Below are 139,773 nucleotides of genomic sequence, written 5' to 3'. Positions count from 1 at the left end.
CATGACCATAGGTGAGGATCACATGACCACAGGTGAGGATCACATGACCACAGGTGAGGATCACATGACCACAGGTGAGGGTCACATGACCATAGGTGAGGATCACATGACCACAGGTGAGGATCACATGACCACAGGTGAGGATCACATGACCATAGGTGAGGATCACATGACCATAGGTGAGGATCACATGACCATAGGTGAGGATCACATGACCATAGGTGAGGATCACATGACCACAGGTGAGGATCACATGACCATAGGTGAGGATCACATGACCATAGGTGACGATCACATGACCATAGGTGAGGATCACATGACCATAGGTGAGGATCACATGACCATAGGTGAGGATCACGTGACCACAGGTGAGGATCACATGACCATAGGTGAGGATCACATGACCATAGGTGAGGATCACATGACCATAGGTGAGGATCACATGACCACAGGTGAGGGCGGGGTCGACTCAGCTCCCTCTTCACCACGACAGACCGATACAGCGACCGCGTCACTGCTGACGCCGCACCGATCCGTCTGTCCATCTCACGCTCCATCCGTCCCTCACTGAGAACAAGACCTGAGATACTTGAACTCCTCCCCCTGAGGCGAGGCCACCCCCCCGACTGATAGTCTTCCTCCATGGCTTCTCCGAACTCCTCCCAGACCCGAGTCTTTGCCTCTGTGACGCCCGAGCTGCCGGTACCTCTCAGCTGCCCCCGGGGGCCTCGAGCCAACGAGGCCAGGGTGAAGCTCTTCCAGAGGAGGGAGCTGAAGACCTCACTGACAGGGATCCACCAGACCCTCAAACACGTGGGTGCCAGGTCTGACGGGCGTCCTCACCACCAGCTCCGCCCCCTTTCGTCACCTGATCTACTCCAGCCATTTACACCCTTCATTAGAGGAACATTAGCTCCATCTGTGCAGGGGGGGGGGCCCTGGGGCACCCTTACACACTGTAGACGACACAAACACCTCTTTAGAGCACATGGAGACTCTGAGGGGGGAGTGACGTCACTGTGATGTCACTGCTGAGGCGCCGCAGGACACACTGAACACTTTAGCGACGGAGAGGGTGAGCTCAGCGCTTTGGGTCTTAACTCCTTAACTCCAGTTTGGCTTTACCCCAATCCAAAAGCTTCTGGAAAAAAGCTGTGAAAATAGCAACAAAACTGAGACGAAAACAATGATGGAAATGTGACAAAAAAGTGAGAAAACATTGACAAAAATGTGATGAAAAATTGGCAACAGTGTCACAAGAAAATGACAAGAAATTTACGAAAAAATGACAAAAATGTGACAAAAAAATGACAAAAAAGTAAAAAAAAAAAATGAGTTGAATATCCAACAAAAAAAATGATGGAAAAACAATGTGATGACGTGAGGAAAAAGATCCTCTCGGTTCAGGCGGGAGTTAAGAGGTTAAACTGCTGCGACCTTTAGATCAACACACTCACCGCGAGGCCGTGACATCACCTCGTGACATCACCTCGTGACATCACCTCGTGACATCACCTCGCGACATCACCTCGTGACATCACCTCGTGACATCACCTCGTGACATCACCTCGTGACATCACCTCGTGACATCACCTCGTGACATCACCTCGTGACATCACCTCGTGACATCACCTCGTGACATCACCTCGTGACATCACCTCGTGACATCACCTCGTGACATCACCTCGTGACATCACCTCGTGACATCACCTCGTGACATCACCTCGTGACATCATCAGGTCAGTCTCTCCTTTGTAACAAACAGATCCTTCCAGTAGGACCAGGGCTGGACTGGCAGAAAAAATCGTCCCGGGACTTTTAGGTTCAGACCGGCCCTTTAAAAAAAAAACAGACATATTCAATTCAACAGTGGAGGTGATGAGCAAAACTAAAACATTGGCTTGAACTAAAACAGTATAAGCTACAAATCGAGGACAATAGTTTTATTTTGTTTCTGCTGAATTCAAGCTCACGCCTCAGAGACTTGTCATTTATAACTTGAAGGAATTTTTGTAAAATGACTAAACAATCTTAAAATGTGAGTTCCGTTAATGAAGTTCCTCTCGCGACAGCAACACAAATAAACTTCTCAAAACAAAATGATCGACTGTAGATGAAGATGAAACGGTAAAACTCACCTCAGAGTCAGAGAGGTGAGGAGTGAAAACAGGCCAAACATTGTAAATCCTTTCAATGGAAACTAGAAGATTTACAAACTGCACTGACGACGAGTCACCTGACAACTCCCAGCATGCACTTCTTTGCAAACATATGTCTAAAATGTATAAAAATGGAGGTCTGAGGTTCTGTGGGTCCTGGAGGGAGTTACAATAAACTGTTTCCTCTTATATTGGCAGTGTGAGGGGCATGAGTGTGATGTCCCAGAGGCCCATCACTCATTATACAAGGTTATCTGTGAACCATGACTCAAGAAAGGCCACCAGAGGGCGTCACATCCCTCTAGTGGAGGAGTGGTGTAATTGCATCTATGTAATGATAGAGATTCTAATGGCTTCCTCCCGAATCTCCCGATGGCCGGCCCAGCCCTGAGTAGGAGAACATGAAAACTTCTTCTACTGTTTGCCCGTCTGTTTGGCTCCTGCGCCCTCTAGTGGTCACTCAGGTCGTTATGTTTGTAATAACCGGGAAGTTTGTGACCACGGATCAGAATGTCCAGCGTGGCGTGGCGGTCAGGGCGGTCATGGCGGTCGTGGCGTTCGGCGTTCCTGCCTCTTCATTGTTTCTGAGCTGTTTTTCTCACACTCACTCGCTCGCTCGCCCGCACGCCGCCGCCCTCCCGGCCAATGGCGGCGCGGGCGTGGCCTCGCTCCGTCCAATGGCGCGGCTCGGTACGGAGCTCCACATCCGATCCGGTCAGCGAGCACTTCCTGTGGAACAAAAGCCACTTCCTGTCCGCGCCCCGTGGATTTACGAGCGTTTCAGGGCGAGTTCATTCATGATAAAATCTGTGCGGAGCTTCGGACGTTTGTACCGAAGTCCTGCAGAATCTGAGCTCGTTTCCTCCTCAAACGCTGGAAACGCTCGGAAAGGTTTGGTGCAGGAGCCAAATATGGCTTTAACCGCTTAACTCCCGCCTGAACCGAGCACATTTTCTCCAGTTTGGCTTTACCCCAATCCAAAAGCTTCTGGAAAAAAGGTGAGAAAATAGCAACAAAACTGAGACGAAAACAATGATGGAAATGTGACAAAAAAGTGACGAAAACATTGATGAAAAAGAGGCAAAAATGTCACAAGAAATTGACCAAAAATGTACAAAAAAATGACAAAAATGACAAAAAATGACAAAAAATGACAAAAAAATGACAAAAAAAATGTCAAAAAAATGACAAAAAAATGACAAAAAAATGACAAAAAAAATGACAAAAAATAACAAAAAATTTGACAAAAATGTGACAAAAAAGGACAAAAAAATGACAAAAAAAGGGCAAAAAATGACAAAAAAATGACCAAAAAAATGACAAAAAAATGACAAAAAAATGACAAAAAATGACAAAAAAATGACAAAAAAATGACAAAAAATGTGACAAAAAATGACAAAAAAATGACAAAAAATGACAAAAAAATGACAAAAATGTGACAAAAAATGACAAAAAAATGACAAAAAATGACAAAAAATGACAAAAAAAATGACAAAAAATGACAAAAAAATGACAAAAATGACAAAAAAAATGACAAAAAAAATGACAAAAAATGACAAAAAATGACAAAAAATGACAAAAAAAATGACAAAAAATGACAAAAAAAATGACAAAAATGACAAAAAAATGACAAAAAATGACAAAAAAAATGACAAAAAAAATGACAAAAAATGACAAAAAATGACAAAAAATGACAAAAATGTGACAAAAAAAATTGACAAATGTGACAAAAAAGTCACATCATCATCCCATAAAATGTGACAAAATGTGACAAAATGTGATAAAAATGAGCTGAATAACCAACAAAAAAATGATGGAAAAAAAATATCTGACGACGTGAGGAAAAAGAAAGTTCAGGAAAAAAAAGTTCAGGCGGGAGTTAAGAGGTGAAGGGAATTCCTATTAGTGTTTACGTGCGTGTGAGCTGCTGTTTGGATGAAAACTGCCTCCTCCCTCAGAGATGTTTTTCTTGAGGCTCCAAAGGTTCTCAGTAGGGCTGAGGTCAGGGGAGGAGGGGGTCCACATCATGACCATAACCTTCAGGGATCCTAAAGGGGCCGACCAGCTCTCTCCTCATGACTCCGCCCCCTCCTTACTGACGTCACAGCCTTGTTGGGACATGGTGATCGTTCACCTCCATCCACTCCTCCATCCATCTGACCATCCAGGGTCACACGGCCTCATCAGTGAAAAATGAGTCTCATGTATTTCTGAGCCACTGCAGCCGTTTCTGTTTCAGCTTCAATGAACAGTTTAGGGGAGGCCGGAGAGAAGGTTTATGCACAACTGCAGCCTCTGGAGGGTCCTACACCTTCATGTTCCTCGTGTTCCTCTTGTTCCTCGTGTTCCTCGTGTTCCTCACAGATGTTGAACTCCAGATGAACTCCTGCTCCTCCTGGTTGCTCCGGAGCAGACTCGTGTTCCTCGTGTTCCTCCTCATGTTCCTCCTCATGTTCCTCCTCATGTTCCTCGTGTTCCTCGTGTTCCTCACAGATGTTGAACTCCAGATGAACTCCTGCTCCGGAGCAGACTGGTGTTCCTCGTGTTCCTCGTGTTCCTCACAGATGTTGAACTCCAGATGAACCCCTGCTCCTCCTGGTTGCTCCGGAGCAGACTGGTGTTCCTCGTGTTCCTCCTCATGTTCCTCCTCATGTTCCTCGTGTTCCTCGTGTTCCTCACAGATGTTGAACTCCAGATGAACTCCAGATGAACCCCTGTTCCTCCTGGTTGCTCTGGAGCAGACTGGTGTTCCTCGTGTTCCTCGTGTTCCTCTTGTTCCTCCTCGTGTTCCTCGTGTTCCTCACAGATGTTGAACTCCAGATGAACCCCTGCTCCTCCTGGTTGCTCCGGAGCAGACTGGTGTTCCTCCTCATGTTCCTCGTGTTCCTCGTGTTCCTCGTGTTCCTCACAGATGTTGAACTCCAGATGAACTCCAGATGAACCCCTGCTCAGACTGGTGGAGGTGTTGGACTCGTCTTGAAGCTTTATTAAAGTTTCTGACTCGTGTCCAGTTTCCACACGTCACTTTTTCCACACGCGTGTCCAAACGACGGCTCTAAACGTGTTATTGTTTTATTGTTTTTATTTATTTCCTTCTGAAGCTCCGTCTGCTCCAGGTCCGACCAATAAAACTCATATTTCACACATTGAACAGTTCCAGGTCAGAAGGTTCACTTTGCTCAACTTTTCCACGTCTCGTCTCAGGCTCACAGAGGATCTGAGGACCAGACCAGGACCAGGACCAGGACCAGGACCAGGACCAGGACCAGGACCAGGACCAGGACCAGGACCAGGACCAGGTCAGGACCGGGACCGGGACCGGGACCGGGACCGGGACCGGGACCAGGACCAGGACCAGGACCGGGTCTGGACCAGGACCAGGACCAGGACCAGGACCAGGACCAGGACCAGGACCAGGACCAGGACCAGGACCAGGTCAGGACCGGGTCAGGACCGGGTCAGGACCAGGACCAGGTCAGGACCGGGTCAGGACCAGGACCAGGACCAGGACCAGGACCAGGACCGGCTCAGGACCAGGACCAGGACCAGGACCAGGACCAGGACCAGGACCGGCTCAGGACCAGGACCAGGACCAGGACCAGGACCGGACCGGGACCGGGACCGGGACCGGGACCGGGACCGGGACCGGGACCGGGACCAGGACCAGGACCAGGACCAGGACCAGGACCTGGACCAGGTCAGGACCAGGACCAGGACCAGGACCAGGACCAGGACCAGGACCAGGACCAGGACCAGGACCGGACCGGGACCGGGTCTGAACCGGGGTCTCCAGACCGATACTGGGACGATTCTTTGCCGATGCCGATACCAGGCCGATTCTTTACCGATACCGATACTGGGCCGATTCTTTACCGACACTGGGCCGATTCTTTACCGATACTGAGCCGATTCTTTACCGATACCGATACTGGGCCGATTCTTTACCGACACTGGGCCGATTCTTTACCGATACCGATACTGGGACGATTCTTTACCGATACTGAGCCGATTCTTTACCGATACCGATACTGGGACGATTCTTTACCGATACTGAGCCGATTCTTTACCGATACCGATACTGGGACGATTCTTTACCGATACTGAGCGGATTCTTTACCAATACCGATACTGAGCCGATTCTTTACCGATACCGATACTGGGACGATTCTTTACCGATACTGAGCGGATTCTTTACCGATACCGATACTGCGCCGATTCTTTACCGATACCGATACTGGGCCGATTCTTTACCGATACTGGGACGATTCTTTACCGGTACTGGGCCGATTCTTTACCGATGCCGATACTGGGCCGATTCTTTACCGATACTGGGCCGATTCTTGACCGATACTGGGACGATTCTTTACCGATACTGGGCCGATTCTTCACCGATACCGATACTGGGCCGATTCTTAACCGATACCGGGCCGATTCCTTACCGATACCGGGCCGATTCCTTACCGATACCGGGCCGATTCCTTACCGATACTGGGACGATTCTTTACCGATACCGGGACGATTCTTTACCGATACCGGACCAATTCTTTACCGATACCGGGACGATTCTTTACCGATACCGGACCGATTCTTTACCGATACTGAAGTCTGTGTCGTCCATGGAAATGTGGGGAAAATGGGGAATAAAAGTGTCAAAATGGGCAAAAGACGAGAAAAAATAAAACAAAAAATTCGGCAAATGAAGAAAAGAGAAACACTGGGTGAAAACAGCATCGAGGACTTTAACTTCAGACTCTCAGAGGAGGATCTTCAGGCTCTGGTGGACACAGGCCCAGGAGCATCTGGTGAATGACTGAGGGAAACATTAATCATTTCTGTGGGACTTTGCTCGTCACAGTCGGACGATTCAGTTAAAGCTCAATCTGTGCAGAACCTGAGGAAGCACAGACGCTCAGACCAACAGAGAAGAACCAGGAGATCAGAGAAGAACCAGGAGAGATCAGAGAGAAGAACCAGGTCTGTGAGAGGTAGGAGAAGAAGCATGTTTCTGAGGGATCAGAGCTGGATCTACATTCTTCTTATTATTTTAACCATGAACCTGAATGAAAACGTGTCGTCCAGAACCAGAAAACTGAAGGTGTGGAAGTTCTGCTCAGTCACAGCTTCAGGTTCAGAAGAAATGTGGGACAAATGGGGCAAAATCAGGTCAGAAAAGGGGCAAAAATGGGGAATAAGATAAGAAAAAATGGGGGAGAATATTGGTAATGTCAAAATGATCAAAAACGAAGAAAGGGAAAAATTGGGGCAAAAAAAAAATCGGTTTAACCTCTTAACCCCCGCCTGAACCGAGAGGATCTTTTTCAAAACGTCATCAGAGTTTTTTCCCATCATTTTTTTGTCGGGCATTCAGCTCATTTTTGTGACTTTTTTGTCATTTTTCAGTCAATTTTTTGTCACATTTTTATCATTTTTTCGTCAATTTTTTTGTCGATTTTTTGTCATTTTTTTGTCGATTTTTTGTCGATTTTTTGTCAATTTTTGTCGATTTTTTGTCGATTTTTTGTCGATTTTTTGTCGATTTTTTGTCATTTTTTTGTCTATTTTTTGTCTATTTTTTGTCAATTTTGGGTCAAATTTTTGTCACATTTTTGTCAATTTTTTGTCAATTTTTTGTCAATTTTTTGTCGATTTTTTGTCGATTTTTTTGTCATTTTTTGGTCATTTTTTTGTCATTTTTTTGTCAATTTTTTGTCAATTTTTTGTCGATTTTTTGTCGATTTTTTGTCGATTTTTTTGTCATTTTTTGGTCATATTTTTGTCATTTTTTGTCAATTTTTTGTCAAATTTTTGTCATTTTTTTGTCGATTTTTTGTCGATTTTTTGTCAACGTTTTGTCAAAGTTTTGCTACATTTTTGTCATTTTTTCGTAGATTTTTTTTTTTAAATGTCATTTTTTGTCATTTTTGTCAATTTTTAATAAAGTTTTTTTTGTCATTTTTTTGTCACATTTCCATCATTGTTTTTGTCTCAGTTTTGTTGCTATTTTCACACCTTTTTTCCAGAAGCTTTTGGATTGGGGTAAAGCCAGACTGGAGAAAACGTGCTCGGTTCAGGTGGGAGTTAAGGGGTTAAACTGTAGGGAATCAAGCGTCTCTGTTTGGAGCGAGTTGAGTTTAATGTAAACAGAGCCGTGTTTGTGTCACATCATGAACTTCAGCCTGTGCCGACTCAGCAGACTGCCCCGGGGCGGCTCTGACTCCAGCACGGATTCACGTTTAACTGAGCTCTGTCTGCTGTTACAGCCTGCAGCGGGTCATGTGACTCAGAGGAGGACCCGCCCACCTGAGGAGGACCTGCCCACCTGAGGAGGCCCCCGCCCACCTGAGCAGGACCCGCCCACCTGAGCAGGACCCGCCCACCTGAGGAGGACCCGCCCACCTGAGGAGGCCCCCGCCCACCTGAGCAGGACCCGCCCCCCTGCAGGTAACAGCTCTGTGCAGACGCTCAGACTCAGGAGAGACGTCCACCTCAGAGGAGCATCAGACTCAGGTGAGGAGCTTTATGGATCCATGTCAATGTTTAATGAACCTGAACCCAGAGCGTTTTCTCCAGTTCAGCTTTACCCAAATCCTGTAGGCCAGTGTAACGCCTCATTTGAAAGCTAAGACCTACAAGACTGAATTGATCTTTTTCCTCACGTCATCAGATATTTTCTCATCACTTTTTTGTTCCAATTTTCGCGACTTTTTTGTCACTTTTTCTTCCATTTTTTCTCAATTTTTCGTCAAATCTTTCTCACATTTTGATCAAATTTTTGTCCATTTTTGTCATTTTTTTGTACGTTTTTTGTCACTTTTCGTCCATTTTTTCCTCACGTTTCCGTCAAATTTTTCTCACTTCTTTGTCAAATTTTTGTCCATTTTTTGTTTGTTTCTCTTCCATTTTTTCTCAATTTTTCGTCAAATTTTTCTCAGTTTTTGTCGTTTTTTTCTAATTTTTTTGTTAATTTTTTCTCACTTTTTTCACATTTCCATCATGGTTTTCGTCTCAGTTTTGTCGCTATTTTCACACCTTTTCTCCAGAAGCTTTTGGATTGGGGTAAAGCTGGAGAAAATGTGCTGGGTTCAGGTGGGAGTTAAGGGCTTTCCTCACACGGAGAAGCTGAGCAGGTTTCAGATCTTTGACTTTGACACTGTGTTTATGTTTGACCCCTTAAGCCCCGCCTTCACCGAGCTCTTCCCAAATCTAAAGCTCCTGGACTGGAGAGCAGGGGCGGGGCCTCTGGGATTACCCCACGATTCGATACGCCGATACTGCGATAATCGATATATTGCACAAAAATAACCTACAATACATCACGATAAATAAAAAAAATCACTTTACACTTTATTCATCATTTACATTTGTGTTCATGAGCTTTTTTTAACCTTTAAAAAGGAACAAATAAACCCCAAATTAATCTTATTTACATAAAAACTCTCATTAAAAGTCATTTATTTGTGTTTGGTCCAAGTGCTTTTACTGCAGTGCTGCCCCCTGCTGGTCTGGCTGAATTCTTCATCATTGTTGAACTCACTGCTGCCTCATTAATATGCACGACGTCGCTCATTAATATGCGTGACGTTACTCATTAATATGCATGACGCTGCCTCATTAATATGCATGACGTCATCAAAAGCATCGATATGGGAATAAAAAGTATCGTCCTGCAAAATATTGCGATATATCGGAAAATCGATATATTGTCCCTCCTGCTGGAGAGCGACGGTGTGACGCCTGATTTGAAAGCTAAGAACAAAACTGACCCTAACGTCTGTGTCACGAGTTTGTCGCTCATTTGTGACCTCTTTTTTTGTCATGTTTTGACCCTGGTTTCTTCTCTACACTGACGCTTTTATTCCAGAAGCTTTAGATTTGGGAAAAGTGTTTCCCGTAATTTTTTTGTTGAATTTTAGTCATTTTTTTAGTTTTATTTTTGTAATTTTTTTTTGTAATTTTTTATTTTTTTAAAGTCATTTTTTTTAGGATTTTTTTTTCATTTTTTTTGTTGAATTTTTGTCATTTTTTGTTGAGTTTTTGTCACATTTTAATTAGTTTTTTTTTTTATTTTTTATTTTTAATTTTGTTGTTGAGTTTTTGTTGAATTTTTGTTGCATTTTTGTAATTTTTTTGTAATTTTTGTCATTAAAAAAAAAGTCTTTTTTTTTAGGATTTTTTTTCATTTTTTTTTTGAGTTTTTGTCACATTTAAATGAGTTTTTAAAAAAAAAAATTGTTGCATTTTTTTGTAATTTTTTCCAGAAGCTTTAGATTTGGGTAAAGTGTTTCCTCTGAGTTCTCGGTCTCAGGTTTAGATTTGGGTAAAGTGTTTCCTCTGAGTTCTCGGTCTCAGATTAAGATTTGGGTAAAGTGTTTTCTCTGAGTTCTCGGTCTCAGGTTTAGATTTGGGTAAAGTGTTTCCTCTGAGTTCTCGGTCTCAGGTTTAGATTTGGGTAAAGTGTTTCCTCTGAGTTCTCGGTCTCAGGTTTAGATTTGGGTAAAGTGTTTCCTCTGAGTTCTCGGTCTCAGATTAAGATTTGGGTAAAGTGTTTTCTCTGAGTTCTCGGTCTCAGGTTTAGATTTGGGTAAAGTGTTTCCTCTGAGTTCTCGGTCTCAGGTTTAGATTTGGGTAAAGTGTTTTCTCTGAGTTCTCGGTCTCAGGTTTAGATTTGGGTAAAGTGTTTTCTCTGAGTTCTCGGTCTCAGGTTTAGATTTGGGTAAAGTGGGGCTGGTTTTCCGACGTGTTCCTGAGCTTGTTTGTTGTTTTTGTGATTGGGGACAAACCCTGTGAATCCCAGGGCTCAGTCTTTGTGCTGAACGTCTCTCACGTTTCAGACACAGATGGAGTTTCACAAACTAAAGCAGAACTGCCTTTGTTCCTTTGTTTCTTTGTTTCTTTGTCTGAGAGAAAAACAACAACAGCTTAAACAGGGACGCATGAAAACAGGCGACATCAGCCACGAGATCGAAACGAGATCGAAACGAGATCGAAAAAAGATCGAAACGAGATCGAAACGAGATCGAAACGAGATCGAAGTGAGATCGAAACGAGATCGAAACGAGATCGAAGCGAGATCGAAACGAGGTCGAAGCGAGATCGAAACGAGATCGAAACGAGATCGAAGCGAGATCGAAACGAGATCGAAACGAGATCGAAACGAGATCGAAAGGAGATCGAAACGAGATCGAAACGAGATCGAAACGATATCGAATCGAGATCGAAACGAGATCGAAACGAGATCGAAACGAGATCGAAACGAGATCGAAGCGAGATCGGAACGAGATCGAAACCAGATCGAAACCAGATCGAAACCAGATCGAAACCAGATCGAAGCGAGATCGGAACGAGATCGAAACCAGATCGAAACCAGATCGAAACCAGATCGAAACGAGATCGAAACCAGATCGAAACGAGATCGAAACGAGATCGAAACGAGATCGAAGCGAGATCGAAACCAGATCGAAGCGAGATTGAAACGAGATCGAAAAAAGATCGAAACGAGATCGAAAAAAGATCGAAACGAGATCGAAACGAGATCGAAGCGAGATCGAAACGAGATCGAAAAGAGATCGAAACGAGATCGAAACGAGATCGAAGCGAGATCGAAACGAGATCGAAACGAGATCGAAAAGAGATCGAAACGAGATCGAAACGAGATCGAAGCGAGATCGAAACAAGATCGAAAAAAGATCGAATCGAGATCGAAAAAAGATCGAAACGAGATCGAAAACAGATCGAAAAAAGATCAAAACGAGATCGAAACGAGATCGAAAACAGATCGAAAAAAGATCAAAACGAGATCGAAACGAGATCGAAAAAAGATCGAAACGAGATCGAAAACAGATCGAAAAAAGATCAAATCGAGATCGAAACGAGATCGAAACGAGATCGAAACGAGATCGAAACGAGATCGAATCGAGATCGAAGCGAGATTGAAACGAGATCGAAACCAGATCGAAGCGAGATCGAAACCAGATCGAAACCAGATCGAAACCAGATCGAAGCGAGATCGAAGTGAGATCGAATCGAGATCGAAACCAGATCGAAATGAGATCGAAACGAGATCGAAACGAGATCGAAACGAGATCGAAGCGAGATCGAAGCGAGATCAAAGCGAGATCGAAACGAGATCGAAACGAGATTGAAACGAGATCAGAACGAGATCGAAGCCAGATCGAAACCAGATCGAAACCAGATCGAAACCAGATCGAAGCGAGTTCGATTGTGTTGTGATTCTGTGCTGATGTTGTGTCGTTGAGCCTGACTGAGATCCTCGTAATAGCTGCGGAGAATGACTCGCTCTGAGACCAGCCTTCAGTGACCGGCTAATAACCCACACAAAATAGTCCCGTAGTCTGGCAGATTTAGTGACTTTAGTCAATGAAAAACACATTTATTATAAATGTTAGGTTTGTGGGACCCTGGTATAAGCGGATTAAACAACGAGGAGCCGCGTTAGACGTTATAATGCAGGAGGAACAACACTGTGTCGGGCGTTAGAACCGGCTAACGCGGCTCCGAGGTGTTTAGTCCTTACTCATTAGCATTATTAGCTGTCTGCGGCGTCTGCGGCGGCTGCAGCTGCGGCGTCTGCTCTGAAATCTTCCGTCTGCTTTGTCTTTGTTTAAATGTTTTGACTCCAAACCCTCAGAGTCACTTTGTTTTTAATACAAACCTGAGGCGTGTGTCTAAACATGTAACACGTGACCTTTACACGGATCACGGGTCACGCAGGCTCTGCACAAACAGCTGAGGTTTGAATCTGCTGAAGGTTCAGGAGGAGAATCAGAGCTGGAGACGCTGAAGGAAACTCAAAAACAAGTCTCTGATCTGAATTATTCACTGATCAAAGTTTCTCAGACTGATTTGTGATGTTTTCCTCCTCGTGCGCTTCAGTCGCTCCATCAGACTTTAGCTTTTTAAGGATCTGACCCTGAGACACAGTTTATTCAGAAGAACATTTTTATGAATAAAAGGTGAATGATCCACAGCCTCACATGTAAACGTCTGTAACAGTGAAAGAGCCCGGTCCAGTCGCCGGCTAAAGGAGAGCAGTGGAGCTGATCTGAGGTCAAACCTGTGACCGAGTCATAATGAGCCTGTTCTACACCTGCCCCGGGGCAGAACCAGCAGCTGTGGCCACGAAAACAAGGACCAGGACGTGTGAGGGTAAACATCGGAAACACAGAGTTAAAGACGGAGGGGGGGGGAAACGAGCTGGAACCGAGAGGGGGAGGGGGGAGAGGGGGGAGAGAGAGAGGGAGAGACGGGGGGGAGAGAGAGAGGGGAGAGAGAGGGGGGAGAGAGAGGAGAGGAGAGGGGAGAGAGGGGAGAGAGAGAGAGAGAGAGAGAGAGGAGAGGGGGGGAGAGAGAGAGAGAGAGAGAGAGAGGGGGGGAGAGAGAGGGGGAGAGAGAGGGGAGAGAGAGGGAGAGAGAGAGAGGGGGGGGAGGGGGGAGAGGGAGGGGGGAGGGGGGGAGGTGAGAATGGGAGAAAGTGAGCGAGAGGAGAAATGAAGTGTTTTAAAGTTCATGTGAGTCGTTGGAAACAGAGGAAAAGCTTCTCCTTCCACAACAAAACACAAAGAAATCAGACCTTACACCTGAAGAACTTTCTACAAGAGATGGGATGAAAAGATTTGATAAGATATTCTGCTTAAATATTTATAAATATTTATAAATAGACATAAAGATGTATAAAGATATATTTCTACATCAAAATCAAGCTTTTCTTTCCATTTTACATCCGTTTAACCAGAGACCAAAGTTCTTTTAAACATCAGTGTCTTTAGTTTGTGACAAAAAAGTGGCAAAAATGTCACAAGAAATGGACAAAAAATGGACGAACAAATGACACAAATGTGACAAAAAAATGTGACAAAAAATGACAAAAAAATGACAAAAAAGGACAAAAAAATGACAAAAAAATGACAAAAAATGATTAAAAAAAGTAAAAAAATGACAAAAAAATGACAAAAAAATGACAAAAAAAGACAAAAAAAATGACAAAAAAGGACAAAAAAGGACAAAAAAAAGGACAAAAAAGGACAAAAAAATGACAAAAAATTGACAAAAAATGACAAAAAAATGACAAAAAATGATTAAAAAAAGTCAAAAAATGACTAAAAAAATGACAAAAAAATGACAAAAAATGACAAAAAATGACAAAAAAAATGACAAAAAATTGACAAAAAATGACAAAAAAAGGACAAAAAAAATGACAAAAAAAATGACAAAAAAATGACAAAAAATGACAAAAAAAGACAAAAAAAATGACAAAAAATGACAAAAAAAATGACAAAAAAATGACAAAAAAAAATGACAAAAAAATGACAAAAAATGACAAAAAAATGACAAAAAAATGACAAAAAAAGACAAAAAAAAATGACAAAAAAAGGACAAAAAAATGACAAAAAATTTACCAAAATGTGACAAAAAAACATGACAAAAATGTGACAAAAATAATAAAAATATAAAAAGACCAAAAATGACAAAAAAATTTTAAAAAAATGACCAAATATTTACAAAAAAATATTTTGTAATATTTTGAGTTGGATACCCAATCTGGCTCCTCCTGGTTCAGTGAAGGAGCTGCGGGTCTTCAGCTCCTCCTGGTTCAGTGAAGGAGCTGCAGGTCTTCAGCTCCTCCTGGTCTTCAGCTCCTCCTGGTCTTCAGCTCCTCCTGGTCTTCAGCTCCTCCTGGTTCACTGAAAGGTGATGTCTCTTTAAAGGATGTTTTTCTCCCTGAACCTGAAGCGAGTTCGAATCCACCGCAAGAAAACTGCAAATTACCGACACTCAGACTCTTTCCCGAACTGGGGCGGGTTTACAGGAACAGCAGCAGGACCAGCGGCCCCGCCCGGAGGTCAAAGGTCAGGAGACAGATCTGAAAACTCCTCAAGTTCTCGTCACTAAGACAAACAAGCTTTTATTCTTCCTTCACCTGTTTCTGTGAAAGTTGATGCTACAAAGCTCTGTGATTGATAAACACCAAGACTCCACAACAGTGTTTCCTTAACTTTGTGAAAGGAGAGAAACAGCGCCCCCAATTTGACGCTCGTGGTCAAAAGGTGTACTGCATCCATATTTAGCATTGAGAATGAATGGGAGAGAGTTAATATTAACCTCTTAACTCCCACCTGAACCAAGCACATTTTCTCCAGCTTTACCCCAATCCAAAAGCTTCTGGAAAAAAGGTGTGAAAATAGCAACAAAAAAAGTGGGGAAAAAATGACGAAAAATTGAGAAAAAATGTACAAAAAAATTACAACAAAAATGGACAAAAAAATTGGCAAAAAAGTGAGAAAAATTTGATGAAAAATTGAGGAAAAAATGAAAAAAAATTGACAAAAATTGACAAAAATTGACAAAAATTGACAAAAATTGACAAAAAATGACAAAAAATGAGGCAAAAATGGACAAAAAAGTGATAAGAATTTGACAAAAAATTGACAAAAAATGACAATAAATGTGATAAAAAAATTGACAAAAATTGACAAAAAATGACAAAAAATGGACAAAAAAAATTACAAAAAATGACAAAAAATGGACAAAAAAAATTACTAAAATGGACCAAAAAATGACAAAAATTGACAAAAAAATGACAAAAAATCACAAAAATTGACAAAAAATTGACAAAAAAAATGACAAAAAATGACAAAAATGTCACAAAAAATGACAAAAAATGTACAAAAAAAATTACAAAAATGGACAAAAAATTGAGGAAAAATTGAGGAAAAAATGGACAAAAAAGTGATGAGAATTTGACAAAAAATTGACAAAAAATTGACAAAAAATTGACCAAAAAATGACAAAAAATTTACAAAAAATTTACAAAAAAGTGATAAGAATTTGACAAATAAATCATAACAAATTGACAAAAATGTGACAAAAATGTGAATGAGTTGAACACCCAACAAAAAAATGATGGAAAAAGAATCTGATGACGTGAGGAAAAAGATCCTCTCGGTTCACGCGGGCTAAATGCTAACGTGACTGAGGACACGCGTGAAGACCACACAGGTACACATGAACTCGTCTAAGCTAAGAACAGATCTCAGTCTGGAAACACACCGGCCTGTTCCTTTAACGTCAGTCTCTGCTCCAGTAAACCCAGGAAAGTGATTCTGTCCACTGTATGTTGTGCCACATTGGACCCATGATGCACTGGGACGTGAGGCTGAGTTTCTGATTCTTTCCCCCTCGTTTGGAGGACGGTGGGAAACACAGACGTTCCTCCGGCGTCTGGCCTTCAGGAGGACGCTCCGTGGTTTGGCTCCGGCCTCCGCATTTCCCTAATCTCCGTTTCCTGTTTCTCCGACTCTGATGAAGCTCCGACCGGAGAAAAACGTCAGAGCAATTTGTTGGGAAATAAAGCCGTTTCCGACACGCCCTGAAAACGCCGGGCCGAGAGTTCGGTTTGAACCGCGGTGAATCTGAGGCTCTTTCCACCACGGAGGAGGAGGAGGATCTGAGGCACCAGCCCCACCCTGGAGAAATCCTGAGCGAAGACTTTCAGTCGTCCCTGTAATCCACACAAAGGCCATATGTGTGTTTGGAAAGTGGGATAATATTGATCCCTTTAAAGGAAACACAAAACTATCACCAGATTATCTTTTTCCATCATGTCCATGGCCACTAAACTTCATCTCTTAACTCCCGCCTGAACCGAGAGCATTTTCTCCAATTCAGCTTTACCCGAATCCTGTAGGCCAGTGTAACGCCTCATTTGAAAGCTAAGACCTACAAAACTCATATAAATGGATCCTTTTCCTCACGTCATCACATTTTTTTCCATCTTTTTTTTTTTTTTGGGGGGTGGGGGGGGGGGGGGGGGTTTCAACTCATTTTGTAACTTTTTTGTAATTGTTTTTTAATCGGGCTAATGCTTACAGTTAGCTAGCGCTCGCTACAACTGCCGTTTTTTCACTTCTACTGAACAATCTGCTGTGAGAAAATATCCACATGGACCCGATTTACACTTGACTTTATTTATGTGATAAATAAGTTCATATTCCACCAGAAAATGGCTAAAAAGAGTGAAAAATTGTGTTTCTCTAAAGATTCTATTTTCCCCCTCGGCGAAGCCACGCCCCCTTCTATATCCCCCCGTCTGGCGTCTCGTCTTCACTCTTTTTAGCCAAAATTAGATCCATAATTCCGCGTTTGTTAAAGTAGTTTTTGAATAATTAGAGAAAGTTTACATTTTTTCAAAATTGTTTCCCCCCTAAACTGTTTTCAAAAATGACCATATATGGGCGATTCCAGAGATGCGTCTGTATCTATGAGCCAAAAAACAAAGACATAAAAACATGCATGTTGTCAGTTACCGTCAGTTGCTCCACATCAATGTTAAACTATGGGCTCTGTAGAACTTTGAGATGTCACGTGAACGTAGGGCTGTGCAATTAATCGAAATTCGATTACGATTTCGATTATTACACTAGACGATCACAAAAATAGCATAAACGAGAACAAACGATTGCTAAGGATGCCCTCCCGCTCGTCCATCCAAAGTCCGTCCTGCTCGGTTTGTGTGACGCGTCTGATCAGCTGAACCAGCGCATTCTGACAGAACTGTAAATAATATCTACTAATATTTTTCATACCGAACTCTTGACTTAACGCCTCTGTTCAGAGCTCACCTTGTGCTGAAGGAGAACAGCTGTTCAGAAGCCTCCACATCCTTTGCTCAGGCCCTGGTTTTGTTTAGTAGAAAAGTCTAAAACTCTTCTTCAGGAGCAGATCAACGGAGCTCAAACAAACTCTGATTACTGCTGCTGTGATGATTGTTTCTGTTCCTTCGCATTTCACTAAAGGCTCAGGCTTTGGTTTGACATAAAAACATCAGCGCTGTGTGATGATGTCATCAGGCTCTGTTGGACAGGTGTGAGGGCTGGCCAGCAGGGGGCAGGTATCTCTATAGGATTAGTTTAGAAACGTGAGCATATAAAAAAAAAAACGAAAATGTAGCCCATAGTTGTTTTTTAATCGTGATTATTATTTTTCTATAATCGAGCAGCCCTATGTGAACGCCGCCTATTGTCACTTTAATCGATCCAAAATTAAAGGTACAAAACTACCAAGAGATTGTATTTTATCCAACTACCCATAAATATTAACATTTTACTGTAGAAATAGTTTCCGAATTCAAGGACAAAATGCCTTGAGTTACTACTGTAATTTACCCAAAACTGCCATATTTGCCACATTCAGAAAGTCGTTGTAATGATTCCTTTAGTGTTAACACAAAACTATTACTGGGATATTTTCCTCCATCATGTTCACCACCAAAAACTTAAATAGGGGTATTCTGCAAAATGCTTTTTTCAAGCTTTCCATCATGTTATTCTGTCACTCCCTCATTAAAAACATGGCTGAAGTGTTGCCTTGGCACATTCACGTATTTCTGAGTAATCTGTAAAAACTCTGATGGCGGCCATTTTAGGGATAGGTTTGCCTGAGTCCTCCTAGGAACGCCCCCACCTCCTGGAGACGCCTCCGAGCTTTGGTCACCAGCCGAGTAACCAACCACTGCTCCTCAGCAGAACCCCCTCCCCACTGATGCCACAGACAGCGTGTGGAGGGGGCGTGTCTAAAGGCTCAGAGGTTCTTAAAGAGGCAGAGGCCTATTTCAAGACATTCACTACAGCCATTTTGAGAGAGACATTTTATACAAGGCAGTTATTCTAATTTACTGCATTTACAGACCAACAGAAGGTTTGTCATCATTGTAGTGAGATATAGACTGGTGCTGTGGGACTGAAAAAAGCAGAACACCCCCTCTTTAAAGCAGAACACCCCCCCTTTAAAGCAGAACACCCCCTCTTTAAAGCAGAACACCCCCTCTGTTAAGGCGAGACACTTTAGGTGAAAGTATTGATGTTTCCCGCAGTGGTGGAAGTGGAGATTTGTATCTGTTTTCCTCCCTTTACATCTTAGTTTTCATGTCAGATATAAAAATGCTGATGTTTATTTGATGATGTTTTGTCTGCGAGGTGGGGGCGACCCGGAAGTAGAAAGGCCGTCTTTCCCGCGGGTTTTCATTCATAAATATTGACAGATTTGACATCCACGTGTCCTGCTAAGGGGCCCCGTGATGACGCTTTCACCCAAATATGGAGCGGAAAAGTGGAAGAACGGGCCGAGCATGACAAAAAAAAATCAAAAATGTGATAAAAAATGTACGAAAAAAATGACAAAACTGTGATAAAAATGTGATAAAAATTGATTAAAAAATTGACAAAAAATGAAAAAAAAAGATGAAAAAATTGACAAAAAATGAACAAAAAATGAAAAAAAAGTGACAAAAAATTAACAAACAAAATGACAAAATGTGACAAAAATGTGATGAAAATGTGACAAAATGTGTCAAAAATGCGATGAAAAATTTACGAAAAAATGAGAAAAAAATGACACAAAAAAATAACAGAAATGTGATAAAAAATTGACAAAAAATGAAAAAAAATCTGACAGAAAAGTTACAAAAATGAGTCACATCCACGTGTCCTGCTAAGGGGCCCCGTGATGACGCTTTCACCCAAATATGGTGTTTTTCCTCCTACGAGACGCTGGAGCGGAAAAGTGGAAGAACGGGCCGAGCATGCGCACTCGCTACAAAACTTCAGGGCTGGTTTTCTCTGAATGAGAGAAGCCGCACTCGGGCAGAGCCTGAGCCCTTATAGAAGCTCCCACAGACTCCACACTTTACAGGCTGAGACACAACAACATTCTGAAGCTTTTTTCAGAGGGATTTTTTAATATCTAATTCCTAGCCTGATTTATTCAGCTTTGAAACCAAAAAAAAACAGGCGGAATTTGAGTTTTTACAGATTTTTTCACTGATGATTAGTTTATTGAAAAACTAAACAAAATATCCAAAATCCCTCTGAAAAAATCTTAGTCACTAATATGTCAATAAAATAAAACCATAACATTTAATCTGGCTCAATCCATTATTTTGATTTCGTTGCCCAAAAAATATATATTATTTTTATGTGAAAACATAAAATGAATCACATTTTTCCCTATTCACCTGCAGTGTCTCGCCTTAATCTCATGAAACTTCATTGTAGAAATCTTTAAAATCTTTAAAATCTTTAAAATCTTTAAGGGCAAAATGGCTACAATTGTCACCGTAATCGGCACAAACAGGTCACATATGCTGCGTTTGGAAAGGAAATATAATGATCTCTTTCGATGTGACACAAAACCATCACTGGATCATCTCTGTCCTCCAGGTCCACGGCCCGGAGACCGAATCTTACGAGAGCCTTGAGGAACATCTGCCATAAACGGTTCCTCTCGTGGTCCTCAGGTGCTCACGATGCCGGCCCGGTACTCCTCCGTTCTCCCCGAAGCCCTCCCCGTCCCGGAGCCGGGGTCCCGCGAGCGCTTCGTGCGTAAGGACGGCTCGGGCTCGGTGATTTTCCGGCACGTCCCGGCGGAGTGGCTGCTGCTGGTGACCGACATCTTCACCACGCTGGTGGAGATCCGCTGGAGGGTGATGTTCGTGCTCTTCGCGCTCTCCTACATCCTCTCCTGGCTCTTCTTCGGGCTGATCTTCTGGGCCATCGCCATCGGGCACGGGGACGTCCAGAACCCGAAGTCCGAGCCGTGCGTCTACGAAGTCCGGAGCTTCACCGCCGCCTTCCTGTTCTCGCTGGAGACGCAGACCACCATCGGGTAAGAACCAAAAAGGCCAACATAGAGTAAGAACCAAACAGGCCCCATCGGGTAAGAACCAAACAGGCCCCATCGGGTAAGAACCAAACAGACAAACATCGAGTAAGAACCAAACAGACCAACATCGAGTAAGAACCAAACGGACAAACATCGAGTAAGAAACAAACAAACATCGAGTAAGAAACAAACAAACATCGAGTAAGAACCAAACAGACAAACATCGAGTAAGAACCAAACAGACAAACATCGAGTAAGAAACAAACAAACATCGAGTAAGAAACAAACAGACAAACATCGGGTAAGAAACAAACAAACATCGAGTAAGAAACAAACAGACCAACATCGGGTAAGAAACAAACGGACAAACATCGGGTAAGAAACAAACAGACAAACATCGAGTAAGAAACAAACAGACACACATCGAGTAAGAACCAAAGAGACCAACATCGAGTAAGAACCAAACAGACAAACATCGAGTAAGAACCAAACAGACAAACATCGAGTAAGAACCAAACAGACCAACATCGAGTAAGAACCAAACAGACCAACATCGAGTAAGAAACAAACAGACCAACATCGAGTAAGAAACAAACAGACAAACATCGAGTAAGAAACAAACAGACAAACATCGGGTAAGAAACAAACAGACAAACATCGAGTAAGAACCAAACGGACAAACATCGGGTAAGAAACAAACAGACAAACATCGAGTAAGAAACAAACAGACAAACATCGGGTAAGAAACAAACAGACAAACATCGAGTAAGAACCAAACAGACCAACATCGAGTAAGAACCAAACAGACAAACATCGAGTAAGAACCAAACAGACAAACATCGAGTAAGAACCAAACAGACCAACATCGAGTAAGAACCAAAGAGACCAACATCGAGTAAGAACCAAACAGACAAACATCGAGTAAGAACCAAACAGACAAACATCGAGTAAGAACCAAACAGACCAACATCGAGTAAGAACCAAACAGACCAACATCGAGTAAGAAACAAACAGACCAACATCGAGTAAGAAACAAACAGACAAACATCGAGTAAGAAACAAACAGACAAACATCGGGTAAGAAACAAACAGACAAACATCGAGTAAGAACCAAACGGACAAACATCGGGTAAGAAACAAACAGACAAACATCGAGTAAGAAACAAACAGACAAACATCGGGTAAGAAACAAACAGACAAACATCGAGTAAGAAACAAACAGACAAACATCGAGTAAGAAACAAACAGACAAACATCGGGTAAGAAACAAACAGACAAACATCGAGTAAGAAACAAACAGACACACATCGAGTAAGAACCAAAGAGACAAACATCGAGTAAGAAACAAACAGACCAACATCGAGTAAGAACCAAACGGACAAACATCGGGTAAGAAACAAACAGACAAACATCGAGTGAGAAACAAACAGACAAACATCGAGTGAGAAACAAACAGACAAACATCGAGTAAGAAACAAACAGACAAACATCGAGTAAGAACCAAAAAGGCCACCATCGAATCGTATTAGCATGGTATTAGCATGGTATTAGCATGGTATTAGCATGGTATTAGCATGGTATTAGCATGGTATTAGCATGGTACTAGCATGGTATTCGCATGGTATTAGCATGGTATTAGCATGATATTAGCATGGTATTAGCATGGTACTAGCATGGTATTAGCATGGTATTAGCATGGTATTAGCATGATATTAGCATGGTATTAGCATGGTACTAGCATGGTATTCGCATGGTATTAGCATGGTATTAGCATGATATTAGCATGGTATTAGCATGGTACTAGCATGGTATTAGCATGGTATTAGCATGGTATTAGCATGATATTAGCATGGTATTAGCATGGTACTAGCATGGTATTCGCATGGTATTAGCATGGTATTAGCATGGTATTAGCATGGTATTAGCATGGTATTAGCATGGTACTAGCATGGTATTCGCATGGTATTAGCATGGTATTAGCATGATATTAGCATGGTATTAGCATGGTACTAGCATGGTATTAGCATGGTATTAGCATGGTATTAGCATGATATTAGCATGGTATTAGCATGGTACTAGCATGGTATTCGCATGGTATTAGCATGGTATTAGCATGATATTAGCATGGTATTAGCATGGTACTAGCATGGTATTAGCATGGTATTAGCATGGTATTAGCATGATATTAGCATGGTATTAGCATGGTACTAGCATGGTATTCGCATGGTATTAGCATGGTATTAGCATGATATTAGCATGGTATTAGCATGGTACTAGCATGGTATTCGCATGGTATTAGCATGGTATTAGCATGGTACTAGCATGGTACTAGCATGGTATTAGCATGGTATTAGCATGGTATTAGCATGGTACTAGCATGGTATTACCATGGTATTAGCATGATATTAGCATGGTATTAGCGTCGTATTAGCATCGTATTAGCATTGTACTACCATGGTATTAGCATGGTATTAGCATGGTTTTAGCATGGTATTAGCATGGTATTAGCATGGTATTAGCATGGTACTAGCATGGTACTAGCATGGTATTAGCATGGTATTAGCATGGTATTAGCATGGTATTAGCATGGTACTAGCATGGTACTAGCATGGTATTAGCATGGTATTAGCATGGTATTAGCATGGTACTAGCATGGTATTAGCATGGTATTAGCATGGTATTAGCATGGTTTTAGCATGGTATTAGCATGGTATTAGCATGGTTTTAGCATGGTATTAGCATGGTACTAGCATGGTACTAGCATGGTATTAGCATGGTATTAGCATGGTATTAGCATGGTATTAGCATGGTACTAGCATGGTATTAGCATGGTATTAGCATGGTATTAGCATGGTACTAGCATGGTACTAGCATGGTATTAGCATGGTACTAGCCTGGTACTAGCATGGTACTAGCATGGTATTAGCATGGTTTTAGCATGATATTAGCATGGTAATAGCATGGTACTACCATGGTATTAGCATGGTACTAGCATGGTACTAGCATGGTATTAGCATGGTATTAGCATGGTTTTAGCATGGTATTAGCATGGTATTAGCATGGTATTAGCATGGTAATAGCATGGTATTAGCATGGTATTAGCATGGTATTAGCATGGTATTAGCATTGGTATTAGCATGGTATTAGCATGGTACTAGCATGGTATTAGCATGGTATTAGCATGGTACTAGCATGGTATTAGCATGATACTAGCATGGTATTAGCATGGTAATAGCATGGTATTAGCTGCGTAGCCTTAGCCGCTTGTCTTCCCTCAGGTACGGTTTCCGCGGCATGACGGAGAACTGCATGTTGGCCATCGTTACCGTGACGATCCAGGACGTGATGAGCTGCTTCATCGACACCTTCGTCATCGGCATCGTCGTGGCCAAGATGGCGTCGGCGCGGAAGCGGGCGCAGACCGTGGGCTTCAGCCACTGCGCCGTGGTCAACCTGCGCAACGGCGCCCTCTGCCTGTCGTGGCGGGTCGGGGACTTCCGGCGCCACCACCTGGTGGAGGGCACGGCGCGCGCTCAGATCGTCCGCTCCACGGTGCATTCGACGGGGAGGCTCGACGTCACGTACCAGGTCTGAGCCACGGCCGGGATCAGTATATCGGTGTCGGTTTCAATTTCGATTATTACACTAGACGATCACAAAAAATAGCAAAATCGAGAACAAACGATTATTAAGGATGCCCTCCCGCTCATCGGTCCAAAGCGCAAAAAGTCTGTCCTGCGCGGTTTGTAGCAAAAAAGTGAGAAAACATTGACAAAAAAAGACAAAAAATTGATGAAAAAATGATGAAAATTATTTTAAAAAAATGACAAAAAATGACAAAAAATGACAAAAAATGACAAAAAATGACAAAAAATTGATGAAAAATTGATGAAAAATTGACAAAAATTTGATGAAAAATTAACAAAAAAATGACAAAAATGTGACCAAAATGTGACCAAAAAATGACAAAAAATTTATGAAAAATTGACAAAAAAAAGACACAAATTTTATGAAAAATTGATGAAAATTGACAAAAAAATGACAAAATGTGACAAAAAATGTGAAAAAAAAGTGATAAAAATTTGACCAAAAAAAGACAAAAAAATGACGAGAAAATTTATGAAAATTGATTTTAAAAAATGACAAAAAATGACAAAAAATGACAAAAAATGACAAAAAATGATAAAAAAATTGATGAAAAATTGACAAAAAAATGACAAAAAATGCTGAAAAATGGATGAAAAAATGACAAAAAATGACAAAAATGTGACAAAAAAATGACACAAAATTTATGAAAAATTGACAAAAAAATGACAAAAAATTTATGAAAAATTGATGAAAATTGACAAAAAAAATGACAAAAATGTGGAAAAAAAAATGACAAAAAAGTTGCAAAAATGAGTTGAAAACCCAACAAAAAGTCTGTCCTGCGCGGTTTGTTTGGCGCGTCTGATCAGCTGAAACACCACACTGCAAAAGGTGTTTAACTAGATCAGTATAAACATCTCAATTTGAGCACAATAATCCACATTTTAGTTGTTTTGTCAGGTTAAGAAGTTGTTGAGCATTTGTCCTGGATTATTTCACTTGTTCTGAGATGTTTGTGACTCATTTCGATACATTATTTCAGGTCATTTTCTTTGCCAATGGGGAAAGAAAATCAGTCTTATCTCATTGGCAATTTTACTTCCTTATTTCAAGCGAGATTTACCCTAGAACTGGTCTGAAATGTCCTCAAACAAGCAAAGCAAACTCGGTCCCATCAGGAAAAGTGTCTAAATGAGTGAAAACCGCTCAAAACAAGAAACATTTCCTCAATTCAAGTCATTTAAGCCAATGCTTGATATTTACTTTTTGTAGTGCAGCGCAGCCTGACAGAACTGTAAATAATATCTACTCATATTTTTTATACCTAACTCTTAGATAACGCCACTGTTAAAGGAACAGGCCAGCGTTTTTCCACACTGAGATATGTTCTTACCTGAGCTGTGACGAGTTCTTTAGGACCTGTCTGATCTTCAGTCACGTAAACACAGCGCAGACGGCGTTAGCATTTAGCCTCTCCCTCTCTCCTCTATAGCTCCAAAACAGGTCAAGATAGAAGCTACCAAGCTCTTCCACGTTTTCCCTATTTAAATATGGTTACGTGAAGTGTTCCACTACAAAGTATAATTACACACAATTAAACAATGTGGATTTTCTAAGCGGATAAAAGGGGGGACTATATTGTAAGGCGTAATAATACCAGGAGTAGTTTGGCATCCGCACAGTAAAGTGAAGATTACTGCGCGGATTTCGAACTTGTGTTTTTTGTCATTTTTTTGTAATTTTTTGTCATTTTTTTGTAATTTTTTGTAATTTTTTGTCTTTTTTTTCTACAATTTTTTTCTAATTTTTTTCTAATTTTTTTGTCATTTTTCTTCATTTTTTGTTCTTTTTTTTGTGTCATTTTTCTTCATTTTTTCTTCATTTTTTTGTCATTTTTTTGTCATTTTTTTCATTTTTTTTCATTTTTTTGGTCATTTTTTGTCTTTTTTTTGTCATTTTTTGACTTTTTTTTTGTAATTTGGCATCCGCACAGTAAAGTGAAGATTACTGCGCGGATTTTGAACTACTCCTGGTATTATTACGCCTTACAATATAGTCCCCACACACACAACACAAATATCGAAAGCAGGAACTGAAAAAATCTTACATCTTTAGATCGAAGTTTTTTTGCTTTTGGTCCAAGGACAGGATTAAAGGAAGTGACTTAGGTTGTTTCAAAGGCACATTGTTTTTAATGTATTTATTATTGCAGTATGTTGTTGTTTGTCTGTGGATGTACTGGCACTTCTCCTGCAAATGAAGTTCCTAGCGGATAAATAAAGTGAATTTGATTTGATTGATTTCAGCTCAAATCAATGTTTTTTTTCCAACAGTATCTGAACTCGTATCTGAGTCGGTGCTCGCATCTCAAACGAATAAAAGACTTGTCATCATTCAGTGTCATTATCGAAAAAAAAGGCAGGAAAAAATGAGTGAATTACGGACGTTGCTGATCCCGAGTGAATCACCATAAACGTTCCAAAGTCCCGGGATCATTTCAGTTTTACCGACATTCCCCGACATTTTCTCCAGTTTGGCTTTACCCCAATCCAAAACCTTCTGGAAAAAAGCTGTGAAAATAGCAACAAAACTGAGATGAAAAATTGATGAAAAAGTGGCAAAAATGTCACAAGAAATGGAAGAAAAAATGACAAAAAAATGACAAAAAATTGACAAAAATTTGATTAAAAAAATTAACAAAACAATGACAAAAAAAGGACAAAAAAATGACAAAAAAAAGGACAAAAAAATGACAAAAAATTGACAAAAAATGACAAAAAAATGACAAAAAATGGACAAAAAATGACAAAAAATGACAAAAAAATGACAAAAAATTGACAAAAAATGACAAAAAAATGACAAAAAAATGACAAAAAAAATGACAAAAAATTGACAAAAATTGACAAAAAAAAGACAAAAAAAAGATTAAAAAAAAGACAAAAAATGACAAAAAATGACAAAAAAATGACAAAAAACTTACAAAAAAATGACAAAAAAAATTACTAAAAATTACAAAAAATGATAAAAAAAATAGACAAAAAATTGACAAAAATTGACAAAAAAAAGACAAAAAAATGATAAAAAATTGACAAAAAATGACAAAAAAATGATAAAAAAAAATGATTAAAAAAAAGACAAAAAATGACAAAAAAAAGACAAAAAAATGAAAAAAAATTGACAAAAAATGACAAAAAATGACAAAAAAAATGACAAAAAAATGACAAAAAAGTGACAAAAAAGTGACAAAAATGAGTTGAAAACCCAACAAAAAACTGATGGGACAAAAACCTGGTGACGTGAGGAAAAAGACCCCTCGGTTCAGGCGGGAGTTCAGAGCTTAATAAAAACCCAGGCGACTCTAACACCTGACGACTCTAACCCCTGACCTCCTGCAGGACCTGGTTCTGGAGCAGAAGGACGTGATCCTGGCCACGCCCACCACCATCACCCACCGGATGGCGGCGAAGAGCCCGCTGTACGGCCTGAGCCTGGCGCGGCTGCGGAGCGAGGACTTCGAGCTGGTGGTGTCGTTCACGTACACGGACGACACCACGGGAATCCTGCACCAGACGCGCTCGTCCTACACGCCCTGCGACATCCACTGGGGGGAGCTGTTCCAGGAGATGATCCGGGTCAACAGGAGGTCGTACCGCGTGGACTACAGCCTGTTCAACTCCACCGCCAAGGTAGGTGACCACGCCCACGAGACCACGCCCACGAGACCACGCCCACAGTCTGAGCTCCACCTCCAAGGTACGAGACCACGCCCACAGCCTGTTCAACTCCACCGCCAAGGTACGAGACCACGCCCACAGCCTGTTCAACTCCACCGCCACGGTATGTGACCACGCCCACGAGACCACGCCCACAGCCTGAGCTCCACCTCCAAGGTACGTGACCACGCCCACAGCGACATCCACTGGGGGGAGCTGTTCCAGGAGATGATCCGGGTCAACAGGAGGTCGTACCGCGTGGACTACAGCCTGTTCAACTCCACCGCCAAGGTAGGTGACCACGCCCACGAGACCACGCCCACGAGACCACGCCCACGAGACCACGCCCACAGTCTGAGCTCCACTGCCAAGGTACGTGACCACGCCCACAGCCTGATCAACTCCAGCGCCAAGGTAGGTGACCACGCCCACGAGGACCACGCCCACAGCCTGAGCTCCACCGCCAAGGTACGAGACCACGCCCACGAGACCACGCCCACAGCCTGTTCAACTCCACCGCCAAGGTACGAGACCACGCCCACAGCCTGAGCTCCACCGCCAAGGTACGAGACCACGCCCACAGTCTGAGCTCCACCTCCAAGGTACGTGACCACGCCTACGAGACCACGCCCACAGCCTGTTCAACTCCACAAAAATGGGACAAAAATTTGACTAATATTTTTTTTTAAATTGACGAAAAAATGAAAAAAAAAATACAAAAAAATACAAAAAAAATACAAAAAAAGACAAAAAATACTAAAAAAATACTAAAAAATACAAAAAATACAAAAAAATACAAAAAATACTAAAAAAATACTAAAAAAATACTAAAAAAATACTAAAAAAATACAAAAAAATAAAAAAAATACTAAAAAAATACTAAAAAAAATACTAAAAAAATACAAAAAATTACAAAAAATAAATAAAAAAAATTGACAAAAAAGTGATAAAAAGTAGATAAAAAATTAGACGAAAAAATGTGACAGAAAATGTGACAAAAATGAGTTGAACACCGCGCCCACAGCCTGAGCTCAGAGTCAGAGTAAAATCAGCCCAAACTCTTTACGATGTTATTGTTGATGTTATTATTATGATTATATTCTCTGAGGTTTTGTGAGATTTAAAGTGACTCTTCACGATGTTTACTCTCTGAGGTTAAAGTGACTCTTTTCGATGTTTACTCTCTGAGGTTAAAGTGACTCTTTGAGTTTTTACAAAAGTGTCTCATGAAAAAACTCTTGAAATGAACTTTGATTCTGCCTCAGGTTCTGGTTCCCACGATGAGCGCCGCGGATTACGACCAGAAGAAGCTGCTGAGACTCGCCAGTTCACCGCGGAATTCCCCCCGGCACTCGCCCGGGCACTCCCCCCGGCTCTCCCCCCGTCTCTCCCCCCGGCTCTCCCCCCGGCACTCCCCACGATCCTCCCCCAAACCCAACCAGGACCTGAACCAGAACCGCACCGGGGAGCACCTGCTGAAGCCCCCGAGCCTCCCGGAGGAGCACCTGCTGAAGCCCCCGAGCCTCCCGGAGGAGCACCTGCTGAAGCCCCCGAGCCTCCCGGAGGAGCACCTGCTGAAGCCCCCCCCGAGCCTCCCGGAGGAGCACCTGCTGAAGCCCCCCCCGAGCCTCCCGGAGGAGCACCTGCTGAAGCCCCCGAGCCTCCCGGAGGAGCACCTGCTGAAGCCCCCGAGCCTCAGCGTGGACGGACCGGACACGGAGACGAACCACGAGATCAAAAATGTAGAATCTTAGCCTTAACCTCTTACCACCCGCCTTAACCCAATGCATTCTCTCTCCTCTTTGCCTAAAGGCCAGAGTAAAGCCTCATTTGAAAGCTAAGACCCACAAAACTGATGCTTTTCCTCGAGTCAATATGTTGTTTTTTCCTCTCATTTTTGCAAACTTTTTCTGTTACTGTTTGTCACTTTTTTGTTGCATTTTATTCAGTTTTTTTGCTGCTCTTTTGTTGAGTTTTTTGTTGAGTTTTTTGTTGAGTTTTTTGTTGAGTTTTATCGCTCTTTTGTTTCAATATATTGTCACATTTTGTCTCTTTTTTGCTGCTCTTTTGTCAAATTTTTGTTGAATTTTTGTCACATTTTTGTTAAATTTTTGTCACATTTTTGTTAAATTTTTGTCACATTTTTGTTGAGTTTTTGTCACATTTTTGTTGAATTTTTGTCACATTTTTGTTGAATTTTTGTCACATTTTTGTTGAGTTTTTGTCACATTTTTGTTGAGTTTTTGTCACATTTTTGTTGAATTTTTGTCACATTTTTGTTGAGTTTTTGTCACATTTTTGTTGAATTTTTGTCACATTTTTGTTGAGTTTTTGTCACATTTTTGTTGAGTTTTTGTCACATTTTTGTTGAATTTTTGTCACATTTTTGTTGAATTTTTGTCACATTTTTGTTGAGTTTTTGTCACATTTTTGTTGAATTTTTGTCACATTTTTGTTAAATTTTTGTCACATTTTTGTTGAGTTTTTGTCCCATTTTTGTTGAATTTTTGTCACATTTTTGTTAAATTTTTGTCACATTTTTGTTACATTTTTGTCACATTTTTGTTGAATTTTTGTCACATTTTTGTTAAATTTTTGTCACATTTTTGTTGAGTTTTTGTCACATTTTTGTTGAATTTTTGTCACATTTTTGTTAAATTTTTGTCACATTTTTGTTAAATTTTTGTCACATTTTTGTTACATTTTTGTCACATTTTTGTTGAATTTTTGTCACATTTTTGTTGAGTTTTTGTCACATTTTTGTTGAATTTTTGTCACATTTTTGTTGAGTTTATTGTCTCCTTTTATGGCTCTTTTGTTTCAATCTATCGTCACATTTTGTCTCTTTTTTGCTGCACTTTTGTCAAATTTTTTGTTGAGTTTTTGTCCCTTTTTTTTCTTGCTCTTTCGCGTTTTACGTCCTCGTTTTCTCCTCATTTTTCGTCTCCATTTTGACGTTTTTTTTTCCCCCCCAAGAAGCTTTTAGATTCGGGTAAAGCCAAACTCGGTTCAGGCGGGAGTTAAGAGGTTTTAACCGAGCTTTACCTAAATCTAAAAGCTTAAAAGAAAAGAATCAAAATGGCGACGAAAACGAGGATGAAAACGAAACAAAAACGTGACGGAAAATCGACAAAAACACGACAAAAACACGACACTTTTGTAGGCGTTACGCTGTTGCTCTTTCGGTCAGGAAGCTTTTAGATTTGGGTAAAGCCGAACTGGAGGAAATGCGCTCGGTTAAGGCTTAAATCAGTGGGAAAGAGAAACGGCTTCGGTGTTTCTGAAATGTTCATTAAAGGATCCGAAAATGTGACATGATACAAACCTGGCGGCGACGTAACAGGAAAGGTTTATATACATGTTGTAGGTCTTAGCTTTCAAATGAGCCGTTTATGAAGCTCCAGTCGAGAAGCTTTTAGAAAGAAGTCAATTTAACTGGAGAAAATGTAAGAGGTTTTTAATTCTAGACAAAACATGTAGACGGCTCGAAACTCACCCTGGATAAGAAGATGAATAAAGAACATATTTCATGAACGTCGCTCGTCTTTATTGTTTTTTATAGAGAAATAAGGATCCAACGGTTTTTAACTTAAGGCGAGACACTGCAGGTGAACAGGAAAAAAATTTGAATTTACAGATATTAATTTGAAACTGTTGCTGTCGATCACTGGCATAAATGTGAGAAAAAAATACATTAAGTTTTCTGTCATTTTATCTTTTCATATAAGAACAAGGTGTTTTATGCCTAAAAATGCCCCAAATTTCCCATCTTTTCAGCAACGAAATCTGAATAATGGACAGAGCTACATTCAAATGTGTGGTTTCATTTTATTGATGAATGAGTTGCCAAGACTTTCTCAGAGCGGATTCAGGATTTCTTGTTTAGTTTTAAAATAAGCTGTTTTTTAGTAGAAAAATGTGTAAAAATTTAATTTTTGCCTTGTTTTTTGACATTCAAAACTCAATAAATGGGGCTTAAGGGATTAAATAATAAAAAATCCTTCTGAAAAAATCTTCCAAATCTTGTTCAGTCCAAGGCTGGAAAATGTGAAGTCTTTAGGTGCGACTGACGTGGACATAGTGTCGCCACAATGACAGAAACATGTGTTTTTGGAGGAAAAGGCCGTTGAAATTGTGTTCTCCCATATAAGTCTATGGGGGAACATTGAATCAGCGCAGTATTTAAACATGTTATTGTGAAGATTAGGCATATTTTCTGTTTCCGGGTGAAAACTTGTTTGTTCAGAGACAGATTTGGCCCAAAACCTGAAAACTGAAAAAAATGAGTTTTGCCTGTAGTGTCTAACCTTAAGTCAAACTGGTTTATGTTTCATGTCTCACTTTGGGCTTGATTATTGAGCTCATAAAACAAAGACTTCCTGCTGTACAATCTGACACATGAGAGCAGGTCCGGGTGCGACGGGGGCCCAGCGCGTCTCCTGTTTGTCCCCGGCCGTCCTGCTGTGGAGGATTTAACGGTAACGAGGCGTGAACCAAACACGGAGCCGAATTTACCACTTTCTTTAAATAAAACGGTCTAAAAATAAGAGTCCGGAAACACAGCGCGCTCCATTAGCGGCGGATCACGAAGCTCTGGGCACGCGAGGGACGGGCCTGGGACGGGACAGAGGGACAGACGAGGGACAGACGAGGGACGGGACAGACGAGGGACGGGCCCGGGTCTGGTGTCCAGTCCATTAATATCACTGATTAACAAACCATACAGGTATTCAGTCCATTAATAACAGTGATTAAGAGACCTTACAGGTGTTTAGTCCATTAATAACAGTGATTAACAAACCTTACAGGTGTCCAGTCCATTAATAACAGTGATTAACAAACCTTACAGGTATTCAGTCCATTAATAACAGTGATTAAGAGACCTTACAGGTGTTTAGTCCATTAATAACACTGATGAACAAACCATACAGTTGTTCAGTCCATTAATAACACTGATTAACAAACCTTACAGGTGTCCAGTCCATTAATAACAGTGATTAACAAACCTTACAGGTGTCCATTAATAACAGTGATTAACAAACCTTACAGGTGTTCAGTCCATTAATAATAGTGATTAAGAGACCTTACAGGTGCTCAGTCAGTTAATAACACTGATTAACAAACCATACAGGTGTACAGTCCATTAATAACACTGATGAACAAACCATACAGGTGTCCAGTCCATTAATAACACTGATAAACAAACCATACAGGTGTTCAGACCATTACTATCACTGATGAACAAACCATACAGGTGTTCAGTCCATTAATATCAGTGATTAACAAACCATACAGGTGTTTAGTCCATTAATAACACTGGTGTTCAGTCCATTAATATCAGTGATTCACAAACCATACAGGTGTTCAGTCCATTAATAACACTGATGAACAAACCATACAGGTGTTCAGTCCATTAATAACAGTGATTAAGAGACCATACAGGTGTTCAGTCCATTAATAACAGTGATTAAGAGACCATACAGGTGTTTAGTCCATTAATAACGCTGATGAACAAACCATACAAGTGTTCAGTCCATTAATAACACTGATTAACAAACCTTACAGGTGTTCAGTCCATTAATAACAGTGATTAAGAGACCATACAGGTGTTTAGTCCATTAATAACAGTGATTAACAAACCATACAGGTGTTCAGTCCATTAATAACACTGATGAACAAACCATACAGGTGTTCAGTCCATTAATAACACTGATTAACAAACCATACAAGTGTTCAGTCCATTAATAACACTGATGAACAAACCATACAGGTGTGCAGTCCATCAATAACATGGCTGAACAAACCATACAGGTGTTCAGTCCATTAATAACACTGATTAACAAACCATACAGGTGTACAGTCCATTAATAACACTGATTAACAAACCATACAGGTGTACAGTCCATTAATAACACTGATGAACAAACCATACAGGTGTTCAGTCCATTAATAACACTGATAAACAAACCATACAGGTGTTCAGACCATTAATATCACTGATGAACAAACCTTACAGGTGTTCAGTCCATTAATAACACTGATTAACAGACCATACAGGTGTTCAGTCCATTAATATCACTGATGAACAAACCATACAGGTGTTCAGTGCATTAATAACACTGATTGACAGACCTTACAGGTGTTCAGTCCATTAACAACACTGATTGACAGACCTTACAGGTGTTCAGTCCATTAACAACACTGATTGACAGACCTTACAGGTGATTTTCCAAAATGGCCGACAAAGACCACGCCTTCCCTTTGTTCCCCCATGTGGTGCAGGTAAGTTTATGTACTGAGTAAATAAATAAACAAAGTTATAAACGGACAATGTGAAGTGTCGTCATTAAATGAATAAAGTGGTGGTTTTATTTTTGCGCTGAAAGAAACGAAACAAACGAACGTCACTGATGAGGAACGACTGATCCTCGAGCGAGCGATACTATTTCTTTATTATTATTACTTTATTATTATTGCTTTATTATTATTTCTTTATTATTATTGCTTTATTATTATTACTTTATTATTATTGCTTTATTATTATTTCTTTATTATTATTTCTTTATTATTATTTCTTTATTATTATTTCTTTATTATTATTACTTTATTATTATTGCTTTATTATTATTGCTTTATTATTATTTCTTTATTATTATTGCTTTATTATTATTGCTTTATTATTATTGCTTTATTATTATTGCTTGTGTTACTACGAGGCCGCGACAGTGATGACGCTGCAGGTTTTCAGAAACTCCGTCCTCGGTTTGTGAATCTAAAACTGAGCAGATTTTGAGTTTATTTAAACCTCACGCTCTCGTTTGAGTTTGTGGGACTTTTTCACGACACAAATAAACAGGAAACGGCGGCGACTCGGCCTCAATAAAACCACAGGTTTATTAGATTAATGTCACAGTTTAACCACATTCAGGTCATGAGTTTATTTTACAGTGCAGCGGTTTTACATGCACGACTTCAAACTTTTCCAAAACTAACAAACATGTCATAATTTTAACTTAAAATCCCAGTTTCAAAACTTAGAAACACTTGAGTGTGAATAAGTCAGGACTAAACCACTGGGAGCCGCATTAGCCGGTTCTAACGGCCGACACAGTGTTGTTCCTCCTGCATTATAACGTCTAACGCGGCTCCTCGTTGTTTAATCCGCTTATACCAGGGTCCCACAAACCTAACATTTATAATAAATGTGTTTTTCATTGACTAAAGTCACTAAATCTGCCAGACTACGGGACTATTTTGTGTGGGTTATTAGCCGGTCACTGAAGGCTGGTCTCAGAGCGAGTCATTCTCCGCAGCTATTACGAGGATCTCAGTCAGGCTCAACGACACAACATCAGCACAGAATCACAACACAACAGGACTAACCCGGAAACACTTTTCCCTGGAAGGAAACACCGATATGCGGCACTCGTGGGCACCACTTATTTACCTTATTTTTTGTCACATTATTTGTCTTTTTTTTGTCTTTTTTTGTCACATTTTTTATCTTTTTTTGTCACATTTTTTGTCTTTTTTTATTTATTTTTTGTCTTTTTTTGTCTTTTTTTTGTCTTTTTTTGTCACATTTTTTATCTTTTTTGACACATTTTTTGTCTTTTTTGTCACTTTTTTGTCATATTTTTTGTCACATTTTTTTTGTCTTTTTTTGTCTTTTTTTGTCTTTTTTTGTCACATTTTTTGTCTTTTTTTTTTTGTCTTTTTTTGTCTTTTTTTGTCTTTTTGTCTTTTTTTTGTCTTTTTTTGTCACTTTTTTGTCACATTTTTTGTCTTTTTTTGTCACATTTTTTGTCTTTTTTTGTCACATTTTTTTTTTTTTTGTCACATTTTTTGTCTTTTTTTGTCACATTTTTTGTTTTTTTTTGTCACATTTTTTGTCTTTTTTTGTCCCATTTTTTGTCTTTTTTTTGTCTTTTTTTGTCTTTTTTTGTCACATTTTTTGTCACATTTTCATCCTTGTTTTCGTCTCAGTTCTGTCTCTATTTTCACACCTTTTTTCCAGAAGCTTTTGGATTGGGGTAAAGCCGAGCTGGAGAAAACGTGCTCGGTTCAGGCGGGAGTTCAGGGGTTCACCTGAAGAAACAGCTGCGGTGGAGTCGCTCACACCTGGGCCCCCCCAACTGAAACTTTTATGTTTGACTTTACTAATCCAGACAAATATGCTTCACCTCTGAACTCCCGCCTGAACCGAGAGGATTTTCTCCAGCTTTACCCCAATCCAAAAGCTTCTGGAAAAAAGGTGTGAAAATAGAGACAGAAGTGAGACGAAAACAATGATGAAGATGTGACAAAAATGTGACAAAAAATGTGACAAAAAGGTTAAAAATGTGACAAAAAAAGACAAAAAAAGACAAAAAAAGACAAAAAAAGACAAAAAAATGTGACAAAAAAAGACAAAAAAATGTCACAAAAAAAGACAAAAAATGTGACAAAAAAAGACAAAAAAAGACAAAAAAAGACAAAAAAAGAAAAAATGTGACAAAAAAAGACAAAAAAATGTCACAAAAAAAGACAAAAAATGTCACAAAAAAAGACAAAAAATGTGACAAAAAAAGACAAAAAAGACAAAAAAAAAGACAAAAAAAGACAAAAAATTTGACAAAAAATGTGACAAAAAAAGACAAAAAAAGACAAAAAATGTGACAAAAAAAGACAAAAAATGTGACAAAAAATGTGACAAAAAAAGACAAAAAATGTCACAAAAAATGTGACAAAAAAAGACCAAAAAAAAGACAAAAAAAGACAAAAAATATGACAAAAAACGTGACAAAAAAAGACAAAAAATTTAACAAAAAAAGACAAATAATGTGACAAAAAATAAGGTAAATAACTCATTTTTTTGTTGGGTTTTCAACTCATTTATGTCACTTTATTGTCACTTTTTCGTCCATTTTTCGTCAATTTTTTATGACATTTTTGTGACATTTGTGCCACATTTTCATCATTGTTTTCGTCTCAGTTTTGTCGCTGTTTTCTCACTTTTTCCCAGAAGCTTTTGGATTGGGGTAAAGCCAAACTGGAGAAAATGTGCTCGGTTCAGGCGGGAGTTAAGGGGTTAAATGCAGGATCATTTTATGTACACCTGAAAATGATGAACAGCCTTAACCGGTTTGGGCCAAAAACATTGAAATTAACACAAAATCCACCTCATACGTTCCTGTCAGTCACTAATTACGCCTTTATCTGGTTCAGCTGCGTCACGGCGGCTGAAAAAGCCCCATTGACTTCCATTATACATGTTTTCAGATCTGATTTCACAAAGTGGTTGAAAGCTCAGGTACAGGAGCCGCAGATCGAGGAGTTTTAAAGCTTCAGTGGAAACAGTGACTCAGTGAAAAGTCCCACCTCACTCGAACCATCTGTCGCTGGGTCTAAATATACAGGAACCCACAGCAGCGTGTTACCGGGTCAGAAGTGCTTTACGGCCCGAGGTTTTTACCGTCCACGAGCTCGGACCTGCTGAACCGCTCAAACCTAAAGCGGCGAATGGAAACAGAGCGACCCAAGCAGGAAGTAATGACACGGATCCAAGTCTTTTCATAATCTAATCCAGTTTATTTATAAAGCGCTATTAACAGCGGCCAGTCTCCGGGAGGACTTCACTTTTCATCAGGAAAAGCTAAAGTTAAAGCAGTTAAACTTCAACAAATATCAAAATATAACGCTTGTTTCCAGCAGAGGGCGCTCCAACACACGTTTCTACCACTGCACACTCATAATCACTTCAACTGTTTTAGTGCAGATCAATAATATCAGTGATTAATGAACCTTACAGGTGTTCAGTCCATTAATATCAGTGATTAATGAACCTTACAGGTGTTCAGATCAATACAATCAGTGATTAACGAACCTTACAGGTGTTCAGCCCATTAATATCAGTGATTAACGAACCTTACAGGTGTTCAGCTCAATAAAATCAGTGATTAATTAACCTTACAGGTGTTCAGGTCAATAAAATCAGTGATTAGTGAACCTTACAGGTGTTCAGATCAATACAATCAGTGATTAACGAACCTTACAGGTGTTTAGATCATTAATATGTGATTAACGAACCTTACAGGTGTTCAGGTCAATAAAATCAGTGATTAATGAACCTTACGGGTGTTCAGCTCAATAAAATCAGTGATTAATGAACCTTACGGGTGTTCAGCTCAATAAAATCAGTGATTAGTGAACCTTACAGGTGTTCAGATCAATACAATCAGTGATTAACGAACCTTACAGGTGTTCAGCCCATTAATATCAGTGATTAACGAACCTTACAGGTGTTTAGATCATTAATATGTGATTAACGAACCTTACAGGTGTTCAGCTCAATAAAATCAGTGATTAATTAACCTTACAGGTGTTCAGGTCAATAAAATCAGTGATTAATGAACCTTACGGGTGTTCAGCTCAATAAAATCAGTGATTAATGAACCTTACGGGTGTTCAGCTCAATAAAATCAGTGATTAATGAACCTTACGGGTGTTCAGCTCAATGATATCAGTGATTAATGAACCTTACAGGTGTTCAGGTCAATAAAATCAGTGATTAATGAACCTTACAGGTGTTCAGCTCAATAAAATCAGTGATTAATGAACCTTACAGGTGTTCAGTCCATTAATATCAGTGATTAATGAACCTTACAGGTGCCCAGATCAACAATGTCAGGGATTGACAAACTGACATTGTTGATCTTACAGGTCAATAACATCAGTGATTGAGGCGCTCACTGGCCAATAGGCTGTGATCTTTTGGGTTCAGGTAAGAGGTTCATTAAAACCTAACTGTAGTTATACAGAGGAACCTTGCAGCTGCTCAGTGTCTCTCTCTCTCTCGGGGCTCCGGGGGGGGGGCGTGGCTCAGAGCGTGGGGGCGGGTCTCTGCGTGTGGAGCTCTTCATAAACTCCACCGGCTCCGCTCCTGCACAAACACACGAGCCTCGGCAACACAAAGGAAACACGGGAGGAACACGGGAGGAACACGGGAGGAACACGGGAGACGCTCACGAGGATGACGACACGACGGAGCAACAGGTGCCAAAACTCCACTTTTTATTTCTGCTTTAAAGTTCTCTCAAAGACGGCTTCCACTGTCTTTAACCTCGTCCGTGTAACGCCTCATTTGAAAGCTAAGACCTACAAAACTCATCTAAACTGAGCCTCTTCGTTGCGTTGTTGCCGTCATGTGTTTTCGTCGCACATTTTTGTCACTTTTTCATAGTTTTTTTTGTCTCGTTTTGATGCTTTTGTCATAGATTTGGTTAAAGTCGCTGCTGTAGATTATTCACATAAATGTTAGAAAGTCTGTTCATGTTTTCATATCAATAAAGAAGCCGTTTTATTCATAAAAATCACCAAAATCACATATACTACAAAAGCAGAAAAACACGAGAGCAGCTGGAGGGAAGGCTTTTCCTCAGTTAAAGCTGCATTTTAAAACTTTTCCCACGAAAGAACCCGTCCCGCAGTGTCGGTGTTTGTGGTTTTTGAGTTTTTATCTGAGACGCTTCAGGATGAAAACGAAAACCAGCCGATGGAACAAACACAGATAAAGTTCCGTAAAGCAGCTTTAAATCAGGCGGGAGAAGAAACGCAAATGTCGAACGTCTGACCCCGACTTTAACCCAGCACATTTCTCCAGCTCGGCTTTACCCAATTCTAAAGCTTCTGGAGTTTAGCCTCATTTGAAAGCTAAGACCCACAAAACTGATGTTTTCCCTCACATTTGTGTCTCGTTTTTGATGCTTTATTGGCTTAGTTTAGTGGCTTTTTCGTCTCGTTTTTGTCTCGTTTTTTGTCTCGTTTTTGTCTCGTTTTCGTCTCGTTTTTTTGTCTCGTTTTTGTCTCGTTTTTATCTCGTTTTTGTCTCGTTTTTATCTCGTTTTTGTCTCGTTTTTATCTCGTTTTTGTCTCGTTTTTATCTCGTTTTTGTCTCGTTTTTGTCTCGTTTTTCTCCCGTTTTTTGTCTCGTTTTTGTCTCGTTTTTATCTCGTTTTTATCTCGTTTTCGTCTCATTTTCGTCTCGTTTTCGTCTCGTTTTCGTCTCGTTTTTGTCTCGTTTTCGTTCGTTTTCGTCTCGTTTTCGTCTCGTTTTCGTCTCGTTTTCGTCTCGTTTTTGTCTCGTTTTTGTCTCGTTTTTGTCTCGTTTTTATCTCGTTTTCGTCTCGTTTTTATCTCGTTTTTTGTCTCGTTTTTGTCTCGTTTTTCTCCCGTTTTTGTCTCGTTTTTGTCTCGTTTTTATCTCGTTTTTATCTCGTTTTCGTCTCGTTTTTGTCTCGTTTTTCTCCCGTTTTTTGTCTCGTTTTTGTCTCGTTTTTATCTCGTTTTCGTCTCATTTTCGTCTCGTTTTCGTCTCGTTGTCGTCTCGTTTTTGTCTCGTTTTCGTTTCGTTTTCGTCTCGTTTTCGTCTCGTTTTCGTCTCGTTTTTGTCTCGTTTTTGTCTCGTTTTTGTCTCGTTTTTGTCTCGTTTTTATCTCGTTTTCGTCTCGTTTTTATCTCGTTTTTGTCTCGTTTTTGTCTCGTTTTTCTCCCGTTTTTTGTCTCGTTTTTGTCTCGTTTTTATCTCGTTTTTGTCTCGTTTTCGTTCGTTTTCGTCTCGTTTTCGTCTCGTTTTCGTCTCGTTTTTGTCTCGTTTTTGTCTCGTTTTTGTCTCGTTTTCGTCTCGTTTTTGTCTCGTTTCGTCTCGTTTTTATCTCGTTTTTGTCTCGTTTTTATCTCGTTTTCGTCTCGTTTTTCGTCTCGTTTTCGTCTCGTTTTCGTCTCGTTTTTATCTCGTTTTTGTCTTGGTTTGTCTCGTTTTTGTCTCATTTCCGTCTCGTTTTTGTCTCGTTTTGTCTCGTTTTTGTCTCATTTCCGTCTCGTTTTCGTCTTGTTTTCGTCTCGTTTTTGTCTCGTTTTTGTCTCATTTCCGTCTCGTTTTCGTCTCGTTTTCGTCTCGTTTTCGTCTCGTTTTTGTCTCGTTTTTGTCTCATTTCCGTCTCGTTTTCGTCTCGTTTTCGTCTCGTTTTCGTCTCGTTTTTGTCTCATTTCCGTCTCGTTTTTATCTCGTTTTCGTCTCGTTTTTGTCTCGTTTTTGTCTCGTTTTTGTCTCATTTCCGTCTCGTTTTCGTCTCGTTTTCGTCTCGTTTTCGTCTCGTTTTTGTCTCATTTCCGTCTCGTTTTCGTCTCATTTCCGTCTCGTTTTCGTCTCGTTTTTGTCTCGTTTTTGTCTCGTTTTGTCTCGTTTTTGTCTCGTTTTTGTCTCATTTCCGTCTCGTTTTCGTCTCGTTTTCGTCTCGTTTTCGTCTCGTTTTTGTCTCATTTCCGTCTCGTTTTTATCTCGTTTTCGTCTCGTTTTTGTCTCGTTTTTGTCTCGTTTTTGTCTCATTTCCGTCTCGTTTTCGTCTCGTTTTCGTCTCGTTTTCGTCTCGTTTTTGTCTCATTTCCGTCTCGTTTTCGTCTCATTTCCGTCTCGTTTTCGTCTCGTTTTTGTCTCGTTTTTGTCTCGTTTTTGTCTCGTTTTTTGTCTCATTTCCGTCTCGTTTTCGTCTCGTTTTCGTCTCGTTTTTATCTCGTTTTTGTCTCATTTCCGTCTCGTTTCGTCTCGTTTTCGTCTCGTTTTTGTCTCGTTTTTGTCTCGTTTTTGTCTCATTCCGTCTCGTTTTAGTCTTGTTTTCGTCTCGTTTTTGTCTCGTTTTTGTCTCGTTTTTGTCTCATTTCCGTCTCGTTTTCGTCTCGTTTTCGTCTCGTTTTTATCTCGTTTTTGTCTCATTTCCGTCTCGTTTTCGTCTTGTTTTCGTCTCGTTTTTGTCTCGTTTTTGTCTCATTTCCGTCTCGTTTTCGTCTCGTTTTGTCTCGTTTTTATCTCGTTTTTGTCCCGTTTTTATCTCGTTTTCGTCTTGTTTTCGTCTCGTTTTTGTCTCGTTTTCGTCTCGTTTTCGTCTCGTTTTTGTCTCGTTTTTGTCTCGTTTTCGTCTCGTTTTCGTCTCGTTTTTGTCTCGTTTTATCTCGTTTTTGTCTCGTTTTCGTCTCGTTTTCGTCTCGTTTTTGTCTCGTTTTTATCTCGTTTTTGTCTCGTTTTCGTCTCGTTTTCGTCTCGTTTTTGTCTCGTTTTTGTCTCGTTTTTGTCTCGTTGACATGTGTGTTGTGTAAACATGACCTGGGGGTGACATGTATGTTGTGGTGTAAACATGACCTGGGGGTGACATGTATGTTGTGTAAACATGACCTGGGGGTGACATGTATGTTGTTGTGTAAACATGACCTGGGGGTGACATGTATGTTGTGGTGTAAACATGACCTGGGGGGTGACATGTATGTTGTGTAAACATGACCTGGGGGTGACATGTATGTTGTGTAAGCGTGACCTGGGGGTGACATGTATGTCGTGTAACATGACCTGGGGGTGACATGTATGTTGTGTAAACATGACCTGGGGGTGACATGTATGTTGTGTAAACATGACCTGGGGGGTGACATGTATGTTGTGGTGTAAACATGACCTGGGGGTGACATGTATGTTGTGTAAACATGACCTGGGGGGTGACATGTATGTTGTGTAAACATGACCTGGGGGGTGACATGTATGTTGTGTAAACGTGACCTGGGGGTGACATGTATGTTGTGTAAACATGACCTGGGGGGTGACATGTATGTTGTGTAAACATGACCTGGGGGGTGACATGTATGTTGTGTAAACATGACCTGGGGGGTGACATGTATGTTGTGTAAACATGACCTGGGGGGTGACATGTATGTTGTGTAAACATGACCTGGGGGGTGACATGTATGTTGTGTAAACATGACCTGGGGGGTGACATGTATGTTGTGGTGTAAACATGACTGGGGGTGACATGTATGTTGTGTAACATGACCTGGGGGTGACATGTATGTTGTGTAAACATGACCTGGGGGGTGACATGTATGTTGTGTAAACTGACTGTCCTGGGGGGTGACATGTATGTTGTGGTGTAAACATGACCTGGGGGTGACATGTATGTTGTGGTGTAAACGTGACCTGGGGGGTGACATGTATGTTGTGGTGTAAACATGACCTGGGGGTGACATGTATGTTGTGTAAACATGACCTGGGGGGTGACATGTATGTTGTGGTGTAAGCGTGACCTGGGGGGTGACATGTATGTTGTGGTGTAAACATGACCTGGGGGGTGACATGTATGTTGTGTAAACATGACCTGGGGGGTGACATGTATGTTGTGGTGTAAACATGACCTGGGGGTGACATGTATGTTGTGTAAACATGACCTGGGGTGGTGACATGTATGTTGTGTAAGCGTGACCTGGGGGTGACATGTATGTTGTGTAAACATTACCTGGGGGGTGACATGTATGTTGTGTAAGCGTGACCTGGGGGGTGACATGTATGTTTTGGTGTAAACATGACCTGGGGGGTGACATGTATGTTGTGGTGTAAACATGACCTGGGGGGTGACATGTATGTTGTGTAAACATGACCTGGGGGGTGACATGTATGTTGTGTAAACATGACCTTGGGGGTGACATGTATGTTGTGTAAGCGTGACCTGGGGGTGACATGTATGTTGTGTAAACGTGACCTGGGGGTGACATGTATGTTGTGTAAACATGACCTGGGGGGGTGACATGTATGTTGTGTAAACATGACCTGGGGGGTGACATGTATGTTGTGTAAACATGACCTGGGGGGTGACATGTATGTTGTGTAAACATGACCTGGGGGGTGACATGTATGTTGTGTAAACATGACCTGGGGGGTGACATGTATGTTGTGTAAACATGACCTGGGGGGTGACATGTATGTTGTGTAAACATGACCTGGGGGGTGACATGTATGTTGTGTAAACATGACCTTGGGGGTGACATGTATGTTGTGTAAACATGACCTGGGGGTGACATGTATGTTGTGTAAACATGACCTGGGGGGTGACATGTATGTTGTGTAAACATGGCCTGGGGGGTGACATGTATGTTGTGTAAGCGTGACCTGGGGGTGACATGTATGTTGTGTAAACATGGCCTGGGGGGTGACATGTATGTTGTGTAAACATGACCTGGGGGTGACATGTATGTTGTGTAAACATGCCTGGGGGGTGACATGTATGTTGTGTAAACATGACCTGGGGGTGACATGTATGTTGTGTAAACATGACCTGGGGTGACATGTATGTTGTGTAAACATGGCCTGGGGGTGACATGTATGTTGTGGTGTAAACGTGACCTGGGGGGTGATATGTATGTTGTGTAAACAGGACCTGGGGGGTGACATGTATGTTGTGTAAACATGACCTGGGGGGTGACATGTATGTTGTGTAAACATGACCTGGGGGTGACATGTATGTTGTGTAAACATGACCTGGGGGGTGACATGTATGTTGTGTAAACATGACCTGGGGGTGACATGTATGTTGTGTAAACATGACCTGGGGGTGACATGTATGTTGTGTAAACAGGACCTGGGGGGTGACATGTATGTTGTGTAAACATGACCTGGGGGTGACATGTATGTTGTGTAAACATGGCCTGGGGGGTGACATGTATGTTGTGGTGTAAACGTGACCTGGGGGGTGATATGTATGTTGTGTAAACAGGACCTGGGGGGTGACATGTATGTTGTGTAAACATGACCTGGGGGGTGACATGTATGTTGTGTAAACATGACCTGGGGGTGACATGTATGTTGTGTAAACATGACCTGGGGGGTGACATGTATGTTGTGTAAACATGACCTGGGGGTGACATGTATGTTGTGTAAACATGACCTGGGGGTGACATGTATGTTGTGTAAACAGGACCTGGGGGGTGACATGTATGTTGTGTAAACAGGACCTGGGTAACACCTGGCTTCGCCGCATAAAAAACGTAAAAGTTGGTAAAAATTTGGACTTTTAAAGTTCTGCTTCTCTATATTATTTTCCACCCAAAATTAGCTCGTTCCGATAAACGCTCTAGGAGGAGATTTATTACGAAGTGAAAAATAGAGACGCATTCCCGCTTCACGGGCTTTCATCCAAAATGGCCGACATCCAATATGGCCGCCCTGATGGCGCTCGGGCCTAAGTATAAAAACAACCCTGTTTGTGTCTGAAGGACATTTGTATATTTGGCTTTTCAAGAAAACTGACTCGTTTGCTTTTGTCTTTTCATTTATCTTTCATTTTGTAGCTGTCGCATGATTAAAGCCGTACTAAGTAACGTGTTTACCTTAATAAATCCTCCCCGTAGTCCCTGTGGGGGTGATACAAGTGTTTATGGGATGATTGGAGGGTCTTTCATCGCCCCCTGGTGTCTCTGGACAGAAAACCATGTTTGCAACTTGACTGTCACCGGACCGGAGTCACCAATACACACTAATGGAATCACGCAGAAGAAGCTAGCATGCTAACGGGCAAAGCTAACTGCGGCTAACGTCACTTTAAACAGTATTTACAGCCAAGTCTGAGTGAAAAAAAATATCTCCATTGTATAATGTGATGCACAGTAAGACTCTGTCCCTTCACCTTTCCTGTCAGCGTAGGATTTACTCTCCAAGACAATTAATAAGTAAAAAAATCGTAACTTGCTACGACACCTGCAGTTGCGCTTATGGCCTCTAGGGGAAGAGTTACTTAGTACTGCTTTAAGATAAAGAATCAAATGAATGTGTAAATATGTAAATATGTAAATCTCACTCATTAACATATCAGGTCAATGAGCTCTTTTCTCTTTAAATGTAAAAACTGCTGAACGGATTCCATGAAAACGTCTTATTTCCGGTGTCTAGTTATCAATACATGACATTCATATACTATAAGTATTCAAATCATGTACATATTCACGTATTTACATATTTATATATTCAGATATTTACATATTTACATAAGTATTGGTTTACATATTTCCAATATTTACATATTTAGATATATTTACATGAGCTTTTACATGTATCGGCCTGTTTATGTTTAGAGAAGTAAAACTTATAAAAGTGTCATCATTATTTGGTTTTGGTGGGAGCCCCCCCCCCTCGGTCCGGGTGACTGCTCGGTGTAAAACCTTCGCCCCCGTGTCCCCGCCCCCCCCCTCGGTCCGGGTGACTGCTCCGTGTAAAACCTTCGCCCCCGTGTCCCCGCCCCCCCCTCGGTCCGGGTGACTGCTCCGTGTAAAACCTTCGCCCCCGTGTCCCCGCCCCCTCCCTCGGTCCGGGTGACTGCTCCGTGTAAAACCTTCGCCCCCGTGTCCTCGCCCCCCCCTCGGTCCGGGTGACTGCTCGGTGTAAAACCTTCGCCCCCGTGTCCCCGCCCCCCCCTTCGGTCCGGGTGACTGCTCCGTGTAAAACCTTCGCCCCCGTGTCCCCGCCCCCTCCCTCGGTCCGGGTGACTGCTCCGTGTAAAACCTTCGCCCCCGTGTCCTCGCCCCCCCCTCGGTCCGGGTGACTGCTCGGTGTAAAACCTTCGCCCCCGTGTCCCCGCCCCCCCCTTCGGTCCGGGTGACTGCTCCGTGTAAAACCTTCGCCCCCGTGTCCCCGCCCCCTCCCTCGGTCCGGGTGACTGCTCGGTGTAAAACCTTCGCCCCCGTGTCCCCGCCCCCCCCTCGGTCCGGGTGACTGCTCGGTGTAAAACCTTCGCCCCCGTGTCCTCGCCCCCCCCCCTCGGTCCGGGTGACTGCTCGGTGTAAAACCTTCGCCCCCGTGTCCTCGTGCGACGGGAGTTTGTTTTTGGAGCAAAGTCAATGAGACAAATGTGGAACAGGTGCAGGACGGAAACAGAGGCCGGAATGTGACAACAGAGGGGCGTGCACGAGGGGGGGGGGCGTGCACGAGGGGGGGGGGGGCGTGCACGAGGGAGGGGCGTGCACGAGGGGCAGGGGCGTGCACGAGGGGCAGGGGCGTGCACGAGGGGCCGGGGCGTGCACGAGGGGCAGGGGCGTGCACGAGGGAGGGGCGTGCACGAGGGGCAGGGGCGTGCACGAGGGGCAGATGAAAGTATCCCAGGCATGTCCTCGTACAAACCAGGCTCACACACACTCACAGTTTGACCTCTGACCCGCCTCAGCCGAGCGCTTCGTCTCCAGGTCGGCTTTACCCAAATACAAAAACAAAACCGCGGCAACAACGTGCAGGAAACACAAAACAACAATAACAACAACAACGTAAAAGCTCAATGTGAAGTTATTTTGGGAGGAAATCATTGGCTTTTGTCTGTCATTATTCATTAGCATTAGCATTAGCATTAGCATTGGTGCGTTTTCAGTGGTTAAAACTGTCCAACAGGGGGCGACAGAGCTGAGTCTGAGCAACAATTGATTTGAATATTTTTAAGAACATTTTTCAGACAAACTTTAGAACATTAATTTGTAGACTAGAGCTAGCGTTAGCTGCGGGTAGCTTTAGCTCTGGTTAGCGATTGCCATGGTTAGCTTTAGCCGTGGTTAGCTTTAGCCGCGTTTAGCTTTAGCCGTGGTTAGCTTTAGCCACAGTTAGCTTTAGCCGAGGTTAGCTTTAGCCACGGTTAGCTTTGGCCGCGCTTAGCTTTAGCCGTGGCTAGCTTTAGCCGAGGTTAGCTTTAGCCGAGGTTAGCTTTAGCCGCGTTTAGCTTTAGCCGCAGTTAGATTTAGCCGCAGTTAGCTTTAGCCAAGGTTAGCTTTGGCCGCGCTTAGCTTTAGCCGTGGCTAGCTTTAGCCGAGGTTAGCTTTAGCCGAGGTTAGCTTTAGCCGTGGTAAGCTTTAGCCGTGGTAAGCTTTAGCCGCGGTTAGCTTTAGCCGCAGTTAGCTTTAGCCGCGCTTAGCTTTAGCCATGGCTAGCTTTAGCCGAGGTTAGCTTTAGCCACGGTTAGCTTTAGCCGCAGTTAGCCTTAGCCACGGTTAGCTTTAGCCACAGCTAGCTTTAGCCGTGGTTAGCTTTAGCCGTGGTTAGCTTTAGCCGAGGTTAGCATTAGCCGTGGTTAGCTTTAGCCGAGGTTAGCATTAGCCGTGGTTAGCTTTAGCCGCGAGGACACACTTTGTTGCACAGTTGATGTGACAAAATAAAGACACGAACAGATTGAAATGTTCAAAAACAATAAAGGATAATAACCACAGAAACTTCCTGGTCCAGTGTCTAACATCTGCTTGTCTCTCCTCAGGTGACTGGCCCCGCCCCCGAGACGGAGCCCCGCCCCCTGTGCCGTGGCCCCGCCCCCCTCCGTAACCATCGCTCTGAGGCGGATCACGCGGCGCTTCCTTCAGAAACTCGAGGGGATGGGAAGCGCGCGAGTCTCAAACAGCCGCTACAGCGCCGTTTCCCCGGACGACATGAAGCTCGCCGCCGCTAACGGCAAAGCGCCGAGGCCGACGCCCACCAGCCGCCTGGTGAAGAAGGACGGACACTGTAACGTGCGCTTCGTGAACGTGAGCGCGAAGGGCCAGCGGTACCTGGCCGACCTCTTCACCACCTGCGTGGACGTGCGCTGGCGCTACATGCTCCTCCTCTTCTGCCTCGCCTTCCTCCTGTCGTGGCTGTTCTTCGGCGCCGTGTTCTGGCTGCTGGCGCTGCTGCACGGCGACCTGGAGCCGCCCTCGGCGCAGACGCGGCGCCCCTGCGTGTCCAACATCAGCTCCTTCACCGCCGCCTTCCTCTTCTCCGTGGAGACGCAGACCACCATCGGGTACGGGTACCGCTCGGTGACGGACGAGTGCCCCATGGCCGTGTTCGCCGTGGTGTTTCAGAGCATCATCGGCTGCATCATCGACGCCTTCATCATCGGCGCCGTCATGGCCAAGATGGCCAAACCCAAGAAGCGGAACGAGACGCTGGTGTTCAGCCGGAACGCGGTGGTGGCGCTCCGGGACGGGCGCCTGTGCCTCATGTGGCGAGTGGGGAACCTGAGGCGGAGCCACCTGGTGGAGGCGCACGTGCGGGCGCAGCTGCTGAGGCCGCGGGTCACGGAGGAGGGCGAGTTCATCCCGTTAGATCACACGGACATTAACGTGGGCTTCGACTACGGCGTGGACCGGATCTTCCTGGTGTCGCCCGTCACCGTGGTGCACGTGATCGACGAGAACAGCCCGCTGTACGGCCTGAGCCGCGCCGGCCTCGCCAACGCCGACTTCGAGGTGGTGGTGATCCTGGAGGGCATGGTGGAGGCCACCGCCATGACCACGCAGTGCCGCAGCTCCTACCTCGCCCACGAGGTCCTGTGGGGGCAGCGCTTCGAGCCCGTCCTGTTCCAGGAGAAGAGCGGCTACCGGGTCGACTACGCGCTCTTCCACAAGACGTACGACGTGCCCAGCACGCCCACGTGCAGCGCCCGCGAGCTGGCAGAGCACCCGCCCGGCGAGGACAAGCACCCGCCCGGCGAGGACGAGCACCCGCCCGGCGAGGACGAGCACCCGCCCGGCGACGACGAGCACCCGCCCGGCAACGACGAGCACCCGCCCGGCCAGGACGAGCACCCGCCCGGCCAGGACGAGCACCCGCCCACCGACGCCTTCTGCTACGAGAACGAGACCGACACGAGCGACGAGCCGCGGGAGCCGGAGGAAGGAGAGGACGGAGCGAGGGAGGAGAGAGAGAGGGGGGAGGAGCCAGAGGGGGAGGAGCCAGAGGGGGAGGAGCCAGACTCTGTGTCGGACGCCGACTCCGACCGCAGCGCTGACCCGCGGCTGCTGCGGAGAGAGTCCGTGATATAAACACTTTGGAGCTTCTTAAAGGGGCGGTGACGGTACTGCTGTGAACTGACCGACGAGCGTGGGCGGGGCAGAGGGCGGGGCATGTGGGAGGGCATCTGAGGTCATTCTGTCTCTTTCAGCTGTTTCTGAATCTTGGCGCCGGAGTTTGTGACGTTTATATTGTTTTTCCTTTTTGAACCGGTTTATAGATTTAAGTTTAAACGTTAAAACACGGTGGATTCCCTCTCGCTCCGGCACGGGGGCGGCGCCGTTGGGCGGTGGATTCTCTCTCGCTGGTGGAAACTCCGGGTGCAGCTGCCGTGGGAAACAGCCCGGCAGCTGCTTCAGCCTCACGTTCAGATAAAACCGTTGTTATTTGGGGGGTGGTTTCCACGGCGACGAGCAGCTGATGGAGACAGAACCTCAGACCAGGTCAGGCCGGCTTCAGACTTAACGATGAATGTATTTACCGCTGCTAACGCCGTGGCTGAGTATTATTGTTATTATTGTTATTATTATTATTGTTATTTTTGTTATTGTTATTGTTATTTTTCTTTTTGTTATGACGGTACAGACTTTGTTCATTTTTATGTTTTTTTTACATTTTTCTATCGTCGTTTTGGGCCTGAAACAATAAGAGTTTAGTTTGTGAAATGTTAATAAAGAAAGTTAAACTGACGAACGGAGGCCCTCAGCTTCAACACTGACACACAAATGAAGGCTTTTATTTTGAAAACATAAATAAAGGCAAACTTGAACACATTGTCCTCATGTTGACGTGAGTCTCACTTTGAGCCCAGGGCCCCCGTACAGACGACTGACTGACTGTTTATTATGGCACTTGTTTGGGAGATCGTTATAAATAAATGTGTCTGAACTTAAACATGACGTTTCTAAATCACAGTCTTCCACAGAAACAGCTTTTTTACCGAACGTTTGTATCGAGTTTGTGCTTTTTCAATAAAATGGAAACTTTAACGTGACGGATCCGTTTCCTGGTGTTTCCCTCTGGTGCTAACTATCATAGCCTCTTTAGCATAGGGACCTCTGGTGCTAACTATCATAGCCACTTTAGCATAGGGACCTCTGATGCTAACTATCATAGCCACTTTAGCATAGGGACCTCTGATGCTAACTATCATAGCCACTTTAGCATAGGGACCTCTGGTGCTAACTATCATAGCCACTTTAGCATAGGGACCTCTGGTGCTAACTATCATAGCCACTTTAGCATAGGGACCTCTGGTGCTAACTATCATAGCCACTTTAGCATAGGGACCTCTGGTGCTAACTATCATAGCCACTTTAGCATAGGGACCTCTGATGCTAACTATCATAGCCACTTTAGCATAGGGACCTCTGATGCTAACTATCATAGCCACTTTAGCATAGGGACCTCTGATGCTAACTATCATAGCCACTTTAGCATAGGGACCTCTGATGCTAACTATCATAGCCACTTTAGCATAGGGACCTCTGATGCTAACTATCATAGCCACTTTAGCATAGGGACCTCTGATGCTAACTATCATAGCCACTTTAGCATAGTGACCTCTGATGCTAACTATCATAGCCACTTTAGCATAGAGACCTCTGATGCTAACTATCATAGCCACTTTAGCATAGGGACCTCTGATGCTAACTATCATAGCCACTTTAGCATAGTGACCTCTGGTGCTAACTATCATAGCCACTTTAGCATAGGGACCTCTGATGCTAACTATAATAGCCACTTTAGCATAGGGACCTCTGGTGCTAACTATCATAGCCACTTCAGCATAGTGACCTCTGGTGCTAACTATCATAGCCACTTTAGCATAGGGACCTCTGATGCTAACTATCATAGCCACTTCAGCATAGTGACCTCTGGTGCTAACTATCATAGCCACTTTAGCATAGAGACCTCTGATGCTAACTATCATAGCCACTTTAGCATAGGGACCTCTGATGCTAACTATCATAGCCACTTCAGCATAGGGACCTCTGATGCTAACTATCATAGCCACTTCAGCATAGGGACCTCTGGTGCTAACTATCATAGCCACTTTAGCATAGGGACCTCTGATGCTAACTATCATAGCCACTTTAGCATAGGGACCTCTGATGCTAACTATCATAGCCACTTCAGCATAGGGACCTCTGGTGCTAACTATCATAGCCACTTTAGCATAGGGACCTCTGATGCTAACTATCATAGCCACTTCAGCATAGGGACCTCTGGTGCTAACTATCATAGCCACTTTAGCATAGGGACCTCTGATGCTAACTATCATAGCCACTTCAGCATAGGGACCTCTGGTGCTAACTATCATAGCCACTTTAGCATAGGGACCTCTGATGCTAACTATCATAGCCACTTTAGCATAGGGACCTCTGATGCTAACTATCATAGCCACTTCAGCATAGGGACCTCTGGTGCTAACTATCATAGCCACTTTAGCATAGGGACCTCTGATGCTAACTATCATAGCCACTTTAGCATAGGGACCTCTGATGCTAACTATCATAGCCACTTCAGCATAGGGACCTCTGGTGCTAACTATCATAGCCACTTTAGCATAGGGACCTCTGGTGCTAACTATCATAGCCACTTTAGCATAGGGACCTCTGGTGCTAACTATCATAGCCACTTTAGCATAGGGACCTCTGGTGCTAACTATCATAGCCACTTTAGCATAGGGACCTCTGGTGCTAACTATCATAGTCACTTTAGCATAGGGACCTCTGGTGCTAACTATCATAGCCACTTTAGCATCAGGAACTCAGGAAACAGATTAAATGCTTTTGTTTTCATTTAGTAGAAACTTAAGCCACTTGGATCATTTGCTGCTGTCGCTTTAAGAAACAGCTGCTGAAATAAAATAACACTAAAGGGAAATGTTTTTTCTCCATAAATGTCTTTGTTTGGACACTATGTTGTTGTTGGACACTAGGGGGCGACATGCACTTTTGCTCCACCAATAACTTTAAAGCAGAAGAAAGTTTTATTCTTGTTCCGTTGGCGCTACAGCGTTTGTATCTAGAATTAGTTCAAACCGACTCAAATTCAACATAGAAGAACTTTCATATAACCCTAACCCAAGAAAACTTACCCCTGATTCACAGTAAAGGAAGGAAAAAGCTCAATTATATTTATTCTTGGTTTAATCACCAAAACACTGGAGTTGTTTTTAACAAAGCCTTTTAAAGTCTTACGTCTCCGTTTGGTAAATCTGAAGGGAGAGAGTTCAGCCGGCTGGATAAAAGTGGAGACTTCAGTCGAGTGGACCTGGCGTGTGGAGTCCCTGCTCTGTTGTTGTTGCAGTGGGACCTTGTTGTCGGCGCTGACCTTCTGTGCGACACAAATAGAGCCCGAGTTCTGCCAAAGAGTCTCAGAAATGCCCCCCCTCCTCCTGAGCCGGGGGGGGGCACCTCCTCTCGTCCACCACAAAAGAGATGCAGGTTTGACTGTAGCCTGGTTTAGCCTGGTTTAGCCCAGTTTAGGCCTGGTTTAGCCCGGTTTAGAGCCTGGTTTAGAACCTGGTTTAGCCCGGTTTAGGCCTGGTTTAGCCCGGTTTAGGCCCGGTTTAGCCCGGTTTAGCCCGGTTTAGAGCCTGGTTTAGCCCGGTTTAGCCCGGTTTAGAGCCTGGTTTAGCCCGGTTTAGCCCGTGCTGTGTCTGTTGTCGCTGTGTCTGGTTCTGATCCGTGTGAAGCCGGATTTCTCTCAGACTAAACATGTGCATTAAAGAGTTTGGTTGAAAAGCTTCTGTTTTGGCCTCGATCAGAGACGGGGGAGGGAGGGGGGGGGGGGAGGGGGGGGGGGGGTGGTTATTGTGGAAAAATAATACAATGGAAGTGACAGGAAGTGACATCGAGGCACTACTTCCTGTCCGCGGTGTGAAATCTACAACATCAGACCCACAGAAACAAAGCAGCGGAAACAAGAGAGTGTAGAAATACAGAGTGAACGTGAGGGAAATTATCAAAATAAAAGCCTTAAATTTGTGGCATTTTCAAAATAAAACTCATAAATTTGTGGTATTTTCAAAATAAAACTCATAAATTTGTGGTATTTTCAAAATAAAAGCCTTAAATTTGTGGCGTTTTCAAAATAAAACTCATAAATTTGTGGCGTTTTCAAAACAAAACTCATAAATTTGTGGCATTTTCAAAATAAAACTCATAAATTTGTGGCATTTTCAAAATAAAACTCATAAATTTGTGGCATTTTCAAAATAAAACTCATAAATTTGTGGCATTTTCAAAATAAAACTCATAAATTTGTGGCGTTTACAAAAAAAAACTCACAAATTTGTGGCATTTTCAAAATAAAAGCCTTAAATTTGTGGCATTTTCAAAATAAAACTCATAAATTTGTGGCATTTTCAAAATAAAAGCATTACATTTGTGGCATTTTCCAAATAAAACTCAAGTTTGTGGTATTTTCAAAATAAAAGCCATAATTTTGTGTTTTTTTAATAATAAAAGTCTTATATTTGTGGCATTTTCAAAATAAAACTCATAAATTTGTGGTATTTTCAAAATAAAAGCCTCATTTGGAGAACACGGCCCTACAGTTAAGTCTCTTTGTCCGCACATGCCCCTGTGTATGTTTCTCTTGTCTTTAGTCTGTCTTTCTCCCACACAGGAAATGCCCATATTTGGATCACAGCGTCTTTCTTGCTACACGTGGATACCGAACATGTCAGTATTTGTGAATGAATGTGTGGGAAAGAGCAGGGGGACAGAGAATAATAAACCTGGTCTGGTCTCTGCACAGAGAGAGTCCGGCGCTCGCTCGGGACCGGTCTGCTCGCGCCTGTTGTTTACCTGCTGTTGCCGCGGCGACGCCCTTAGCGACGCGGCGGCGAGTTTTCCTCGGAGGGAAACCGGCGACCCGGGAGAGAGAGAGACGGAGGAGCTCACGAGGGCTGGAACCTTTTACCTTATTACATTAGATACTGTTACTTTAATACTTGTACAATACCAACACCTGAGCAGTACTTTTCCCGTAGTACACACTGAAGTAACTGTCACGAAGAAGCAGGAAACAGACAATAATGTGTGGAGGATCTGCTCCTTCACATCAGGTTCATCTCCAGTGTTAAACCAGTTTTAACCTCTTAACTCCCGCCCGAACCGAGAGGATCTTTTTCCTCACGTCATCACATTGTTTTTCCATCATTTTTTTTGTTGGGTTTTCAACTCATTTTTGTAACTTTTTGGTCATTTTTAGTTACATTTTTGTCATTTTTTTGTAATTTTTTTATCACATTTTTGTCATTTTTTGGTCATTTTTTATCACATTTTTGTCATTTTTTAATCACATTTTAGTCATTTTTTTGTCTTTTTTTCTCAAATTTTTATCACATTTTTGTCATTTTTTAAACACATTTTTGTCATTTTTTAAACACATTTTTGTCATTTTTTTGTAAATTTTTTATCACATTTTTGTCACATTTTTGTCATTTTTTTGTCTTTTTTTCTCAAATTTTTGTCACATTTTTGTCATTTTTTAAACACATTTTTGTCATTTTTTAAACACATTTTTGTCATTTTTTTGTACATTTTTTTATCACATTTTTGTCACATTTTTGTCATTTTTTTGGTCAATTATTTGTGACATTTTTGCCCCTATTTATCAATGTTTTCTCACTTTTTTGTCACATTTCCATCATTGTTTTCGTCTCAGTTTTGTTGCTATTTTCACACTTTTTTTCCGGAAGCTTTTGGATTGGGGTAAAGCCAAACTGGAGAAAATGTGCTCGGTTCAGATGGGAGTTAAGGGGTTAAAAAATAAAAGAAAGTTTCATCTGTGTTTCAGGGCCGGGCGTTTTACTCCGACACCGGGCCCTGATTGATGACCTCACCGTCGCCGGCTAATGGAGCGCGCCTGCCGTCTCCATGGCGACGGCGAGCAGGTAAACACACGGCGAGAACGGTTACACAAGGCGTCGAAACGCGCTGACCTCGGTGACCTCGGGGAAATAACGGAGAAAAAGCCGTTAGAGATTAGCTTTAGCGAAGATATCGAGGTCACGCCATTTTGTCGCTATTTCCCACAATGCATTCTGAAAACTACACAGGTCAATATAGACCACAATGCACTGGGAGAGTGGGCGGAGTCAGAAATGTTCCTGAAAAAGCAGCTTTTCAAAGGTAAACAAATGTTTGAGATCTACACGTTTGTTCTGACACTGAAGAGGCATCGAGAGCCCCCCCTGCAGGACAGAGGAGGCGGAGCTGCAGGAAACAAGGGGCAAATGAGGAGGTGGTGAAAGGCTGTTGTGGAGCGGAGGGAGCTGCTCAGGAGGAAGGAGGCGCTGACCAGTGCAGGACGCCACGCTCTGAAACAGGGACAAACCCAGCGTTTGAGAGGATCAGAGGAGAGTGAGGCAGCCAGGGGTCATGACCTCCAGGTCATGGGGTCAGGGGGTCAGGTGACCCACAGCTCAGGACGGTCACATGACACAAGCCATTAAACAGAAGCTTCTCCACAAAGACCTCAGACTCAGAGCTTCACTCAGGACAAAGGAAACACTCGGAATCAGGAACTTTTGTTCTTTCACAGGAAATGACTTCACATCACTGACCAGGGGACCAGGAGACCAGGGGATCAGGGGGTCAGGAGACTCGGGGACCCGGAGACCAGGGGATCAGGAGACCAGGGGACCAGGAGACCAGGGGACCAGGAGACCAGGGGATCAGGAGACCAGGGGACCAGGAGACCAGGGGATCAGGGGACCAGGAGACCAGGGGATCAGGGGACCAGGAGACCAGGGGACCAGGGGACCAGGAGACCAGGGGATCAGGGGACCAGGAGACCAGGGGACCAGGAGACCAGGGGATCAGGGGACCAGGAGACCAGGGGACCAGGGGACCAGGGGACCAGGAGACCAGGGGACCAGGAGACCAGGGGATCAGGGGACCAGGAGACCAGGGGACCAGAGGACGAGGGGACCAGGAGACCAGGGGACCAGGGGACCAGGAGACCAGGGGACCAGGAGACCAGGGGACCAGGAGACCAGAGGACGAGGGGACCAGGAGAGCAGGGGACCAGGGGACCAGGGGACCAGGAGACCAGGAGACCAGGGGACCAGGGGACCAGGGGACCAGGAGACCAGGGGACCAGGGGATCAGGGGACCAGGAGACCAGGAGACCATGAGGGGACCAGGGGACCAGGGGACAGTCTTTGTCTCCCTGGTCTCCTCTGTGTGTCTGACATAAATGAGTGAAGTCTTGGCTCTTGTTTCCGGGTTCAGCCTCCCGTGTCCTGGAGCTGATCCAGGGTCTGTGTGGAGTCAGAGCTTCAGGCGGCGCTGACTCGCGGAGCTTCTCCTGCAGCAGCTGAAGCCCTGATTCATGAAAAACTCCACTCGTCCTTCACTTCCTGTTCGCGTGGGAAACGGGAAGAGCCCGGGCCAGATTTAACCGCGCAGCTGCTCGCGGGAAACCACAACAGACGCTAACGGAAGCTAACAGGAAGCTAACAGGAAGCTAACAGGAAGCGAACGTGCAGCCGGGGGTCAGGGGTCGGGGCTTTTCTCACTTTTGAAGGTGGCGGGAGGCGGGCACGTCCATAAATACAAAGATTCAGGGTTAAAAATACACGACACATGACGGGAAAAGAGGAGAATATGAGGATCTGATTCAGTGAATATGAAATAATGATCAGGAACATCATATGATTTGGAGACGAACCTTCCACACCGGACGCTTGGAAGAGGCTCTTGCCTGAAAAATAACTGCTGTTTGGAGGCTTCTCTTTGTAACTGCCCTATGGATCTGTAACTATACCCCCATGGACGACACCAGGATCTGCAGGAGCCCAGACCATTCAAAAGACGGACATTATCTGTGCAGGTGGACAATGGTTTTTCGAGGTTACCCGTTAGCTTGTTATAATCGACTACAGCTCATTGTTGATGAAAAGTCTGCAATAAACCACACATGTGTAAAGCCAGGCTCATTGTGTGATCATCGTAAAGGCTGCTTCGAGTAGTTGCTGCTTTGTTGACGTTATTTGTGCATAATATGCTGCTTGTATTCAGTGAATTTTCCGACCTAGCCGTTAGCTTGTCGCGGCTAGCTTGTTAGCTCCGGGAGAAAACGGTAATTTCCCGATATTATCCCCGATATTATCCCCGATATTATTCCCGATATTATCCCCGATATTATTCCCGATATTATCCCCGATATTATTCCCGATATTATTCCCGATATTATTCCCGATATTATCCCCGATATTATTCCTGATATTGTCCCCGATATTATCCCCGATATTATCCCCGATATTATCCCCGATATTATCCCCGATATTATTCCCGATATTATCCCCGATATTATTCCCGATATCATTCCCGATATCATTCCCGATATCATTCCCGATATCATCCCCGATATTATTCCCGATATTATCCCCGATATTATTCCCGATATTATTCCCGATTTTATTCCCGATATTATTCCCGATATTATCCCGGATATTATCCCCGATATTATCCCTGATATTATTCCCGATATTATCCCCGATATTATTCCCGATATTATCCCCGATATTATTCCTGATATTGTCCCCGATATTGTCCCCGATATTATCCCCGATATTATTCCCGATATTATTCCCGATATTATCTCCGATATTATCCCCGATATTATTCCCGATATTATCCCCGATATTATCCCCGATATTATCCCCGATATTGTTCCCGATATTATTCCCGATATTATCCCCGATATTATCCTCGATATTATCCCCGATATTATCCCCGATATTACTCCCGATATTATCCCCGATATTATCCCCGATATTGTTCTCGATATTATTCCCGATATTATCCCCGATATTATCCCCGATATTATTCCCGATACTATCCCCGATATCATCCCCGATATTATCCCCGATATTATCCCCGATATCATCCCCGATATCATCCCCGATATTATCCCCGATATTATTCCCGATATTATCCCCGATATTATCCCCGATATTATCCCCGATATTATTCCCGATATTATCCCTGATATTATCCCCGATATAATTCCCGATATTATCCCTGATATTATCCCCGATATAATTCCCGATATTATCCCCGATATTATTCCCGATATTATCCCCGATATCACTCCCGATATCACTCCCGATATTATTCCCGATATTATTCCCGATATTATCCCCGATATCACTCCCGATATTATCCCCCGTCTCCCTCCCAGTCCTCGACACTGGAGCTGAGCCTGATTGTGTAAACGTGTTTCAGGTTCGAGACAAACATCTGAGTATCGGTATCGGGGGAAAGTATCGCTCAGGTATCGGTGAAGCCCTGGTACCGAGCCCCGCCCTCGAGGAGCCCCCGCCCTCGAGGAGCCCCCGCCCTGGAGGAGCCCCCGCCCTCGAGGAGCCCCCGCCCTCCAGGAGCCCCCGCCCTCCAGGAGCCCCCGCCCTCCAGGAGCCCCCGCCCTCCAGGAGCCCCCGCCCTGGAGGAGCCCGTGGTCAGAAACATCTGGAGCAGAGTTTCCTCATTTCCCGCTCTTCCTGTGGCTCCGAACGCGACGTGCTGAGTCAGAGGAAGTGACTTTATTAAAAAAGAAGTGGGTCATTCCGGGCCGGCTTCACGCTGACCGCGGGAGCTCCTGCACGTTCTCCACACAAAACATGCACAATAGGGTCCGGGGCTCTGAAGCTCAGCCAGAAGAACCAACGTCAAATCAGCGGTTATGAAAACATGCTGAACAAACGTCCGAGATATTTGGATTGTGGCCTTTAAAGATCCTGAACTTTCATTCCAGAGTAAATATAGTAAGAGTTTAAAATGGAGGCACAGATGTACAGATGTGCGGCCCCCCCCTCGCCCCCCTCGCCCCCCCTCCCTCACCACGTTTATCTCCCATGGTCTTTACATGTTTTAGTCACTGGTGTTGTTTATTTCTTAACCTCTTACCACCCGCCAAAACCAGACGCACTCTCTCCTCTTAGACATTGTCGTCACTTTTACTTCCCTTATGTGTTTTTGTCACTTTGTCATCACTTTTTTGCTGTATTTTTTTCTTTTTTTTTGCTGATTTTTTGTAATTTTTCTGCTGGATTTTTGTCTTTTTTGTCTGTTTTTTTTCTGTATTTTTGTCTTTTTTTTTGCTACATTTTTTGCTGATTTTTTGCTGATTTTTTGTAATTTTTCCGCTGTATTTTTGCAACTTTTTTGCTGTATTTTTGTCTTTTTTTGCTGTATTTTTTTGCTGTATTTTTTTGCTGTATTTTTTTTGCTGTATTTTTTTGCTGTATTTTTTTGCTGTATTTTTGTCACTTTTTTTGCTGGATTTTTGTTTTTTTTTTGCTGGATTTTTGTTATTTTTTTGCTGTATTTTTTTGCTGTATTTTTGTCACTTTTTTTTCTGTGTTTTTGTCTTTTTTTGCTGTATTTTTGTTATTTTTTTTCTGTATTTTTTTTCTGTATTTTTGTTATTTTTTTGCTGTTTTTTTTATCTTTTTTTGCTGGATTTTTGTCACATTTTTGCTGCTCTTCTTGTCTCCGTTTTTTGGTCACATTTTAGCTTTTTTTTTTGTCGCGTTCACATCCTCATTTTCTTGTCGTTTTTTTCCTCTGTTTTGAAGAAGCTTTTAGATTTGGAGAATTTGAAGAAAACACGTGAAGAGGATAAAAGGCCTGTACAGAGTTTAAAAAGTTAAAGCTAAGAACTTCCCTGTCCAGTCTCCACAGCCGCCTCTACAATCCTCACCAGCTTCACACAGAACCTGCAGTTACACGTAACACCTGAGGGGGCAGCAGTGAGCATGACATGACCAACTTTATCTCGCCCCTTTAACCCCTTGAGGTGTGAAAAAAGCAACAAAACTGAGACGAAAACAATGATGGAAATGTGACACAAAGTGAGAAAAAAAAATGACAAAAATTGACAAAAAATTGACAAAATATTGCGAATAATTTGACGAAAAAAAGTGTTTCTTCCTCGTGAGTATTTCCGTCGCACGTGAGAAACGCGGCTCTAAAAACGGTTCAAGGTGAAGGTTCCAGAATCCGCCCGGCAACAGCAGAGACTCAACCCTAAAAAAACATTTTCTATTTAGGACAAACTTATTCAGTAAAAAGAAAAGACTTGGATTCATTAGTGACGGAGGTTCTGTGTTTGTGAAGAGCAGGTAATAATATAATAATAATAATAATATTCAGTCAGAAAAACTGTTTGATTTCTTTTTTTAGCCAGTTAAGATCTGAACAATAGAAGAACTAGTGCTGCCATCTGGTGGTTGTTTCCGGCATCACAAACAAAAGAGAAGACAAACTGTTCCATTCTGACAAAGTCTTAAAGGGAAAGTCAAACATTTCAACAGAGACTTTTCCGAATGTTAAAAACGATCTGAGAAACGTCCAAAAGGTCGATCGTTTTATTCTGATTTTCTGTCACAAACATGTCCCTGTGACTCGGACCCTGGTCCTTCTCACTGACGAGATGTTTAGACTTTAACCCCTTAACTCCCACCTGAACCAGTTTGGCTTTACCCCAATCCAAAAGCTTCTGCAAAAAAAGGTGTGAAAAAGAAACAAAACTGAGACGAAAACAAGGATGGAAATGTGACAAAAAAGTGATGAAAAATTTATGAAAAAGTGGCAAAAATGTCACAAGAAATGGACAAAAAATGGACGAAAAAATGACAAAATGTGACAAAAAAAATGACAAAAAAAGAACAAAAATGTGACAAAAAAAATGAAAAAAATATGATAAAAACTTGAAAAAAAAAGACAAAAAAAATGTGACAAAAATGTGACAAAAAAATTACAAAAAAATTACAAAAAAATTACAAAAATGTGACAAAAACTCACCAAAAATGTGACAACAATAAAAATAAAAACACATAAAAAAGGTGACACAACACAGCAACAATGCGAGGAAAAAGATCAGTTTTGTGGGTCTTAGCTTTCAAATGAGGTGCTACACAGGCCTGTATAAAAACCTAAGAGATGGTAAAAGGTTAAAAAAACTGTGTAAAGTATATTTAATAACATGTTCCTCAGTGTCACGCGTGTCTGAGAAGAAGCTTCGAACAAAACTGACATAAAGTGCAGTTTATTCAGATTCACATCATGGAGTGTTTCATTCAGTCGTCGCAGAAACAAAACAAACGTAACAGTCGCTGTGGGAGAAAAGGCACGAGCTGCTGCCATGACGACAGAGGAGGAGGAGGAGGAGCTTCACCGCGGCGCCGCCTGTCGCCGTGACGACAGAGGAGGAGGAGGAGGAGCTTCAGTCGGTCTCCCTCAGGCCGCAGCGGCGTCGGAACTCCTGGCCGCGCTCGTGGATCCACTTATTGGAAACTGAAACAGAGACGAGAGACAGGAGTGTTTGGCCCAAAGGCACGAGAACAGAGAGAAAACAAGGATCACGTCTGAGTGAAGGGTCTTCATGAGGTGGAAGTGAAGGGTCGAAAATGTGACAACAATATGACAAAAAAAAAAAAAAAGTGACAAAAATGTGACAAAAATTTAAAAATGTGACAAAAAAAGATTTAAAAAAAATGACAAAAAATGAGGAAAATGAACAAAAAAATAAAATGAAAAAATGAAAAAAAAGACAAAAATGTGACAAAAAAATGTGACAAAAAAATTACAAAAAAATTACAAAAATTTGACAAAAAAATGACAAAAATTTGACCAAAAAATGACAAAAATTTGACAAAAAAATGACAAAAATGTGACAAAAAAGATTTTTAAAAATGACAAAAAATGAGGAAAATGAACAAAAAAATGACAAAAAAATAAAATAAAAAAATGACAAAAAAGTGACAAAAAAATGACAAAAATGTGACAAAAATGTGACAAAAAAATTACAAAAATGTGACAAATAATAAATAAAAATGTGACAAAAAATGACAAAAAAGTCACAAAAAATGATAAAAATTTGACCAAAAAAATACAAAGAAAATACAAAAATTTGACCAAAAAAAGGACAAAAAAATGAGAAAAAAAGGACAAAAAAGTGACAAAAAAGTGACAAAAAAGTGACAAAAAAATTGACAAAAAAGTGACAAAAAAATTGACAAAAAATTGACCAAAAAAATTACAAAAATAAGACAAAAAATTACACAAAAAATAACAAAAATGTGACAAAAAAATGAGTGAAGGGTCTGCGTGAGGTGGAAGTGAAGGGTCTGCGTGAGGTGGAAGTGAAGGGTCTGTGTGAGGTGGAAGTGAAGGGTCTGTGTGAGGTGGAAGTGAAGGGTCTGTGTGAGATGAAGGGTCTGTGTGAGATGAAGGGTCTCCGTGAGGAAAGCACTGACCCCACTTGTTCCCGAGCAGGACGGGGCAGGCGGCGTGCCGGGTCCGATAGTCTCCGCCTCCGCTGGGGAACAGGTTATACCAGAACACGGCCGAGCCCTGAGGAACATCACAGCTCAGAGACAAACCAGGAGGGAACAGGAAGTCAACAGGAAGTCAAACAGGAAGTCAAACAGGAAGTCAAACAGGAAGTCAAACAGGAAGTCAACAGGAAGTCAAACAGGAAGTCAGAGGCGGCCGGACCTTCTTTGGTTTGATGGCGGCTCCTACGTCCGTGAAGACTGTGGCGCCCCCTGCCTGCACGTCGCTCATCTGCAACACACACATGAGTCAGTGTTTGCAGAAGCTGAGGGCGGATCTGCAGTTCTCACGTAGAGCAGCCAGGTGGCGATGCGGTTTCCTGTTCCCAGCTCCTCGAAGGCGTCGGGCTCGTCGTCCTGCGGGAAGAAGGGTTTCAGTCGACGGAAACATCTGCAGAATCGAGTCTAGACTAAGAAGTTACAGCCTCTAAACACGTTTTTCAGACATTAAAACATCAGTCCCAAATGTTTAACCTCTGACCTCCCACTTGAACAGAGCACTTTCTCTCCAGTTTGGTTTTACCCAAATGTAAAGGATTATTGGAAAAAGTGTAAAAAAAAAAAATGTAAAAAAAAAACAAATAAAATATGACAAAAAAAAATAAAAATGTGACAAAAAAATAAATAAAAATGTGAAAAAAAAAAAAAAAATGTGAAAAAAATAATAAAAATGTGACAAAAAATCAATAAAAATGTGACAAAAAAAATGTGACAAAAAAATGTGACCAAAAACAATCAAAAATGTGACAAATAATAAATAAAAATATAAAAAATAATAATAAAAATGTGACAAAAAAAACAAAAAAATGTGACAAAAAAATAAATAAAAATGTGACAAAAAAAATAAATAAAAAAGTGACAAAAAAATCAATAAAAATGTGACAAAAAAAATAAATAAAAATGTGACGAAAAAATAAATAAAAATGTGACAAAAAAAATAAATAAAAATGTGACAAAAAAAATAAATAAAATGTGACAAAAAAACAAAAAAAATGGACAAAAATAAATAAATAAAAATGTGACAAAAAATAAATAAAAATGTTACAAAAAACAAACAAAAATGTGACAAAAAAATAAATAAAAATGTTACAAAAAACAAACAAAAATGTGACAAAAAAATAAAATAAAAATGTGGCAAAAAATCAATAAAAATGTGACAAATAATAAATAAAAATGTGACAAAAAATCAATAAAAATGTGACAAAAAAAACTAAAATGTGACAAAAAATCAATAAAAATGTGACAAAAAATAAATAAAATGTGACAAAAATTATAAAAATGTGACAAAAAAATAAATAAAAATTTGACAAAAAAATAAATAAAAATGTGACAAAAAATAAATAAAATTGTGAAAAAAAAAAAAAAAATTTGACAAAAAATAATAAAAATGTGACAAAAATTATAAAAATGTGACAAAAAAATCAATAAAATGTGACAAAAAAATCAATAAAAAAGTGACAAAAAAATCAATAAAAATGTGACAAAAAAAATAAATAAAAATGTGACAAAAAAAATAAATAAAAATGTGACGAAAAAATAAATAAAAATGTGACAAAAAAATAAAATAAAAATGTGACAAAAAAAATAAATAAAAATGTGACAAAAAAACAAAAAAAATGGACAAAAATAAATAAATAAAAATGTGACAAAAAATAAATAAAAATGTGGCAAAAAAATAAAATAAAAATGTGGCAAAAAATCAATAAAAATGTGACAAAAAATCAATAAAAATGTGACAAAAAAAACTAAAATGTGACAAAAAATCAATAAAAATGTGACAAAAAATAAATAAAATGTGACAAAAATTATAAAAATGTGACAAAAAAATAAATAAAAATTTGACAAAAAAATAAATAAAAATTTGACAAAAAATAAATAAAATTGTGAAAAAAAAAAAAAATATTTGACAAAAAATAATAAAAATGTGACAAAAATTATAAAAATGTGACAAAAAAATCAATAAAATGTGACAAAAAAATCAATAAAAAAGTGGCAAAAAAATTAATAAAATGTGACAAAAAAATCAATAAAAATGTGACGAAAAAATCAATAAAAATGTGACACAAAATAAATAAAAATGTGACAAAAAAATAAATCAAAATGTGGCAAAAAAATAAATAAAATGTGACAAAAAAATCAATAAAAATGTGACGAAAAAATCAATAAAAATGTGACAAAAAATCAATAAAAAAGTGAAAAAATAATAAAAATGTGACAAAAAAAACAAAAAAATTTTGTCAAACTCTGGCAAATATGAGATGAAAAAGAATGTGAATAAGTGAAACAGCGAGGCATTAGTGTGAGGAAAATGATCTGTTTTGTAAGTCTTGGCTTTGAGGCGTTTCTCTGGCCAACATGCTGTAAGCGCCAGGTGAGAACTTGTTAGATTTGGGTAAAGCCAAACTGGAGGAACTGCTCGGTTAAGGCGGAGGGTCAGAGGTCAAAGAAAAGGGTAAAGTATCAGTATTTTCTGTATAAAAGTGTGAGTTTACTCGTCCGAAGTCGAAGTGCGGCTCGTACTGCCCCCCGACGCCGTAGTTGGCCACCTGCAGGACACACAGAGCATTACACCGCGTCACTGCGCTCCCTCTGAGGTCCTCATCGCTCACCTGCAGGTCCTCGGCCGTGCTCACGTCCAGCCCCGTCACGGCCTGGATCCTCTGGTTGATCTTGTCCACCAGGGGGTGCTCTGACGCTCCCAGCCACGCACTGAGGAAACAAAGAAACAAACTGCAGCCACGAACTCCAGCGCAAATCTTTCACTGAATCTGAACGCACCTCTTGGACACCCTGTAGGGGGCGGTGGTGAGTTTTCCCGTCAGTGGGTCGTGGACTGTGGCTCGTCTCAGCTGCAGAAGAACAAAGAGGAATCAGAGATCGGTGATGAAGAGCGAAGATCTGCATCGTCTTCAGGAAACACAAGCTCTGAGCGTGAACTGTGGTGACGTCAAAGGTGAAGACAACGACTTTTTATTTCACAACTTCAGATTTTAATTTAACCGCGAGAAACTGAGAAACCGAGAAACTGAGAAACGTAGAAACCGAGAAACGTAGAAACCGAGAAACGTAGAAACCGAGAAACCGAGAAATGTAGAAACCGAGAAACGTAGAACCCGAGAAACGTAGAAACCGAGAAACGTAGAAACGTAGAAACCGAGAAACGTAGAAACGTAGAAACCGAGAAACGTAGAAACGTAGAAACCGAGAAACGTAGAAACGTAGAAACCGAGAAACGTAGAAACGTAGAAACCGAGAAACGTAGAAACGTAGAAACCGAGAAACGTAGAAACCGAGAAACCGAGAAACGTAGAAACGTAGAAACGTAGAAACCGAGAAACGTAGAAACGTAGAACCCGAAAAACGTAAAAACCGAGAAACGTAGAACCCGAGAAACGTAGAAACCGAGAAACCGAGAAACGTAGAAACCGAGAAACGTAGAAACGTAGAAACCGAGAAACGTAGAACCCGAGAAACTGAGAAACCGAGAAACGTAGAAACGTAGAACCCGAGAAACTGAGAAACCGAGAAACGTAGAAACGTAGAAACCGAGAAACGTAGAAACGTAGAAACCGAGAAACGTAGAAACGTAGAAACCGAGAAACGTAGAAACCGAGAAACGTAGAAACGTAGAAACCGAGAAACGTAGAACCCGAGAAACTGAGAAACTGAGAAACCGAGAAACGTAGAAACGTAGAACCCGAGAAACTGAGAAACGTAGAAACGTAGAAACGTAGAAACCGAGAAACGTAGAAACGTAGAAACCGAGAAACCGAGAAACGTAGAAACGTAGAAACGTAGAAACGTAGAAACGGAGAAACGTAGAAACCGAGAAACGTAGAACCCGAAAAACGTAAAAACCGAGAAACGTAGAACCCGAGAAACGTAGAAACCGAGAAACCGAGAAACCGAGAAACGTAGAAACGTAGAAACCGAGAAACGTAGAAACCGAGAAACGTAGAAACGTAGAAACCGAGAAACGTAGAAACCGAGAAACGTAGAAACGTAGAAACCGAGAAACGTAGAACCCGAGAAACTGAGAAACCGAGAAACGTAGAAACATAGAACCCGAGAAACTGAGAAACCGAGAAACGTAGAAACGTAGAAACCGAGAAACGTAGAAACCGAGAAACGTAGAACCCGAGAAACGTAGAAACCAAGATACGTAGAAACGTAGAAACGTAGAAACGTAGAAACGTAGAAACGTAGAAACCGAGAAACGTAGAAACCAAGAAACGTAGAACCCGAGAAACTGAGAAACGTAGAAACGTAGAAACCGAGAAACGTAGAAACGTAGAAACGTAGAAACGTAGAAACCGAGAAACGTAGAAACGTAGAAACCGAGAAACGTAGAAACGTAGAAACCGAGAAACGTAGAAACGTAGAAACGTAGAAACCGAGAAACGTAGAAACGTAGAAACCGAGAAACCGAGAAACGTAGAAACCGAGAAACGTAGAAACGTAGAAACCGAGAAACGTAGAAACCGAGAAACCGAGAAACGTAGAAACGTGGAAACCGAGAAACCGAGAAACGTAGAAACCGAGAAACGTAGAAACGTAGAAACCGAGAAACGTAGAAACTGAGAAACCGAGAAACGTAGAAACGTAGAAACCGAGAAACGTAGAAACGTAGAAACGTAGAAACCGAGAAACCGAGAAACGTAGAAACGTAGAAACGTAGAAACGTAGAAACGTAGAAACCGAGAAACGTAGAAACCGAGAAACGTAGAAACGTAGAAACCGAGAAACGTAGAACCCGAGAAACTGAGAAACCGAGAAACGTAGAAACGTAGAACCCGAGAAACTGAGAAACCGAGAAACGTAGAAACGTAGAACCCGAGAAACTGAGAAACCGAGAAACGTAGAAACCGAGAAACGTAGAAACCGAGAAACGTAGAAACCGAGAAACGTAGAAACGTAGAAACCGAGAAACGTAGAAACGTAGAAACCGAGAAACCGAGAAACGTAGAAACCGAGAAACCGAGAAACGTAGAAACCGAGAAACGTAGAAACGTAGAAACCGAGAAACGTAGAAACGTAGAAACCGAGAAACGTAGAAACCGAGAAACGTAGAACCCGAGAAACGTAGAAACCGAGAAACGTAGAAACGTAGAAACCGAGAAACGTAGAAACGTAGAAACCGAGAAACGTAGAAACCGAGAAACGTAGAACCCGAGAAACTGAGAAACGTAGAAACGTAGAAACCGAGAAACGTAGAAACCGAGAAACGTAGAAACGTAGAAACCGAGAAACGTAGAAACGTAGAAACCGAGAAACGTAGAAACCGAGAAACGTAGAAACGTAGAAACGTAGAAACCGAGAAACGTAGAAACGTAGAAACCGAGAAACGTAGAAACCGAGAAACCGAGAAACGTAGAAACGTAGAAACGTACAAACCGAGAAACGTAGAAACCGAGAAACCGAGAACCCGGGACAGTTACCCGCGGTTACGGGACAGTTACCCGCGGTTTGGCCCTTTGGTACAGGACGGTTACCCGCGGTTACGGGACAGTTACCCGCGGTTACGGGACAGTTACCCGCGGTTACGGGACGGTTACCCGCGGTTACGGGAGAATTACCCGCGGTTTGGCGAGCTCTTTGACCTTCTCCATCTCGCGCTCCGAGACGACGTCGTGGTAACGCAGGATCAGGGGGCGGTCCCACTCCTCCTCCTCTTTCACCGGGCCAATCACCAGGCTGGGGTGGCGGCCGTTGTCATAGTAACGGCAGCGGAGGCGACTCTGTCTGCGAGGAGTCTGCAACGGGAGAGGGCGGGGCTTAGAGAGAGGGCGGGGCTTAGAGAGAGGGCGGGGCTTAGAATAAAAAAAGCTAAATATCAGGGAATGAATTGGGAAAAATATTTAAATATTAGGACAAAATATGGGGGAAAGAAAAGACGACCCCCTTAGTTACAGGGGCACAAACCGTATGATCTCTCCCTTAATGCAACAGCGCCGCCTTGTGGACCAGGCGGGCTCTTGCACTGCCCGAAGCAGCCTCTGACTTTTGTAATATTTCAAAAAACAGGAACATTTCTCCACTGCGCTAACGCTAGCTAACGCTAACGCTAGCTAAACCAACAGGCGCCACAACGACACTCAGCTACAGCCAGTTACCAGGACCGAGCAAATACACAGTACTTTATCATAAAGAGACAAAATACACAGTACTTTATCATACAGGGAGCCATTGTAGGCAGTGTTCAGGTCGTGTTTTCCCCCAGACTCGCTCCTGTGGTCCCTCCTCTCCCTCCTCTCCCTCCTCTCCCTCCTCTCCCTCGTGTCCCTCGTGTCCCTCCTCTCCCTCCTCTCCCTCGTGTCCCTCCTCTCCCTCCTCTCCCTCCTCTCCCTCGTGTCCCTCCTCTCCCTCCTCTCCCTCCTCTCCCTCCTCTCCCTCCTCTCCCTCCTCTCCCTCCTCTCCTTCCTCTCCTTCCTCTCCCTCGTGTCCCTCGTGTCCCTCCTCTCCCTCCTCTCCCTCGTGTCCCTCCTCTCCCTCCTCTCCCTCCTCTCCCTCGTGTCCCTGGTGTCCCTCCTCTCTCTCCTCTCCCCCTCTCCCTCGTGTCCCTCCTCTCCCTCCTCTCCCTCCTCTCCCTCCTCTCCCTCCTCTCCCTCGTGTCCCTGGTGTCCCTCCTCTCTCTCCTCTCCCTCCTCTCCCTCGTGTCCCTCGTGTCCCTCCTCTCCCTCGTGTCCCTCCTCTCCCTCGTGTCCCTGGTGTCCCTCCTCTCCCTCCTCTCCCTCCTCTCCCTCCTCTCCCTCCTCTCCCTCCTCTCCCTCCTCTCCCTCTTGTCCCTCCTCTCCCTCGTGTCCCTCCTCTCCCTCCTCTCCCTCCTCTCCCTCTTGTCCCTCCTCTCCCTCGTGTCCCTCGTGTCCCTCCTCTCCCTCGTGTCCCTCCTCTCCCTCCTCTCCCTCCTCTCCCTCGTGTCCCTCCTCTCCCTCATGTCCCTCCTCTCCCTCCTCTCCCTCCTCTCCCTCCTCTCCCTCCTCTCCCTCCTCTCCCTCCTCTCCCTCCTCTCCCTCGTGTCCCTCCTCTCCCTCATGTCCCTCCTCTCCCTCCTCTCCCTCCTCTCCCTTGTGTCCCTCCTCTCCCTCCTCTCCCTCCTCTCCCTCGTGTCCCTCCTCTCCCTCGTGTCCCTCACCATTCGGACGCCTTCGCCGCGGCACAGCTTCTCGTAGCTCCGCCTCTCGGGCAGGTAGTCGTCAGGGCGCCCCCCGGAGGCCGCGCTCTGCTCTGCGGACGGCGCCCCCTCCTGTTTGGAAAGCTGGTACTCGAAGTACTGCAGGTTCCCCAGGGCGCGCTGGTGACCCGGCTCTAAAGGAGAAACACACATGAGCAGACGGACACCAGGGGGCGCTGGAGACCCGGCTCTAAAGGAGAAACACACATGAGCAGACGGACACCAGGGGGCGCTGGTGACCCGGCTCTAAAGGAGAAACACACATGAGCAGACGGACACCAGGGGGCGCTGGTGACCCGGCTCTAAAGGAGAAACACACACATGAGCAGACGGACACCAGGGGGCGCTGGTGACCCGGCTCTAAAGGAGAAACACACATGAGCAGACGGACACCAGGGGGCGCTGGTGACCCGGCTCTAAAGGAGAAACACACACATGAGCAGACGGACACCAGGGGGCGCTGGAGACCCGGCTCTAAAGGAGAAACACACATGAGCAGACGGACACCAGGGGGCGCTGGTGACCCGGCTCTAAAGGAGAAACACACATGAGCAGACGGACACCAGGGGGCGCTGGAGACCCGGCTCTAAAGGAGAAACACACATGAGCAGACGGACACCAGGGGGCGCTGGTGACCCGGCTCTAAAGGAGAAACACACATGAGCAGACGGACACCAGGGGGCGCTGGTGACCCGGCTCTAAAGGAGAAACACACATGAGCAGACGGACACCAGGGGGCGCTGGAGACCCGGCTCTAAAGGAGAAACACACATGAGCAGACGGACACCAGGGGGCGCTGGTGACCCGGCTCTAAAGGAGACACACACATGAGCAGACGGACACCAGGGGGCGCTGGTGACCCGGCTCTAAAGGAGACACACACATGAGCAGACGGACACCAGGGGGCGCTGGTGACCCGGCTCTAAAGGAGAAACACACATGAGCAGACGGACACCAGGGGGCGCTGGTGACCCGGCTCTAAAGGAGAAACACACATGAGCAGACGGACACCAGGGGGCGCTGGTGACCCGGCTCTAAAGGAGACACACACATGAGCAGACGGACACCAGGGGGCGCTGGTGACCCGGCTCTAAAGGAGAAACACACATGAGCAGACGGACACCAGGGGGCGCTGGTGACCCGGCTCTAAAGGAGACACACATGAGCAGACGGACACCAGGGGGCGCTGGTGACCCGGCTCTAAAGGAGACACACATGAGCAGACGGACACCAGGGGGCGCTGGAGACCCGGCTCTAAAGGAGAAACACACATGAGCAGACGGACACCAGGGGGCGCTGGTGACCCGGCTCTAAAGGAGAAACACACATGAGCAGACGGACACCAGGGGGCGCTGGTGACCCGGCTCTAAAGGAGAAACACATGAGCAGACGGACACCAGGGGGCGCTGGTGACCCGGCTCTAAAGGAGAAACACACATGAGCAGACGGACACCAGGGGGCGCTGGTGACCCGGCTCTACAGGAGAAACACACATGAGCAGACGGACACCAGGGGGCGCTGGAGACCCGGCTCTAAAGGAGAAACACACATGAGCAGACGGACACCAGGGGGCGCTGGTGACCCGGCTCTAAAGGAGAAACACACATGAGCAGACGGACACCAGGGGGCGCTGGTGACCCGGCTCTAAAGGAGAAACACATGAGCAGACGGACACCAGAGGGCGCTGGTGACCCGGCTCTAAAGGAGAAACACACATGAGCAGACGGACACCAGGGGGCGCTGGTGACCCGGCTCTAAAGGAGACACACATGAGCAGACGGACACCAGGGGGCGCTGGTGACCCGGCTCTAAAGGAGAAACACATGAGCAGACGGACACCAGGGGGCGCTGGTGACCCGGCTCTAAAGGAGAAACACACATGAGCAGACGGACACCAGGGGGCGCTGGTGACCCGGCTCTAAAGGAGAAACACACATGAGCAGACGGACACCAGGGGGCGCTGGTGACCCGGCTCTAAAGGAGAAACACACATGAGCAGACGGACACCAGGGGGCGCTGGTGACCCGGCTCTAAAGGAGAAACACACATGAGCAGACGGACACCAGGGGGCGCTGGTGACTCGGCTCTAAAGGAGAAACACATGAGCAGACGGACACCAGGGGGCGCTGGTGACCCGGCTCTAAAGGAGAAACACACATGAGCAGACGGACACCAGGGGGCGCTGGTGACCCGGCTCTAAAGGAAACACACACATGAGCAGACGGACACCAGGGGGCGCTGGTGACCCGGCTCTAAAGGAGACACACACATGAGCAGACGGACACCAGGGGGCGCTGGTGACCCGGCTCTAAAGGAGACACACATGAGCAGACGGACACCAGGGGGCGCTGGTGACCCGGCTCTAAAGGGGAAACACATGAGCAGACGGACACCAGGGGGCGCTGGTGACCCGGCTCTAAAGGAAACACACATGAGCAGACGGACACCAGGGGGCGCTGGAGACCCGGCTCTAAAGGAAACACACATGAGCAGACGGACACCAGGGGGCGCTGGTGACCCGGCTCTAAAGGAGAAACACACATGAGCAGACGGACACCAGGGGGCGCTGGAGACCCGGCTCTAAAGGAGACACACATGAGCAGACGGACACCAGGGGGCGCTGGTGACCCGGCTCTAAAGGAGAAACACACATGAGCAGACGGACACCAGGGGGCGCTGGTGACCCGGCTCTAAAGGAGAAACACACATGAGCAGACGGACACCAGGGGGCGCTGGTGACCCGGCTCTAAAGGAAACACATGAGCAGACGGACACCAGGGGGCGCTGGTGACCCGGCTCTAAAGGAAACACATGAGCAGACTGACACCAGGGGGCGCTGGTGACCCGGCTCTAAAGGAAACACATGAGCAGACTGACACCAGGGGGCGCTGGTGACCCGGCTCTAAAGGAAACACATGAGCAGACTGACACCAGGGGGCGCTGGTGACCCGGCTCTAAAGGAAACACATGAGCAGACGGACACCAGGGGGCGCTGGTGACCTGGCTCTAAAGGAAACACATGAGCAGACGGACACCAGGGGGCGCTGGTGACCTGGCTCTAAAGGAAACACATGAGCAGACGGACACCAGGGGGCGCTGGTGACCTGGCTCTAAAGGAAACACATGAGCAGACGGACACCAGGGGGCGCTGGTGACCCGGCTCTAAAGGAAACACATGAGCAGACTGACACCAGGGGGCGCTGGTGACCCGGCTCTAAAGGAGAAACACACATGAGCAGACGGACACCAGGGGGCGCTGGTGACCCGGCTCTAAAGGAAACACACACATGAGCAGACGGACACCAGGGGGCGCTGGTGACCCGGCTCTAAAGGAGAAACACATGAGCAGACGGACACCAGGGGGCGCTGGAGACCCGGCTCTACAGGAGAAACACACATGAGCAGACGGACACCAGGGGGCGCTGGTGACCCGGCTCTAAAGGAGAAACACACATGAGCAGACGGACACCAGGGGGCGCTGGTGACCCGGCTCTAAAGGAAACACATGAGCAGACGGACACCAGGGGGCGCTGGTGACCCGGCTCTAAAGGAAACACATGAGCAGACGGACACCAGGGGGCGCTGGAGACCCGGCTCTAAAGGAGACACACACATGAGCAGACGGACACCAGGGGGCGCTGGTGACCCGGCTCTAAAGGAGAAACACACATGAGCAGACTGACACCAGGGGGCGCTGGTGACCCGGCTCTAAAGGAGAAACACACATGAGCAGACGGACACCAGGGGGCGCTGGTGACCCGGCTCTAAAGGAGACACACATGAGCAGACGGACACCAGGGGGCGCTGGTGACCCGGCTCTAAAGGAGACACACATGAGCAGACGGACACCAGGGGGCGCTGGTGACCCGGCTCTAAAGGAGAAACACACATGAGCAGACGGACACCAGGGGGCGCTGGTGACCCGGCTCTAAAGGAGAAACACACATGAGCAGACGGACACCAGGGGGCGCTGGAGACCCGGCTCTAAAGGAGAAACACACATGAGCAGACGGACACCAGGGGGCGCTGGTGACCCGGCTCTAAAGGAGACACACATGAGCAGACGGACACCAGGGCGCGCTGGTGACCCGGCTCTAAAGGAGAAACACACATGAGCAGACGGACACCAGGGGGCGCTGGTGACCCGGCTCTAAAGGAGACACACATGAGCAGACGGACACCAGGGCGCGCTGGTGACCCGGCTCTAAAGGAGAAACACACATGAGCAGACGGACACCAGGGGGCGCTGGTGACCCGGCTCTAAAGGAGAAACACACATGAGCAGACGGACACCAGGGGGCGCTGGTGACCCGGCTCTAAAGGAGAAACACACATGAGTAGACGGACACCAGGGGGCGCTGGTGACCCGGCTCTAAAGGAGACACACATGAGCAGACGGACACCAGGGGGCGCTGGTGACCCGGCTCTAAAGGAGAAACACACATGAGCAGACGGACACCAGGGGGCGCTGTCCTGCTGGAGGACATAATAAACATGTAGAGAGTTACCGAGCTGCAGCAGCTGCCGGGTGTAGTGCAGCGCCCGCTCCAGCGCCCCCTGCTGGTACACGGAGTAGCTGAGGTAGTCCAGGACGGCCGTCTGCTCCGGGCCGCGAGCCTCCGTCTGCAGCTGCTCCAGCGCCTGCTCCATCCACTGAGCCGTGTGGAGGTAATCGGCCGAGGAGTACGCCACCTTCCCCAGGTCGAAGCAGTCCTGAGCGGAGAGGGCGGAGCCAGGAGAGGGCGCCACACCTGGAAGACAACACATGACCCTGAGAGGGAGGAGCCAGGAGAGGGAGGAGCCAGGAGAGAGAGGAGCCAGGAGAGAGAGGAGAGGGAGGAGCCAGGAGAGGGAGGAGCCAGGAGAGGGAGGAGCCAGGAGAGGGAGGAGCCAGGAGAGAGAGGAGCCAGGAGAGGGAGGAGCCAGGAGAGGGAGTAGTAGTAGTAGTAGTAGTAGCAGTAGCAGTAGTAGCAGTAGCAGTAGTAGCAGTAGTAGCAGTAGCAGTAGTAGCAGTAGCAGTAGTAGCAGTAGTAGTAGTAGTAGTAGTAGTAGTAGTATTGGTAGTAGTAGTAGTAGTAGCAGTAGCAGTAGCAGTAGTAGTAGTAGCAGTAGCAGTAGTAGCAGTAGCAGTAGTAGCAGTAGCAGTAGTAGCAGTAGCAGTAGTAGCAGTAGTAGCAGTAGCAGTAGTAGCAGTAGCAGTAGTAGCAGTAGTAGTAGTAGCAGTAGTAGCAGTAGTAGCAGTAGCAGTAGCAGTAGTAGTAGCAGTAGTAGTAGTAGTAGTAGCAGTAGCAGTAGTAGCAGTAGTAGTAGCAGTACCTGGCAGCCTCCCGGTGGACAGGGTCTTGGTGTCCAGTCTGTAAACGTCCTGTAGTCTCAGTAAAGCGTTGGCGGCTCCGGTTTGATCCTCGTCGGTGGGAAAATGCTGCCTCTGGATCGTCAGGTTAGAGATGAAACCTGCACGAACACGGGAGGGACACACGTGACACACGTGACACACGTGACACACGTGACACAGATGAAGCGTAATCATTGAACTGATCAGAGATTTGTCTTAGATTCAGAGCAAACACGGGTTTGTGCAGATAAAGGCACAATATGGACGGTTTCTGCCAGACAAACACATCAGATTAAGAGAACAGCTGCTACAAAGCCGACCCTCCAGAGGCTGCAGTTGTGCATAAACCTTCTATCCGGCCTCCCCTAAACGGTTCATTGAAGCTGAAGCAGAAACGGCTGCAGTGGCTCAGAAATACATGAGACTCATTTTCAAACAGTCTTGTTCACTGATGAGGCCGTGACGTCAGTAAGGAGGGGGCGGAGTCATGGTGAGAGAGCTGGTCAGTCCCTTTAGGGTCCCTGAAGGTGTGAAAATGACCTCTTTCTGACTGACCACTTTCTTCTATGCTACAAAAAGAACAAGATCCTCTTCATCATGACAACGCCCCATGTCCTGCTGTAAAGAAAACCTCTGCATCACTGGCTGCTATGGGCAGAAAAGGAGAGAAACTCATGATGTGGACCCCCTCCTCGCCTGACCTAAGCCCTGTTGAGAACCTTCTGAAAAACTTCTATGAGGGTGGGAGGCAGTTTTCATCCAAACAGCAGCTCTGGGAGGTTATTCTAACATCCTGCAAAGAAAACCAAGCAGAAACTGTCCAAAAACTCACAAGTTTAATGGATTTAAGGATTTTGAAGCTGCTCAAAGAAGGGCTCCTTTGGTAAAATATAACTTGACCTGTTAATATTTTTTTGATTGAAATAGCTTTTGATTTCAGTAAATATGACCTCCTAATGCTACAAATACAACAAATGACCATTTTCAGTTAATTACAAGCTTTAAAATGTATTGAAACGATGAGTTGCATAATCATTTGGAACAGTGGATTTTGAGGTTTTTACTATATTTATTTTTGAAAAAAATACTGTTTTCACTGGGAAGTTTTTTCCACCACATTTAAATGATCCTCTACCAGTTACAGACTGAACATGACGCTGACTCTCATTTGAGTCGACAATTTAGGAAATCAGAGAAAAATGTCATTTGCAAAATAATTTGGAACGCAGTGTAGAGTTTATTTCCACTGTCAAGAGATGAGTGAAAAATGTAGAAAAAAGTTTCATAAAATGGGGGAAATTTTTTGAAAAAAATATTAAGGAAAAACTATGAGGGAAAAATTAGGAATAAATTGGGCAAAAGGTTTTGTTTTTTTTCTTTTTAAAAGTGAAAGAATTTGGGGAAAATGTAAAAAATTAGGAAAATTGAAAAAAACATGTGGAAAGTGTTTTTTACCGTGGCTCCTTTAGTACAGTATAGATACAGACGGCATCTCTGGAATCGCCCATATATGGTCATGTTTGAAAACAGTTAAAGGGGAAAACAATTTAGAAAAAAATCTAAATTTTCTCTAATTATTCAAAAACTACTTTAACAAATGCTGAATTATGAATATAGTTTCTACTAAATAAAGATACAAAGACATGGAGAGGAGCAAAGTGGTTCAACAGCCCATAAATACATGAATAACGGAAAATGCTAACTTGATGCTACATGTTAGCATCAGGCTAATGCTAACGGTTAGCTAGCGCCAGCTACAACTGCCGTTTTTTCACTTCCACTGAACAATCTGCTGTGAGAAAATATCCATATGGGCCCGATTTACACTTGACTTTACTTATGTGAGAAATAAGTTCATATTCCATCAGAAAATGGCTAAAAAAGATTCTATTTTCCCCCTCGGCGAAGCCACGCCCCCTTCTATGACGAGATGTCGTCTGTATCTATGGAGGCCGTTGTGGCAGCATATCGGGGACAGGAAGAGAACTGGACACAGGGGTTTCGCACGGCCAATTTATGTTTATGACAGTTAGAAAACAGTTGTGGCATATCGGGGACAGTTAGAAGACAGCGATTAATATGTTGGAGACATAATGCTTTGTATAACATCATTTTAATAAAAATCAAAAGTAATGTTTTGAAAGAAGTTTGTTTTAACTCAGCACAATATATTTAGTACTTCTGCGCATGCGTGTCTTACAGGCGCGCAGTTCGATCGGCTTTAAAATGTATTAATATTTTTATGATCGGTACAATTTATGTGTTTAAACCATATCTACTTATAATTTTAATTGTTTATTCCAGTCATATAGATGCAAACTACCCACAAGGATGTTTTCTTTCGCGTTTTTTCGCTGAAAAGAATGGCTTTATGAGGAACTAACCTATTTAAATCTTATATTTGCTGCCTTGTGTGTATATATATAGGCCTATAAATATGATCATAGATTGTACATTTTGTAAATAGTCAATTGTTGTGTTTTTGTTTAGTTAAATCTGATCGTTTATAATTATTATAATTTATATCATCATCAAAATCATCATTATTTTGTTTATTTGTATTTTCTATAAATATACACAATTTACAACTTCTGTTACTGTTACTTTGTCAAATCTTTCATAATTGTTATTATTATTTCTATCATCATTACAATTATTTATTTCAATGTATTTTACATAAATATAGCCGACATAATTTACACATTGCCTAATTAACACTTTCTCCATCTGTGAGATCAATAAAATATCAAAGAGCCGCGTAAACATGCGAGGCTGCGCATGCGCTAAACACCGTAGCCCCGATTCTCCAGCGTTCGCTAGCTCCGATTCACTTCCTGTCCCCGATATGCCTGACACAGCCGTTACCGTGGTTACCGTGGCTCCTTTAGTACAGTATGGAGGCCGTTGCCGTGGTTACCGTGGCTGGTGTCCTCCAGAACCAGCGCCTCCAGCTCGCTCCACTCCGAGTTCAGCCTCTTGATGAGTTTGAAGGCGTTGACGGGGTTTCCAAGGAAACGCTCGGCGTCCGCGGTCGCCGCCGCCGACAGCGACGTCAGGCGATCGGCCCAGCTGCGAGAAAACACACGTATCGTTAGAGCGGAAAAGAAAACGGAGAAAAATGTGAAAAAGATTTGCAAAAAAATAGGGGGAAAAATGTTTAAACTTGACAAAAGAACTAAAAAATAAATAATAATAAATAAAAAAAAGAATAAAAATATTTAAAAATGTGGGAAAAAATTGGGGGGAAAATACAGAATAATGTGTAAAAAAAAGAAAAAAAAAGAAAAAGGGTGGAATGTGGAAAGAAAGGAACAAATTTGACAAAAAAGGGGATAAATTGTAAAAGAATGAAAAAAAAATTGTAAAATTTGGGGGGAAAATTGAAGTGAAAAATGTGTAATGAAGGTGGAGTAAAACTAAATCTAAAAATGTGAAAATAAATTGGGGGGATTGTTTACAAACTGGGGTAAATAAAAAGAAAGAATAAAATCATTTAAAAATGTGGGGAAAAAATTGGGGGAAAAATACGGAATAATGTGTAAAAAAAAAAAAAAAGAATAAAAAAGAAAAAGAGTGAAAACATTTTCAAAACCGAAAAAAATGTGTAAAAAAAAAAAATGTGGAAAGAAAGGAACAAATTTGACAAAAAAGGGGGAAAATTGTAAAAGAATGAAAATAAATATTGCAAAATTTGGGGGAAAATGTGGAAAGAAAGGAAAAAAATGACAAAAAAGAGGGAAAAATGGTAAAAGAATGAATAAAAACATTGCAAAATTTGGGGGAAAAAATTGAAGGGAAAAATGTGTAATGAAGGTGGAGTAAAAAGTAAAAAATCAAAAAATGTGGAAAACAAATTGGGGGAAAAAGTGAAAAATGGACAAAGGAATTGTTTACAAACTGGGGTAAATAAGAAAAAAAAAGAAAAAAAAACATTTTAAAATTTGGGAAAAAATTTGGTGGAAAATACGGAATAATGTGTAAAAAAACAATAAAAGAATAAAAAAGAAAAAGAGTGAAAACATTTTCAAAACCGAAAAAAATGTGTAAAAAAAAAAATGTGGAAAGAAAGGAACAAATTTGACAAAAAAGGGGGAAAAATTGTAAAAGAATGAAAAAAAATATTGCAAAATTTGGGGTAAAAAATGGAAGGTTGTTTGATCCACCAGGAGGAGTTTCTCGCTGTTTGCGCCGTAAAACTATGGAATAGAAAGAAATGCACCACAGTTTTGCCAATTTAAATCTATGTATAAAAACTGCACAAACGATAGAGCTGGATATTAATTATAATTTAAAGAACAATTTAAACAGTAACATTATTGTCGCTGGGTTTCTGTAAAAATATCAAGTAGAAAAGGGGGCGGGACTAAACAAGGTCACACTTCAACCCACTCCTTTTTGAACAATTAGCTTGTTGCACAATGTGGCTACGCTAGTTCCTCTGAGCTGAAGCTGTGGGCGCTAGTACTTCCTGTTCGTGTTCATTTCCATTAAGATTAGCTCAGACCAGTGAGTTCCTTTGTCTTGAAGCTAAAGGCTAATTTAAACTCGCCTGAACCGAGAGGATCTTTTTCCTCACTTCATCAGATTTTTTTTTCCATTTTTTTTGTCGGGTATTCAACTCATTTTTGTAACTTTTTTGTCATTTTTTTGTCACATTTTTTTACATTTTTTTCGTCAATTTTTTATCACATTTTTGTCACATTTAGTCAAATTTTTGTCATTTTTTTGTCCATTTTTTTGTAGTTTTTTTTTGGTCAAATTTGTATCACATTTTTGTCACATTTTGGTCAGTTTTTTCGTCATTTTGTAATCAAATTTTTGTCTTTTTTTTTTCCACATTTTTGCCTCTTTTTCATCAATTTTTTGTCACTTTTATGTCAATGTTTTCTCACTTTTTTGTCACATTTCCATCCTTGTTTTCGTCTCAGTTTTGTTGCTGTTTTCTCACCTTTTCCCCAGAAGCTTTTGGATTGGGGTAAAGCCAAACTGGAGAAAATGTGCTCGGTTCAGGTGGGAGTTAAGCGGTTAATGCTTTACACAACTTGAAATAGTGCCTTTATATATATTTTTATAGCATGTTAGCCTTTAGCTTCAAGACAAACTATCAATCCTTCATGATCACAGGCGTCTCTGATCTGAACTTCATGATTTGAACTCACAATAAATGATCGTCTACCGGGAACTCACCGCCCACAACATCATCTTTAGAAAATATGATTATTATTCCAGGAAAAGAAAACAGACAGGAAGTCCAGGCGCTCACACCTTCAGGTCAGAGGAACTAGCATAGCCACACCGTGCAACAAGCTAATTGCTGTTTTTGCATCCGTTACTTGTATTATCATTGTTTTTAAATTGTTCGAAATAAACTAAAAAAAAATGTGGAAAAATGTGTAATAAAGGTGGAGTAAAAATAAAGAATGTGAAAAAGAAATTGGGGAGAAAAAAATTGAAAAATGGACAAAGGAATTGTTTACAAACTGAGGTAAATGAAAAAAAAGAATCAAAACATTTTAAAATTTGGGAAAAAATTTGGGGGGAAAACACGGAATAATGTGTAAAAAAAAGAAAGAAAAAGAGTTAAAAAAAATGTGGAAAGAAAGGAACAAATTGTAAAAGGATGAATAAAAATATTGCAAAATTTGGGGGGAAAAAATTGAAGGGAAAAATGTGTAATAAAGGTGGAGTAAAACTAAATCTAAAAATGTGAAAATAAATTGGGGGAATTGTTTACAAACTGGGGTAAATAAAAAGAAAGAATAAAAACATTTTAAAATTTGGGAAAAAATTGGGGAAAAATACGGAATAATGTGTAAAAAAAAAGAGTAAAAAAAATGTGGAAAGAAAGGAAAAAAATGACAAAAAAGGGGGAAAAATTGTAAAAGAATGAAAAAAAATATTGTAAAATTTGGGGGGAAAAATGTGTAATAAAGGTGGAGTAAAACTAAATCTAAAAATGTGAAAATAAATTGGGGGGATTGTTTACAAACTGAGGTAAATGAAAAAAAAAAGAATAAAAACATTTTAAAATTTGGGAAAAAATTTGGGGGGAAAATACGGAATAATGTGTAAAAAAGAAAGAAAAGAAAAGAGTGAAAACATTTTCAAAACCGAAAAAAAATTGTTAAAAAAAAAAAAATGTGGAAAGAAAGGAAAACATTTTACAAAAAAGGGACAAATTGTAAAAGAATTTAAAAAAATTGAAGGGAAAAATGTGTAATAAAGGTGGAGTAAAGATAAAGAATGTGAAAAAAAATTGGGGGGAAAAAATTGAAAAATGGACCAAGGAATTAAAGTTAAAATTAAAGTAAAAAAAAGAGAAAAAATTTGACAAAAAGGGGATAAATTGTAAAAGAATGAAAAAAAACATTGCAAAATTTGGGGGGGGAAATTGAAGGGAAAAATGTGTAATGAAGGTGGAGTAAAACTAAATCTAAAAATGTGAAAATAAATTGGGGGGATTGTTTACAAACTGGGGTAAATAAAAAGAAAGAATAAAAACATTTAAAAATGTGGGAAATAATTTGGGGAAAAATACGGAATAATGTGTAAAAAAAAAAATGTGGAAAGAAAGGAACAAATTTGACAAAAAAGGGGAAAATTGTAAAAGAATGAAAAAAAATATTGCAAAAATTTGGGGGAAAAAATGGAAGGTTGTCCGATCCACCAGGGGGAGTTTCTTGCTGTTTGCGCCGTAAAACTATGGAAAAGCTTGAATGTGTCACTCAAGAAATGTATCACAGTTTTGCCAATTTAAATCTATGTATAAAAACTACACGAACTATAGAGCTGGAGGTTAATTATAATTTAAACAACAATTTAAACAATCAGTAACATTATTGTCGCTGGGTTTCTGTAAAAATATCAAGTAGAAAAAGGGGGCGGGACTAAATAAGGTCACACTTCAAGCCACTCCTTTTTGAACAATTGCTGTTTTGGCGTCCATTACTTGTATTATCATTGTTTTAAAATTGTTCAAAATAAACTAAAAAAAAAATAACAAAAAAAATAAAATAAAGAAGGGAAAAATGTGTAATAAAGGTGGAGTAAAAATAAAGAATGTGAAAAAGAAATTGGGGGGAAAAAAATTGAAAAATGGACAAAGGAATTGTTTACAAACTGAGGTAAATGAAAAAAAAAAAGAATAAAAACATTTTAAAATTTGGGAAAAGATTTGGGGGGAAAACACGGAATAATGTGTAAAAAAAAAAAAGAAAGAGAGTAAAAAAAATGTGGAAAGAAAGGAACAAATTGTAAAAGGATGAATAAAAACATTGCAAAATTTGGGGGGAAAAATTGAAGGGAAAAATGTGTAATGAAGGTGGAGTAAAACTAAATCTAAAAATGTGAAAATAAATTGGGGGGATTGTTTACAAACTGGGGTAAATAAAAAGAAAGAATAAAATCATTTTAAAATTTTGGAAAAAAATTGGTGGAAAAACACGGAATTATGTGTAAAAAAAAAAGAAAAGAAAAGAGTAAAAACATTTTCAAAACCGAAAAGAAATTGTAAAAAAAAAAAAAATGTGGAAAGAAAGGAAAACATTTTACAAAAAAGGGACAAATTGTAAAAGAATTTAAAAAAAAGAAGGGGAAAATGTGTAATAAAGGTGGAGTAAAGATAAAGAATGTGAAAAAAAATTGAAAAATGGACAAAGGAATTGTTTACAAACTGAGGTAAATATATTAAAAAAAAGATTAAATTTGGGGGGAAATACGTAATGTGTAAAAACAAAAGAAAAGAAAAAGAGTAAAAAAAAAATTGACAAAAAAGGGGATAAATTGTAAAAGAATGAATAAAAATATTGCAAAATTTGGGGGGAAAATTGAAGGAAAAAATGTGTAATAAAGGTGGAGTAAAAAGTAAAAAATCGAAAAATGTGGAAAAAAAAATTGGGGAAAAAGTGAAAAATTGTTAAAAACAGAAAGAAATGTGGAAAGAAATGTGAAAATAAATGTGGAAAGAAAGGAACAAGGCGACACATTTGAACAAACAGGGGCAAACTGGAAAAAGAATGAATAAAAATGTTGTAAAATTTGGGAAGAAATTGAAGGGAAAATGTGTAATAAAGGTGGGATTGAAAAAAGTGTGTCGGGAGGAGGAGCTTCAGACGCTCCCGTGTGTTCAGGTCAGGAGCTCAGGAGTTCTTTGTGCTCAGGAGTTCTTTGTGTTCAGGAGTTCTTTGTGTTCAGGAGTTCTTTGTGTTCAGGAGATCGGGTTCAGGGAGTCGGGTTTCAGGAAACTCCCAGGACTTTATCAAACGCTGAAACCCTGAGGATCTGAACCCGTGACGATGAAGTCGGTCTCCTGTGCGGAGCTGTGGACTTCTACAGCCACCAGGGGGCAGCTTCGACATGCAAAAGGACAGGATTCCACTGGTGTCCAGCAGAGGGCGGAGATCAGGAGGGTCAGTCTGCCCCAGGGCGAGTGTGGCCACAGTTCTGTATCACACATGTGGCTGCTGTGGGGTAAAAGTCTCCTCACCGTCTGAGTTTGTCCAGCCTCGTCTCCTCTTCTCGGATGTAATCCTTCAGAGACACAACCAGGTCCTTCTCCACGAACAGCAGGTCCGTCATCTGACCTGGAGCACAAGAGGAGAAACATCTTAATACAAGAGGAGAAACATCTTAATACAAGAGGAGAAACATCTTAAAACAAGAGGAGAAACATCTTAATACAAGAGGAGAAACATCTACACAAGAGGAGAAACATGTTTATACACCAGGAGAAACATCTTAATACAAGAGGAGAAACATCTTAATATCAGGAGAAACATCTTAATACAAGAGGAGAAACATCTTAATATCAGGAGAAACATCTTAACATCAGGGGAAACATCTTAATACAAGAGGAGAAACATCTTAATGAGGAGAAACATCTTAATGAGGAGAAACATCTTTATACATGAGGAGAAACATCTTAATGAGGAGAAACATCTTAATACAAGAGGAGAAACATCTTAATGAGGAGAAACATCTTAATGAGGAGAAACATCTTTGCACTTTTGGTTAAAGCGTTTCTCACCGACTGAAGCGAAGAAGTCGCTCTGAGCTGAGCCGCCGATGACGAGGAGCCAGAAAACCAGCAGCAGCTCCAGACTCCAGCTCCACTCCATCCGCTCCACACTTTCACTAAAGAGAATCATCACAGCTCAGCGATATATCGTCTACGAGATCAGATCGAAACGATACGAGATCAGATCGAAACGATACGGGATCAGATCAAAAACAATACGAGATCAGATCGAAACGATACGAGATCAGATCGAAACGATACGAGATCAGATCGAAACGATACGAGATCAGATCGAAACGTTACGAGATCAGATCGAAACGATACGAGATCAGATCAAAACGATACGAGATCGGATCGAAACGATACGAGATCAGATCGAAACGATACGAGATCAGATCAAAACGATACGAGATCAGATCGAAACGATACGAGATCAGATCGAAACGATACGAGATCAGATCGAAACGATACGAGATCGGATCGAAACGATACGAGATCAGATCGAAACGATACGAGATCAGATCGAAACGATACGAGATCAGATCGAAAAGTTACGAGATCAGATCGAAAAGTTACGGGATCAGATCGAAACGATACGAGATCAGATCGAAACGATACAAGATCAGATCGAAACGATACGAGATCAGATCGAAACGATACGAGATCGGATCGAAACGATACGAGATCAGATCGAAACGTTACGAGATCAGATCGAAACGATACGAGATCAGATCAAAACGATACGAGATCAGATCGAAACGATACGAGATCAGATCGAAACGATACGAGATCAGATCGAAACGATACGAGATCAGATCAAAACGATACGAGATCAGATCGAAACGATACGAGATCAGATCGAAACGATACGAGATCAGATCGAAAAGTTACGAGATCAGATCGAAAAGTTACGGGATCAGATCGAAACGATACGAGATCAGATCGAAACGATACAAGATCAGATCGAAACGATACGAGATCAGATCGAAACGATACGAGATCGGATCGAAACGATACGAGATCAGATCGAAACGTTACGAGATCAGATCGAAACGATACGAGATCAGATCAAAACGATACGAGATCAGATCGTAATGATACGAGATCAGATCGAAACGATACGAGATCAGATCGAAACGATACGAGATCAGATCGAAACGATACGAGATCAGATCGAAACGATACGAGATCAGATCGAAAAGTTACGAGATCAGATCGAAATGCACATTTACAACATGGAGTTCATCTCCAGTGTCAGTGTTTATTCAGCTTCAGCTTCACAAACACGTGCTGGACATTATTATTGTTGTTATTATTATTATTATTATTATTATTATTATTATTATTATTGTCCAGGTGAATCTGCCTTTATCTGAGGGTTTGTTTGCTGTGGGTGAATCTGTAAAGTCTCCTTAAACCTCCTCAAAGGCAGTGATATATATGATATAAAGTTTAGGTTTGATATTTATAGTTATTGTTTAATGTAACCAAGGCTCACGTGGCAGAAACACAATAATAAACAGAGTAAAAGTCTTTATCTGAGCGGAACAGACGCCCTGATAGGAAACCCGCTGCTTTAAGGTCGTTTTTAGCCTAAATGAGAGACAATGACGCGGTGACGTCAGTGAGGACTTACCACGTGACCTCCGCAGGAAGCGCCGAGTGAAGAAAGCGCAGATTATTCCGCAGAAAACATGAGAAATAACGCGTTTCAGAGACTTCAGCGGCTCCTCCAGAAATAAACAACACACGGGCTTCTTCTGCGGCGGGAGGCTGGAGGAGCGCGCCCTCTGCGGCGGCGGGCGGTACTGCACACACACACATACAGCCACAATGATGGAGACACTGGGCAAACAGAGGCGTCTAAAGCCCAAAAGTCAAAATCTGACACAACTTTTTCAACTATTTCCAAATGTTGGTGCGAGAGTTAAAGAAATTAACTATTGAACCGTCACTAAAGCGCGAGAAACATCTTTAATTCACGTCTCAGAGCTGAGCAGGGGCGGACTGGGACTTTTTTGTCACTTTTTCGTTGTGTTTTCATCTCTTTTTTTTCAGGGTTTTTTCCATGTTATTATATATTATATTTTTCATCGCTTTGTCGTCACGTTTTCGTCACATTTTGTTGTGTTTTTGTCACTTTTTTGTTGCACATTTTTGTTTTTTGATGCTTTTCTTTTAAGCCCTTAACTCCCGCCTGAACCGAGCACAGTTTCTCCAGTTTGGCTTTACCCCAATCCAAAAGCTTCTGGGAAAAAGGTGAGAAAATAGCGACAAAACTGAGACGAAAACAATGATGGAAATGTGACAAAAAAGTGACGAAAAATGAAAAAAAAAATGACGAAAAAATGATGAAAAAGTGGCAAAAATGTCACAAGAAATTGACAAAAAATGACAAAAATGTGACAAAAAAATGACAAAAAAATGACAAAAAATGACAAAAAAATGATGAAAAAGTGGCAAAAATGTGACAAAAAAATGACACAAAAATGACAAAAATGTGACAAAAATTTGATAAAAATTTGACAAAAAATTACAAAAATTAGACGAAAACAATGATGAAAATGTGACAAAAAAGTGAGAAAAGTTTGACGAAAAAGTGGCAAAAATGTCACAAAAAAATCCAAAAATGTGATTTAAAAAAAAATTGACAAAAATATGATAAAAAATTACCAAAAAAAAATTACCAAACTATGACAAAAAATACTAAAATGTAACAAAAAAAATGACAAAAATTTTATTTAAAAAATGACGAAAAACTGACCAAAATGTGACTAAAAAAGACAAAAATTTGATACAAAATTGACATAAAAATGAAAAAAAAATGTGACAAAAAATGGACAAAAATGCGACAAAAAAAATACAAAAATGAGTTGGAAACCCCGCCCCCAAAAAAGATGGAAAAAAAATCTGATGACGTGAGGAAAAAGATCCATTTCGATGAGTTTTGTAGGTCTTTCAAATGAGGCGTTACACTGGCCTACAGGATTTGGGTAAAGCTGAACTGGAGAAAACGCTCTCGGTTCAGGCGGGAGTTAAGAGGTTAAAAAGTGCTTCTGAGTCGTGGGTCAAACACGGCCATGTCAAGCACGAAAAACACACATGACTGCAAATTATAAAGTTACTTTATTTACTGTTAATGTTTTCGAGAGCCCACATTTGCATTTGTTTCTATCTACGCAAATAACATGCTATATTAAAACAAATGTTAACTACGGCAAAAGCCTAATTTTAGTAAAACAAAATCAACCATTGTAGCAATTAGTGCAAAAGCAAAAACCTGCATCTACATCTCCTACAGTAACTTAACCTCATTCATTCACTCAAAGAAAATACCACATTAGATTATTTTCAAATGTCAGTTCAGCATCAGTTTTTTTATAAGTCACTTTTTAACATGTGCTGTTGTTGACGTAACAACCTTTGCAATAACAGTTGGAAAACTGTGAAAGTTGATGCTACAAAGCTCTGTGATTGATAAATACCAAGACACCACAACAGTGTTTCCTTAACTTTGTGAAAGGAGAGAAACAGCGCCCCCAATTTGACGCTGGTGGCCAAACCGTGTACTGCATCTATATTTACCTTTGAGAATGAATGGAAGAGACCAAAGACGGGGACGAAAACAGTTTCTCATAAATATTTCACTTTATTCATTATCATACAGCGGAGTTCGTCTCACATTCCTCCCAGAACGAAAAAAATCAACATTTTTACAAATTCAGCCTCAGAAAAAAAACAGTGAACTGATGAACGAGCCAAAGGTCAGTGTTTGTGATAATTCCACAAAATCAGTTCCATTGAAGCTTCTTTTGGAGCTGATTTAGTGTTTTTGAGTCAATCTTTTCTCCAGATCTGCACAGAGGAAACAAACGGACACGACGCAAAACCTTTGAGGAAAAAATCAGGTAAAATTTCACCCAAAAAAGCTCAGCCGAGTTTAAGGCCTTAAACGTTTACAGGACATTTAGATTCACACCAGTTTAAAGAGGAGGTATTCTGCTTTTTTCAGTCCCATAGCACCAGTCTATATCACACTACAATGATGACAAACCTTCTGTTGGTCTGTAAATGCAGTAAATTAGAATAACTGCCTTGTATAAAATGTCTCTCTCAAAATGGCTGTAGTGAATGTCTTGAAATAGGCCTCTGTCTCTTTAAGAACCTCTGAGCCTTTAGACACGCCCCCTCCACACGCTGTCTGTTGCAAAAATGGGGCAAAAATTGAAAAAAAATTGAAAAAAAATTGAAAACAAATTGGAAAAAAATTGAAAAAAATTGAAAAAAATTGAAAAAAATATGACAAAAAAAGACCAAAAAAAATGAAAAAAATTTAAAAAAAAAAAATGAAAAAAATTGAAAAAAAATATGACAAAAAATGAAAAAATAAAATGAAAAAAAATATGAAAAAAATTTGACAAAAAAATGGGGAAAAAAAAGACAAAAAATTGAAAAAAATATGACAAAAAAAGACAAAAAATGACCAAAAAAATGAAAAAAATGTGGAAAAAAAATGAAAAAAATTGAAAAAATGACAAAATAAAATGAAAAAATGAAAAAAAATATGACAAAAATTTGATAAAAATTTGACAAAAAAATGACAAAAAATTGAAAAATGAAAAAAATGTGACAAAAAATAACCAAAAAAATTGAAGAAAAAAGTTACAAAAGTGAGTTGAAAACCCAACAAAAAAAATGATGGAAAAAAGATGTGTTGACGTGAGGAAAAAGATCCTCTCGGTTCAGGCGGGAGTTAAGAGGTCACGAACCTCTGAGCCTTTAGACACGCCCCCTCCACACGCTGTCTGTGGCATCAGTGGGGAGGGGGTTCTGCTGAGGAGCAGTGGTTGGTTACTCGGCTGGTGACCAAAGCTCGGAGGCGTCTCCAGGAGGTGGGGGCGTTCCTAGGAGGACTCAGGCAAACCTATCCCTAAAATGGCCGCCATCACAGTTTTTACAGATTACTCAAAATGGCCGCCATCAGAGTTTTTACAGATTACTCAGAAATACGTGAATGTGCCAAGGCAACACTTCAGCCATGTTTTTAATGAGGGAGTGACAGAATGACATGATGGAAAGGCCTTTAAGGGGCGCTGTGGGCTGGTGTCCAGGGGGCGCTGTGGGCTGGTCTGCAGGGGGCGCTGTGGGGCCTCAGTGCGGCTGGAGGGCGTACCCCGGCAGCGGCAGCGTCTGTCCCTCCTTGGCCTCGAAGAACGTGTAGGACAGGGTGATGGTGTCGACTCGGGCCATGCGCGGGTCCAGGTCGAACTCGGGGTCGATGTAGAAGAACACGGGCATGTCCACCTCCTCGTGAGGGTTCAGACGCTGCTCCTCGAAGCAGAAGCACTGGAGGGAGACACAAACGAGACACAAACGAGACACATATGAGACACACGAGACAAACATGAGACAAACATGAGACACACGAGACAAACATGAGACAAACATGAGACACACGAGACACATGAGACACATCAGCTCTGAAAGTGAAGGAGGGAACGAGACAGCACCGACCAGGGCGAGAAGAATCCATGTTCTCACCTGGATCTCACTGAAGTATTTCCATCAGAGTATAAGAAGTACCTGGATCTTGTTGAAGTATTTCCATCAGAGTATAAGAAGTACCTGTATCTTGTTGAAGTACCTGTATCTTGTTGAAGTACCTGGATCTTGTTGAAGTACCTGGATCTTGTTGAAGTACCTGGATCTTGTTGAAGTACCTGTATCTTGTTGAAGTACCTGGATCTTGTTGAAGTACCTGGATCTTGTTGAAGTACCTGGATCTGGTTGAAGTACCTGGATCTTGTTGAAGTACCTGTATCTGGTTGAAGTATTTCCATCAGAGTATAAGAAGTACCTGGATCTCACTGAAGTATTTCCATCAGAGTATAAGAAGTACCTGGATCTTGTTGAAGTACCTGGATCTTGTTGAAGTATTTCCATCAGAGTATAAGAAGTACCTGGATCTTGTTGAAGTACCTGTATCTTGTTGAAGTACTGTCCGGCCTCGAAGGGAACCACGTTGTAGGTGGAGATGCCGATGATGGGTTTGTTTGTGGGATTCTTCGCTCGGTAAAACGCCAGCGCCGTCTCTCCAGGAACCACCTGCACAGACACGCCTTTAACCTTTGACCTTTAACCCCTGTGCCATTTAAAACACACGCCTTTAACCTTTGACCCCTGTGCCATTTAAAACATACACCTTAGTGGAAAAGTTAGCAGTAAAGTGTGGAGTGGAGTCTGTAAAGTGTGGAGTCTGTAAAGTGCGGAGTCTGTAAAGTGTGGAGTCTGTAAAGTGTGGAGTCTGTAAAGTGCGGAGTCTGTAAAGTGTGGAGTGGAGTCTGTAAAGTGCGGAGTCTGTAAAGTGCGGAGTCTGTAAAGTGCGGAGTCTGTAAAGTGCGGAGTCTGTAAAGTGCGGAGTCTGTAAAGTGCGGAGTCTGTAAAGTGCGGAGTCTGTAAAGTGCGGAGTCTGTAAAGTGCGAGTCTGTAAAGTGCGGAGTCTGTAAAGTGTGGAGTCTGTAAAGTGTGGAGTCTGTAAAGTGTGGAGTGGAGTCTGTAAAGTGTGGAGTCTGTAAAGTGTGGAGTCTGTAAAGTGTGGGGTGGATCCTGTAAAGAGTGGAGTGGAGTCTGTAAAGTGCGGAGTCTGTAAAGTGTGGAGTCTGTAAAGTGTGGAGTCTGTAAAGTGTGGGGTCTGTAAAGTGTGGAGTGGATCCTGTAAAGAGTGGAGTGGAGTCTGTAAAGAGTGGAGTGGAGTCTGTAAAGTGCGGAGTCTGTAAAGTGTGGAGTCTGTAAAGTGTGGAGTCTGTAAAGTGTGGAGTCTGTAAAGTGTGGAGTCTGTAAAGTGTGGAGTGGAGTCTGTAAAGTGTGGAGTCTGTAAAGTGTGGAGTCTGTAAAGTGTGGAGTCTGTAAAGTGTGGAGTCTGTAAAGTGTGGAGTCTGTAAAGTGTGGAGTCTGTAAAGTGTGGAGTCTGTAAAGTGTGGAGTCTGTAAAGTGTGGAGTCTGTAAAGTGTGGAGTCTGTAAAGTGTGGAGTGGAGTCTGTAAAGTGCGGAGTCTGTAAAGTGCGGAGTCTGTAAAGTGCGGAGTCTGTAAAGTGCGGAGTCTGTAAAGTGCGGAGTCTGTAAAGTGCGGAGTCTGTAAAGTGCGGAGTCTGTAAAGTGCGGAGTCTGTAAAGTGCGGAGTCTGTAAAGTGCGGAGTCTGTAAAGTGCGGAGTCTGTAAAGTGCGAGTCTGTAAAGTGCGGAGTCTGTAAAGTGTGGAGTCTGTAAAGTGTGGAGTCTGTAAAGTGTGGAGTGGAGTCTGTAAAGTGTGGAGTCTGTAAAGTGTGGAGTCTGTAAAGTGTGGGGTGGATCCTGTAAAGAGTGGAGTGGAGTCTGTAAAGTGCGGAGTCTGTAAAGTGTGGAGTCTGTAAAGTGTGGAGTCTGTAAAGTGTGGGGTCTGTAAAGTGTGGAGTGGATCCTGTAAAGAGTGGAGTGGAGTCTGTAAAGAGTGGAGTGGAGTCTGTAAAGTGCGGAGTCTGTAAAGTGTGGAGTCTGTAAAGTGTGGAGTCTGTAAAGTGTGGAGTCTGTAAAGTGTGGAGTCTGTAAAGTGTGGAGTGGAGTCTGTAAAGTGCGGAGTCTGTAAAGTGTGGACTGTGTTCCTCACGTAGATCTCGCTCTGCTGGGGGCGGAAGTTCCACTGGATGCTGGCGTGCGTGTCTGCGTTGAAAGTGACTTTCAGGACTCGCTCTTTGACGGGGCTCATGTTTTCCACCAGGGACGAGTCGTGTCCGGCCACAGCCTGGCCCCCGAGTCCCGTGGCCTGGAAAACACACATCAACACATTCATTTCAAAGATTTCCCACAATTTATTTCCCATTTTATTGAGCGGGTCATTAAGAGACGCTGCAGGTGACCAGAGGAAACAATAGTAACGATAACTTTAGCTGATGTTTTCAAAATAAAAGCCTTAAATGTGTAATGTTTTCAAAATAAAAGCCTTAAATTTGTGACGTTTTCAAAATAAAAGTCTTAAACTTGTGACGTTTTCAAAATAAAAGCCTTAAATTTGTGACGTTTTTTAAAATAAAAGTCTTAAATTTTCGATGTTTTTAAAATAAGTCTTAAATTTGTGACGTTTTCAAAATAAAAGCCTTAAATGTGTGACGTTTTCAAAATAAAAGCCTTGAATTTGCAACGTTTTCAAAATAAAAGCCTTAAATGTGTGATGTTTTCAAAATAAAAGCCTTAAATTTGCAATGTTTTCAAAATAAAAGCCTTAAATGTGTGAAGTTTTCAAAATAAAAGCCTTAAATTTTCGATGTTTTAAAAATAAAATTCTTAAATGTGTGAAGTTTTCAAAATAAAAGCCTTAAATTTGTGACGTTTTCAAAATAAAAGCCTTAAATTTGTGACGTTTTCAAACTAAAAGCCTTAAATTTGTGACGTTTTCAAAATAAAAGCCTTAAATTTGTGACGTTTTCAAAATAAAAGCCTTAAATTTGCAATGTTTTCAAAATAAAAGCCTTAAATTTGCAATGTTTTCAAAATAAAAGCCTTAAATGTGTGAAGTTTTCAAAATAAAAGCCTTAAATTTTCGATGTTTTTAAAAATAAAATTCTTAAATTTTTGAAGTTTTCAAAGTAAAAGCCTTAAATTTGCAATGTTTTCAAAATAAAAGCCTTAAATGTGTTAAGTTTTCAAAATAAAAGCCTTAAATTTTCGATGTTTTTAAAAATTAAATTCTTAAATTTGTGACGTTTTCAAAATAAAAGCCTTAAATTTGTAAAGTTTTCAAAATAAAAGCCTTAAATTTGTGACGTTTTAAAAATAAAAGCCTTAAATTTGTGGCGTTTTGAAAAATAAAAGCCTTAAATTTGTGACGTTTTCAAAATAAAAGCCTTAAATTTGCGATGTTTTTAAAAATAAAAGCCTTGAATGTGTGAAGTTTTCAAAATAAAAGCCTTAAATTTGCAATGTTTTTAAAATAAAAGCCTTAAATGTGTGAAGTTTTCAAAATAAAAGCCTTAAATTTGCGATGTTTTCAAAATAAAAGCCTTAAATGTGTGAAGTTTTCAAAATAAAAGCCTTAAGTTTGTGACGTTTTCAAAATAAAAGCCTTAAATGTGTGACGTTTTCAAAATAAAAGCCTTAAATGTGTGAAGTTTTCAAAATAAAAGCCTTAAATTTGTGACGTTTTCAAAATAAAAGCCTTAAATTTGCGATTTATTCAAAATAAAAGCCTTAAATTTGCAATGTTTTCAAAATAAAAGCCTTAAATGTGCGATGTTTTCAAAATAAAAGCCTTAAATTTGTGATGTTTTCAAAATAAAAGCCTTAAATTTGTGATGTTTTTTAAAATAAAAGCCTTAAATGTGTGACGTTTTCAAAATAAAAGCCTTAAATTTGTGAAGTTTTCCAAATAAAAGCCTTAAATGTGTGATGTTTTCAAAATAAAAGCCTTAAATGTGAGACGTTTTCAAAATAAAAGCCTTAAATTTGTGACGTTTTCAAAATAAAAGCTTTAAATGTGTGACGTTTTCAAAATAAAAGCCTTAAATGTGTGAAGTTTTCAAAATAAAAGCCTTAAATTTGTGACGTTTTCAAAATAAAAGCCTTAAATTTATGACGTTTTCAAAATAAAAGCCTTAAATTTGTGACGTTTTCAAAATAAAAGCCTTAAATTTGCATTGTTTTCAAAATAAAAGCCTTAAATTTGCAATGTTTTTAAAATAAAAGCCTTAAATGTGTGAAGTTTTCAAAATAAAAGCCTTAAATTTGCAATGTTTTTAAAATAAAAGCCTTAAATGTGTGAAGTTTTCAAAATAAAAGCCTTAAATTTGCGATGTTTTCAAAATAAAAGCCTTAAATGTGTGAAGTTTTCAAAATAAAAGCCTTAAGTTTGTGACGTTTTCAAAATAAAAGCCTTAAATGTGTGACGTTTTCAAAATAAAAGCCTTAAATGTGTGAAGTTTTCAAAATAAAAGCCTTAAATTTGTGACGTTTTCAAAATAAAAGCCTTAAATTTGCGATTTATTCAAAATAAAAGCCTTAAATTTGCAATGTTTTCAAAATAAAAGCCTTAAATGTGCGATGTTTTCAAAATAAAAGCCTTAAATTTGCACTGTTTTTAAAAATAAAAGCCTTGAATGTGTGAAGTTTTCGAAGTTTCCTTTTTTATTCTTTTTTTTAGTACAGCACTCAGACCTGGCAGTAGAGGCGGTAAAGCGGCACGGCGGCGTAGGACAGCCCGATCATTCCCACTCCGGCCGCCGCGATGTACGTCAGGGCCGTCTTGTTCCGTTTCTTCCTCTGAGCCTCCTCGGATCGAGCGCGGCTTTTCTTTGTCCTGAGCTGGAGCTGTGACGGGAGACGGTGACGCAGGAACGACCCGGGAACAACGCTCGCCTGGAACAAGGACGGAGAGGGCGGGTCATTAAGAGACGCTACAGGAACAAGGACGGAGAGGGCGGGTCATTAAGAGACGCTACAGGAACAAGGACGGAGAGGGCGGGTCATTAAGAGACGATACAGGAACAAGGACGGAGAGGGCGGGTCATTAAGAGACGATACAGGAACAAGGACGGAGAGGGCGGGTCATTAAGAGACGCTACAGGAACAAGGACGGAGAGGGCGGGTCATTAAGAGACGCTACAGGAACAAGGACGGAGAGGGCGGGTCATTAAGAGACGATACAGGAACAAGGACGGAGAGGGCGGGTCATTAAGAGACGCTACAGGAACAAGGACAGAGAGGGCGGGTCATTAAGAGACGATACAGGAACAAGGACGGAGAGGGCGGGTCATTAAGAGACGCTACAGGAACAAGGACGGAGAGGGCGGGTCATTAAGAGACGATACAGGAACAAGGACGGAGAGGGCGGGTCATTAAGAGACGCGACAGGAACAAGGACGGAGAGGGCGGGTCATTAAGAGACGCTACAGGAACAAGGACGGAGAGGGCGGGTCATTAAGAGACGATACAAGAACAACGAGGGAGAGGGCGGGTCATTAAGAGACGATACAAGAACAAGGACGGAGAGGGCGGGTCATTAAGAGACGCTACAGGAACAAGGACGGAGAGGGCGGGTCATTAAGAGACAATACAGGAACAAGGACAGAGAGAGGGCGGGTCATTAAGAGACGCTACAGGAACAAGGACGGAGAGGGCGGGTCATTAAGAGACAATACAGGAACAAGGACGGAGAGGGCGGGTCATTAAGAGACGATACAAGAACAAGGACGGAGAGGGCGGGTCATTAAGAGACGATACAGGAACAAGGACAGAGAGAGGGCGGGTCATTAAGAGACGCTACAGGAACAACGAGGGAGAGGGCGGGTCATTAAGAGACGCTACAGGAACAAGGACGGAGAGGGCGGGTCATTAAGAGACGATACAGGAACAACGAGGGAGAGGGCGGGTCATTAAGAGACAATACAGGAACAAGGACGGAGAGGGCGGGTCATTAAGAGACGATACAGGAACAAGGACAGAGAGAGGGCGGGTCATTAAGAGACGCTACAGGAACAAGGACGGAGAGGGCGGGTCATTAAGAGACAATACAGGAACAAGGACGGAGAGGGCGGGTCATTAAGAGACGATACAAGAACAAGGACGGAGAGGGCGGGTCATTAAGAGACGATACAGGAACAAGGACAGAGAGAGGGCGGGTCATTAAGAGACGCTACAGGAACAACGAGGGAGAGGGCGGGTCATTAAGAGACGCTACAGGAACAAGGACGGAGAGAGGGCGGGTCATTAAGAGACGCTACAGGAACAACGAGGGAGAGGGCGGGTCATTAAGAGACGATACAGGAACAAGGAGGGAGAGGGCGGGTCATTAAGAGACGATACAGGAACAAGGACGGAGAGGGCGGGTCATTAAGAGACGATACAGGAACAAGGACGGAGAGGGCGGGTCATTAAGAGACGATACAAGAACAAGGACAGAGAGGGCGGGTCATTAAGAGACGATACAGGAACAAGGACGGAGAGGGCGGGTCATAAAGAGACGCTACAGGAACAAGGACGGAGAGGGCGGGTCATTAAGAGACGATACAGGAACAAGGACGGAGAGGGCGGGTCATTAAGAGACGATACAGGAACAAGGACAGAGAGAGGGCGGGTCATTAAGAGACGATACAGGAACAAGGACGGAGAGGGCGGGTCATTAAGAGACGCTACAGGAACAAGGACGGAGAGGGCGGGTCATTAAGAGACGCTACAGGAACAACGACGGAGAGGGCGGGTCATTAAGAGACGCTACAGGAACAAGGACACAGAGTCAGTCATTAAGAGACGCTGCAGGTGAACAGAGGAAACAATAGTAACGCTAACTTTAGCTGAATTCACTGAGATAAACATGAGCCTTAAAATAAAAGCCTTAAATTTGTGACATTTTCAAAATAAAATCTTTAAATTTGTGATGTTTTCAAAATAAAAGCCTTAAATTTGCGATGTTTTCAAAATAAAAGCTTTAAATTTGTGATGTTTTCAAAATAAAAGCCTTAAATTTGTGACGTTTTCAAAATAAAAGGTTTAAATTTGTAAAGTTTTCAAAATAAAAGCCTTAAATTTGTAAAGTTTTCAAAATAAAAGCCTTAAATTTGTGATGTTTTCAAAATAAAAGCCTTAAATCTGTAAAGTTTTCAAAATAAAAGCCTTAAATTTGTAAAGGTTTCAAAATAAAAGCCTTAAATTTGTGACGTTTTCAAAATAAAAGCTTTAAATTTGTGGCGTTTTCAAAATAAAAGCCTTAAATTTGTAAAGTTTTCAAAATAAAAGCTTTAAATTTGTGATGTTTTCAAAATAAAAGCCTTAAATCTGTAAAGTTTTCAAAATAAAAGCCTTAAATTTGTAAAGGTTTCAAAATAAAAGCCTTAAATTTGTGATTTTTTCAAAATAAAAGCTTTAAATTTGTAAAGATTTCAAAATAAAAGCCTTAAATATGTAAAGTTTTCAAAATAAAAGCCTTAAATTTGTAAAGTTTTCAAAATAAAAGCCTTAAATTTGTAAAGTTTTCAAAATAAAAGCCTTAAATTTGTAAAGTTTTCAAAATAAAAGCCTTAAATATGTAAAGTTTTCAAAATAAAAGCCTTAAATTTGTAAAGTTTTCAAAATAAAAGCCTTAAATTTGTAAAGTTTTCAAAATAAAAGCCTTAAATTTGTGAAGTTTTCAAAATAAAAGCCTTAAATTTGTGAAGTTTTCAAAATAAAAGCCTTTGTATTTAAGTTTTGATGCCGTCATCAACATTTCAAAGAAAAAAAAGTGAAACACAAGTTGAATAAAAATAAAAATTGAAAGAAGAATTTGGGCAAAAATAAAAAATAAATGAATAATTTAGAAAACAATTGGGGGGAAAATGGGAAAATGTGGGAAAAAAAATAAAAACCTATGAATGCAAACAAAATGAATGGAAGGAAAAACAATAAATAAACATTATTCTTCAGTTTTCTGGTTCTAGGCGACAAATATTTTAGTACCGGTATCGAAACATAAATAATATGCAGCTTCTATATAGTCCATGTAAATGTCTTTAAAAATGCTTATAATGAGAAATGGACGATGGTTCACTGTAAACATGGCCCAACCCGACGCTACATCCTGGTGTCGGAGGAGTTTTTTGTGGTGCCCGAGCAGGAGGTTGTCGTTTTGTCGCCGTTTGTGGTGTTGTGTCAGAGTTTGTTGTGTGAGTGTGTAGTGTTGTGTCAGAGTTGTGTTGTGTTAGTGTGTAGTGTTGTGTCAGAGTTGTGGTACCGTGCAGTGCAGAGTCCTGGCCGGGCTGAGGTTCGTCTGTAGAGGTCGAGCCACAGACAAGGACGTGAGGCGCAGCGCTCGCAGCACCGCGGCCGCGCTGACGGGAAACATGACCAAAACGAGGCTCCGCCCACCAGCGCACAAACACACAAACACTGCAAACGCACAAACACACAACACTGCAGAAGATGAACAAGCCTTAAATTTGCGATGTTTTCAATATAAAAGCCTTAAATTTGTACAGTTTTCAAAATAAAAGCCTTAAATGTGCAATGTTTTCAAAATAAAAGCCTTAAATGTGCGATGTTTTCAAAATAAAAGCATTAAATCTGTGATGTTTTCAAAATAAAAGCCTTAAATGTGTGATGTTTTCAAAATAAAAGCCTTAAATGTGTACAGTTTTCAAAATAAAAGCCTTAAATGTGTACAGTTTTCAAAATAAAAGCCTTAAATGTGTGGTGTTTTCAAAATAAAAGCCTTAAATGTGTACAGTTTTCAAAATAAAAGCCTTAAATGTGCGATGTTTTCAAAATAAAAGCCTTAAATTTGCGATGTTTTCAAAATAAAAGCCTTAAATGTGTAGTTTTCAAAATAAAAGCCTTAAATCTGTGAAGTTTTCAAAATAAAAGCCTTAAATGTGTGAAGTTTTCAAAATAAAAGCCTTAAATGTGTGATGTTTTCAAAATAAAAGCCTTAAATTTGCGATGTTTTCAAAATAAAAGCCTTAAATTTGCGATGTTTTCAAAATAAAAGCCTTAAATGTGTGATGTTTTCAAAATAAAAGCCTTAAATTTGTGATGTTTTCAAAATAAAAGCCTTAAATTTGCGATGTTTTCAAAATAAAAGCCTTAAATTTGCAATGTTTTCCAAATAAAAGACTTAAATTTGTGAAGTTTTCAAAATAACAGCCTTAAATTTACGAAGTTTTCAAAATAAAAGCCTTAAATTTGTACAGTTTTCAAAATAAAAGCCTTAAATCTGTGATGTTTTCAAAATAAAAGCCTTAAATCGGTGATGTTTTCAAGATAAAAGCCTTAAACCCAACATTTCTTCACTTTGCTGCTTCATTCATAAAATAAATGTTCTTCCGATTCAACACCAGTTTGAAAACATTTACAAACGTTTTGTTAAAATGTTTCTCTGACTCTGAAACGTTCAGGTTTTTATCATTTATAGTTTTAAAGCTTCTTCTGCCCGGTGTTATAACTGACCTACGTTAGCCGCGTTAGCTTTAGCATCCAAACAAACGGCTTTTCCTCATTTCACTGGTTAACTGTGACTGTCACATCCGGGGCACTCACCGGGGGCTTCGCGGGGGGGTCAGAGAAGTGGATCCGCGGGACAGAAATGTGGATATTTACGGCAGTGGAGGCGAAAAACAGCGGAGAAAAGCGGCTGTAAACATGTTTCTGCGGCGGTGCGTAAACAGGAAGTGTCCGGGGGGAACCCAGGCCAGAGGAGAAACGTTCCTCTCAGAGTGAGCTGGTGTTTTTGCCGCCCCCTGCTGGATGGTGATGTTACTGAACGCTGAAGTCGTTTGTAAATTCACCTCTTACCACCCGCCAAAACCAAATGCATTCTCTCCTCTTTGCCATATTCGTCACTTTTTATTTCTCTAATGTGTTTTTGTCACTTTTTCATGACTTTTCTGCTGGATTTGTGTCATTTTTTTGTGTGGATTTTTTTCATTTTTTTTGTGGATTTGTGTCACTTTTTCTGCTGGATTTTTGTCATTTTTTTGGTGGATTTTTGTCACTTTTTCTGCTGGATTTTTTTCATTTTTTTGTGGATTTTTTTCATTTTTTTGTGGATTTTTGTCTTTTTTTTGTGGATTTTAGTCACTTTTTCTGCGGGATTTTTGTCATTTTTTTTGGTGGATTTTTGTCATTTTTTTTCTGGATTTTTGTCATTTTTTTTCTGGATTTTTGTCATTTTTCTGCTGGATTTTTGTCATTTTTTTGCTGGATTTTTGTCATTTTTCTGCTGGATTTTTGTCATTTTTTTGCTGGATTTTTGTCATTTTTTTGCTGGATTTTTGTCATTTTTTTGTTGAATTTTGTTCACTTTTTTGCTGGATTTTGTTCACTTTTTTGCTGGATTTTTTTCATTTTTTCTGCTGGATTTTTGTCATTTTTTGGTGGATTTTTGTCATTTTTTTGGTGGATTTTTGTCATTTTTTGGTGGATTTTTGTCATTTTTTTGGTGGATTTTTGTCTTTTTTTGGTGGATTTTTGTCATTTTTGTTGGTGGATTTTTGTCTTTTTTTTCTGGATTTTTGTCTTTTTTTTGGTGGATTTTTGTCATTTTTTTTCTGAATTTTTGTCATTTTTCTGCTGGATTTTTGTCATTTTTTTGGGTGGATTTTTGTCATGTTTTGGTGGATTTTTTTAAATTTTTGCTGGATTTTTTTCATTTTTTTGGTGGATTTTTGTCATTTTTGTCGCAGAACCTGGGTGTTCACCGACTGCGTTACCTCAGTGCATCTAAAACTACACAAACAGAGAAGCTCGTCCCAGACGCTCGTCCCAGGCGGTTTATTGTGTATTTGAGGCACAGGCTGCGGCTCCAAAAGCAGCACCAACAAAAAAAAACATTTACAAAAAGATATGTACATTTCCGTATAAATAAAATAACACATGATCATCTTTACAGGGACAGAGAAGAAGAGACAGAGTCACGTCGGGATCAACTTCTTAAATACTTTGGTCCAAAATGAAACAGTAAAAACGTGTATAAAAAGTTTGGCAGACGATTTTGGAAACCGTGATGTCTCCAAAAACACCGTGAAGACGAGAAACACGAGCACCCAGGTTTAACTCAACGTTTAGATGGACCGTGAAGATCATCTACAGCTGTACCGATGTGTTTCACTCACGGTCAGTGATGTAGTGAAGCCTCCAGTTCCTGTCAGCTCCTGGTCTGTCTTCATGAACCGTCTGAGATCTCCCCACAGCGGCTCAATGAGACCGAGGTCAGACTGAGATGGAACTAACGGGACCTTCACTTTGTTCTGCTGGAGCCACTGAGCTGCTTTGTCATTGTTCTTCAAGTTCCTCCTTCTGGAAACGGCCACTTCTTTCGAGAGCGTCCTGAATGTCAGAAGTTTTTCATCTCAGTTTCCCGGACCGTGGTTCACCTTTTCTCGTAGATCCTGTGGCAAATGTTTCTCTTTCCTCATGACTCAGAAACGGCAGCTCTGGATGGAAGATAATCATAATAATAATACATCAAACTTCACTGTTTTGGACACTCAAAGATAGGGAGGCACAGATACCACTTTTTCTAAAACTGATACGAGTACTTGGATTTAAATACTCGCCGATGCCGAACACCGATACGAGTACAAGGCATTTTCTTCAACATTCTTACTTTTTTCACAGCAGTTTGGTTTGTAATTAGTAAATTTACTCATGTACATTTCCTTAAGTAAAGTCGGCGACACATTTAAGAGCAGTTATATTAGAATTGTGCTGATGCCATTTAATATTTACTATATTTTTATGTCTCTGTCCATCATAGACAGAAAAGTCCATGTCCTAAAGCTCCCAATGCCTGAGCTTTATTCATTTATGTGTTTTTATTTAACAATAGTATTGAGATGTGACTTAAATGGTCTCTTTTCCTCTTTACTTCAGCTCCTGTAGATTTTCTCGTGTGTTTGTAGTAACTTAGCGAGAAGCTACAGCGTTTTCATTGTTCTGCTGCAGCTCATTTTCCCTCAATATAAACATGCTGTATGTCTTTAATCTGGATTTTCTGAGGACTTTTTAGTCGCTGGGTTAGTTTTTCAGATGAATAAACCCCTGGGCTTAAAACGGCGTCAGAATGGCCAAAACTGCTAGCCGCGAGTTAGCACCGTTAGCCTGTATGTTGTAAACACTGCAGCGCTAACAACATTAGCTCTGGTTAAATCCAGCTCAGACTCTGGTTTAGAGAGCGCCAAGGCCGTGGGAACCCAGGGTGCTGAGGGCGCTACAGCACCCCCTGGTGGATCGTCTATGAGTTACAAGGAATATGAACCTCTTAACTCCCGCCTGAACCGAGAGCATTTTCTCCAGTTCAGCTTTACCCAAATCCTGTCGGCCAGTGCGACGCCTCGTTTGAAAGACCTACAAAACTCATCTGAATGGATCTTTTTCCTCACGGCAGATGTTTTTCAATCCTTTTTTTTATTTGGTGTTCAAGTCATTTTTGGTCAAATTGTTATAACTTTTTTGTCATTTTTTTTTGTCATTTTTTTGTCAAATTTCTGTCAATTTTTAATTGTTTTTTCGTCAAATTTTTGTCATTTTTTCTTCATTATTTGTCTTTTTTTTTTGTAATTTTTTGTCCAATTTTTATCATTTTTAGTACATTTTTGTCACATTTTCTCGTCAATTTTTTGTCATTTTTTTTTTGTCTTTTTTTGCCCAATATTTATCACATTTTTATCATTTTTTTGTCACTTTTTTATTGTTTTTTCGTCAAATTTCTGTCACATTTTTGTCATTTTTTCTTCATTATTTGTCTTTTTTTGTGGTAATTTTCTGTCCAATTTTTATAATTTTTTCGTCATTTTTTGTCACATTTTTGTCCAATTTTTATCATTTTTTCGTCATTTTTTGTCACATTTTTGTCCAATTTTTATCATTTTTTCGTCCAATTTTGTTACAATTTTATCATTTTTTTTGTCATTTTTTTGTCATTTTTTGGTCAAATTTTTGTCACATTTTTATCATTTTTTTTTGTCATTTTTTGTCGAATTTCTGTCACTTTTTTATTGTTTTTTTGTCCAATTTTTATCATTTTTTGTCCAATTTTTATCATTTTTTCGTCATTTTTTATCATTTTTCGTCAAATTTCTGTCACATTTTTATCATTTTTTGTCACATTTTTGTCATTATTTCGTCACTTTTTCGTCACTTTTTTGTCACATGCTTCTTCAAATGGTGTCGGTTTCTGGTATCGGGACCTCATGAACGAGTATGAGTATGAGTATGTGGTATCGGTCCATCCCGACTCAGAGACTGTTCCCACGAGGAGGAGGTGAAGTGTCTGTCAGGAGCTCACACACTGATCAGGTGAGGATTGTGTGTGAATCCGATTTTACGCTGATTTGAAAAGTATCTTCACGACATCACTGACCCCGAGTAAAAACCCCCCAGTGTGAAAACCTCCTGGCACAGCCGCATTAAAAACACTGAACAAACGAGGGATCCTTTAAGAGCTTCCTGTGATGGACATTTCTGTTTAGTTTCCTCATGAATCTTTAAAAAGTGCGACGTTTTCTTCGTCCGTCCGTTACAAACATCGCGAGTTCGTATTTACAAAAAAAGCTCTGCAGAAAACGGAGTAAAAACGTCTCTAGAAAAGCTACAATCGGCTCCGTTTGTGGAGAAGCAGGTCCGGGTTTGAACCGGGACAAAACCGGAATGTTAGAAACTGGTGAGAGAAACCGGGAAACGCTCGGGACGTTCAAAAGCTGATTTCTGACCCGTCGCTTTGAGCTTCTGCGTTCGGTTTTACCAAAGGGAGGTCAGGATGAGGCGGTGCCTGAAGGTCAGAAGGTTTCTCCTGTAGGTGTGAAGCCCCAGGTCCATCCTTTGGAAATCACAGGAGAAATGTTCAATAGGTTTAACCCTGTGACTCCCACCTGAACCGAGCACATTTTCTCCAGTTTGGCTTTAAGGACAATTCATTGACAAAAAAAAGACAAAAATGTGGCAAAAAACTGAAAAAAAAAGTGAAAAAATGACACAAATTTTGACAAAAATGTGGCAAAAAAATGATGAAAAAGTGGCAAAAATGTCACAAAAAATTGACAAAAAAATGACAAAATATTGACAAAATATTGACAAAAATGTGACAAAAATGTGACAAAAATGTGACAAAAAATTGACAAAAAAATGACAAAAAATTGACAAAAAATTGACAAAAAATTGACAAAAAAATGACAAAAAATTGACAAAAATGTGACAAAAAATTGACAAAAAATCGACAAAAAATTGACAAAAAATTGACTAAAATGTGGCACAAAAATTACAAAAAATTGGCAAAAAAAAATGATGAAAAAATGGCAAAAATGTCACAAAAATTTGACAAAAAATTGACAAAAAATTGACACAAATGTGACAAAATATTCACAAAAAATTTACAAAAATGTGACAAAAAATTGAAAAAAAAGTGAAAAAATGTCACAAAAATTTGACGAAAATGTGGCAAAAACAATGATGAAAAAGTGGCAAAAATGACAAAATATTGACAAAAAATTGACCAAAAAAATGACAAAATATTCACAAAAAATTTACAAAAATTTCACAAAATATTGACAAAAATGTGGCAAAAAAAATCTCACAAAAATGTCCAAAAAAATTGACAAAAAAAAAATACAAAAATGAGTTGAAACCCCGCCCCAAAAAAGATGGGGAAATATCTGATGACGTGAGGAAAAAGATCCATTTAGATGAGTTTTGTAGATCTTAGCTTTCAAATGAGGCGTTACACTGGCCTACAGGATTTGGGTAAAGCTGAACTGGAGAAAAAGCTCTCGGTTCAGGCGGGAGTTAAGAGGTTTAATAAATATAATACATTCCCAGTATGTTCTTCCTTCATTTTGATCGTCGTGAATATCGTAAAATCTAGAGAAGCTTCCGATACCGATACTGGGGCTAGAGTCCGATATCCGATATTAACCGAGGAGACTGGAGGTCGATAAAGTTTGTGGATAAAAACTCTTCTGATTCTGAGATATATATCGAGACCCAAACGTTGTGAATCGTGACATCCCTCAGTAAATAAACGAAGCAGAAACAGAAAAGACAAAGATCCTCAAAGCTGCGACTCCAGGGAACAAAAGAGGAAAACACGAGAAAACACGTCCCGAGAAAACACGTCCCGAGAAAACACGTCCCGAGAAAACACGTCCCGAGAAAACACGTCCCGAGAAAACACGTCCCGAGAAAACACGTCCCGAGAAAACACGTCCCGAGAAAACACGTCCCGAGAAAACACGTCCCGTTTCAACTTCCTGGAATGTGTTTTATCCTCGTCATAGCTTAAAAGTCGGAGTATGAAAGGTCTCATGTTAGCACGCTTTAGCGTCGGTTAGCTCGTCCGTTAGCTCGCCGTTAGCTCGTCCTTTAACGTCCTTCTAGCTCGCCCTTTAGCGTCCTCTTAGCTTGCCCGCTAGCTCGTCTTTTAGCTCGCCGTTAGCTCGTCCTTTAGTGTCCTTTACCATCCTCTTGGCTCGCCCGCTAGCTCACCCTTCAGCGTCCGTTAGCCCGTCCTTTAGCTCGCACGTTAGCTCGTCCTTTAGCGTCCTCTTAGCTCGTCCGTTAGCTCGCACGTTAGCTCGTCCTTTAGTGTCCTCTTAGCTCACCCTTCAGCGACCGTTAGCCCGTCCTTTAGCTCGCACGTTAGCTCGTCCTTTAGCGTCCTCTTAGCTCGTCCTTTAGCCCGTCCTTTAGCTCGCCCTTCAGCGTCCTCTTAGCTCGTCCTTTAGCTCGCACGTTAGCTCGTCCTTTAGTGTCCTCTTAGCTCACCCTTCAGCGACCGTTAGCCCGTCCTTTAGCTCGCACGTTAGCTCGTCCTTTAGCGTCCTCTTAGCTCGTCCTTTAGCCCGTCCTTTAGCTCGCCCTTCAGCGTCCGTTAGCTCGTCCTTTAGCGTCCTCTTAGCTCGCCTTGTACCATCCTCTTAGCTCACCTTGTAGCGTCCTCTTAGCTCGCCTTGTAGCCTCCGTTAGCTCGCCCTTTAGCGTCCTCTTAGCTCGCCCTTTAGCTCACCCTTCAGCGTCCGTTAGCTCACCCTTTAGCGTCCGTTAGCTCGCCTTGTAGCCTCCGTTAGCTCACCCTTTAGCGTCCTCTTAGCTCGTCCTTTACCGTCCTCTTAGCTCGCCTTGTAGCGTCCGTTAGCTCGCCTTGTAGCCTCCGTTAGCTCACCCTTTAGCGTCCTCTTAGCTCATCCTTTATCGTCCTCTTAGCTCGCCCTTTAGCCTCCGCCAGCCCGCCCTTTAGCGTCCTCTTAGCTCGTCCATTAGCGTCCTCTTAGCTCGTCCATTAGCGTCCTCTTAGCTCGCCCTTTAGCGTCCTCTTAGCTCGTCCTTTAGCTCGTCCTTTAGCCCGTCCTTTAGCCCGTCCTTTAGCCCGTCCTTTATCGTCCTCTTAGCTCGCCTTGTAGCGTCCGTTAGCTCGCCCTTTAGCGTCCTCTTAGCTCACCCTTCAGCGTCCTCTTAGCTCGCCTTGTAGCGTCCGTTAGCTCGCCTTGTAGCGTCCGTTAGCTCGCCTTGTAGCGTCCGTTAGCTCGCCCTTTAGCGTCCTCTTAGCTCGTCCTTTAGCTCGTCCTTCAGCGTCCTCTTAGCTCGCCCTTTAGCTCGTCCTTTAGCCCGTCCATTAGCGTCCTTTTAGCTCGCCCTTTAGCGTCCTCTTAGCTCACCCTTCAGCGTCCTCTTAGCTCGCCTTGTAGCGTCCGTTAGCTCGCCTTGTAGCCTCCGTTAGCTCACCCTTTACCGTCCTCTTAGCTCGCCCTTTAGCGTCCGTTAGCTCGCCTTGTAGCCTCCGTTAGCTCACCCTTTATCGTCCTCTTAGCTCGCCTTGTAGCGTCCGTTAGCTCGCCCTTTAGCGTCCTCTTAGCTCACCCTTCAGCGTCCTCTTAGCTCGCCTTGTAGCGTCCGTTAGCTCGCCTTGTAGCCTCCGTTAGCTCACCCTTTAGCGTCCTCTTAGCTCGCCCTGTAGCGTCCTCTTAGCTCGTCCTTAAGCCCGTCCTTTACCGTCCTCTTAGCTCGTCCTTTATCGTCCTCTTAGCTCGCCCTTTAGCTCGTCCTTTAGCGTCCTCTTAGCTCGCCTTGTAGCGTCCGTTAGCTCGCCCTTTAGCCTCCGCTAGCCCGCCCTTTAGCTGCTGAAGAAGCCCACGCTCGTCGGCGACTCCTTCACGGTGACGGTGATGAAGTTGGCCGTGACGTCGGTGACGAACACGTGCTCCAGGACGTTCCGGGACGGCCTCCAGTCCGACTCCTCGGCGTCCGAGTCCGAGTCCACGTGCGCCCCGAGGCTGGGCCGGGCCTCGGCGGGGAACAGCATCTGCGCCTTGGCCACGTGAGCGCCCGCCACGCCCGTCACGCTGCGGTCCGAGTCGCTGGAGCTGTCCTCCTCTTCCTCCTCCTCCTCCTCCTCGTCGGACTCCGCCTCGCTCAGCTCGCTGGCGTTTCGGCTCGGCTCCGGGCGCTGCCGCTCGAGCGGAGCCGCCCGGGCGTCCTTCGACAAAGCGGCGCCGCTGCGTAAGCGCTGCGACGTCTCCTGGAGGCGACCTGGGGGGTTAAGGGGAGGAAGAATCAGAGTTTTAGAGACTGGAGCCAGAACTATCGGAAATATGTGCCCAATTTTTAACCACTTAGAAATTGTATTGATTTAAATACAAAACAGTAACAACAACAAAAGGAACAGGCTGAAGCAACGCTCATACATGCCTTGTTCTCCACCTATTCACATTTGTTTTCACATTTTTCCCAAATTTTTCTTTTTCCAATATTTCCCTAATTTTCCCCCAACTTTTATCTATTTTATCTCCACTTTTTCCCATTTTTTTCTATTTTGTAGTTTTCTCATTTTTTTACATTTTTCCCCCAACTTTTTTCTTATTTTTCTCCACATTTTCCAATTGTTTTTATTTTATTTTTCTCATTTTTTCCCTAATTTATCTCTGTTTTTTTATTTTTATTTTTCCCACAATTTTTTTCTACTTTTTCTCAACTTTTTCCCAATTTTTTTTTACATTTCCTCCCAATTTTTCCAACTTTTTTTCTATTTTTTCTCTCAATTTTTTTCCTAGTTTTTCTCAATTTTTTTTGACATCTTTCCCCCAGCTTTTTTCTATTTTCCTCTCCACATTTTCCCAATTTTTCCCAATTTACTTAATTTTTTTCTCCACTTTTTTCTATTTTTCGATTTTTTTCTCTCAACTTTTTCCCAATTTTTCCCTAATTTTTCTCAATTTTTATACATTTTTCCCCAAACTTTTTTCTATTTTTTCTCCACTTTTTCCCTTTTTTTTCTATTTTCTAGTTCTCATTTTTTTACATTTTCCCCCCAATTTTTCCAACTTTTTTCTCTATTTTTTCTCTATTTTTTTCCTATTTTTTTTCTATTTTTTCTCCACATTTTCCCAATTTTTCCCAATTTTCTATTTTTTTCTCTACTATTCCCCATTTTTTCCCCCACTTTATCCCAATTTTTGGATTTTTTTCTCAAATTTTTCCAAATTTTTCCCAAATTTTTCTCATTTTTTCTATTTTTTCCTCCCAAGTTTTCCCAATTTTTTGATTTTTTTTCCTCAACTTTTTCCCAATTTTTCCCTAATTTTTCTCAATTTTTATACATTTTTCCCCAAACTTTTCTCCACTTTTTTTCTATTTTTTTCTCTATTTTTTTTACATTCCCCCCCCCGGCTTTTTTCTATTTTTTCTCCACATTTTCCCAATTTTTCCCCATTTTCTATTTTTTTCTCTACTATTCCCCATTTGTTTTTTGTTTTTCTCAACTTTTTCAACTTTTTTTTTTTTCTCAACTTTTTACAATTTTTCCCCAAATTTTTCTCATTTTTTTCTATTTTTTCCTCCCACTTGTTCCCCCTCCCTCCCTCCCCCCCCCTCCCCCAGTCCGGCTCGCTCCTCGGCGCTTGCTCACCTCGGTCCTGGAGGTTCTGCAGGTTGAGCGCCCTCAGACTGAGCGCCTGGCCCGATCCCGCCTGTTTGGCGCCGCTGTTCTGCTGCCTGTGAAGCGCGGAGCCCCTCTGAACGCCCGCCGTCCCGAAGCCCATCTTCAAGGCGCCGCTGGACTCCGCCCTCTTGGCCTCCGCGCCCTTCGCCGCCTCCTTGCTCTTGCCCTGCGTGGTGGCGGACGGCAGGGAGACCGACCCGGGCCACATGCTGCTCACGGCTCCGGCTTTGGAGGCGGCGCTCTGTGAGAAGGAGGCGGCGGCTGCGGCGGCGGCGGCGGCGGCGGAGGCGTGGCTGTCCTCCCGGGCGCCGCGGCTCAGGCCCGTGTACGTGAAGCTGGCCGGCTGCAGCGGCTTCTTCTGCGCGCGGAGGCTGAGGCCGAGGCCCGGAGGCGACGCCGCGGGAGGGGGGCGGGACTTGCCCTGGCGCAGCACCTTCAGGTCCGGCGGCAGAGGTTTGCGGCCGCGTTTCCGAGACGGCGCCGTCGTCGTCGCCGCCGCCGCCTTGTGGTCGGACTTGAGCAGGATCTGCGGCCGCTTCTGGGGCACGGGGAGGTTGCGGTGGTGGTGGGGGCGCGAGGACGGCTTTTTGGGCCTCTCTTCGTCGTCCGAGGAGGAGCAGGAGGAGGACAGGCCAGAGGAGGAGGAGGAGGAGCGGGCGTCGGGGACCGGGGAGAGCGGAGGCTGACGAGGGGGGGAGACAGAGAGGTCAGTGACCACGTACTTTACTTCAGGACTAGGGCTGAGCAGGTATTCCAGAACTTAAACGATTCTCAAAACCGATACCTGAACTGAAATCATCGTCGTCTAAAACAAAAGGTGTGGAAGATCTGCATATTCACAACATCACTGCAGAAGAAGAGCTACTTTAACCTCTGAACTCCCGCCTGAACCCAGAGGAGCTTTTGCCTCACGTCATCTGATTTTTTTACATCATTTTTTTGTTGGGTATTTAACTCAACCAAAATTTTTAATCAAATTTTGGTCACATTTTTTGTCACATTTTTGTCAATTTTTTGTCATTTTTTAATCACATTTTTGTCATTTTTTCGTCCATTTTATATCAAATATTTGTAATTTTTTTGTCTTTTTTTATCACATTTTTATCAATTTTTTATCACATTTTTGTCACATTTTTGTCATTTTTTCGTAATTTTTTTGTCACATTTTTGTCATTTTTTCGTCAATTTTTTATCAAATTTTTGTCATTTTTTGGTCAATTTTTAATCACATTTTTGTCATTTTTTTTATCACATTTTTGTCATGTTTTCATCCATTTTTTGTCATTTTTTTAATCACATTTTTGTCATTTTTTCGTCAATTTTGTATCAAATTTTTGTCATTTTTTTGTCAATTTTTTAATCACATTTTTGTCATTTTTTCGTCCATTTTATATCAAATATTTGTCTTTTTTTGTCTTTTTTTATCACATTTTTATCATTTTTTATCAATTTTTTGTCACATTTTTGTCACATTTTGTCATTTTTTATCAATTTTTTATCACATTTTTGTCATTTTTTTAATCACATTTTTGTCATTTTTTCGTCAATTTTGTATCAAATTTTTGTCACATTTTTGTCAATTTTTCATCAATTTTTTGTCACATTTTTGTCATTTTTTTTATCACATTTTTGTCAATTTTTTGTCATTTTTTCGTCAATTTTTTATCAATTTCTTTTGACATTTTTGTGACAATTTTGCCACTTTTTTGCCACATTTCCATCATTGTTTTCGTTTTGTTGCTATTTTCACAGCTTTTTTTCCAGAAGCTTTTGGACTGTTGCAAAGCCAAACTGGAGAAAATGTGCTCGGTTCAGGTGGGAGTTAAGGGGTTAAACAGGATTAACCCACAAGTCAAACCAAGGAGATTTAATGGATGAATCCTCTGCTTCGTCTCACCTGGATTTTCCGAGGTCGTCCTCTCGGCCGCTTCCCTTTCTTCTGAAACAGCAGCTCACGCTCCTGCTCCCTAAGGTCACACAACACAATCACTACAGGAGCTCACGTGGACTTTCCACACCCGTGACCCGGTCCATACGTAAAAAACCGGTCAACACACGAGACCAAAGAGACGTAAAAACCTTTTGTGAAACGCTGCTAAAAGTCTGGGGTCCAGGATGTTCTCCTCCGGCTCCCAGCTGTTGTGTCTGAAACAGTTCACACAAACACACCATTCAATAACACAGACTTCAGCCTATTTTCAATATGATGGACATTGTTGCAGGGCTTCATAAGAACTTTCCTGTTGCCTGGACCTTTTTCGAACGTTACCAACTTCTTAACCTCTTACCACCCGCCTAAACCAAATGCATTCTGTCCTCTTTAGGCTGTGTAACACCTCATTTGAAAGCTAAGACCCACAAAACTGACCTTTTTCCTCACGTTGTTGCTGTGTTGTGTCACCTTTTGTATGTTTTTTTTTTCTTTTTTTTACCATTTTTGTCACATTTTTGCTGAGTTTTTGTCACATTTTTATTGAGTTTTTGTCACATTTTTGTTGAGTTTTTGTCACATTTTTGTTGAGTTTTTGTCACATTTTTGTTGTGTTTTTGTCACATTTTTATTGAGTTTTTGTCACATTTTTGCTGAGTTTTTGTCACATTTTTATTGAGTTTTTGTCACATTTTTATTGAGTTTTTGTCACATTTTTGTTGAGTTTTTGTCACATTTTTGTTGAGTTTTTGTCACATTTTTATTGAGTTTTTGTCACATTTTTGCTGAGTTTTTGTCACATTTTTGTTGAGTTTTTGTCACATTTTTGTTGAGATTTTGTCACATTTTTATTGAGTTTTTGTCACATTTTTATTGAGTTTTTGTCACATTTTTGCTGAGTTTTTGTCACATTTTTGTTGAATTTTTGTCACATTTTTGTTGAATTTTTGTCAAATTTTTGCTGAGTTTTTGTCACATTTTTGTTGAATTTTTGTCACATTTTTGCTGAGTTTTTGTCACATTTTTGCTGATTTTTTGTCACATTTTTGCTGATTTTTTGTCACATTTTTGCTGAGTTTTTGTCACATTTTTGCTGAGTTTTTGTCACATTTTTGCTGAGTTTTTGTCACATTTTTGCTGATTTTTTGTCAAATTTTGTGTTTTTTTCCCAAGAATCTTTTTGATTTGGGTAAAGCCAAACTGGAGAAAATGCGACCAGGGTTGTGCCGATAACCGATATCATGGTCCATCGTGATGTAGAGCCACCATCGTGATGCCACGCCCCCTCCTGTCAGAAACACACACTGGTCTTCTGTGGGCCTTGTAAACCTACAAACTGTGCAGGGATTACACTGTAAATTAAATCACGAATATAACTAATATGCTAGTGTCAGTACCTGCCAGAAGCCATGATGTGTTCGCTGTAATTATTAACGTAAAGACGCAGCTGCTCTGTTTCTCTCTCTCACTCTCTCTCTCTCTCTCTCTGCAGCTCAGAGTTTAACAGCGCGTGGTTTTGCTTTGCTTCGTACGGAAACTTTAACCGTTTTAAAATGACGAGAATGGCTCTCACATCGGAGCGAGCTGAGCGAGCATGGGCTAGGGTTATTCTCACGAAGGGCCGAGAGGAGAGAGAGAGGAGAGAAAGAGGCGGTGCAGGAGGTACGAGGTTACGAGCTCACGGACCGGGCGGCGCGTGGAGCAGCTTCAAAAACGTAGCTACGACGCAAACGTGCACATATTGTCCCGTTCACCCACTGTTTGTTAAACATTACGTAACATTGTAGCCGAAAGTAAAGAACTATTTTCTGCAAATGCTAATGTTTTATATCAGTGGTGTAAAGGGGCAGGGCTTTACCCTCTGATGACAATCCGAAATGATTGTAATTTGTCATATATTGTATCAAATATTGTATTTTCCACTAACGTTTTTGTTGAACAAGCAGTAGATTTCCCTTAACAGACACAGTGAGTGTTTCCATGCAGTTTCAGATGGAAAATATCACTGTATAGAGTTCGGGAATGTCCAGTTACCATGGAGATCCGCCATCTTTGCAGCTGTTAGCATACATTTTTCTTTAGTTTTTGTCACATTTTTGTTGAATATTTGTCACATTTTTGTTTAGTTTTTGTCACATTTTTGTTTAGTTTTTGAAACATTTTAGTTGCATTTTTGTCACATTTTTCCTGCATTTTTCTTTCAGGTGGGAGTTAAGAGGTTAATGTATCAGGCTCTGACCGTCGCCTCGTTAGAAATGCATGACTCATTTCATTATAAATAACTTCCATAAATAATCCATACATTTCCATAGACTAACATTAGCTAAAAACAGTATAAAAAGTGGAGAAAAAACCAGTGGAACGACTCCGTGAGCTGCTGAGATGCTGCTGGTAAAAACATCTAACTCACTGTGGTCTCCAAGTGTTTTAATGTGAACAATAACTCCAGTATTTTAACTTTTAAAATCTCCATTAGTTTACAATGGCTGCTAATCCCATAATGCTTAGCGATATAACGTCCCAAACTCTATAATCACTGTTTATCATTATATATGACCGAGCGGGATGTTCTGACGGGACATTTTAAAAATACTGACACTATTTCTCGCACTTTTAGACTTACTGTAACGGGTATTTAATCTCTTATTTGCGTATTAATATTTCTCAAAATCATCTTGGGGGCCAGAGGTTCTGTGCTGGAGGGCCGGATTTGGCCCCCCGAGACCCAGGACACTCAGAGAAACTCACATCAGGAACATCACACACATGGAGTTCTAGGGCTAAAAACAACAACAAGCTGCGGATTCAAAAGCCACAAAAGGCTTCAGTACAAGGGGCTTTTTCCATAAACTAATTCTATACTTGATGAATGGATATAAAGTATAAAGGCTGTAAATATATAGGATTCCTCTTGATAGATTTCAGGCTATAACAGCAGTGTCTGTAAATGGGAGTGATCCATAAAAACTGCCACAGAAACAGGATTGAAAGTTCATAAAAAGGTCAATGTAAAAAGCAAACTCTGACAGATAATTGTGCTTTCCCTTCAGTCAGATATAGCCTGTTTGTGAGCAGATACACAGCAGTTCTCGGTATATAAGAAACATCCCAGTTTTGCAGTGACTGTCACAAACGGACTGTTGTTATTGACTGGACTCTGCAGCGGCGGCGGCGGTGTTATTATCGAGCCCGAACCCGAAAAAAGGACCACATTTCGACATTTAAACGTTCATTTTGCCCCCCCTGACACCCCCGGCTGTTCCCTGTCAGACACACTGACGGTTAAAACATTACAGATTAACGTTATCGCGGGGGAAAAGCCGCAAAGGCGTCAATATGTTTGTTTTGAGTCGCTCCGAGGCTAACGCTAACGGCTAACGGCTCGCGCTAACGGCTAACGGCTCATGCTAACGGCTACATCCAGAGCTAGCACTCACTTGGACGACCATCCTCTCCATTTGACCAGGTATTCGAACTTCCCCTGCGGAGAGAGGGGACATGGTTAGCCCGCGGAGGGGTGGGGGGGTCCCGGGGAGACCGCGGGAGTGTTTTCGGGGGGAGTTTGTCCGTACCTTTCGGGGCCGTTTGCTGAGAATGCACTCGGCGTCAAAAACCTGCCCCACCGTGACGCCCTCCATGTCGGCTGTGCTGCTGCTCCAGAGCCGCCCCCCTCCCTCCGCACGCGCACCCCCCCCCCCCCCCCGACACCGCTATGGGACCAGACAGAATAATCAATTATCATAAATGTACAGGGGGAATAATGTTACAATATCACTGCAGACGCTGGAATAAAAGTATTATATTAAAGCAAAATAAGATAAATAATAATACAAATAAATTAATCGAAATTACATCACGATTATTGCACAAAACGATATAACAACATTAGCATAATCGAATAAAAGGAAAAAAGATTTAATACTTTTTTTTTTCCCTTTTTGCTCGGGTCTTCCACCAGAGGCCTGGGAGCTTGAGGGTTCTGCGCAGTATGAATGAATGAATGAATAATCTTTATTCAGACCATAAACAAAACATAGAAACACAAACATTTTTGTCACATTTTTGTCATTTTTTGTCACATTTTTGTCTTTTTTTTCGTCAATTTTTTGTCGTTTTTTGTCACATTTTTGTCTTTTTTTTTGTCAATTTTTTGTCATTTTTTGTCACATTTTTGTCGTTTTTTGTCATTTTTTCACATTTTTGTCATTTTTTCGTTAATATTTTGTCTTTTTTTCGTTAATATTTTGTCTTTTTTTTCGTCATTTTTTGTCACATTTTTGTCGTTTTTTCGTCAAATTTTTGTCAATTTTTTGTCATTTTCCGTCATTTTTTTCGTCATTTTTTGTCATATTTTTGTCATTTTTCCGTCATTTTTTTCGTCAATTTTTGTCACATTTTTGTCATTTTTTCGTTAATATTTTGTCTTTTTTTCATTAATATTTTGTCTTTTTTTTCGTCATTTTTTGTCACATTTTTGTCGTTTTTTCGTCAAATTTTTGTCAATTTTTTGTCATTTTTTTGTCCATTTTTTTTTTTTATAATAAAACAAAATAAAATAAATAATAATACAAATAAAATAATCGAAATTACATCACGATTATTACACAAAACGATATAACAAAACTAGCATAATCGAATAAAAGGAAAAAAAGATTTAATACTTTTTTTTTTCTTCCTTTTTTTAATATATATATTTTTTTTAAACTCTTCCTCACCCTCCGCGGGCGGTCTCTCTTTTTCCTCCAAGCTCGGGTCCTCCACCAGAGGCCTGGGAGCTTGAGGGTTCTGCGCAGTATGAATGAATGAATGAATAATCTTTATTCGGACCATAAACAAAACATAGAAACACAAACATTTTTGTCACATTTTTGTCATTTTTTTCGTCAATTTTTTGTCTTTTTTTCCGTCAATTTTTGTCACATTTTTGTCATTTTTTTCGTCAATTTTTTGTCATTTTTTCGTTAATATTTTGTCATTTTTTTGTCATTTTTTGTCATTTTTTCGTTAATTTTTTGTCACATTTTTGTCACATTTTTGTCATTTTTTCCGTCAATTTTTGTCACATTTTTGTCATTTTTTGTCACATTTTTTGTCTTTTTTTCCGTCCATTTTTGTCACATTTTTGTCATTTTTTTCGTCATTTTTTTGTCATTTTTTCGTTAATATTTTGTCACATTTTTGTCACATTTTTGTCATTTTTTCGTTAATATTTTGTCATTTTTTACGTCAATTTTTTGTCTTTTTTTTCGTCAATTTTTGTCACATTTTTGTCATTTTTTCGTTAATATTTTGTCATTTTTTTGTCATTTTTTGTCATTTTTTTGTCATTTTTTCGTTAATATTTTGTCACATTTTTGTCACATTTTTGTCATTTTTTCCGTCAATTTTTGTCACATTTTTGTCATTTTTTCCGTCATTTTTTGTCATTTTTTGTCACATTTTTGTCATTTTTTGTCATTTTTTGTCACATTTTTGTCATTTTTTCGTTAATATTTTGTCATTTTTTACGTCAATTTTTTGTCTTTTTTTTCGTCAATTTTTGTCACATTTTTATCATTTTTTCGTTAATATTTTGTCATTTTTTTGTCATTTTTTGTCATTTTTTAGTCATTTTTTCGTTAATATTTTGTCACATTTTTGTCACATTTTTGTCATTTTTTCCGTCAATTTTTGTCACATTTTTGTCATTTTTTCCGTCATTTTTTGTCATTTTTTGTCACATTTTTGTCATTTTTTGTCATTTTTTGTCACATTTTTGTCATTTTTTCGTTAATATTTTGTCATTTTTTTCGTCAATTTTTTGTCTTTTTTTCGTCAATTTTTTGTCACATTTTTGTCATTTTTTCGTTAATATTTTGTCATTTTTTTGTCATTTTTTGTCATTTTTTTGTCCTTTTTTCGTTAATATTTTGTCACATTTTTGTCACATTTTTGTCATTTTTTGTCAAATTTTTTCGTTAATATTTTGTCATATTTTTTGTCTTTTTTTTCCGTCAATTTTTGTCACATTTTTTTTATTTTTTATTTTTTATTATAATAAAACAAAACAAAATAAATAATAATACAAATAAAATAATCGAAATTACATCACGATTTTTACACAAAACGATATAACAAAATTAGCATAATAGAATAAAAGGAAAAAGGAATTAAATACTTTGTTTTCTTTTCCTTTTTGTAATAATAATAACGTTTTTTTTGCGTTATTTGATGCTGCTGGGATTATTCTCCCTTTGCTCAAGCTTTTGCCGAACATCAAAACAAACGGCGCTGTGTGATGACGTCATCAGGCCTCGCCGCTCTGTTTACTTGCGCAGGTGTGAGGGCCGGCCAGCAGGGGGCAGGTGTGAAACAGAGACCTCTCCTTAATCGAGACATGCTTGAAATCATTTGTGCTTTTGTGACCGTTCAGAAAACAGAAAATATTCAGCATCGTTTTTTGATAAATAAATAAAATAAAGATAGATTTTTTTTAAAGGCAACAAATGAAAGGTGTGTTTAAGATGAGCGAGGCGCTGCGGGCGCTGCGGGCGCTGCGGGCGCTGCGGGCGCTGCGGGCGCTGCGGGCGCTGCGGGCGCTGCGGGCGCTGCGGGCGCTGCGGGCGCTGCGGGCGCTGCGGGCGCTGCGGGCGCTGCGGGCGCTGCGGGCCGGTCAGATTCGTGTCCAAGATGGCCGCCCCTCACTCTGACGCCAGCTGTGCGACGGTGCCGTATTCTCGCGAGACCGAGGCGGCTGGAGCGCTCTTCCTTATGTGTGCTCTTGTTTGAGATACTCCCTGAAAGTTAGAGCAGCCGGTTTTAACCCCTTAACTCCCACCTGAACCGAGCACATTTTCTCCAGTTTGGCTTTACCCCAATCCAAAAGCTTCTGGGAAAAAGCTGTGAAAATAGCGACAAAACTGAGACAAAAACAATGATGGAAATGTGACAAAAAATGACAAAAAAATGACAAAAAAATGTAACAAAAATTTGATGAAAAAAATAAAAAAAACAATGTGACCAAAAATTACAAAAAGACAAAAAATAACAAAAATATGAAAAAAAAATTTAACAAAAAATGACCAAAATTTGATAAAAATTTGATGAATTTTAAAAAAAAAATTGTGACAAAAAATAACAAAAATGTAACAAAAAAAGGACAAAAATTTGATAAAAATTTGAAAAAAAGACAAAATGTGACAAAAAAAGTCACACAAAAAAGACAAAAAAACAAACAAAAAAAAAGACAAAAAAATTTAACAAAAATATGACAAAAACGCAACAAAGAAATGACAAAAAAGTTGCAAAAATGAGTTGAACACCCAACAACAGATGGTGGAAAAAAAATCTGATGACGTGAGGAAAAAGATCCCCTCGGTTCAGGCGGGAGTTAAGAGGTTAAACTGGGCTCTTGTTTGAGATACTCCCTGGCTGTTTTAAATGAACCTTTCACAGTGATGGAAATCAGAAGTGTCGACATTATTACTTCCCTAAAATAAAGAAAAAGGAAAAGCAACCCTGATTTTTACAGCTGCAATTAGCCGACTTTAATTATTTATTCTATTTATTGTTTTTATGTGCTGTTAAAATGGGTTAAACATGGTGAAGATTAGGCTTTTTTTTTTTTCCCCCAGGTGAAAGTTTATGTTCTGAGACCACGTAAACTCAAAACCTGAAAATGGAAACGTTTTTCCTGCAGCCTGTCCCCCTCACTGGCCCTTTGTTGTGAAGGTTTGTCAGACAGGAAGTGCACTTTTATTTTGAAGGCCTGGACTGCCCCCAGAACACGCGCGCACAGAAGTGTTGCCGGCCTCATTAGGGGGATGCGGAACACCTGCGCCTCGTGCAGGACCACGCCTGCAGCGCGAGCTCCAGAGAAAGGTAAGAGCCTGAGATTAAAGCGCTGTATAGTGTTAACCTCTGCCTTCACCCAGTTCAGCTTTACCCAAATCTAAAAACGTTACAGCAATAGGTCAGTGTAAGGCCTCATGACCGAGACAACTCATCTAACTGAGTTGTTGCTGCGTCACCGCGTTTTTTCCATCGATTTTCGTCACATTTTTTTTGCTTGAGCCAATCCAGAATTAAGTGGAGACACTACAGGCAAAACTCAATTTTTTCAGTTTTCAGGTTTTGGGCCAAATCTGTCTCTGAACATATAAACTTTCACCCGGAAACAGAAAATATGACTAATCTTCACAAAAACATGTTTAAATATTGCACTGATTCAATGTTCCCCCATAGACTTATATGGGAGAACACAATTTCAAGGCCTTTTTCTCAAAACACATTTTTCTGTCATTGTGGCGACACTATGTCCACGTCAGTCGGACCTAAAGACTTCACATTTTCCAGCCTCGGACTGAACAATATTTGGAAGATTTTTTCAGAGGGATTTTTTATTATTTAATCCCTTAAGCCCCATTTATTGAGTTTTGAATGTTAAAGGAATAGGCCACCGTTTTTATATACTAAGATATGTTCTTACCTCACTTTAGTCGAGTTAATATATCCCCGTCTGGTCTTTGTCCGTGCGCTCACACATACGCAGCCTCTCCCACATGTCACATAGCTCCGAAAAAGCTCACGATAGAAGCTACCAAGCTCTTCCACGTGTTCCCTATTTAAATAAAGTTACGTGAAGTGTTTTCATGCGAAGTATATTTACACAGAAATGTAACGTGTCGATTTTATAAGCAAATAAAAAGGGGGACTATATTGTGAGGCGTAATGATACGAGGAGTAAAACGTCCGCGCAGTAACTCCTAAAGGTTATTGACGGAAGTGAGCGGGGGAGTCTTTAGGAGTTACTACGCGGACGTTTTACTCCTCGTATCATTACGCCTCACAATAAAGTCCCCCTTTTTATTTGCTTATAAAATCGACACGTTACATTTCTGTGTAAATATACTTCTCATGAAAACACTTTGGGAACACGTGGAAGAGCTTGGTAGCTTCTATCGTGAGCTTTTTCGGAGCTATGTCACATGTGGGAGAGGCTGCGTATGTGCTCCGTTTGCGTGACAGAGCGCGCGGACAATGACCAGACGGGGATATATTAACTCGACTAAAGTGAGGTAAGAACATATCTTAGTATATAAAAACGGTGGCCTATTCCTTTAAAAAATAAGGCGAAAATTAATTTTTTACACATTTTTCCACAAAAAACAGCTTATTTTAAAACTAAACAAGAAATCCAAAATCCGCTCTGAGAAAGTCTTGGCAACTCATTCATCAATAAAATGAAACCATAAATTTGAATGTAGCTCTGTCCATTATTCAGATTTCGTCGCCGAAAAGATGGGAAATTTGGGGCATTTTTAGGCATAAAACACCTTGTTCTTATATGAAAAGATAAAATGACAGAAAACTTGCAATGTATTTTTGTCTCACATTTATGCCAGTGATCGACAGCAAAAGTTTCAAATTGATATCTGTAAATATACATTTTTTTCCTATTCGCCTGCAGTGTCTCGCCTTAAAGGACATTTTCACTGCAAAAATGTTGAAAAAGAGAAAGGTTCATTTCTGTTTTATGTCTGTGTACTTACGCTCTCAGTCGTACAGGGGTTGTCCATCTGTTTTATTTTTATGTATTCATCAATATTTGATGTTAGAAAAATACTTTGATCATAATTACTGTAGATTACAAATGTGATTTTAAACAGCAAATGCTTTTCTTTCAGAGAATCCAGTGCTGGACTGAGCACTTTCTAACACGAGGAGCACAGGGTGAGGAGCACTGGGTGAGTAAACTGTCAAACATCTGATGAGGACGTCACCGGTGAGGGGCTGCTTCATTATTATCCGCTGGTTTTGCTGCTGGTTTTTGCTGGTTTTGGTTAGGGCTAGGGCTTGGATTTGGGTTTGGGTTAGGGTTTGGGTTTGGGTTTGGGTTTGGGTTTGGGTTTTGGTTTGGGTTAGGGTTCGCTCTTGCTCTCTGCATACTTGCGCACATCCATACTATCCTTCTTACACCCCCCCCCTTAACCTCCCTCCCCCTTTAACCCCCCCCCCCATCATTGATGCTACAACTTTGCTGGACGAGCGTCTGATGAAGACGTCGCCGGTGAGTGACTTTATATTATACATCCTCTGCAAACATGCACACGCGTGTTCATTCTACCTTTCTCACAGACTCTCTTCTTTTCTACATCCTCCATCAGCCACAGCGTTACCTCATCCGGTAGTGTTGAGCTGCTAATGTGCATGTTTTCTGTTGAGTTGCTAGTGTTCATGTTTTCTGTTGAGTTGCTAGTGTTCATGTTTTCTGTTGAGTTGCTAGTGTTCATGTTTTCTGTTGAGTTGCTAGTGTTCATGTTTTCTGTTGAGTTGCTAGTGTTCATGTTTGTTGTAGTTGAGTTGCTAATGTTCATGTTTGTTGTAGTTGAGTTGCTAGTGTTCATGTTTTCTGTTGAGTTGCTAATGTGCATGTTTGTTGTAGTTGAGTTGCTAATGTTCATGTTTGTTGTAGTTGAGTTGCTAGTGTGCATGTTTTCTGTTGAGTTGCTAGTGTGCATGTTTTCTGTGAGGGAAAGTGCTGCCGCTGAAGTGTTGCTGTTGAACTTCAGGGACAGTCTCATAGTTTGATATATTTTAAGAATAAACGGTAGCACAAACACACGTGAGCCCATTTGTAATAAACCCGCCAGAGGCTGAAACATCAGAGTATTTGACCATTAAAACCTGTGTAAATCCAGAGACCCCCCAGGCAGGCGGAGCTTTGCTCTCTCAAAGGTAAACATGACCAGGTCCAGTCAGTTTTATAACCTACAGATCTATAACACAGGCGTGTCGGGCTAAAATGAGATAAATCCCTGTAGGAGCTTTGTGATTTGAAAGACTCCTTCCAGCTGGAAAACGCTGGTGTTTTAATCAGAGCTTTAATCAAAACCACTTTATGAATTATCAACATGGTGAAAACATGAGGGAAGCTGCTACAGACGTTCATGAAAAACATTTTAAACTGAATATTAAAGCTGCCCTCAGCTTTGTGTTTTAAATTGTCATATGGAGCTCTTGTCATAGGTTCAATGAGTTACGGAAATCTCAATCTCATTTATCAGAATAAATAAATAAATCTGTCGCACAGTAAACTCAGACTTATTTGCTAAACTAAAAACTTTCATGCAAGTCTCTCCTTTTTGCGTTTAGAACCTAATACTTAGTTATGCTGCCTTCATGCGCTCTCGTAATTATCTCTCTCGTACTTTCCACTTTACAACTGGAGAGGATCATCTTAACCAGAGCACCTGAAGGCAGCATCATACGTCCAACAGGACGAGGTTTAGAGCGTTTTCTCCCTGAGGATCTCAGCGGCTCAGGTCGGTCACATGTTTCTCTTTTGGAAAGTTCTGTTTTTAAATGCTAAACTCTGACTGTGTTAGCCATTAAGGCTAAGACTGTGTTAGCTGCTAATGCTAAGCTCTGTGTTAGCTGCTAATGCTAAGCTCTGTGTTAGCTGCTAATGCTAACCTTTGACTGTGCTAGCCACTAAAACTAACCTTTGACTGTGTTAAATGCTAATGCTAAGCTCTGTGTTAGCTGCTAATGCTAACCTTTGACTGTGCTAGCCACTAAAACTAACCTTTGACTGTGTTAAATGCTAATGCTAAGCTCTGTGTTAGCTGCTAATGCTAACCTTTGACTGTGCTAGCCACTAAAACTAACCTTTGACTGTGATAGCTGCTAATGCTAAACTCTGTGTTAGCTGCTAATGCTAACCTTTGTGCTAGCCGCTAATGCTAAACTGACTAGTTGCCACTAATGCTGAATTCTGACCACCTTTGCAGCTAATGCTAAACTCTGGCTGCGTTGGCCACAAATGCGGATTTCTTGCCGCGTTTGCAGCTAATGCTAAACTCTGGCTAGGTTTGCAGCTAATGCTAAATTCTGGCTGCGTTGGCCACTAATGCTTAACTTTGACCGCATTTGCAGCTAATGCTAAACTCTGGCTGCGTTGGCCACTAATGCCAAATTCTGACCGAGTTTGAAGCTAATGCTAAACTCTGGCTGCGTTGGCCACTAATGCCAAATTCTGACCGAGTTTGAAGCTAATGCTAAACTCTGGCTGTGTTGGCCACTAATGCTGAACTCTGACCGCGTTTGAAGCTAATGCTAAACTCTGGCTGTGTTGGCCAATAATGTTTAACTTTGTCCGCGTTTGCAGCTAATGCTAAACTCTGGCTGCGTTGGCCACTAATGCTTAACTTTGTCCGAGTTTGCAGCTAATGCTAAACTCTGGCTGCGTTGGCCACTAATGCTGAATTCTGACCGCGTTTGAAGCTAATGCTAAATTCTGGCTGTGTTGGCCACTAATGCTCAACTTTGACCGCGTTTGCTTCTAATGCTAAACTCTGGCTGCGTTCGCCACTAATGCTTGACTTTGACCGCGTTTGAAGCTAATGCTAATCTCTGGCTGCGTTGGCCACTAATGCTCAACTTTGACCGCGTTTGAAGCTAATGCTAAACTCTGGCTGCGTTGGCCACTAATGCCGAATTCTGACTGCGTTTGAAGCTAATGCTAAACTCTGGCTGCGTTGGCCACTAATGCCGAATTCTGACTGCGTTTGCAGCTAATGCTAAACTCTGGCTAGGTTTGAAGCTAATGCTAAATTCTGGCTGCGTTGGCCACTAATGCTGAATTCTGGCCGCGTTTGCAGCTAATGCTAAACTCTGGCTGCGTTGGCCAATAATGCTTGACTTTGACCGCGTTTGCAGCTAATGCTAAACTCTGGCTGCGTTGGCCACTAATGCTTAACTTTGACCGCATTTGCAGCTAATGCTAAACTCTGGCTGCGTTGGCCACTAATGCCAAATTCTGACCGAGTTTGAAGCTAATGCTAAACTCTGGCTGCGTTGGCCACTAATGCCAAATTCTGACCGAGTTTGAAGCTAATGCTAAACTCTGGCTGCGTTGGCCACTAATGCCAAATTCTGACCGAGTTTGAAGCTAATGCTAAACTCTGGCTGTGTTGGCCACTAATGCTGAACTCTGACCGCGTTTGAAGCTAATGCTAAACTCTGGCTGCGTTGGCCAATAATGTTTAACTTTGTCCGCGTTTGCAGCTAATGCTAAACTCTGGCTGCGTTGGCCACTAATGCTGAATTCTGACCGCGTTTGAAGCTAATGCTAAACTCTGGCTGCGTTGGCCACTAATGCCGAATTCTGACCGCGTTTGCAGCTAATGCTAAACTCTGGCTGCGTTGGCCACTAATGCTTAACTTTGTCCGAGTTTGCAGCTAATGCTAAACTCTGGCTGCGTTGGCCACTAATCCTGAATTCTGACCGCGTTTGAAGCTAATGCTAAATTCTGGCTGTGTTGGCCACTAATGCTCAACTTTGACCGCGTTTGCTTCTAATGCTAAACTCTGGCTGCGTTCGCCACTAATGCTTGACTTTGACCGCGTTTGAAGCTAATGCTAATCTCTGGCTGCGTTCGCCACTAATGCTTGACTTTGACCGCGTTTGAAGCTAATGCTAATCTCTGGCTGCGTTGGCCACTAATGCTAAATTCTGACTGCGTTTGAAGCTAATGTTAAACTCTGGCTGCGTTGGCCACTAATGCCGAATTCTGACCGCGTTTGCGGCTAATGCTAAACTCTGGCTGCGTTGGCCACTAATGCTGAATTCTTACAGTGTTTGTAGCTAATGCTAAACTCTGGCTGCGTTGGCTACTAATGCTCAACTTTGACCTCGTTTGAAGCTAATGCTAAACTCTGGCTGCGTTGGCCACTAATGCCGAATTCTGACCGCGTTTGTAGCTAATGCTAAACTCTGGCTGCGTTGGCCACTAATGCTGAATTCTTACAGTGCTTGTAGCTAATGCTAAACTCTGGCTGCGTTGGCCACTAATGCCGAATTCTGACCGCGTTTGAAGCTAATGCTAAACTCTGGCTGCATTTGAAGCATATGCTAAACTCTGGCTGCGTTGGCCAATAATGCTAGACTTTGACTGTATTTGCAGCTAATGCTAAACTCTGGCTGCGTTGGCCACTAATGCGGATTTCTTGCCGCGTTTGAAGCTAATGCTAAACTCTGGCTGCGTTTGCAGCTAATGCTAAACTCTGGCTAGGTTTGAAGCTAATGCTAAACTCTGGCTGCGTTTGCCACTAATGCTAAACTCTGGCTGCGTTGGCCACTAATGCTAAACTTTGACCGGTTTGAAGCTAATGCTAAACTCTGGCTGCGTTGGCCACTAATGCTAAACTTTGACCTCGTTTGAAGCTAATGCTAAACTCTGGCTGCGTTGGCCAATAATGCTTGACTTTGACCGCGTTTGCAGCTAATGCTAAACTCTGGCTGCGTTGGCCACTAATACTGAACTCTGACCGCGTTTGAAGCTTTTGCTAAACTCTAGCTGCGTTGGCCACTAATGCTTGACTTTGACCATGTTTGAAGCTAATGCTAAACTCTGGCCGTGTTGGCCACTAATGCTGAATTCTGTCCGTGTTTGCAGCTAATGCTAAACTCTGGCCGCGTTGGCCACTAATGCTGAATTCTGTCCGTGTTTGCAGCTAATGCTAAACTCTGGCTGCGTCGGCCACTAATGCTTGACTTTGACCGCGTTTGCAGCTAATGCTAAACTCTGGCTGCGTTGGCCACTAATACTGAACTCTGACCACGTTTGCAGCTAATGCTAAACTCTGGCTGCGTTTGCCACTAATACTAAACTTTGACCACGTTTGCAGCTAATGCTAAACTCTGGCTGCGTTGGCCACTAATGCCCAATTCTGACCGCGTTTGCAGCTAATGCTAAACTCTGGCTGCGTTGGCCACTAATGCTTGACTTTGACCATGTTTGAAGCTAATGCTAAACTCTGGCTGCGTTGGCCACTAATGCCCAATTCTGACCGCGTTTGCAGCTAATGCTAAACTCTGGCTGCGTTCGCCACTAATGCTAAACTTTGACCACGTTGGCAGCTAATGCTAAACTCTGGCTGCGTTGGCCACTAATGCTTGACTTTGACCGCGTTTGCAGCTAATGCTAAACTCTGGCTGCGTTGGCCACTAATGCCGAATTCTGACCACGTTTGAAACTAATGCTAAACTCTGGCTGCGTTGGCCACTAATGCCGAATTCTGACCGCGTTTGAAGCTAATGCTAAACTCTGGCTGCGTTGGCCACTAATGCCGAATTCTTACCGCGTTTTGAAGCTAATGCTAAACTCTGGCTGCGTTGGCCACTAATGCTGAATTCTGACCGCGTTATAAGCTAATGCTAAACTCTGGCTGCGTTGGCCACTAATGCTGAATTCTGACCACGTTAGAAGCTAATGCTAAACTCTGGCTGCGTTGGCCACTAATTCTCAACTTTGACCGCGTTTGCAGCTTATGCTAAACTCTGGCTGCGTTTTCCACTAATGTTTGACTTTGACCGCATTTGCAGCTAATGCTAAACTCTGGCTGCTTTGGTCACTAATGCCGAATTCTGACCGCGTTTGTAGCTAATGCTAAACTCTGGCTGCGTTTGAAGCTAATGCTAAACTCTGGCTGCGTTTGAAGCTAATGCTAAACTTGGCCGTGAATGCTGAATTCTATATATTCAAATCCGCCTTTGCCAAAGGTGAGTATATTCAAACCCGCCATCTTGTCATCAGCCAAAGGTGAGTATATTCAAACCCGCCATCTTCTCAGTCAAAGGTAAGTAAATTCAAACCCGCCATCTTCTCAGTCAAAGGTGAGTAAATTCAAACCCGCCATCTTCTCAGCCACAGGTGAGTATAGTCAAACCCGCCATCTTCTCAGCCAAAGGTGAGTATAGTCAAACCCGCCATCTTCTCAGTCAAAGGTGAGTATAGTCAAACCCGCCATCTTCTCAGCCACAGGTGAGTATAGTCAAACCCGCCATCTTCTCAGCCACAGGTGAGTATAGTCAAACCCGCCGCCATCTTCTCCGCCAAAGGTGAGTATAGTCAAACCCGCCATCTTCTCAGCCAAAGGTGAGTATAGTCAAACCCGCCATCTTCTCAGTCAAAGGTGAGTATATTCAAACCCGCCGCCATCTTCTCAGCCAAAGGAGAGTATAGTCAAACCCGCCATCTTCTCAGCCAAAGGTGAGTATAGTCAAACCCGCCATCTTCTCAGCCAAAGGTGAGTATATTCAAACCCGCCGCCATCTTCAGTCAAAGGTGAGTATATTCAAACCCGCCGCCATCTTCTCAGCCAAAGGGGAGTATATTCAAACCCGCCGCCTCCTCAGCCAAAGGGGAGTATATTCAAACCCGCCGCCTCCTCAGCCAAAGGTGAGTATATTCAAACCCGCCGCCATCTTCTCAGCCAAAGGTAAGTATATTCAAACCCGCCATCTTCTCAGCCAAAGGTGAGTATATTCAAACCCGCCGCCATCTTCTCAGCCAAAGGTGAGTATATTCAAACCTGCCATCTTCTCAGCCAAAGGTGAGTATATTCAAACCCGCCGCCATCTTCTCAGTCAAAGGTGAGTATATTCAAACCCGCCATCTTCTCAGTCAAAGGTGAGTATATTCAAACCCGCCATCTTCTCAGTCAAAGGTGAGTATATTCAAACCCGCCGCCATCTTCTCAGCCAAAGATGAGTATATTCAAACCCGCCGCCATCTCCTCAGTCAAAGGTGAGTATGTTCAAACCCGCCATCTTCTCAGCCAAAGGTGAGTATATTCAAACCCGCCGCCATCTTCTCAGCCAAAGGTGAGTATATTCAAACCCGCCGCCATCTTCTCAGTCAAAGGTGAGTATATTCAAACCCTCCATCTTCTCAGTCAAAGGTGAGTATGTTCAAACCCGCCGCCTTCTCAGCCGAATTTAAGTATATTCAAACCCGCCGCCTTCTCAGTCAAAGGTGAGTATATTCAAACCCGCCGCCATCTTCTCAGTCAAAGGTGAGTATATTCAAACCCGCCGCCCTCTTCTCAGCCAAAGGTGAGTATGTTCAAACCCGCCGCCCTCTTCTCAGCCAAAGGTGAGTATATTCAAACCCGCCGCCCTCTTCTCAGCCAAAGGTGAGTATATTCAAACCCGCCGCCCTCTTCTCAGCCAAAGGTGAGTATATTCAAACCCGCCGCCATCTTCTCAGCCAAAGGTGAGTATATTCAAACCCGCCGCCATCTTCTCAGCCAAAGGTGAGTATATTCAAACCCGCCGCCATCTTCTCAGCCAAAGGTGAGTATATTCAAACCCGCCGCCATCTTCTCAGCCAAAGGTGAGTATATTCAAACCCGCCGCCATCTTCTCAGCCAAAGGTGAGTATGTTCGAACCCGCCGCCATCTTCTCAGCCAAAGGTGAGTATATTCGAACCCGCCGCCATCTTCTCAGCCAAAGGTGAGTATATTCAAACCAGCCGCCATCTTCTCATCAGTCAAAGGTGAGTATATTCAAACCCGCCGCCTTCTCAGTCAAAGGTGAGTATATTCAAACCCGCCGCCTTCTCAGTCAAAGGTGAGTATATTCAAACCCGCCGCCATCTTCTCAGCCAAAGGTGAGTATATTCAAACCCGCCGCCATCTTCTCAGCCAAAGGTGAGTATATTCAAACCCGCCGCCATCTTCTCAGCCAAAGGTGAGTATATTCAAACCCGCCGCCATCTTCTCAGCCAAAGGTGAGTATGTTCGAACCCGCCGCCATCTTCTCAGCCAAAGGTGAGTATATTCGAACCCGCCGCCATCTTCTCAGCCAAAGGTGAGTATATTCAAACCAGCCGCCATCTTCTCAGCCAAAGGGGAGTATATTCAAACCCGCCGCCATCTTCTCAGCCAAAGGGGAGTATATTCAAACCCGCCGCCATCTTATCAGCCAAAGGTGAGTATATTCAAACCCGCCGCCATCTTATCAGCCAAAGGTGAGTATATTCAAACCCGCCATCTTCTCATCAGTCAAAGGTGAGTATATTCAAACCCGCCGCCATCTTCTCAGCCAAAGGTGAGTATATTCAAACCCGCCGCCATCTTCTCAGCCAAAGGGGAGTATATTCAAACCCGCCGCCATCTTCTCAGCCAAAGGGGAGTATATTCAAACCCGCCGCCATCTTCTCAGCCAAAGGTGAGTATATTCAAACCCGCCGCCATCTTCTCAGCCAAAGGTGAGTATATTCAAACCCGCCGCCATCTTCTCAGCCAAAGGTGAGTATATTCAAACCCGCCGCCATCTTCTCAGCCAAAGGTGAGTATATTCAAACCCGCCGCCATCTTCTCAGCCAAAGGTGAGTATATTCAAACCCGCCGCCATCTTCTCAGCCAAAGGTGAGTATATTCAAACCCGCCGCCATCTTCTCAGCCAAAGGTGAGTATATTCAAACCCGCCGCCATCTTCTCAGCCAAAGGTGAGTATATTCAAACCCGCCGCCATCTTCTCAGCCAAAGGTGAGTATATTCAAACCCGCCGCCATCTTCTCAGCCAAAGGTGAGTATATTCAAACCCGCCGCCATCTTCTCAGCCAAAGGTGAGTATATTCAAACCCGCCGCCATCTTCTCAGCCAAAGGTGAGTATATTCAAACCCGCCGCCGCCTTCTCAGCCAAAGGTGAGTATATTCAAACCCGCCGCCGCCTTCTCAGCCAAAGGTGAGTATATTCAAACCCGCCGCCGCCTTCTCAGCCAAAGGTGAGTATATTCAAACCCGCCGCCTTCTCAGCCAAAGGTGAGTATATTCAAACCCGCCGCCATCTTCTCAGCCAAAGGTGAGTATATTCAAACCCGCCATCTTCTCACCAGCCAAAAGTGAGTATATTCAAACCCGCCATCTTCTCAGTCAAAGGTGAGTATATTCAAACCCGCCATCTTCTCACCAGCCAAAGGTGAGTATATTCAAACCCGCCTACTGGATCGACGGTGCTGAATCTGAGGCTTCTGGACCACCTGTTGGATCTCGCACAGGTGAGACATGTCGGCACCTATTGGCTCGTAAATTTCCCTTTCACATCTTCTGCATGTTTTCGCTTCACCAGAGGCTGCCTCACACTGTTTAAAGCTGTAAACCTTGTTAAACAAATACACAAATGTTAAAGATAATCATTTTGTGGGGCCTTTCATCTTCAACAGGGGGCACACCAGGAACAGCCTGAGAAGCTCTGGACTGAGCGAGCTGCCCGGATGCTCTGTTTAATGTTTGTTTTTTGTGTTTCCCAGGGCTCGCTCTGGGACAGGTGTGGCTCGCTCTGGGACAGGTGTGGCTCGCTCTGGGGCAGGTGTGGCTCGCTCTGGGGCAGGTGTGGCTCGCTCTGGGGCAGGTGTGGCTCGCTCTGGGACAGGTGTGGCTCGCTCTGGGACAGGTCTGGCTCGCTCTGGGACAGGTGTGGCCCACTCAGATGCTGCTGGTGTCCTGGTCGTCGTGGTCGCTCCTCTGTAACTTCTCCACTGAACAGAATGTGAGTCACTCTTTAACCCTGGTTCTAGTGTCACAAAACCAACATTTCCCACTCAAATTTAAAAACCATAGCATAAAAAAATCCTACCTTTTATTTGAGTGGTTTTATATTCTGACCTGCATTATTTCACGGCGCTGGGATTATTTTCCCTTCGCATTTCACGTGCTTTGGCTCACGCTTTTGCTTGACATAAAAACGGCGCTGTGTGATGATGTCATCAGGCCGCGCTGCTCAGTTTGCTTGCACAGGTGTGAGGGCTGGCCAGCAGGGGGCAGGTGTGAAACGGAGACCTCTCCTTTATAAGACATACTTGAAATAATTTGTACTTTTATGACTGTTCAGAAAACAGAAAATATTCAGCATAGTGTTTTTTTATTAATAAATATATAAATAAAGACTTTTTAAAGGCAGCAAATTGTTTGAATAATCGTGATTTCAAAAATAATTTGTATTTTTTCAATAATCGAGCAGCCCTACATTGCCCTGCTACTGGCTCCAACAACATTAACACATGATACAGTTGTGGTGAACAGGTCTGAGCTCATTCTACACATTAGGACATGGAGGAACATGTAGGGGGAGGAAAATAATATAATTGTAGCATTTTTAAACTCCATATAGTCCCTTTAATGTAAATGTGTGTATGTACTGTGCATCGAACTTGGAATAAACAATCTTTAAGGGCTTTTTGCAAAATTCAGAGACATTTGGATAGAGGTAAAGATTTTGCTCTGACTAAAGGTCCACTTCCAAACGAGTTAAAGAACATGGCGTCCGCCTGTCTGATGATCAAAGTGTCCTTGCCTCTGAAATGGTGCAAATATTTAAAACTGCTACTGTTTACAAAGTACATTAGTCACTTTTTCAGCATGAAAGTTTTTTTAATATATTTTATCAGTATCTGGTTCTAACGTGTTTTTCCCCGTAGGAACCGTGTCGGTGTGAAGGCTCGCAGAAGGACCTGAGGCCTCGTCACCTCTGGATTAATCATGAAATGAACTGTTATCGTCGTATCCATCCTCCACTTGTGATTGGACCATTCAAACCTGCCCGGAGCCCGCCCTCAACCCCGCCCTCAGCCAATCAGAGAGCCGGCGGAACCGTGAGGGCCTCAGCTGTCGGGACGTCTGGACTGTAACTGCGGAGAATCTGATCGTCTCCTCAAAAGAAACCAGCTGGAACCGATCTTCATTCACCATCTGCAGCTGGGACCCCACCCTGGACACTGTTTGACCCCCCCCAGCCACATAAACGTCAGACTCATGAACACTAACACACCTCTTTCCGCTCATTTGAGGTCATGTTTGTACCACGTGGTCATCGTTTCTGCTGCTTATTGGACATTTGTAACGTTTGATGGTTTTTCTAAACGTCTCGAGTGTTGGTTGGACTGAAGTGTCTAAGGCAGGGGTGCCCAAACTTTTTGTCTCCGAGGCCAAAATGAAAAAGTGCCTGTGGGTCGCGGGCCAAACACGGCGATGTCAAGCGTGAAACATATAACTGCAAATAATAAAAGTTACTTTATTTTCTTTTTTGGTAGACCTTTGCATTTAATTCAATCTATGCAATTAACCGCTTAACTCCTGTCTGAACCGAGAGGATCTTTTTCCTCACGTCATCAGATTTTTTTCCCATCATTTTCTTGTTGGGCGTTCAACTCATTTTTGTAACTTTTATGTCATTATTTTGTCATTTTTTGTGACATTTTTGTGACATTTTTGCCACTTTTTCATCAATTTTTTGTCACATTTCCATCATTGTTTTCGTCTCAGTTTTGTTGCTATTTTCACACCTTTTTTCCAGAAGCTTTTGGATTGGGGTAAAGCCAAACTGGAGAAAATGTGCTCGGTTCAGGTGGGAGTTAAGGGGTTAACCTGCTACAAAAGCCTAGTTTTAGTCGAACAAAATCAATTATATAGAGCAAATATATAGAGCAAAATGGAAACAACAGCACCACCTGTACCTGCAGTACCTACAGTGACTTTAGCTCATTCATGTCTTTAAGTCAAAGAAAATGCCGTATTATATCATTTTGAAAGTGTCAGTTCAGCATAAATTCTTTTATAAGTCATAGATGTCAACGATTTTTGCAAAACAAAGTTGGAAAAATGGGAAAGTTGCTGCTACGACGCTCTGTGATTGATAAATACCAAGACTCCACAACAGTGTTTCCTTAACTTTGTGAAAGGAGTGAAACAGCGCCCCCAATTTGACGCTGGTGGACAAAAAGTGAACTGCATCCGTATTTGCCATTGAGAATGAACGGGAGAGAGAGTTATTAACCAGATGCGGCGCAAAAGTAGATCACCCTCTGGCGCGCCAAGCAAATTGCCCCACTTTGGGCACCCCTGGTCTAAGGGGAGGAGCCACAGTGGGCGAGAAGGACCAGCCTCTAAACACGTAAGGCAAAGAAAAGGTTTTATTCTTTCTTTTTACCATGCCTGGACAGTAGGGGTGGGACATGGGTGTGAGCGTGTAGTGTCTGTGTGGTGGTGTCTTACTGTATTTGTATTTCCTTAAATTGTACATAACTGCTCATACCAAAAGACCCGTTATCACAAAGGGTGAGGGGGGAAAAAATCTAAAAAATTTGTGCTGCATGTGGAATTTGTATGTAAACCTGAAAACGCGCACAACTCAATAAAAACTTTCAATTGTTCATTTTCACTTCATGATCGAAATAGATGTGAGGTGATTTTCAAGGTGTTCAATAAATGTTTTGTTTTGTTTGTGGCGGAAGCTAAAGCCGAGTGATGGGCCGAGATCTCACGAGATCAAATCGAAAGTGTAGTTTAAAGTTATCTCGTAATGTTTTTTGTTTGTTTTTTCTGTACAGGCTGAAATTTAGATGTCGACTTATAGGACTCGCTGGAATATTTAGGCAATAGTTTTCTAATAATGTACTATATACTGAGTGGATTGACTAAGATCACTGACTTTGAACGCTAAGAAAATGTAACACTTCTGATACAGAAAATAATGCAAGTGCTTTGCTTAAGATTTCAAGTTCGTCTCTCGGGAGAAACAACTAGTGCTTAAAGGAAATACTGAACACAGGTGTAGTGTCAGTTTTTCAACCTTATCATCCTTGGTGGCTGGCAAAAATGTCTGACGCTCCACATAAAATAAAATAAAATAAACCGGTAGACAAAAAAGATTTCCAAAAAATGGTAACGGAATTTATTACAGAAATTAAAGAGGTGCATATACAAATCCAAGCACTTGAGCAGAAATAAGGATTGCTTTGATAAAAGGAAAATTAACTAAGGCAGCAGTGGAGGCCGAAGACTGTCTTCCTGCTGCAGCCACACCTTCTGAAGACGGCCCCTGCCCTTTATGTCTTCAAAGCGTTCTTCAAAGCGCCCACTAGATGGCGGCAGGAATTCCCCCGCTCAAACATATTCAGAAAGTTATTTGCAAGTCCATTTCTGGCTCCTACATATCCGGCCCCTAAATGTTGATTATCTTCAAGGTTAACATTTATCATTTTTTAACTTGGGAAGGGTGCCAAGAACAAAATTATTATTCATAATACAGAGTCCTCTTCCAATAGAAGGCATATCTTGGTTACTGGCCGTTCCAACATCCCAGTCATGGTTTTTAGAAGAAGAAAATCTTTATTTATATAGCGCCTTTCACAGACATAGAGTCACAAAGCGCTTTACATGAGACAGTTGTACATTCACTCCATACTCGGTGGTGGTAACTACGTTTGTAGCTTCAGTTTCAAGTTTCAAGTTTCAAGTTTAATGGTTTTGTATAGCCCAATATCACAACAGAAGTCGCCTCAAAGGGCTGCAACAAACATCAAGGCAATAAAACACAGCAATAAATATGACAATTAAAAGTTCAGGTGAATCCAGGCAAATATAATGTCCAAAGGTAGCGATGAGCAGCGTGGGCGTCCCCCGTCCTTAGACTCTCCAGTACGGCGAGGAAAAACTCAAAAACCCGGCAGGAGAAAAGAGAAACCTTGGGGAGAACCACAGAAGGAGAGATCCACTCCCATGGACGGACAGGCTATAGAGACCCCAGTTTCCCCTGGGGGAGACTGTCAGAGGCGCTTTTGCGACTACACACGTCTGCGCCAACGGACCCTCTGACACCACCATACATTCACTCACACATCATTCATCCTGGCCTATTGTGCATGTTTTTAGTGGTAGGGGAAACCGGAGTGCCCGGAGGAAACCTACACAGACACGGGGAGAACATGCAAACTCCTTTCGAGTCAGGCCTTGTCTCCACGATTCTTGCCAAAGGCCATGATGCTCGTGGTGAAGTAGGGTCAACAATCACTACAACAGGTATGCTGCCACCGGATATACTTTAGTGTTGGCGAGCCATATTATGTACAGGTATTTACAACCGTTCATTTAACGGGTTGAAACAAAAAAACTATCAAACAAATGCTCTGAGAAGAACGTCCACACGCTGGAGCGCAGCGCCATCGTCCATTACGCAAATGTTCAAGCGTTGGAGGTGGTGGGACACTCAACAACAGGGACGAGAAAGTGGCCGCAAAGCCTCCGACCGCACCGTCAGAACAATCAGAAGTCAGAGGAACTTTTGGGAAATCCAGAGGGTGTAAACGGTTCTCCCACAGACGATGGCCTCACGGACCCGTGGCAAACCTGGCCTGTACAACAACATCCAATCCAATCCAATCCACTTTATTTGTATAGCACATTTAACCAACAAAATGTTTCCAAAGTGCTGCACATGAGATCTTAAAAACAGATACAATACTTATTAGCCCTACCACAAAATAAATAAATAAAAATACCTAAAACCTGCATAAAACAAAACAATAAAATAGATAAAACAATAAAATAATTAAAAAAATTGAATAAAAAAAAAAAAATCAACAAGATAAAATAAATAAAAGACACGGGGACCACACAACTCACGCGGTGTTAAAAGCCTGAGAATAAAAATGGGTCTTAAGACGAGATTTAAAACACTCCACTGTGGGGGCCGTTCGAACGTGGAGGGGCAGAGCTTGGGGCCGACAACGGAGAACGCTCTGTCCCCTCTGGTTTTACGCTTTGTTTTAGAAACCACAAGCTGTAGCTGGGCCTCAGACCTCAGAGCACGCGCCGGAGTATAGATTGGGATGAGGTCTACAATATACTGAGGGGCCGGTCCATTCAAAGCTTTAAAAACAAACAACAAAATTTTGAAATCAATTCTAAAACGTACAGGGAGCCAGTGCAAAGAAGCTAAAATAGGGGTGATGTGCTCGCGTTTTCTGGCTCCTGTTAAAAGTCGTGCTGCTGAGTTCTGGACTAACTGCAATCTGGAAAGTGCTTTGAGGCCAATGCCTGAATAAAGGGCATTGCAGCATGCATGTATGAGTAAATAATGACCGTGGCAGTGTGGTAATCTCCCATAAATGCATAGTGTCAATGCCCTTAAATACACATTGACACCAATGACTGTATGACAAAAGAACTAGAAAAGGCATTGCAATAAATAAGTAGAAATGGACCGGTCAAAGGAAAGCCGGGGGAAAGCTAGTGGAAGCTAACCACACTGGCATGGTACACGTACAAACATTCAGTGTAGCTACTTTAACTACTTTAAACCACATAAAGGACGGCGCATAATCAACATATGTAAATGCGCAATCGTCACAAGAATGAAAACGACAGTGAATGACTGTTCAAATAGCACGGCGACACTTACCCATCCCATTCAGAACAACACCTGGTTGAGGAGCACAACATGTCATAAACTATTAAGAATACGCAATTTAGAGGCTCATGGGAAATGTAGTTCTTAGGGCAACTGCAGGGCATGTATTAATATTAGCTGGGCTACAAAAACAACTTTGCTCTTTGTTTTAAACCTTAACAGCCTGTGGTTTTATTTGAGTCCGTGTCATTGCACTGAAGCACATTTGTTAAACCTTTACTGACGACGGCAATAAAGGCAAGGCAAGTTTATTTGTAGAGCACAATTCATACACAAGACAATTCAAAGTGCTTCACAGTTGCATAAATATAAGAAAACAAATACAATCAATAAAAACATCAACATAGAATTAATCAATTACAGTAAGAGGCAAGAGTGTAGATAAGATTCTTTCAGTTATCTGCATTTTTAAGTCTTGTTTTGACTCGCTCTGTCTTGAGCTCTATTTTTAATTAAAAAAAATGTTTCCTGATTCTGAACTCGGTGCCTTATTTACTTCATTTATAGGTTTATCGGTTTATTTGGTCGGGACAGTGCGTGTTAATGAACATACATGGGTCTCATGCATGTAAACGAGCCACACCGGCGTGTAGCCTATTGTAGATGATTGCTCCATGTGGACTGAATCAGGGATTATATTACGGCTCCAAACGCTCACACGTTAAAGCTGCTTCTTTGACTGAAATGCCTCGACTTCTTCTGGATAAAGACACGGCTGCATCATCCCAGAGCGAACACCAGAGGGCGGCAGGTTTGAATCATTTCTACATCACAGAACTCCCAGGTTTGTTACTGTAGAGCTCGTCGATACGCCAACATTATCCAGGGAGATGATCTGCTGAGATAATGACCTCGGTTTTGTCCGGGTTAAGGAGGAGGTGGTTCAGTTATCCAGGTCTTCATGGCTTTAACGCAGGAGCAAAGCGTTTCTAATGTATCCGTCTGACCTGGTTTCATTGATTTTCATTTATATTGTGATTTGGAATTGTTACCTAATGTATGTTATGTGACCTCCCTCTCTCCTGGTGCAGCTGAATTGTTTGCCTTTTTCAGCGAACAACGTTGTTTTTCTGGATACTTTTGTACGTCTTTACCGTGTTTTTGTGGAGGTTTGGTGGATTTGTTTACTTTGAGAGTCCAAAATGGTCCTGAAGAAAGCAGCTTTTTTGAAAGTAAACAAATCAGCTAAACCCATTTGAGATCTACAAACATCTTCTTCTGAGACACTGAACAGTGAAGAGGCACCAAGAGCCCCCACACCTGCAGCACGGAGGAGGCGTCACAAGAGGAGCTACAGGAAACAACAAAAGGGACCAACGAGGAGATGGTGATAGACTGTGGAGGGAGCTGTGCTGACCAGTGCAGGACACCACGCTCTGAGGAGGCGGTGCACCGTTTCAGATGATCAGAGGAGACAGAGGCAGCTACAGTTTCTCCATCCTCCAAGGTCATGCGGGTGGAGTGGCTGAAGGACAACGAGATCATGGACCCGGCCGAGGACAGGAACTTCTACATCACCGTGGACACAACCTGATCATCAAGCAGGCGCGTCTGTCCCACACGGCCAACTACACCTGAGTGGCCAAGAACATCAGGGCCAAGCACAAGAGCTCCACCGCCGTGGTCATCGTCTACGGATTTCCCATCAACCAGTGCTCCTCCTGTGACCAAAACAGTGAAGATGGCGGCCGCGACACAACCATCTTTCACCAAAGAAAATAAAAGAGTGGAAAAAGAGTGGAAAAAGAGTGGAAAAAGAGTGGAAAAAGAGTGGAAAAAGAGTGGAAAAAGAGTGGAAAAAGAGTGGTGCCACTGAATGGGTGCTGCTGCCGGATGCTCCTCATCGAATGCAATTTCTCCATCTGTGAGATCAATAAAGTACCATCTTATCTTATCTTAAAGGTCGCATGACGTCCCGCTCTCACCGTAAAGCACCTGAAAGGACAGGCAGAGACGAGTTCTCATTTTGGTGTCAGCAGGTGATGCACTCTGCAGCCACGGCCGCCCTGCTCCATGTGAAGTGTGTTCAGAAAAACGGCTTCTTGCTTGACTTGACTCGAGTCGCAATTTTCGGGACTTGAGACTGACTCGACCAAAGCTCCACAAAGACTTGACTTGGGACTTGCTGTTTGTGACTCGAGACTTAACTTGGACTTGAGGCCAGTGACTCTCAGTGACTCGCTGTGACTTTATAGTTATTATTTATTTGAGTGAAACTGTTGAAAGATCAGGATTCATTTTGTAAAAGCGGCGCATCTTTGTTTACATTATGGTGATTATCCACATGTGTGTTCGGTTTCCAGACACAGGCGTCTGATCAATACAGCGTGAAAAGGCCGGAGGAAATATTTCTTTGGATTAAAAGTTTTGTAAAGACGGTGAAGAGGAGATTTACGGACAGGAAAAGGTTTGAAACAATGGGCTGGACCTACAGCGCAGACGGAGCCTCCAGAACCACCATGTCAGAGCTGATTCATCTACAGGAATCTCGAGGATTTTCGATGTTTCAATTCGTTAACACAAAGTTTACAGCATTTAGAGGTTATTTTACGCATCCGCATTTTGAGCAGGGGCGAATCCGAGTATACAGGGTCTGGGGCAGTACAGGGGGACCTGTGGAAATATGTGTCTTCTTGTTTGCAGTTTTCTAAATATATGTTCTTAGCTTAAAGTGAAACAACAGGTGTTTCTTTGCTATCTCCTGTGACCTCCTGTTGACCTTCTCCTGCTGATCTGAGTGACCATGAAATAAAGTTAGACTACAGTCCACTTGTTGTAGTATGTTAGTATGTTCTGTTTTAGACCAAATAAGGCAGCTTCTGTGGTATATAAGCTGCTTTATACCATGGTCTGGGTGAATACTCGATTCTGATTGGCTGGTGGGGGCTAACAAGCGTGCATTATTTTCGTATAACCGCACACGTAGTCCGGTAGTTAAATCACTGGGATATCACTCCGCTGTGGGCATCGCCATAGCAACGCATGACACAGCTGAATCAGATAAACACGTAATTAGTGACTGACAGGAACGTATGAGATGGATTTTGTTTAATTTCAACGTTTTTGGCCAAAACAAAATGTTTGATAAATGTGAAGTAGAGGAGAGTGAGCAGCTAGGTTAGCTACTGTTAATAAAATATGAGCTTTCCATTTCTATTGAAAACGGTTAAGGCACTATTCATGATTTTCAGGCGTACATAAAATAATCCAGCATTTAAACATATTTGGCTGGATTAGTAAAGTCAAACATAAAAGTTTCAGTTCGTGGGGCTCTGGTGTAGGCGGACTCCACCGCAGCTGTTTCCATAAACAGTTGAGCTCGTTGAGCTAGCTAGCTAGCTTCAGGTTAAACAGCGTAAAAGTGAAATAACTCCTGCCCACGAGTGCCGCACATCGGTGTTTACTTCCACGGAAAAGTGCCCGGTTAGTCCTGTTGCGTTGTGATTCTGGCGATGCAGCGTGTGCTTATGTTGTTTGGTTGCGCCTGACTGAGATCCTCGTAAAAGCTGCGGAGAATGACTCGCTCTGAGACGAGCCTTCAGTGACCGGCTAATAACCAACATAAAATAGTCCCGGTGGTCTGGCATATTTAGTGAGTTTAGTAAATGAAACTTATACTTATTATAAATGTTACGTTTGTGGGACCATGGTATAAGCGGATTAAACAACTCGGAGCCGTGCATTCGACGGTTATAATGCACTTCGCGGAGTAACACCACTCCGCTGCGCGTCGTGGTGTTCTTGACTCCGCGTCGTGCATTATAACCGTCGAATGCACGGCTCCTCGTTGTTTAATCCTT

At 42.0% G+C, this 139,773-nt stretch overlaps 5 protein-coding genes across 6 annotated transcripts; 2 read left to right on the top strand and 3 right to left on the bottom strand.

The window, feature by feature from the left end:
* Positions 1-20,478: 20,478 nt before the first annotated feature.
* Positions 20,479-29,889, top strand: LOC306978281 (inward rectifier potassium channel 16-like; the record flags this gene model as incomplete). The annotated part of the gene is made up of 4 exons (XM_079576804.1): positions 20,479-20,837; positions 24,113-24,422; positions 27,818-28,108; positions 29,401-29,889. 4 exons carry the CDS (start codon positions 20,479-20,481, stop codon positions 29,887-29,889), a joined length of 1,449 nt encoding a protein of 482 aa, XP_079432930.1.
* Positions 29,890-39,080: 9,191 nt separating this feature from the next.
* Positions 39,081-49,753, top strand: LOC306978279 (inward rectifier potassium channel 2-like; the record flags this gene model as incomplete). The annotated part of the gene is made up of 2 exons (XM_079576802.1): positions 39,081-39,169; positions 48,208-49,753. The coding sequence occupies exon 2, from the start codon at positions 48,323-48,325 to the stop codon at positions 49,751-49,753; it is 1,431 nt and encodes a 476-aa protein (XP_079432928.1). The 5' UTR covers positions 39,081-39,169; positions 48,208-48,322.
* A 12,151-nt stretch (positions 49,754-61,904) lies between these two features.
* LOC306978564 (prolyl 4-hydroxylase subunit alpha-1-like) lies at positions 61,905-86,365 on the bottom strand. 2 transcript variants are annotated; one of them, XM_079577193.1, is made up of 15 exons: positions 86,243-86,365; positions 84,616-84,722; positions 84,076-84,172; positions 78,508-78,659; positions 75,572-75,709; positions 74,764-75,006; positions 70,217-70,389; positions 68,661-68,837; positions 65,863-65,933; positions 65,694-65,793; positions 65,577-65,630; positions 63,376-63,441; positions 63,248-63,316; positions 63,007-63,103; positions 61,905-62,044 (listed from the first exon to the last, which is right to left on the bottom strand). In XM_079577193.1, the coding sequence occupies exons 2-15, from the start codon at positions 84,704-84,706 to the stop codon at positions 61,974-61,976; spliced, it is 1,599 nt and encodes a 532-aa protein (XP_079433319.1). In that variant the 5' UTR covers positions 84,707-84,722; positions 86,243-86,365; the 3' UTR covers positions 61,905-61,973. The 2 variants fall into 2 exon arrangements, with proteins under 2 accessions (XP_079433319.1, XP_079433318.1); XM_079577192.1 differs by having other exon boundaries at positions 65,577-65,793.
* Positions 86,366-89,719: 3,354 nt separating this feature from the next.
* Positions 89,720-98,448, bottom strand: cox11 (cytochrome c oxidase assembly homolog 11 (yeast); the record flags this gene model as incomplete). The annotated part of the gene is made up of 5 exons (XM_079576801.1): positions 89,720-89,952; positions 90,586-90,711; positions 92,248-92,403; positions 94,788-94,988; positions 98,338-98,448. The coding sequence occupies 5 exons, from the start codon at positions 98,446-98,448 to the stop codon at positions 89,758-89,760; spliced, it is 789 nt and encodes a 262-aa protein (XP_079432927.1). The 3' UTR covers positions 89,720-89,757.
* An 8,754-nt stretch (positions 98,449-107,202) lies between these two features.
* LOC306979057 (chromobox protein homolog 2-like) lies at positions 107,203-114,623 on the bottom strand (the record flags this gene model as incomplete). Its single annotated transcript, XM_079577830.1, has 6 exons — positions 114,529-114,623; positions 114,394-114,437; positions 111,106-111,171; positions 110,924-110,993; positions 108,994-109,708; positions 107,203-107,618 (listed from the first exon to the last, which is right to left on the bottom strand). Exons 1-6 carry the CDS (start codon positions 114,592-114,594, stop codon positions 107,203-107,205), a joined length of 1,377 nt encoding a protein of 458 aa, XP_079433956.1. The 5' UTR covers positions 114,595-114,623.
* Positions 114,624-139,773: the final 25,150 nt, after the last annotated feature.

Source organism: Gobius niger (genome assembly GCF_951799975.1).
Source record: "Gobius niger genome assembly, chromosome: 19".
In the NCBI taxonomy this organism is placed as follows: Eukaryota; Metazoa; Chordata; class Actinopteri; order Gobiiformes; family Gobiidae; genus Gobius; species Gobius niger.
The sequence above is the reverse complement of the archived record's forward strand: the minus strand, read 5'-3'. Positions and strand labels throughout refer to the sequence as shown.

What these genes read in the sequence shown, in the direction of transcription:
- LOC306978564 (XM_079577192.1), bottom strand. Translation starts at nt 84,706, where the DNA reads ATGGAGTGGAGCTGGAGTCTGGAGCTGCTGCTGGTTTTCTGGCTCCTC. An exon ending in GTCCACCGGGAGGCTGCCAG is followed by an intron (nt 75,007 to 75,571) that starts GTACTGCTACTA and finishes GTTGTCTTCCAG; the next exon opens with GTGTGGCGCCCTCTCCTGGC. An exon ending in CGCACTTCGACTTCGGACGA is followed by an intron (nt 63,442 to 65,576) that starts GTAAACTCACAC and finishes TTCTTCCCGCAG; the next exon opens with GACGACGAGCCCGACGCCTT.